This window comes from Phyllostomus hastatus, unplaced genomic scaffold (assembly GCF_019186645.2).
Source record: "Phyllostomus hastatus isolate PE091 unplaced genomic scaffold, TTU_PhHast_1.1 phas_contig_159, whole genome shotgun sequence".
Lineage (NCBI taxonomy): Eukaryota > Metazoa > Chordata > Mammalia > Chiroptera > Phyllostomidae > Phyllostomus > Phyllostomus hastatus.
The window spans coordinates 36,089,171-36,233,349 of NW_025333640.1; the positions used below are offsets into that span (position 1 = coordinate 36,089,171).

General features: G+C 38.0%; 4 protein-coding genes across 11 annotated transcripts in view; 1 reads left to right on the plus strand and 3 right to left on the minus strand.

Annotated features, from left to right (window-relative positions):
• Positions 1-9,040: 9,040 nt before the first annotated feature.
• ABHD18 (abhydrolase domain containing 18) lies at positions 9,041-39,905 on the minus strand. 5 transcript variants are annotated; one of them, XM_045831574.1, is made up of 14 exons: positions 39,650-39,905; positions 35,080-35,175; positions 34,179-34,287; positions 33,033-33,117; positions 30,572-30,672; positions 27,608-27,686; positions 27,422-27,506; positions 25,777-25,804; positions 21,512-21,650; positions 18,727-18,816; positions 17,707-17,808; positions 13,092-13,470; positions 12,061-12,223; positions 9,041-9,416 (listed from the first exon to the last, which is right to left on the minus strand). In XM_045831574.1, the coding sequence occupies exons 3-14, from the start codon at positions 34,268-34,270 to the stop codon at positions 9,365-9,367; spliced, it is 1,395 nt and encodes a 464-aa protein (XP_045687530.1). In that variant the 5' UTR covers positions 34,271-34,287; positions 35,080-35,175; positions 39,650-39,905; the 3' UTR covers positions 9,041-9,364. The 5 variants fall into 5 exon arrangements, with proteins under 5 accessions (XP_045687530.1, XP_045687529.1, XP_045687528.1 ...); XM_045831573.1 differs by having other exon boundaries at positions 39,646-39,905; XM_045831572.1 differs by lacking the exon at positions 35,080-35,175.
• A 115-nt stretch (positions 39,906-40,020) lies between these two features.
• MFSD8 (major facilitator superfamily domain containing 8) lies at positions 40,021-62,245 on the plus strand. 3 transcript variants are annotated; one of them, XR_006784832.1, is made up of 13 exons: positions 40,021-40,185; positions 42,295-42,386; positions 43,576-43,619; positions 46,707-46,947; positions 47,760-47,873; positions 50,013-50,157; positions 50,901-50,956; positions 52,248-52,356; positions 54,521-54,655; positions 57,446-57,549; positions 57,638-57,882; positions 58,763-59,151; positions 59,843-62,245. XR_006784832.1 is itself a non-coding variant. In XM_045831568.1 (12 exons), exons 1-12 carry the CDS (start codon positions 40,121-40,123, stop codon positions 58,967-58,969), a joined length of 1,557 nt encoding a protein of 518 aa, XP_045687524.1. In that variant the 5' UTR covers positions 40,021-40,120; the 3' UTR covers positions 58,970-62,245. The 3 variants fall into 3 exon arrangements, 2 of the variants coding, with proteins under 2 accessions (XP_045687524.1, XP_045687525.1); XM_045831568.1 differs by having other exon boundaries at positions 58,763-62,245; XM_045831569.1 differs by lacking the exon at positions 43,576-43,619 and having other exon boundaries at positions 40,162-40,185; positions 58,763-62,245.
• A 2,689-nt stretch (positions 62,246-64,934) lies between these two features.
• PLK4 (polo like kinase 4) lies at positions 64,935-82,586 on the minus strand. 2 transcript variants are annotated; one of them, XM_045831223.1, is made up of 16 exons: positions 82,346-82,586; positions 81,627-81,722; positions 80,802-80,897; positions 80,608-80,722; positions 76,723-77,749; positions 75,883-75,983; positions 73,538-73,905; positions 72,600-72,704; positions 72,133-72,235; positions 70,948-71,097; positions 70,252-70,385; positions 70,069-70,160; positions 69,833-69,923; positions 68,651-68,791; positions 67,324-67,430; positions 64,935-65,554 (listed from the first exon to the last, which is right to left on the minus strand). In XM_045831223.1, the coding sequence occupies exons 1-16, from the start codon at positions 82,373-82,375 to the stop codon at positions 65,452-65,454; spliced, it is 2,859 nt and encodes a 952-aa protein (XP_045687179.1). In that variant the 5' UTR covers positions 82,376-82,586; the 3' UTR covers positions 64,935-65,451. The 2 variants fall into 2 exon arrangements, with proteins under 2 accessions (XP_045687179.1, XP_045687178.1); XM_045831222.1 differs by having other exon boundaries at positions 69,785-69,923.
• Positions 82,587-93,997: 11,411 nt separating this feature from the next.
• The window catches only part of HSPA4L (heat shock protein family A (Hsp70) member 4 like), a 50,426-nt gene continuing 244 nt past the window's right edge, over positions 93,998-144,179 (minus strand). The window contains exons 2-20 of the mRNA XM_045830849.1: positions 143,240-143,437; positions 132,672-132,729; positions 130,528-130,668; positions 127,308-127,430; positions 122,037-122,136; positions 121,434-121,567; positions 119,335-119,579; positions 119,134-119,210; positions 117,905-118,056; positions 117,339-117,445; positions 115,025-115,158; positions 112,957-113,156; positions 109,554-109,649; positions 106,843-106,980; positions 104,678-104,803; positions 104,280-104,387; positions 102,131-102,250; positions 98,619-98,780; positions 93,998-96,170 (exon numbers count right to left, since the gene is read on the minus strand). Of these exons, the coding sequence (XP_045686805.1) occupies positions 95,979-96,170; positions 98,619-98,780; positions 102,131-102,250; positions 104,280-104,387; positions 104,678-104,803; positions 106,843-106,980; positions 109,554-109,649; positions 112,957-113,156; positions 115,025-115,158; positions 117,339-117,445; positions 117,905-118,056; positions 119,134-119,210; positions 119,335-119,579; positions 121,434-121,567; positions 122,037-122,136; positions 127,308-127,430; positions 130,528-130,668; positions 132,672-132,729; positions 143,240-143,346 (2,520 nt within the window). The 5' untranslated portion in view covers positions 143,347-143,437 and the 3' untranslated portion in view covers positions 93,998-95,978. The remainder of the gene's footprint in view (positions 96,171-98,618; positions 98,781-102,130; positions 102,251-104,279; positions 104,388-104,677; positions 104,804-106,842; positions 106,981-109,553; positions 109,650-112,956; positions 113,157-115,024; positions 115,159-117,338; positions 117,446-117,904; positions 118,057-119,133; positions 119,211-119,334; positions 119,580-121,433; positions 121,568-122,036; positions 122,137-127,307; positions 127,431-130,527; positions 130,669-132,671; positions 132,730-143,239; positions 143,438-144,179) is intronic.

A 144,179-nucleotide genomic window follows, 5' to 3' on the forward strand; every position in this document is an offset into this window, starting at 1 on the left:
ACTTGACAATTTTGTGTTGGGCTGCATGTAGCCTGGGTGGACACCCGTGGAGACAATGAGGCCTTTCTTTTTACCTGACCCAAGCACCCTCCTGAATCCATGTCCAGGTAAGCAGAGGTTTTTACTTCTACCCCAGGGGCGCCATCTTTACTAGCCCCTTCCTTGGGGAAGCTTTGTGTGTTTTTAACGACCAACCAGCTGCTCTTTGTTGTAACCAGCCTTTGGGGAGTCCCGCCCGGTTAATGCCTGGCCCTGTGACAAAAGCCTGCCAACAAATCCACGCTGTACAGACTCAGACGACACATTCTAGTTCCCCCACAGCTGCTTAACGACGGGGATGTGTTCCGAGAAGCAATTTCATCACTGTGGGAACATCGTGCAGTACACTTACACACCTAGGCTGTGTGCATGGGATAGCCTATTGCTGAGAGTACACGCTAGTGGTAAAAAGTACAGTGTAGTAAATGCGCAAACCAGTAGCACAGTCATGGATGACCAGTGCCGTGTATTGTAAATAATTGTAGGTGTCATACTTTATGGGGCCGGCAGTGTGCAGCAGCTCTGTTTGCACCAGCATCACCACAAACGCGTGAGTCTTGTGTTCCGCGATGTCACGATGATGGCTGCGAGGTCACTGGGCCATAGGAATTTTTCTGCTCCATTGTAATTTTATGGCACCACCTTTGTGCATGTGGTCAGTCACTGACAAAAACATTGTTATGCAGCGCATGACTGTACATGTGGATTAAAAGCTAATTCGGTCGAGAAAAAGGTGATGTGGAACAGTTTTGCAAAGTTACATTTACATGGGGCTACTTCACCATGGTTGCTGGTGTTTAAAAATGAAATGAAACCAAGTAAAGACGAAGACCTGATTAGCTTTATTAAGCACTTCATGAATCAGGCAGCATCCCATCTGGCAACTAGAAGGGCACTCTGATGACCTTGTGTGAAATGAGAGGCTTTTATAGGAAGAAGGGTGTGGCAAGGAATTGATTATCAAGAGAAATAAGCCAGGACGTCTTTTTGGGAGGCTTTTTATCAGGCAGATTACTTCTTCCTTCTATGTAATTGACCAGAAAATTCCAGAGAGGTTCATGAGATTATGTTTCTGGGAAGTTTGAAACAGCAAGTAGATAAGATATTTAATCTAGATTTTGGTATCACAGGATTTTGTCACAACTGACACCATCTTGGGCCTGTGGCTTTCTCTTTAATAGTGGTTTTGTACATTGCTTTTTCTTTTTATTGGAGTGAAAAATCATAAAGGCACTTTACTGAAGACAAACAGGAGGACTTTCTTGGAAATAGGGTATGCCTGAGGAGAGAGGACTGGAGGGTGAATGCGTTCTCAAAGGGTCTCTCAAGAACTCAGCAGTGGGTGTGTGAGGTCTTCACCGTAGGGCAGTGCCTGTAAAGTCAGTGAGGGAATTTGGCTACTTGCCTGTGTATTAAACACATTAATATATCTGCTTCCACATAACTGCCTCTTGGAAACAGCTCCACCTGTCTCCTACTTGCCCCTCCATATCTTCTCTCCACCCTCTTCCTACTTTTGTGCCAGGGAAGGCTGACGTGTCGGTCTGTACCCGTGGACTCCCTGGTCCCCCTTTGTGTCTCCGCGGGTTGGGGCGGTGGGACCTGCAGGTGATCGGAGGCCACAAGACAGGTCATAGCCCCTACTCCCCCCAAGTCATTATCCATCCTGCGGGTTATTTGTCCTTGGGTCGGGTCCTCATTATCCGGGATGAACAAGTTACTTGGTTCGGAATACTGGCGTCCAGGCAATGGGGATGGGAGAGCCGGGTATCAAGAGGAATGTGAGAGAGCTGCATCTTGTGACCAGGTTTTCTCCTCTTTTTCCCAGTTGTTAAGGAAAAAACTAGGCGGCCTCACTTGCCCCCGTCCTCCACCCCATAACAAGCCAAAACTTAATTGCAGTTTTCAGCCTGCCCAGGAATGTCACCTTAAACCTGTCCGGTTTACCAGTGAGGTAATCTGCCCTCTAAAGACCTGGGCTTCCCTTTCCCAAACAAAGGTGACTCTGCCAGAAACAATTCTCTTTTCTTCTGCTAATAACTTCCTTGTCCTGCCCAGTTTCTACCTGTAAGAACCTTCCGGTTTGTACTTCTTGGAGCACCTCTCTGTTTACTAGATGGGATGCTGCCCAATTCATAAATAAACCTTTCGACCCAATTAGATCATTAAATTTACTGGGTTGTATTTTTGTTCTTTAACAGATCTGGTGACAGCAATGGTGGGATTTAAAGGGAAGTTTTGACGGCCTTTGGGGACAAGAAACACAGGTGTGACGCCCAAGAACTTTTTTGAACTCTCTGCCTTTCTTGCTGTGTCAGAGGGCTCCTGGTATTCTGAACTCTGCTGGCCTTTCACGGAGCTCCGGATCTAATGAGCTATCCAATCCAGGGATTAGCAGGTCAACTCAAGCTGGCCGATTATTTCACCCAGATCACAAACCCCCACAGCTTCTGGTTCAGGCCACAATTCCCCAGGTGTTTGGAGTTCCTTTCCCCAACTTCAGCCCAGCCGCCGTTCCCTGGGGTTTGCCGGGTTAGTCCTCTCCCCAGTTCGTGTCTGCAGTCCCCGTTCACTGGGGTCTGCTGGTTCGCTCCGCAGTGGGGACCGCTGGTAACTGTGCGCAGCCTTCTGTGGGCCAGTCCATAGTAACATCTCTTTAGTTACTGCTGTTGCGTTAATGTGTACATTTCTTTTGTTTCGTGTAAAGCCTAGTACAGTGTTTTCCACGTCGAGAATTGTTGGTGGTTACCAGCTAGAGTTGGACCGGCTCCAACGTGTATGCCAGACTGGTTTTGCGATCAGATGTGACCCGTGGGAGACCTCAGGTGAATACAATTTTCTTTCAAGTAAAGGCTAGTTGCTGATGGCGATCTCGGAAATAAAAACTGGTGCAAACACTGGTGGGCACCGGTTGAGCATGGAGAGGTTGTTAGAGCTCTCTTCACTTTGAGAAGACTCCCATGATAGGCCCTCTTACGTTTTAGTTGGGCTCTGGAAAGCCCAAACGCCTAAAGAAAGGAGATTCTTTATATGCAAAGAGTTTGAGCACACCACATTCTAGCTCCCTGGCATATTTTATGTTTAGTAACTATTGTTTAGCCCTGGCTGGTGTGGCTCAGTGGGTTGAGTGCCAGCCTGCAAACCAAAAGGTCCCTGGTTTGATTCCCAGTCAGGGCACATGCCTGGGTTTGCAGACCAGATCCCCAGTTGGGGGTGTGTGAGAGGCAACTGATCGATGTTTCTCTCCCTCTTTCTCCTTCCCTTACTCTCTCTCTAAAAATAAATAAATAAAATCTCAAAAATAAAAATAAAAAAATTCTGACCTCTGGCTTAAATGGGCAAATGTCACAATCTCTGTAAATGACTGCAGTGACAGTGCCACCTTTGTAGAAGTGGTTTCTGCCTGGATAGGATTTATCTGTGTCTGGGGTGATTACTCTTCTCCTTGGGCCTGTGAATACCTAGATGGTTGGCATATAACTGGACAATGCCTCTTAGGACACCCAGTTGTGCCCCTAACTTTTCACAAAGGAACTAGGCCACTTCACTAGTCAGTTCTTCTGGATTTACATCCTTGAGTTAGAGAGACCTATTAGAAGCCATTCATGATTCAGAATTTGCGTTCTTTGGCAAGGCCCTACCTCCCTAGTTAGGAGTAAATGTAAATGAGATTATGATCAGGAACCTCTCCTTGACTATTGAAGATACTGATCCTTAGACTCTGTGGCCAAAGTTATTCTTGATAATAGGACAGACCTTGATTATCATTTAGCTGAGCAAGGCAGTGTTTGAGCTACGGCCAGTGCATTCTGCTGCACTTGAATGGACACTTGCGGAGAGGTGAAACTCCAGGTTACTGAGCAAGCCACTTGGCCTAAAATGGTGACCCCTTCCCTGGGGTCTTTGATTTGGTTTTTATTGGTTTGGGTCTTGCTTGAGGATAGTGGCTCTGAAGTACACTGTAAACATTGGGAATCATGCTGCTTATAGTTATCATAATAATATCCCTGATGCATTGTATCCTTTCAAAAGTTTGAAATGCATGTTCATAGCCACTGACCACCAGGCAAATGCTCTCCTTAAGACAGGAACATCAAAAAAGAACAAAGAGAATGGCCTACTAAGGACTGTGGACCTCAAGTTGTGACCTCAAAATTTTTTTAATTGTTGTTCAAGTACAGTTTTCTTTTACTCCCATCTCAGCCCACCCTCCCAGTGCTCCCCACCTCCACCCCCCTAGGTTTTTTTTCCCCTTTTCCTTTTTCTTTGTAATGGAAAACTTGAATATAGAGCACAGGTACAGGGGTGTCTTTTCAAAGAAGGGAGATGGTTCTCTAGGCCCTCACAAGTTACGAAACATCAGTTATCCGTATACAAACTCAATATTCAAATAATTGTTCAAGTGAGCTTTTAAAAGATACATCTTGTTTTTCCTGTTCAGAATGTGCTAATGTCTCATCGGATGGTTGAACCCACTCCTTCTCTCCCTCCCCCTGGTGTTTCAGGAAAGTAATGTCCCACAAGTACATCAAGACCTTTGTTTTTATTACCAGTGCAATTTAGGTTCAGGCTGGCAAAAACCCAATGTGCAAATAGTTGCACTTTATGCTGGAGAGATTTCAAAGAATGCATCATATATAATCTGTTTCAAAGTCCTACAGTCCAAGTAAAAAACTGAACCAGAGTTTTTCTTAGCTTCCTATAAAATACGACTTTAAGAGAGACCTGTTTTTCAACAAGATACACCAAAACATCATTACCTCCAAGTTCCAAGAGCCTTGGGCCCTGTTTATCATAATAAACATGAGCTAAATGCTTCGATAAATACTAAATACTTTTTTTTAAGATTTTTTTTTTAAATTTTTAGACAGAGGGGAAAGAAAGGAAAAAGAGAGGGAGAGAAACATCAATGTGTGGTTGCCTCTTCTGCATGCCCAACTGAGGAGGACCTGGCCCGCAACCCAGGCATGTGCCGACTGGGAGTTGACTGGTGACCCTTTGGTTTGCAGGCTGGCACACAATCCACTGAGCCACACCAGCCAGGGCACACTAAATACTTTAAATTATCTCTAACCTTCAAGGCAGGTCCATGCTAATGTGTGTTTGAAAGGCTTTACATGTACCTTCCCTTCAATAAACAGACTGACATACTCAATCTTAGATAAAGTGAGAGTAAAAGCACCTTCAGGAAATTTTGCTTTGTTCAGTTATCTGTATTATACAGATGGGGGGGGGGGGGCAGAAAACACTGTGTTTGCAGGGTAAACAGCTTCACAACAAATCTAGGTTGCCTTTCTGCCAGACTGCTTTTCCTAGGTAAAGTTCTCTCTACTTGTAGGTAGGTTTTAATGGGTCAGTTTAACAGAAGTAGGAACTCTCTCAAATGTTTGTCTTGCTTAAGAACTATCCACCAATAATAGGTAGGATTTTCCTGCCACACTATTTAGATTTTTTTCTTTTATCCTGTGGATGAAAAAAAAAAGGGTGGGTTTGTGGAAAGTAACCTCACAAGGTGATCAGATCGTAAATTCCTAACTGGGCAGGTCACAGTGGGCAGTCCCGCCTCCAGCCTCTGACTTCTTTAGTGACAGGTTTTAAACCAGCTCTGTCTGTTGTTCTGGAACGTCTGGGTTAACACACCTTCGAAACACAGTATCCCTGGAAGGAGTATTAACCCTCCAGGGAGCACATACTCTTTCTTTTTTTTAAATCATTGTTCAAGTACAGTTTTCTCCCTTTTATTCCCAATCCAGCCCACCCACACATAATCTTGTTAACTATCCTGTAATCCAATTCCTGCCTTGCTTTTTCACCCCGGGCAATTTTCCTTACTTCCCTCAACTTCAAATGCAAAAAAGAAGCTGCAAACTGTCATTCCAGGAGCATTTGAGACTTTACTCCCGTGCCTGTTAGGCTTTTTCACTCAAACACATACATATTCCCCACAAGTCTGGATGTTTCTTTCATTGATGAATTCTACACCCTATTGCTTGAAATTCTCTGTTCTTTGATACTGGAAGAGAAAAAGTTATGCTTCTTTGAACTTAGTTTTTTTTTAAGAGCATTTAAAAATGATTAAATATTATGATTGTTAAGTTATTGCTGTTGATACTACCAATCTACTGACCACACTCAGTAGATGGCCGGCAAAGTGCTAGGATACAACTTTTTGTGTGTGGAATTACCCAGGTTCTGTACGCAGGAAAATTGTTTTTACCTCAGTGAGTCAGAGATTCGATTTTTTACTGTTTCCTTTTTTCAATGAACCCGGCCTGGTGAATCTGCACAGCTCTTTCGGTCCTAAGAAAAGTCTTTTGGTTCCTTTGGTACGTTTTCTAATTAAAAATGTTTCCAAATTCTTCACATACAGTCTTCTGTTTCCTAGGATTCTGCTTATAATGACTATTCCTAGAATTAGGTTATCTGCTCCTGCAAAATGGCCAGGCGTACCTCTTTTCCCTAGTCTCATCGGCTGTAAGTTCCCCTTTCATGTCCAGGCTAGTTTCTGTGGCGGCCTCTACCCAGGACCCCCGTTCCCAGTCCAGCTGTATCCTAGACTTAAGTTCTCATTTCTGGATTTCAGTTGTGTGCGGTACATTTAGTAATGTAAATAATCATGTCCAGTAGTGAGTTATGCGACATTCAGGTGACGATGGTCTGTCAGAGTGTTGGTTCCCTGGCATCACAACGACTTTGAGGGAAACTTGGGCTCCTGTTGTAGAGTATGATTCTGGTGGAGCCTCCCTCCCTTATTTATGCCTTAACTTTGTTTGGGTCATAAGGAGGAACACATTACTTCAAGTTTGGATATATTAACCAAATGTGACACTTTTTTTGTGTTTAAAGTAATACCTCTTGAACATAGTTTTTTAAAATAACCTTTATTGTGAAGTATAAAATATTTCTAAATGATTTTAAAAATTTCAGTTACAGTGTTAACAATTCAATATTCTTTACAAGAGAAAGCACCACATTAAAAATTACATTCATAAGAAAAAATCTAAAATGTGTATTTTAAATTATGTAATAGTAATTACAACATTAGGTAATCATGAATTACCTAACATAACTTTTCCTAACCAGGAATCTGAATCAGGGAGCTCAGCTTCAGATGTCTTTAAGGCTGAGTGGGAAACACAAAGTAGCAACATGGTCTAACGTGAAGGAGTCCAGCAGACTGTGGCAAACTGGGGTGCTCTGAACATATTGCAAATTCTGAAATATGCACACTGGTTAACACGACTGTGGGCTAAGCTGGCCTGTATTGGATGTCAGTTTGCACCTCTGGCCTAATGGTATTTCTAGCAGTTTATGAACCCAATTGTCAAAATGCCAAGACAGCACGACTTTGTACGTGCATGTGTGTGTACACACCTGTGTACACACACATGAGCACACACCTGGATGTGTACACACACACCTACACATGTGTACATATCTGTACATAGATGTGTGTGTACATATATGGAGCTTAAGTCATTCTTTTGGGGAAACAGATAAAAACTTTAAGAAAAGGTATTTTGGACTTTGAATTAATCAGCTCAGGGAGGTGCACAGAGATATATATAATATATATACATTTTTTAGAATTTTTATAAGAGTTTATTTGAGCCAAATTGATGACATGCTGGGAAGCAAGATCTCAGGTGCTCCCTCAGGGATATATTCCTAAAACATCCGGTTAGGAGATAAAATTTTAAAAATACCTTCTTTCACATTTCTTTGGGAAAATTAGTTATGCTCAAGAGTTAATTAAAATGAAATAAAATTTCATTATTTTAGCAATACAAAGTCACAGAACATAATACATTATTGCTTAGTAAGAAATATTTACATGAGAATAAAGTGTTGTTTTTATTAAAGCCATTAGTCAACATTCGATCATCACATTACCTCACAATATACAAAAGAAACTAACTGTGATTTAGTTGGCAATAACCTTTACTGTAAAGGGCATGTTATTGAAGAATTTTAGATTTTTACACTTTCCATTAGAAGTAAAGGTTCTACTCTGAACCTGTAAAATTGCTGTAGCTCAAATGGCTGTAACCATTTTGGTTTGTTATGCTAAAGCAGTTTCACAGTATTTACAACTCTGCATGCCATCAATGACTTTACATTAATAATTTTTAAATAGTTTTAAAACATTGAAACGATGGAGGTATTAGAGTGACAAATAAAATCTCTTTTAGAAAGCTTACAAAGGCACATTATAATTCAAATATCCTTACTAGAGTAGGAATACATATTTAACTTAAATATAATCTACAGATAACACAGGTTTCAAATAAATAAAACTCGAATACATTTATTCTATGCCTTGACACAATACCCAAAAATATTTTCTACCTTTTAAGACCATTTTAGCTCTCTGCTTAAGAAGCTTATCATTAAAAGAAAGCACTAAATCTAGCCCTGTAATCTTCCAGTTTTAAAGAAGTTAGGTATTTTCTGTAAAATGAAGTTTATTTGGGACAGATTGACAATTTCATTTTGACCATTAATTTTTGAAATGAAAAAGTCAGTGTTGTTATGTACTTGGCCCAAAGTGAAGTTAGAAGTTTTGCAAACCCAGAACACAAGGGGAAGAAAGGTTAAGACATAGCATCATTCATTAATGCAACAGGTATTCCCACTTTTCATGAAATGAAAGTTGTTCAGTGGGGGAAATACATTTGGCATGTTTCTTCTAACCTAGTATTTGGCAGTTTTAAAGTCTTATGCGTCACGTCTGCATCCCCACCTGCATTTTAATTATTGGAAGTACCTACAAAACATTCAGTATTTTTTTAGAATTAAAAGTTAACAGCAATTTCACATATAAGTATTTCCACAGCAGAAAATTAAAGGTGAAAATAGGATTATAAATTCACTATGGATACATAAAAGAAATAAACATATTTCTCAAAGCAAAATCAGCAGTAAAAATATGTAGGAGTATACAATAAAACCTGATGTATTATAAACTTTTTATCTAGCAATTCTATAAAAACCAATACAGTTTCTATGAATACATTTATTTTAAATTAATAAATTATTCATAATTAAAAGTTTTCATAAGTAGTAGCAATAGACTATATATATACTGAGCATACAGGATTCCCACAAACAATAACAAAATACTTCATCATTTTATCCAAATATTGGTTTAAAGCCATTCAAATGCATCTAAAGATTATAGTCGACTGACCTGAACACTGAATGCCAGACCAAAGTGAGAGCAATTAGATACATAGTGCTGCCTGCTGGTTCTTCACCTCATCAAAGGAGGAAGCGCCTTTTGTAAGAAACATGATGGCCACACTGGTGACAAACAGCCATCCAGTTAGTTAGCATATTTACGGAGAAAGCGTTCAAATGCATCGTAGATGGCCTGTCTAAAAATTAAAATGAAAAACTGCAATTAGCAAAAAAGGGGAACATAAGTTATCTCCAAAATTACCTTTGGCTTGCAACCTGGCCTCTTTTCCAAATAGCTGTGGCCGAGGCAGGCACCTGAGGGTGGGCGTTCGGATCCATGCACCTTCCCCACTACCGGAGAACCCCAAATGCATTTGCTCTGATGATGTGTGCCTTCAGACTGATATAATACATGTGTCTATATATGTGAATAATACGTAAAATGATAAAAGAAAAAGAGACTGGTTCCTTTTTATTTTGTCACCTGTTGAGTATTAATTGGCTACATAACTTTTCCGAATATAGTAGTATATCTACTTCATCATATTATTATATAGATACTCTTCATTTATTTACAAAAATGTTCCTAGCAACTGAACTTAAAATCAAAAGCCTTAGTTTCCTATATTAATTGTACTAGGTATTTTAATATTTAATTGGAAAGGAATAGTCAAATGAGTTGGGCCAGGTTAAAATACTGTTTTTAAAACGTATTTTTTTTCATGTTGTGAGAGTCTACGTTCTCATTGTAGAATGTTCAGAAAATCCAAAACTACAGAAAGGGAAAAAGTCATAATCTCATCACTCTAAGGTATCTACTGTAGTGTTATCATATATTGCCTACAGGCTTGTTTTTTTGTTTTAAATGCATACGTCTGTACTGTCACCCAGTGTAAATAGTAACAGGTCATATTAATTCTGTACCTACTTGTTTGACAAAGCACTTCCCCACATCCGATACTAAGATTATTTTAAAAACTGGAAGCCTGCTAATACACTGACTTCCAATATGTTGGGAAGACAGTTTTCCATCACACTTGTGTGTGTCTCAGAAATTTGCCCCGTGTAAAATGTCACACACGATGAGGGGGGGAACAAAGGAAGCCGAACACCGGATGCTGGTGTAAACACATGAAGAGGTTTTGCTTTAGGGCAGGTATCAGGGCACTGACTGATGGCAGGTGAGACAGAGTGAGGGCCCTGAGATGTCTGAACACGGGACGGTTTTCCCCCCGAGTTAGTCCTGGACACCTGCTCTGCTAGAATGAATTCCTTTCACTTCCCGATTTCTAAGGTGGCACCCTGGCCTTGTGTACATGGTATAAGGAGGGTGAAGAAAGGTATACATATGCCTTTTTAATCATTTGAATAGTCTCTTACTCACTTGTGTTATCAATTAGTTCTAAATAACATAAAATATAAGAACTCATATAGGAGTGTCTTGTGTTACACCTGGTGATCGAAAAGAATGAATTTTAAAAAATTCTATTCCAGTGTCATCTACACTTTGTTAGATTCTGAAGTGACTGGTAGGGTTCAGGGAGGCCAAACAGCTAATGACTCCACCTAAGCAAGTTATTTCTTCTCTTTTGCCCCTATATTTCTGTGTAAAGGGGTTAATAACATGAAACAATTGCTCTAGTACTTGGAACACAGTAATAGCTAACATTTATCTCTTTCTCAAATGAAGCCTTTAAATGAGCCCTTTTGAGTTTTTACAGTTATGGTTCTATCTATTCTTCCTAATTCCTCTGAGACACACGCCCACTTAAATGCATAAAAGAGAAAGAGAAACTTAATACTGATTTACTAAAGCAAGCATGTGGGTTCTCTGATCCACAAATATAACAGGACTTTAGACCAGAGCAACCCTAGCAACCCTTAGTATTCACAATTTTTGTTTGTTTTAGTTTTGCTGTGCCAGAAAGTCACACTGGGTAGGTAGATAGTTTGCTCACTTACCAACTAACAGGGATTCAATTCTGAATAAATATTCTTTAAAAGATCATACAATAAAATGAAAGGTTTATTATATGCTTCAGGACATTAAACACTTAAAGAATTAGCCTGTACCTCAAAAAAAGGTGACATCAATAAGTTGAACTAATTAAGTAACAACATACAAAGAATTATTTCTTAGACTACAAAGAGTTAAAAATGTCAAACATAATGCACACTCAACTTTTCTATTGTATAGCCATCCAGCTGGAAATTTTGGAATGCTTATTATACATAGGGCACTGACCTAAGCACTTTATGTGAAATAATTTATTGAACCATTAATGACAACTATATTTCAGTGATACCTTTCACCATCAAATTTGAATAAAAGTAGAAATAACACAGGATACCAAAAAACAAGTTATAGCATGAAAGTTTTTATAAGTTCTATCAAATACTGGAGTCACAAAAGTTATTAACATTCAAAGCAATATTTCTTTTCTCATTTTAAAGTTCAATATTTACTTGCTACTGAAAACCATTGCTAGATTAGTCCACAGATGCTCAGGCCATTCTGACAAAAAAACATCAGTGTGGAGCGAAAAACTCCAGATGGACCAAAGCAAGCTTTACAAACACTGGCACTCCTCCCCATTCCCTAAGATGCCTGGTCACTGACATCTGAGGAGGGCAAAACCACGTAACAAAGCATGACAATCTTATGCAACCCCTAGTTCTCTGGAAGAGGACAAGAAAGTACCACGTGAGAGCTGGGGGAAGCAGGGAGGAAGTAAGAGGACTAAAACATGTAATAACATCCAATTTTTTATATTTGTTTAGTCTAAAAAAAAATTTAAAAACGAACAATAAATAGACACCTGTTTAGACCAATCAGCTTACCTGAAGAGTCCTTGTTTAAAAAGATAAGCACTAATATGACCCCCTTCCAGATACCGGATTTCACAACCAGGCCAAATTTCTTGTAGACTTCGAACTCCTGTTCTTGGAATATAGGCATCTTCTTTGGCTTGAACCACTATAATGAGGCTTGGGTCAACTGGAACTAGGTGCAAGATTTTAAAAAATGTAACATATATACTTCTAAAAAATCTCAAGTACTATTAATTGTATTAGAAAATTAAGTGCATCATACAATGCCTCTGAAATATTTGTCAAACCGGGACTTTTTTGAATAAGTTAAAAATCAACGATAGTATACCATAATATATAATAATCGTCTCCAACACAGTGAGATAAATATTCTAAGGAAGGTACAGAATCCAATGTTTTTAATGAATTTATAAGATGGTCCGGTGTGGCTCAGTGGGTTGGATGTTGTCCCATGAACCAAAAGGTAGCCAGTTTGATTCTCATCGGGGCACATGCCCAGGTTGCAGGCCAGGCCCCGGGCTGGGGTCTGTGAGAGGCAGCCGATCAATGTTCTCTGACATGCCAGTGTTTCTTTTGCTTTCTTGTTCACCACTTCCCCCTCTCTCTTAAGAATAAATAAATATTTTTTAAAATGGTCTTAGCCCTGGCTGGTGTGGCTCAGTGGATTGAGTGCCAGCCTGTAAACCAAAGGTCAATGGTTTGATTCCCAGTCTAGGGTACATGCTTGGGTTGCAGGCCAGGTCCCCAGTGGGAGGTGTGTGAGAGGCAACCATATACTAAGGTTTCTTTTCCTCTTTCTCCCTTTCCCTCTCAAAAAATAACTAAAATCTTTAAAAAAATAATAAAAATTAAAAACTGGTCTTAGATTTTCATTGATAAATATGATACATTTAAATAACCAGTTTATCTGGGAAAACACATTCTGGAGCCAACAATAAATATACTCTGGAAAATATGAAATTAAGTTATAAAACATCCTTAAAATATTTCACAAGTTTATAGATCATCCAATATTCTCGATTTCATGTAAAAATTCATACCTGAGAAATTTGCTACATGAGTGCATTCATCCATGACTCCTTTCATAAAGAGTAAAGATTCTTTCTGAAGATTCTTCCTTCTTTGTTCTTTACTGAGTAGGTGGTATGACTGAGGACTACAACTTGTAAAACAGCTTTTGTTGGTTGAAAGGGTTTGATTGAAGCACTCCATCTTAGAGGTGTCTTGCAGCAAGAGTCCCTCTGATGTGGCACTGAAAGACGTTTGACTAGACTTGTGGCACCCAGCAGGTTTTGAGGACACAACTCTGTCTGTCACGTCTAAACTTAAAGTTCTAGGAACCAGGTTGAGATTAGTGAGCTTGTCTGCAGTGCTGGGGAAACGTTTCATGAACTCTTGTCCCATTTTGAAAGAATCGGTCTGAATATATGAAAACAAACAAACAAACAAACCATTATTTAATGTAAAATACAATTTTATTTAACAACCTTGTTAAAGAGAAATCAAAATATTCATCAAGGAATAAATGGAAACACAAAATGTATATATACAATGGATTATTAATGAAATTCTGACACATGCTAAAACATGTTTCATGCTAAAACATGGATGAACTTTGAAGACATTAAAGTAAATGGATAAACCAGGCACAAAAGGACAAATACTGTATGATTCCACTTTTATGAGGAACGCAGGGTAGTCAAATTCACAGAGACAGGAAGTAAGTGGTGGCTGCCAGGGCGGGGAGGTGGAGGGGATGAATGGAGAGTTATCGTTTAACAGGTTCCGAATTTCAGTTTAGGGCAATGAAAAGTTCTGCAACTGGAGAGTGGTGCTGGAGAGGTGATGGTTGCACAGCAGTGTGAATACATGTAACTAATAACACTGAACTGCACACTTAAAAAAATAGTTAAAATGGCACCTTTTATGTTGTATATACTTTATCACAATTTAGGGAAAAGAGATGTCAAAATTTAACTTAGGACTAAGACAGATCTGTATTTTATTGCTAAATATTTCCTACTGAACAGTAATGTAATAGGTATAATTTAGTCTGTCTCATGTTTTTATTGTCAAAATTTGGAAATCCCTGACCTGCTGGAACTCCCAATCGTCTTATAAGTAAAGCATATCCTGGCAGTGATTACAACAGCCACTCCAGATTGCCTTCTCAGGTTGAGCTAGGGAGAATTAAAAATGATCAGGGAATAAATTTTGCCTATTAGACTCTCAAAAGTATGAACTAAATTTAAGGACTTATAATACAACATAATTTACATAAAAATAAATTTTGTTAAATACTAAAAGCAAAGTCAAAAGACAAAATTGGTAGTGTGGGGAAAATATATTTACAACCTATTTGACAAAGAACTAATTGTTTTGATTAATGCTAGAGTGAAGAGAAAGCCCAAAATCACAATAGAAAAAAATGAGCAAAGGATATACATATACGGTTACAGAAAATAAAATAGAAATGGCTCTTAAACTTATATTCAATTTCACTAAAAATTAAGTAATATAACAAACACTATACCAATATTCACTATCGGTAAGAAATACCTCTGTAAGTGTAATAATTTTCACTTACAGAGTTTAGTGGATGTGTGAGTTTATGGGGAAAAGACACGTGTCGGCAGCATAAACTGATACAACTAGGCTTAGATAGAATCTAACCACACTGCAGATGCATATGCCCTTCAACTCAGTAACAACATTTCTAGGAATTTACATTTGCGAAATAATGTATGTACAAAGTAACTCACTGCAGTGTCTGGTTTTTTAAATACTTCTTTTATTTTTAGACAGAGGGGAAGGGAGGGAGAAAGAAAGGGAGAGAAACATTGATGCAAGAGATGTTGATCAGTTGCCTTTCACACGCCAGCTGGGGACCTGGCCTGCCACCCAGGCATGTGCCCTGACTGGGGCTCAAACCAGCGACCCCTTGGTTTGCAGGCCGGGGCTCAATCTACTGAGCTACACCAGCCAAGGCCAGTATTGGTTTTAATAGTGAAAGATGAGGAACAACATAAAATGCCCACTAACAAGTACCATGGTTAATAAATCATGGTACATCCATTCCTGTAACAGACCATTATGCAGCAGCAAGGATGAAAAAGGAAACATTTGTGCATGGTCCATAAATAATGGGAAGAGGAAAAAATTCATATTTCTATTGGTTTGAAAAAATTCCTTCAAGTATTAAATAATAATATGGTGGATTATTTGTTGAAGGAGATAGGACCTAGGCAAACTGGGAACAAGGATAATATTTATTTTGTTATATATCTTTTTATACTTTTTGATACTTGAACTACATGGACATACAATCTGTTTTAAAAATTAAAGAATGAAAAATTGGTTGAAGGAAAGAAAAAAAACAAACTCAACAATCTGGTTGACAGAACAAGTCACTAAAGCCATCTAGACCACAGAAATATAAAAGAGGAGATGAAGAAGCTTAGTAATATTGGGAAATGATAAGATCAAAGCACCCTAGAATTACTCAGAGTGGTATACCAACAAAGTGGTATGCCACTCCTTTTGATAAGGAAAATGCAATTTTTAAAACGAAAAAAGAAGGAAGCCATCTTGACATTTCCTGAATATTCACTACTCTGAACTAGTTCAACAAACAAAAACTCTTGTGTACAACCACCAAGTCAGAGGCACAGAGAAAGAAGTGCTGGTTAAGAATACACTGCCACCCTGGCTGGAGTGGCCCTGTGTAATGAGCATCAGCATGCCAAACAAACGGCTGCTAGTTCGATTCCTGGCCAGGGCACATGCCTGGGTTGTGGGCCTAGTCCCCCATTTGGGGAGATGTGAGAGCCAACCGATCCATGTTTCTTGTGCACATCAATGTCTCTCTTGCTCTCTTTCTCCCTCCCTCCCTCCCCTCTCTCTGAGAAAGAAGAAAGAAAGAAGAAAGAGAAAGAAAGAGAGAAAGAAGGAAAGAAAGAAAGAAAGAAAGACTCAGGAAAATTTTTAAAAGGATACATTGCAATTTCACATGACCAAAATTCATGAACCTCCCTTACAAAGATGCATGTTAAAAGTTTTCTCATAAGCTCTCAAATATAGGTACCTTTCTGATTATATGTGTGGATCACAAGGAACTAAGTAGCAGGTACAGATGTTTTGTAACAGAGTTCTGTAGGCAAGTAATTAATTACCCTTTGAGGTTATGCAAGGTAGATCTATTCATAATAGTGATTTAATTATAAATAAAATTCCTTATTGGTAGTAGAAAAATTCTTTTTCTGAGATTTTCTGAGATTCTCAGTAACTTTCAAAGTAATAATGCAACATTTTAAAATTCGTGAAAAGAATTGGTCACCTTAGGAGAGAAACAGGCAACCAATTCCTGAAAATGGGCCAATTAAGGGACAGAATCAAGCATTTACCCTGCCTTTCCTATATGAACTGAACTAATAGGTAACCACATAATAGATGAGAGAAGTACCTTTTTATAAAAGTACCCAAACAAACCAATGATAATTAGGATACCAGTGTTTTGCAACTCTCAAGAAATTAACTGACATAGGCATTAAAGCATCAATGGAGGCTTGCTCCACAAGACAACCAGATAAGATACACTACCTGCTTCCCAGACTCTTTCCAAGGAAGCAAACACTGAGTTTAATCAAGTCTCTAGACCTGGTTGCCAGTTCGCAGGCAATATAGAACATGGGGGGAGATGCTAAACTGTACCGTGAGAATAATAAGAATTATTCCGTGAGAAATTCTACAGATAAAGAGCCCAAGTTCTTCAATAGAAAAATTTTCAGGGGAAGACAGGGATGGAAGGGAACTTACCAAGTGAAAGACAAATACCATAGGATCTCACTTATAAAATGAATCTAATGAACAAAATAAACTAACAAGCCAAACAGAGCCACAGACATGGAAACAGAAGAGACTGGCAGCTGCCGGAGGGGAGGTGGGGGAAGGGTGGAAAGAAGGGGGAGAGTTCAAAGAACATGTATCACTGGCCCATGGACATGGACAATGGGGTAGAGACTGACTGTGGGAGCAGGGGGTGGGCTGGGCTGGGCGGAGGAGGGCAAAGGGGGAAAAGCTGGGACAACCGTATTAGAGTAGCCAGAATAATAATAATAATAATAGTAATAATGGACACTTAAAAGGAACATCAAATAAAAGAAATGTAATGATTATCCCTTTCCCCCTTGTCTGCACCTAATTCTCTTATCTCCATCAATCACACTGTCACCACAAAAATAATAACATGAAATAACTATAGTGTCTAGAGATGTACATTTGGACAATCAATCACTTTAAAGAAAGAAGGAAGTAAATACTATGAAGATCAGGATAATGATAACTAATAGTAGGGGGAGGAAGGCCTTTTGGTCAGGACACGGAAGTGGTTCCTGGTGGTCAAGGTCTACTCTTGACCTATCACAGATGTGTTTGCTATTTAATAAAGGTAGTAAGCCATACAATTGCTTTGCATGATTTCCTGTATCTGTATTTTTTAATTTAATTTTTATATCTGTATTTTATTTTAAAATAACAAATTTTTAAAAGTAAAAAATAGTACTGCTTTTTAAAAAAATTTGCAATTCTTTTTAAACATCGGAATCATTAAACAATCAACCCTTCCCCTGACATTATGCAGAAATTAAAAATACTTACTCCACAATATTCAAGCATGTGAATGATTTCTTCCTCATACACTGTCTGTGTATAATACTGCTTTTCCAGCTCCCTCCAATTAATCGATTTGCTCAGCACACCCTGAAATAACAAACGAAATTGAGATCAAATCCTACCACCCACCATTTTGTCCAACAAAATGCATTATTACTGTACAGAAAGAGTTAACACAGCGGGCTTGAGGCTTACTGTCCTGAGAAAGGCCTACTTATAAAGGTTGGCCCTTGACAAGAGTCTGGGAACATGCTAAACAGTTCTTTCTCCTCACGTGAGACTCCCTACATGATAAAGTGGGTCTCTGAGCTTAAACTGCTTGTGCAAACAATGTTGTGTCTGCTGGGCACCTGCTTTCCTTCTGGAAGTTCGGAACATGTTGGGCAGAGGGTGCCTACACGACTGGCCCCTGATAAAAACCCTGGACTTCTGGGCTCACGCGAGCTGCACTAGTGGACACCACTTTGCCTATACTGTCAACAACTCACAGCTGTAGGAATCAAAGCCGTCGTGCAGGACTGCACTGAACGCTCACCCCTGGTGTCCTCTGGACTTCACCCTGGGTGCCTTTCCTTTGCTGACTTTGTCTAGTACCCGTTGCTGTAATGAGTCTTAGTCACGGTTACAGTCACGTGCTGAGTCCTGTGATTCCTTTCAATGAATCACCAAACCTGGGAGTGGTTTGGGGAGCCCCCAAAACAACTCCATGTAAGCATGTATAGCTATCTAAATATTAACTGCACCCTGGCCAGGTGGCTCAGTTGGTTAGAGCGTTTCCTCAACATGCCAAGGTTTCGGGTTTGATCCCCAGTCAGGGCACATGCAAGAATGAGCAAATCAATAGATGAATAAAGGGGACAACAAATCAACATTTCTCTCCCTCTCTGTCTCTCTCTCTCTATATATATACATATACATACACACATATATATCACACACATTATATATACACATGCACATAATCAGTAAATAATTTTTTAAAAAATATTAGTTGTAATTAAATACCGTAGTGAAGACACCAGATGCTGTGGACCAAGACAGACACGGAATCAATGGCATGGGCTTAGGCCAGCTGGATACCGCTAAGGAAGCCATCTGTAATATGTTAACACAGTCAGTTAGAGAGCTTCTGTTTAAACTTCCTATATGTTAAAGTAAAAAATATTTAACATTAACAAGCACTTTGCGTAGTAAGTACTTGGTGAGATAAGACATGAACATAAAGTCTTTAAACACTATGACAATGTCTAGAAACCTTTTCAGCCTTCCCAAGTCATAAATCCAACAACATACAACTTCCCCCTTTGAAAGCAATAAAACACATGGGAAAGTTTTAAGCGATCTCAAGGCCTTCCACAGAGAGCTACGTTCTACTGGGGAAGTGCAGAGTGAACACGCGGAGAAGCAGATGCTGCGCGCGCTCGTTCCCAGAGTGACTCTCGGGCACGGCACCCCCCCAGCTGTAAAGTTGACTGGTGGATGCCAAGACGTTGGTGGGCGACAAAGCAGAATATATAACTGATACAAAAGACTGTAATATGTATGTTTAGAGAGGGGAGGAGTTATTTTTGGCTAAAGGAATCACAGGCGGCTTCAGGAAGTGGCCGTCTTCTGGGGAAAGGGAAGGATGGGGTCTTGTTTCCCACATGAAAGAAGCAGCGCGATCAAAGGCCAGATGGTGAGAAAGCACAGAGCACGGCTGGTAGGGAACAGGGCCGGGCAAAAGTAGGTGTACAGTCGTTCGTGTGGAAAAGAATACAATAATAGATAATAATACAAGAAAAAACGGTGTTTAACGTACTCATGGGTAAACCTTCTTTTGCACAGTGCTGCACTTAAGCTTGACTGGTCGATGATGCCCATGTGGCCAGTGGGGTCAGAGAGATGGGCCATGCTAGAAAGGTCAATCAGGACCAGATTAGAAGTCCCTCTGTTCCATAGATAATGGGGGATTGATAAAGACACCCGAGGAGAGGAGTGGCACTGTCAAAGAAGTGACGCAAGGAAGCTAAAGTGATAGTAGTTCAAAGGACTGACGAAAGAGGATGAGATTTGGGTGGGAAAACCAGTTAAGAGGCAGCAGTAGTCCAGGTGAAATGAGAAGGTCCCAACCTAGTTATAACAATGGAAACACTACTAGGTAGGAAAATAAATCCTTTACCACCCTGCACGTTCACTGTCTGGTAGTTGTTGTTCTGAAGTTGAGTAAGTTCTTGAAGCTAATTTTACCAGATTCACTCTCTGGCAACTGCTTTGAATTTGAGTAAGTTTTTGAACTTAATTTTATAATTCAACTGACTTACAGCAAACAATACATAGAAGGTCTATCCAGAGAGAGCCCAACCATTGTTAATATAATGAGAACAGTTTGTGCAACATCAATGTAACCTGGCAACCAAGGAGAGTGGACTGGACTGCACATGCGTGAACAATGATGACTTCACTGTGCTAGTCAGTGGAGGCGGTAGACAGCATTGAGTGAGCATGTGCACCGTGTGGCTGCCGCATTCAAAATGACTGAGTGAGTAGAGCAACAAATGTACATCAAATGTTGCATCAAGCTTGGACATTGCTCCCCAGAAACTCTCCCAAGGATTCAGAAGGCCACAGCTATGGGATCGGCAGCTTCATCATGACGATGCACCCACTTATGTATCACATCTCATGCAGTTTTTTTTGGCAAAACATAAAATCACTCAAGTGACTACACCCCAGGTTTGGCACCCTGAGACTTCTGTCTTTTTCCAAAACTAAAATTACCTTTGAAAGGGAAGAGATTTCAGACAGTCGACATTCAGGAAAATATGACAGGGCAGCTGATAGCAATTGGGAGAACTGTGTGAGGTCCCAAGGTGCCTACTTTGAAGGGGACTGAGGTGTCACTGTCCTATGTACAATGTTTCTTGTGTGTCATATATTCTTTGATAAATGTCTCTATTTTTCATACTATGTGGCTGGGTACCTTCTGGACAGACCACATATTTTTAATGCATTGAGTGACTAACACGTCCAGATAAAGAACCAGAGCATATTCCTGGTCCTCACTGAATTGATTGCTTTGTGGAGCAAAAAGACTGCTGAATAAATACAGTGAAATAAGTACTAATGGGAGGCGAAATATAGCGTGGAGTAAGGCTGGGAGTCAGGGACAGCTTCTCACAGGAAGTAAGCTCCAAATTGGAACCAGAGAGCAAAGTGTTACTCAAGTAGGTGAAAGGGCATGGAGAGGCACTAGAAGGATGTCAGCACCTGGCACAGTTCAGCCAGTGCAACGGCAAGCCTTTGGCAGGTTGTAAGCAGGCCAGAGCTGAGATCAGACTAAGATGACTAGGGTGTGGAGGAAAACTGTTAAGAAAAAGATGGAGAGAAAAGAACACAGAGAGGGAAACCAATTAGAAGGCCATTTGAGTACACTCTAGCAGATAAAGGTAAAATAGGTTTGTGGTACTGGGGGTACAGATAAGAAGTGAATGGAAAGTATTTTCCAAATTAGCTATGTTTACCAACGTAAGACATTTATACTTTAAACTTGAGCTAAGTTTTATAATCTACTTTTAATAAAGTATTAAATTCAATACCTGAGATGTAACTGTGGGGTAAGCACAATCAGTATCTACATAAATCATAAAAAAAAATCATTACTTTCTAATTGGAATGGAAATTTAAACTGTTTCTGCTTTCACCAAAACTAAAACTAATTCTATACACACAGGAATTTTGAGAATAATTAGATTCCCTAGAGCTCATAAACACAATCACAAGTAAGTACCAGTCGAAAGGAAAGGCTTACATGTCCTCCCATGGATATTCCGGTCATTCCCAGAGGGCCATAGCCCTCTCTCTCTAGCCAGTGCAGGAGAGCTGCCGATTCTAACACAAGAGCTCCTCCCATCACAAATAGGTCAGACACGTTTTTTAAGCTGGACCTTCTAGCCTCACAAAACAAAAAAGAAAATTATTTATTTTATGCATTTACATTTCAATATCTGTAAATTTAAAACAGGCAGCCAGAATTCACGATTTTCTTTTAAAGGACCAAATAGCTAAGTAAAATAATGAACTGAGTTGATGTAATTAAAGTGCTGCTGCCCGGGCTGGTGTGGCTTGGTGGACTGAGTGCTGGCCTGCAAACCCAAGGGTTGCTGGTTCAACTCCCAGTCAGGGCACATGCCTGGGTTGCCAGGCCAGGCACTCAGTTGGGGGTGTGGCAGAGACAATCACACATCAGTGATTTCTCCCTCTCTTTCTTCATCCTTTCCCCTCTAAAAAAAATAAATAAATAAAATCTTTAAAAAAAAGGTACAGCTAATATATTTCTACATTATGTAGAAATAATATTATGTAGAAATAATAATCACTAAAACTTACTTTTTTAAAATTTAGTTATTGATTGAGAGAAAGAGAGGAGAGAGTGAAACATCAAACCTGCAACCTCAGCATATTGGGACGAAGCACTAACCAACTGAGCGACCCAGTCAGAGCTCACCTAAAACATATTTTTAAATATGGTATATATGCTCTATAGCATGTAATCTTTATTGAATTTCATCTATTTAATTATTATGAAGTTCAGAAAAAAGAATAGTTTATTTATTCAATGGCACTTAAAAACTTAAAATGTTGAATGGGAAAATAAAATTTTTCTTTTTTTTCTTAAAGATTTTATTTATTTATTTTTAGACAGAGGGGAAGGGAGGGAGAAAGAGAAGAAGAGAAACATTAGCATGTGGTTGCCTCTTGTGTGCCCCCTACTGGGGACCTGGCCCACAACTCAGGCATGTGCCCTGACTGGGAATTGAAACGGCAACCCTCTGATTCACAGGCCAGCACTCAACAACTGAGCCACAACAGCCAGGGCAGAAAATAATATTTCTATGCTGCCAATTTTTATTTAAATTTCCATGACTGACATAAATATAAGGAAAAACAAATTTATAGTTGTCCCCCCTTAGAAAAAACTTATTACAATGGAACTTAAAGTATAACATTAAAAAAAAGCAATGTAAAAGAATTTAACCTAATACTAGTTTCACGTATTACCAAAATTTTACATTGCTTGTTTCTGCAAAATACACAATTTATAATAAAATACTGGAAAAATAAATTTTTATAAAAATACATGTTTTAATTTTTAAAAAGACCAATTTAACTGAATTTTTTTTGTTCTTAGGAACTGATTTTATATGAAAATACATTTCCTTAAAGGAAGTACTTAAATACATTTTTTTAGACTCCAGAACCACTCGTACATAGAGAAAAAAACCATTATTATTGTATTACTAAAATGACCAGGTTAGAATCTATTTTTCAAAACAATTCATACAGCCCTGGCTGAGTAGTGCAGTCAGAGCATCATCCCGATACGCCAAGGATGCAGGTTCTATCCCCGGTCAGGGCACAGACAAGAAGCAACCAATGAATAGATAAAGAAGTGGAACAACAAATTGATGTTTTTCTCTCTGAGTCTCAATCCCTAACCCCCCCACCCCCGTCCGTCACTTTCTTTCTCTCCAAGATTATTAGTAAAAAAAAAAAAACTTAATTCATATAAAGACACATAATTGGCCAGTGGGTGAAAGTGCACAAAGTGTCATTTTATGTCAAAGTGTGCACTCATTTTATCAATAGTTATTCATTATATCCCTAGGTAGAATAGTCATATGCAAAGAACTGGGTGACACAGGAATGCCAAGTTGTTAAAAACAGAATTCTGGCCCCCAGAAGCTTATGCCCACTGTCCTGTCCATAAAGCAGGACTTCTCGCTATGGAAACTGTGGTATCCTATGTGGAAAAAGACCGACTCATGCTTCATCAGAAAAGAACCCATTCATCCTTTTACTTGTTTCCTATCCTCATCCCAATTTTCTACTTCTCAGTTCACTCTTTCATACAGAAGATACTGGTGTGAGGTTCTGGGACAATGGTTGTCAATAACTATAAACCCAGTCTCAAAGTATATAACTACTTTTGATGAAAATAGGGTTAAGACATTTAAAAAGAGAACTGTTTATTATTATTTAAATTGTAAGCCATTTCTCACAAATTATTTGAGAAAAATCAAGTACACTGGGGCATTGTATTTCCTGGGTATATAATATACGACAGGGTACTTTATAAACATAATTCTCACAGTTCTGCACTGGAGAAATTATATGGTTTTCCCACTTTATAAATGAAGTGATTGATGCTTAGGCCAAGGTGATACAACTAGTAAGCGGCAAGTTACAATTCCAATCTATGTATATATGAAGCCAAAATCATGAATGTTTCTTTTTTTAAAAAAGTTTTAAAGATTTTATTTATTCATTTTTAGAGAGAGGAGAAGGGGTGGAGAAAGAGAGGGAGAAAAACAATCGGTTGCCTCTCCCACGCCCCTGAACCGGGGACCTGGCCCGCAACCCATGCATGGGCCCTGACTGGGGATCAAACCAGCAACCTTTCCGTATGCAGGCTGGCTGGCGTTCAACTCAAACCACTGAGCTTCACCAGCCAGGGTGAATGTTTCTGTTAAACAATTTTCTGACTTTCAGTACAACACAATAAACTCTTTTTGGTTTTTAAACACCTACAGACTGGGTGAAAGTGACACACCTAGTCTGGTTTAAGAGTAAGAATTCTTGAACTGTTCAGCCTGGATGTAATTTTCCCCAAGTTTTCACAAAGTTCATTCTAAATCTAACCACAGGATATAGGGTTGCCCCCACCACACCCCACTTTCATGACCATTTCTACGACCACATGGACATGTGACTTCTAAACCTACCTTTCCACCACTTTCCAAGTCCCTACTTGACTTCTCCACTTGCAGGCCCAACAGACATCACGGAGATGTCCAAGTCAGAACTTCTGATTTGCTACCTACAATATCCACTTTATCAGCAAGTCTTATCACTTCAGCTTCTAAATTATATATCTCAAATCCATCGGAATTTTTTTTGCATCTCCACTTCTACCACCTTAAAGTCGCTTTTTTCCTAACATGTTGTAATAATAAATTCCTATTTGATTTCTCTGCTGCTACTCTTGTCCCAGTAAGCAAAAATAAGCCTTTAAAAACATAAATAAGATCATTCCAGTGCTTAAAATACTCCAAAGGTTCCCCACTGCACTTACAGTAGAACTCTAACAGGGCTCCTCCCAGCCCGGTCCCAGCCGACCTTCCTGGCCTCATCTGGCTCTGCTCTCCGCACCCGCCCCGTGCTCACCCAGGGCCTTTCACCTCCTCTTCCTCGCTGAGGCTGACCTCCCTCCAGGGCTCTGCCCTGACTGGCTCCTTCTCATTACTTCACATCCTCATACCTACTACAGCTCAGCCCGGCACCCAGGCTCTATTATTCTTTATCTTCTTCATGGTACTGATAAGTATCTAAAATTATCCCATGTATTTTGACCTCCCATACTACAATATAAGTTCATTAAACTAAGGACTTTGTCTTTTTTTGCTGTCTTCCCAGTGTCTAGGGTCAAATATTTCTGGAATGAACCAAAATTAAACATAATATAGATTATAAAAATACAAAAACAAAACAAAACAAAACTGCCTTCAACGTTCGTCATTTAAAAGACCAGGAAGAGAAAGTTTATCTTCAGATTACCTATGATATGCACTGTAAGAATAAAAAGAATAGTGTTTAATTTCACAAAGTAAATGTACTTTATTTTTACATTAATTTACTTTTTCCTTTTTAGTGAATTCATCGGGGTGACACTGGTGAACAAAACTGTATCAGTTTAGGTGCACCATCCTACAACACATCACCTGTGCACTGTACTGTGTGTTCACCACCCCAAGTCAGGACTCCTTCCGTCACTGTTTATACCCTTTGTACCCTCCTGAACTTCTCCAAACCCGCCACACCTGGCAATCATTTAAAATACAAAAAGCTTAAAGTAAAAATTTAACTATCATTTCTACTACAGTTTTATAACAGAACTTCCCCCTAGTAACATTTGGAGATTAAACTGAGAAATGGTTAACCAAAGACTACTAAAAATTTTAACACTGCTGAAAATTCAGTATGAAGACTGTGAGAATGAAGGTGACATATACTCACATTTGGTCCTTGGGTTTCCTGCAGCCATTTGAGAATGTGGGTCAAAGACAAAGTTTTAAAGTAATTAAATACACTCTGTGTATCAGAAAACGTTAACTTAAAATAATTAAAGTTGAAGAGAAGTTAATACTGAAATAACTATTTTCTAGTTACCCCAAATATGCTGTTTAGAAGTTCTCAGGTTTCTCAAATCAATAATCATCCTCTTTTTTTAGAGTTTTACTGAGACAGTACCACATACCACACATTTTACCCATTTGAAATGTACAATTCAATGTTTTTAGTATATTCACAACTAGTATTTAGTTTTAAGTTTTCAACTTAAGTTTGTAAATTTTTCTTATTTATATATTTATGATAGAAAACCTAGAAGACAGCATTGAAGATCTTGCTCCCAAGTCTATGTCATCAGTTGGGCTCAAATAAAATCATAAAAAAATTTAAAAAAAGAAAACCTAGAAAATACTGAAAGGCTTATTAGAAAAAAAAACTACTTTATTTACAGACAATTATATTAACACCTCAGTATATTTCCTTCTAGTATTTTTTCTTTGGCTCAGTTTTTTTAGAAAAATAGGTTTTCTATTTTTAGTTTTTTTGCATATATATGCATAAATAACATTGATGTAAACTTTTTAATAACTGTTAAAATTTACTCAACACAGTATTTACCAGGCAATGTTCCAGACAGTATTAACCATTTAATGCTCAGAAAAATCTAAGAGATTATTCCCATTACCAACAACAAAAAAATGATGTACTAAACAGTTAAGTAACAAATTCAAGATTATACAGGTAGTAAGCAGTAGAGCAATAAACATGATACATCAAATTGTACAGTATTTCAATATTATGTTTTCTCAACATAATTCCCAACAGTTTTCTCAACCACGTTGCTACTATTGGACATTCAAGCTATTTCTAATATTTTACTATTATAAATAAAGCTATATAGATATCTTTTCTTTTTTCTATCATTTTTCTCTTTTCTTAGTATTTTATCCTTAGAATAAACTTCCCAGAATGAAAATCACTGTCAGGGATATGAAATTTTTTAAGGCTCCTGATGCGATATGGTAAAAATGCTTTCCCACAGGCCTGGGCTGATATTCACAGGCATCAGTAACGCGAGTGCCCATTTCACAAAAACCTTGTAACTACTGCTTTGTTCTTAACTCTTTGTTAATTGTTGCTTTAACTTGACATTTCCCTTATTACCAGCAATGTTGAGCATTTCCTTATTGTCTGTGCATCAGTTTCGTTTCTTCTTCTGGGCACAGACTGACATCATCTTGAAAATTAAGTTAAGAACTGTTCTAAACCTCCACTGATACTTAACCGTAAAGCATTGACAACATGAGGGTTTTCTTAATAGCGTTTGACTTACTCATAATTAAAATGCAGCATAAGTCTCACAGAAAACAGAAGTACAATTTACCTTTATTATATGATATAATAGAAGCATCATCCTTACTTGGGTTTTTAAAAGGCATGAAATAAGTTTTCATTTCATTCTTAAGTATTTTCTGAACTGATGACTAAATTCAATTGACCGAGAAAAGGTGGCTACTATCTATCATTCCTTTTGATGACTAAATCTATAAATAAATAAGATGAGAGACTTCTACGTATCGCAAAAGGATATAATAAGGGTTTTCTAACAACAAAGAGGCCATTCGGGCCTCTTTAATCATAGGGCGAGCCATCAGGGTCCGTCGCCTCCAGTAATACTGAGGAAAGAAAAGACGGCACACTTAGCGGCTCCGGCACCACGCCTGCTGGGGAGAGGATGCTGACGAGGTGGACGGACGTTATTATGGCCAAGGCTTACATGATCCCCTGTTCCAGCTAGATGAATGCACACGGGTCTGTATTTGCTGTTCCATTCTTTAGGCACAATAAATTGGAACCTATTTAAAATAAAACACATCAGTAAATTATCTTTAAAAGGCTTGTAATACAAACTTTCAATTCTCAAACATTTCATAATTAAATTATTTGGGAGAAAAGATCTTCAGATTTTTTATATTAAAACTGTAATTGAGTAATTAAACTAATGTTTGCCTAAAAGCAACAAAGATATTGTAAATTTGCTTTATGTATTCAATGACAACATAAACACAGAACTTATTATGATGATTTTTTACCTATTCAATACCACTTTATTAATGCACAGTGAAATTTTTTTACGGGAGACACGTCAGTGTATATGACTTATTCTTAGAAAACATAATTCTTAGGTGGCTGCATCTCAGGCTACAAGAACTGCACTTCTGAGCTTACTTTGCTTGGGCAAAGGACAATGTCACTAGTAATCTACTGTCAATACGCTGTTGACTAGAACATAGACAATTACATTTAGGATGGTTTCAATAATTATTTCTATTTTGTGCTCATGGGAACAGACTCTTAATTTTCAATCTCATACTGAAAACTAACAATATCAACTACTCTCCTTCATTCTGCACTCTTAGCACTATGCCACTTCTTGATATTTTGAAGATTTGGGGGAAATGAAAATATTAAGAAATGTTTTCCACATAAAGTGGGATACCTCTGCAGTTATTTGTCCTTTCCTTTTGTCCTGTGGCAATGGATTTACAGACTTCTTCATTGGAGAATAGCCTTAAGTTAATAGGAATTTTTTATTATAGTAATAACTGACCACACATCTAGTACAGGCTCATTGATAAGTTTGCTCAAATTATATGCATGTCTTCTCACACGGCCTGTGCTCGTTCACATGACGGAAGGGTACGGGCCACATGAGCCCCTCAACCACAAATGGTTGGGTCAAGTATAGGCCAAATCAGGACAATACAATTTGTTCTTTTGGTAATTTGGGGTTAAGAGAGACACTAATTAGAGCTCTGTGGGGTTGTGGTAGCTATCTTCTTGTTAGTTGCATGAGAAACAGAGAAAGATAGCCTAACCACAGAAAAGTGACATGGACATGGGGTCATAGAGCAGAGATGAGGTACAATGAGGCACCCAGGAAGTATCTGCTACAAAGGGGGACCTTCCCAAAACCCCAGACTTGTCTTCTGGAGGGCAGGCCCCTTGTAGTCCAGGCTTCCCCTGCTAGGTGAGGGTTCTAGGTACCCATCTGTATCCGTGGACCAGCTGGCATTGTGGTAAGAGGCTGCATTTGGCTTCAGTAAATTTTTTTGAAGACTTCCAACACTATTGCCCATTTTCTGACGGGTAATTTATGAGTGCGCCTGCCCACACCACACTGAGTGTTCAGTAGTTTTTGACCAAAATGGCATGACACCCATGCCCCACCCTCCCTATTCATGCAATCTCACCGAGTGACTTTTTTTGTTTCCCCAGATAAAAAAAGTCCTCAAAGGAAATGTTTGCCAGTGTTGAAGAGGTGAAATAAAAAATGGCAGAAGCACTAAAAGGTAACAAAATTGACAAGTTCAAAAACTGTTTTGGGCAGTGGAGAAAAATATCTTGATAGGTGTACTACATCAAATGGGAGCATACTTTGAAGGTGACTGAAGTTCAAACATATAAGAATAAATACATATTTTTTTTGTAAATAAATTCAGGGTTTTTGTGGGGTCCCCCGTGCATGTAGATCTTAATGGCTTCCCATTTCCAGCTTTCAAAATCTTTGCTGTTTTTTTAAAGACATAATTGACATTTAAGATATTATTAGTTTCAGGAGTATAACATAATGATTCAATATATGTGTATATTGTAATATGATCACAAGTCTAGTTAGCATTTATCAACACACACAGTTCTAAAATTTTTTCTTGTTCTCTTTTTTCTTGATGAGAACTTTAAAGAATTGCTTTCTTCTTTTTCTTAAGATTTTATTTATTTATTTTTAGAGAGAAGGGAAGGGAGGGAGGAGAGGGTGAGAAACATCAATGTGTGGTTGCTTCTCACATGGCCCCCACTGGGGACCTGGCCTGCAACCCAGGCATGTGCCCTGACTGGAATTGAACTGGTGACCCTTCGGCCCTTTGGTTCACAGCCCGTGCTCAATCCACTGAGCTACACCAGCCAGGGTTAAAAATTACTTTCTTAGCAACGTTCAAACATACAATACAGAATTATTAACTACAGCCACCATGCTGTATATTATACCCCTAAGACTTATTTTATACCTGAAAGTTTGTACATTTGCACCACCTTCACCCACTCTGCCAACCTCCCCATACCCTATCTCCGTCAACTGCCAGTCTGTCCTATCTATGAGTTTGTGGACTTTTTTTTTCTTAAAGACTCCACATATAAATGAGATCATATGGTATTTATCTTTTTCTCTTGGCAAGTCTAGCTGAAAGTTTGTCTCCTTTGTTTATCTTTAAAAAAGAAAAACAACAGCTTAGTTTCACTGATCTTTTATATTACATTTATAGTCTTTATTTCATTTATTTCTGCTGTGATCTATACTATTTCCTCTCTTCTACTAACTTTGGACTTAGTTTGTTCTTCTTTTTCTATTTTCTTGGGGTGTACACTTAGGTTGTTTGAGATTTTTTTTTTTCTTAATTTGGGAATTTATCCCTATGACCTTTGGTCTTAGAACTGCTTTTGCTGCATGCCATAAGCTTTGGTATGTTGTACTTTCATTTTCATTTGCCTCAAGTTATTTTTAAAAATCTTCTTATCAAAGCTCTATAATTTCAATCTCCCTTCTCCCCATGTTTAATGGGAATAATGCTAAATAATTGTAATTAATAGTAAGTGATTTCAAATAACATGGCATTGATATTTTTATAATTTAAATGGATGTACACAAATTAGTACTTTAACTCGGAATACAAATGCTTACCTTGCAATCACAGATTCACTTGGCATGATATTAGGCACATAGTGGGCCATAGGGGAGACAAAGTGCCCATCCAGGATCTTACAGTCTGACTGCTCTTCAATCTGAAAGGACAGCAAAACCAAGATGTATATACATGGAAGCTCAGATAGCTTTATCTATAGTAGGTAGATGTTTTTCTTTCTTTCTTTTTTTAAGATTTTGTTTATTTATTTTTAAAAAGAGAGGGAGGGAGGGAGAAAGAGAAGGAAAGAAACACTGATGTGTGAGAGATACATTGACTGGTTACCTCTCACATGCTGGCAACCAGGAAGGGACCTGGCCCACAGCCCAGGCATGTGCCCTAACTGGGAACTCAACTGGGGACCTTTTGGTTCACAGGCTGGCACTCAGTCCACTGAGCCACAGCAGCCAGGGCAGATAGATGTTTTTCTATAAAAAATTTCCCTTCAATTAAAGACTTTTCCAAGGCCTAGTATGTATCCTATGTGACAACCTCATTTATTAAATAATCCACATTTTTTGCAAGTGACATAAAATGCTAATTTACTCTGAAGTAAATTTCATAAATGTTGACATACTATTTTCAATCTTTTTTGTAAGCTCTTACTAGCCTTTTACTTCTGAACCAGTTTTTACTCATCACTCTTCCTTCCCAGGTATTCCTGATCTGATTGTACTCTAATGACTCATCCAAAATAATGTTAGCAGTGTTTATGGACCTAAGGTTAAATTCAATGTTTTAATTGGGATTGTACTGCATTTTTTGAAAATGGTAAGAAGATCTAATATGTGTGTAATATGAAAATTTAATCCAAGAAATCTTTACCTTTTAGTCATCATTGTGCCTGCAAATATAGTTTTAAAGTTTTTTTTTATGTATTTTGGAAAAACAAATTATTTATTAAAGGACGCAGCACAAACTAATGTAAAGAGAAACTTTTAAGGTCTTCCTGAAATTGGGATTTTACCAAATTCCCAATTATCCCAAACTGTGTTGAGATAATTGGGAACTTGGTAAGAAAACAGTAATTTTAGAGCTACATAATATAGATTTAAAAAGTAAGCAAGCTACAACTCAATGGTAAAAAGATGAATAACCCAATTAAAAACAGGCCAGGTATTTCATAAATATTTCCCCCAAAAAAGATACACACTGGTCAATAAGCACATAAAATGCTCAGCATTGGTCAGCAGGGAAAAACATAACAAAATCACACGCACAAAAATACACTTTACACACATTAGGACAGCCAGGAGAAGCACAAAATTAATGAGAATGTGGAGAAATTGGAACCAGTAAACACTGCTAGCAGGAATGTAAAGTGGTGCACTTTGGAAAAATAGCTGCTGTTCATTAAACGGTTAAACAGGGTTACCATATCTGCCAACAATTTCACACCTCAATATATAGCCAAAGAATTAAAAGCATATATCCACAAAAACATCTGTACAAGAATGTTCATACATTATTATGCATAATAGTCAAAAAAGCAGAGACAACTCAAATGTCCATCAACTGATAAATGGGTACATAAAATGCCATGTAGCCATATGATTCAGCCATAAAAAAGAAGTATGTACTGGTAGACACTTCAATGAATCATGAAACTGTGCTAAGTGAAACAAGCCAGACACAAAAACTGAAATCTTCTTAAACATATTCCGGACATCAAAGAGATGAAAGTAGAGCTGCTGTGGTTGAGGGCAGCAAGGGATGTGACGCCCGCCCATTTGTGACACTTCCCCAAAAGTATCCAAGTGCATAAACCTAGAAAGATTTTACAGAAAAGCATGTGGTTGCTTAAAAGCAAAACTATTTCAAATACAGTAGGCCCTCACTTAATGTCATGGACGGGTTCTGTGACTTTAAGCAAAACAATATATAAGGAAACCAATTTTACCACAGGCACATTGATATAAACAAGAGTTAAGTTCCTACAATCTCATAACATTATAACAAAATGACATTATTCAAAGGCCTGCCGTATATTTTCTCATCTTCTCTAATTTTACAGCATTGTTTCTACCATTCTCTCAGCAATTAACTATGCCCCATGCCATTTCTTGATGTTAGTTAACAGTTGTTTTTGCTAGTAACATCTCACGTAGTGATTCTCCAACCAGAGTATGTCCCTGAGTTACTCCCACTTCTTCTGAAGTGTTGAATAATTTACTTTAACCCTTATAAACTTAAAGATAAAAAATGAGGCTCAAAAGATCCAGCCCTAAATGTTTTCTTTCTTATATTTAGGCAAGTATATGTTCTCAAATATAAATGAATATAGCCATTATAAGCATCTTGTTAGAACGTACACAGCATTTTAAAATATTAAATGAAAAATCTATATTGTACTCATGTTTTAATGTTTACTGTTACTATACTCTTAACATTCAATCTATTCTTGCCACATATGTATGTTAAACAAGAATTTCTATAATTCCATTTATTTTATTTGCATACCTTATCGATGTACACTGGATAATCACTTGAAACCAGATTCTGACATTTTTCTCGATTTCCAATTATCTTTCTGAATTCAAAGAGTCTGTTATGGTAAGAGGAAAAAGGAAAAAATTCAGTACATCCATATATTGAGACTAATGAATACTGAGTAAAAATTAGCAAGTCCAGTTTATGAAACATGTTAAAATTTAGTTTTAATCATCAAAGAAAAAATAAGGCTCTTATTTTTTGAAAGCTGGACATTTCACCTCATAAAAAATATGAGAAATATCATTGTTCAGAAAGTAATTAACATGTATAAGACTCATAATTACAGGCACAGAATTTAAAAATTTATTTTCTTAAGTCCAGATATTCCCATGAGCTACAGTATATCCTAACTTTGTAGTCACTACAAATTCAATTTACCCAAGAACGCTCAGTCCCTAGAAACTCTAATCAACTTAAAAATTATTAAAGTTAAGGCCCTGGCTGGCATGACTCAGTAGATTGGGTGCCAGCCTGTGAACCAAAGGGTTGCAGGTTTGATTCCCACTCAGGGCACACGCCTGGGCAGTAGGCCAGGTCCCCAGTAGGGGGCACCCAAGAGGTAACCTCACACTGATGTTTCTTTCTCCCTCCCTTCCCATCTCTCTCAAAATAAATAAATAAAATCATTAAAAAAATATTAAAGTTAAAAATCTAGTTTGTGTTTCTAAGAGCTCTTTATTTTTTTTTTACAACCAAATTACTTTGAAAATAGTTCAATTTATATGGGTTAAAATAAGAGAAATAAAGAGAAAAGGAAATAATTTCATTTTTATATTGTTTAATGTTTAATTTTCATATATATCAAAGGACTTTAAAAGTGAAATAAAATTTTATTTATTTTTGTTCTTTTTAAAATTGATTTGAGAGACAGAGAGAAGAAGAAGGGAGAGGAAGAGAGAGAGAGGGAGAAAGAAAAAGAGAGAAAAACACTGATTTGTTGTTCTACTTGTTTGTTCGTTCATTGATTGATTCTTGTATGTGCTCTCGGGATCAAACCTCCAACCTTGACCTATTGGGGCAATACTCTAACTGAGATACCTGGCCATGGCCGAAATAAAAGTTTAAAAGTTTACTAAATCAAAGTCAGAATAAGCATTCAGAAAAAACCCTTACCTTTTAAGATCCTCTGGCCTTCCCCATCCTCTGATAAAAAGTTTTGTGAGGAGAAGTCTCCGGTATAGAACATCTAACTTGCTCACACCCATCAGTAGTAAACAAACATCTATGAAATAGAATTGAAATTACTTTAAAATATTTTATTTTATGCAGCAGGTCAGTTTTCTAACCGTCTCTTTAAATATCAGGTAAAAATTAAAGATTGACCCACTCTCTTAACAACTTTAAAATATATAATACAGTACTGCTAACTATAGTGATTGTGCTATAAATTATATCCCCAGCACTTATTTATCTTATAGATCCTAATAGTACTCACCACAAGGAAACAGTTTCAAGTTCAGTTTAATTAACTAAACTTACTGTAGTAATCATTTCACCATACATGCATACATCCAATCATCATTTTACATACACCTTAAACTAATACAACAGCATGTATCAATCATATCTCAATGGAGCTGGGAAGAATAATTAAATACTGAGATGGAACCAGGAACCCTGCATTTATTCTTTTGGAAATAAGACACGAGATACAGAATAGAAGAACTGGGATGAAAATAGAAAAGATGAAATAGAGCCCTCAGCTTCACTAAACTCAGTTCCTTGAGTGCAGGGACTTCCCATCCTCAGCACAGAGACTGACAGGAATACTCAATATTTGTTGGATAATAATAGTAGTGGCCAGAAGAAAAAATGAGAAAGAACAAACAAAAATGCAGTGGCTAACAGTTATACATTACTGTATTATTTGCCAGGAACCATTCAGAAAACTACACACACACACACACACACACACACACACACATTCCCATTTAAACCCTCCAGCAACTTTATAAAGAAGGATCGATTACCCTAAGACGAGGAGACTGAGGCACAGAGAGGACAGGTGATTTACCTGAGGTCACACAGCAACTGGGAGGCAGAACTGGGACCGGATCCCAGGCACGCAGCTCCAGATGTAACTACTCTAAACACTGCCTGCTACACTCCCCTGCAGGCAAAGTGATGACTAGTCAGTGCTACTGCCTGTGTGCCCCTCGTCCCCCTTCCCAAGTAGCTCCAAAACGTTTGTTCATTTTATTTTTTAATATTTACCTCTGTCTTTTCAAATCGAATGGTGTAGTTTTGATTTTTAGGAAAAACCTGATTCAGGTTCCAGGGTTATTCTAATTAAAAAATGAGAAATGGAAACTTGCCTTTCCATCAGTGAGCTTTAAGAATACTTATCTATTGCCCTGGCCGGGTGGCTCAGTTGGTTGGAGCGCTGTCCTCTGCACCAAAGGGTTGTGGGTTTGATTCCTGGTCAGGGTATGTATTTAGCTTACAGGTTCTCCAGAGGCCCCTACATTGTTTCAGCACGTCACTTTTTTTTTTCACACCTCCCTTTTTGTGTCCGCATAGCTTCCACCTGTCTGATTAATCTCTGAAGACCGTAAAAATTTTGATTTTTTAAAAATGTGGCCTTTCCTGCTCCTTGCCAGCACCTTTAACTGTAATCCTTGTCATATAAAACACAGCTTGTTCATTTTGTGAAAATGAACCAAGTTTTACTTATGACTTACACACTTTTAAGTTATACTTCACTTTTTAAAATTTTTTTACTTAAATAGCAACAACTATAGCCAAGTATAGTGAACTCCTAAATTGTATCCTTTGTAATAAAGCTGTAATCATTTGAGTGTCCCAGCAAATTATCAATCCACAGGAGACACAGGAACCCCCAAATCTGCAGCCAAGTCAAAGTGTGGCTGGCATCGGAAATAATGGCCCCTGGCGGACTGGGCCCTTGGGCTTGTGGGATCTGCACTACCTCCCGAGGTATTGATCTGGGAGTGATCAGTGCCAGAGTTCTGAAGTATGCCGGGTGAAAATGAACAGTTTACAATTTACCCAATTGCCAAAATTATGTATGAGCGCTCTGCATTGCAATTATGGGGCCAACCCCCCCTTTTTTAAAAACAAATTTAGGTATGTAACTCTATTCACGGGGGTTCTATAGCATAAAATATAGCATAAGGAAAGACAATTCTGAGACATGAATGGGTCTTTTAATTATTTCACGCCTTGTACCATTCTGGAATTGTTAAAAAATATCACTGATACATTTTTGTGCACATTTACTAAATTGCAGTAGAACAGTGGCATGTCATTAGAATATAGGACTTCATTGTCATTTTGAAGTATTATAGGCCACTTATAGGCCTATAAGTGAGGGGTTAATATCTGTCTATTTTCTCTACAGTGGCAGGAAAAGGAAGGGGGTCAATGTCTTCCTTTGCAACATCCACAGCATCAATGGCAATAAGCAGATTCCATATCAGTGTTAAAAAAATAAAACAAACCCAAATTGCAGCACTTATATTTTACAGTGAGAAGTACTGAACTGGTCATGAGCCATCCCATTTTTCTAGGCAATATTCTTCTAGGTTGGTAATAGATAAAAAGAAATAAGACAAAGATAAAAGTAGGAGGTTATAAGAGAAATAGGAAAGAACCTGAGAACAATGAGCTCTTCAAATGTTCTGTAAACTACTAGAAAATTGTTTATCATTTCTAACTTTCACCCCTGTACTGGGAAAGCCTTCCCAACCACTTTAATTCCATGTAACAGAGGTCATCAGACTCAGCACTCCCTATCAAGAGCCAGCACACCCCTTGCTGTATTTACACGCCAGCAAACAACTGACCAGGAAGAACAGAAAGCAAATCAGATACACACTTAACTTACACAGATCCTCTTAAATCTCATTTCGGTCCCAAGAACAATGTATAAAGACCAGGTTTTCTGGGACACTGTAAATATACAGATCTTTCTGGGCAGGGCTAGCCAGTATCCAGTGCCACCAGGAAGATTTTATAACCCAAGACCAGGGTAAGGAAAACTCCAATGTACCTTAGGAGGCACCATCTGGAGCCACACCAGACCCTTAAAGCCCCTGCATCAGGCCAGTCTGACACTGGTGAGCTTCCGCAGAAACAGGACCCGTTCTTGAAGTATGTATCAGAACAGACTGACATACCTGTTGCCTGTGCACTTATACAGCCAACGAGACAGGGAAAAAGCAAGTGAAACAAAAATAGAAATTCTCGCTCTATGCCAAAGCATGAAAAGCCTTTCCTAAAAATGAGCTCTATTGCTAGTGGCACTCAGCAGTCCCTATGTCATCTAGTACTTTTATCTCCTACGCTTTGGTACGTAAGCATTTAAACAATGCAACCGTAATTTTTTCTGGACTTTTATCTTCATATAGTTGATACATATCTCAAAATCACAAATGAGTTTTTAGAAAAAGACCACCATGTACAATTTTACACCACAAAAATAGAGACCTAATTTTTATCTTATGCCTTTACTTTTAAATTACTTATTTTCAATATAAGTTTAAGTTAGCAGAAAAAGAGTTTAGATATCCCAGATATCCACTATTAAAATCTACTAGCCTACCTCATCAAATTTAATTGCTTTAGTCTTATACAGGAGAAGAGTAGGAAAATTGGCAGTTTATGTGTTCATTTGTTTACAGGGGTGAGTATCTATTTTAAGCAGTCATCTAAGGAAACCCATTGGGTGGGTTGTCTCATCCTATGTGAAACATTCAGCAAATAATCTAATCTCTTTTCAAACTTGGCTCCTCTTTTCCACGGGCTTTTAAAAATACATTTTTTAAAAAGGTTTCCAAAAGTGGTTACTTTGTTTGGGTGCTATGTGTGTTCCTAAGAAATAATTTTTTCTTGCATTAAAAAAAAACAAAACTGGTACAATACCCAGAGCTTACTTAGATTTCACCAGGTTTACGTGCGTTCCACTCCACGAGGTTTTGTGATCCAAAGTCATCACTTGGAGGCAGCAATGGAAAATAGTACAGTCAGAAGGCCTGGGTTCTTCCACTAGCGGTGTGACCTTGAGTAAGCCACCTTAACTTATAAAAGGGGAATAATACCTGACTGGATACATAATAGCAAATTATTTTGCTTATATAAAATTGATTTTATACCTGTTCTGATATATTTTAGGAGATAATGGAAAAGATTCTTCATTCTTTTCACAGGAAGGCTGGTGGTGAAAAATACAGGCTTTACAGTCAGAAGTCCTCTATTTCTTGGATTGTAGCTCTGTTGCTTATTAGCTGCTTATTAGCTGTGTGACCCTAGGTATATTACTTAATCTCCATGCTTTCAAATTCCTTGGATGCTTGAGACAACCCCACTCCAATGATTATTATAGGGATGAAATGAAGTAACTATAAGCATTCATTCAACGAGCAACAACCATTTCGCTTGGTGCAATAGAGGTTAAAAATCCCTTTGTATAAACACGCACACGTGCCATACACTATACTAGACTCCAGGGATTAAAAAAGAAGTTGATAATACAGTAAAACAACAATATAGCAAAAAAAATTTTTTTTAACCTATGTACTTTCTTGGAACCAGTCATAGGAATCTGACATGTTTCTTGCAAACAAATTTGCAAGACTGAATCCAAGTACAAAATGTCAGTTCTGGATTCAGGAGATAATTCTGAACTAATACAAAACACATATCAAGTTTCACTGTTCACCAGCAGAATGTGTCTGACAGAATACACTGAAGGTCACAGACAAGACAAACATCAGAACTGAAGGCACACGCCACGCAACGTATTACTGGCACGGGGCCCGGCACAGGGTAGTGCTCAGAAACATGGATAGAAAAGAACTGAATTTGAGTCCAACGCTGCCACCACCACACCGAGTGACTCTGGGTAAGTTACTAACTTCTCTGTACCTTTCTTCTGCCTAAAATAGAAAAGTGGCATAGGACAGTTGTGATTAAATGAAATCACATGAGAATGTACTATAACAGTGCTAACACAGTAATTATAACACACCTGACCACAGCTACCAATTAGCTCACAAGCCTACTTGCAAGGGTAAGATGTTAATATGTAAACAGCAGGAAAGACACAGCATCAAGATCAGCTGGGGCAAGGGGTGGAGGGGGCCCAGAACATATTTTCTAAAAATGTCTTTTTTCTTGTGATGAAAAGAGCTGGTCATTGCTAAGCTGCTGCTGTGCCTTTTCTAACCCTAGGTTACAGCGGCAGGCTTTGAGGAAGACCCCAGCCGGCGCAGGCGGCGGTGGGGTGCGGCTTTAGGGGTCAGGAGATTAACCCGGGCTGGACCCCATCTTCGGGGCCCCATCCAGGACCTAACTAGGTACTGCCGGTACGCTGCCTTTTCTCGCAGGTAGCCTAGCGAGAAAAAGAGCGCGCAGCCACTTCCACCTTCCAGGGTGGGTAAAGGACGGCGCGCCAACCCACCTCACCTGGGTCGGCCAGTGCGCGCCCCGGACACCGGCCTCGCCCCGCGCGCACGCCCCCCGGGTGTCCAGCCCGGCCGGGCGACTCCAGTCCCTGACAAATGGCACGTACGCCGCGCGTCGCGAGGCTCGGGGAACGGGGCCCGGACCTGCGACTTACTCACTGGCCGGTCGGCGGGTGCCCGCTGTTCAGCCGGCCGAGTTTCCCAACACCGCCACTGCCGTGCTCCCCGGGACCCTCCTCCTGTCCGAGCTCCCACCGTGGGCACTACAGCCTTTCCAGGAACGCAGAAGCTCAGGCTTGAGACAGGAGCCCAAGGAAATCCAAGAACCTGGGCGGGGTGGCCGTTTGGGCACGCCCCTAAGCCCTCCCCCGCTCTCCTCCACGCTTTCCCCGGAACAGGACCACACGGACCCAAGGAAGGGGACTGGGACACAGAGCCCCGCCCCAGAGCCCTCACGCCCCGCCCCCGTCCCGCGTGATCCCGTCTCCGACCTCGGGCGCTCCGCCCACTTTTGGCCGCGGAGCGCGCAAGCGCACTTGGCTGGATTGTTTTGACAGGTCGGGCCGAGTAGGTTGTAGAGCAGTAGATGTCGCGAGAGTTAGCCTCACAGCTCCTGTGGGCGCTGTAAGTATGGCGGGCCTGGGGACCCCGTCTGAACAGGAGCCACTCTTAGGCGACCGCACACCCGGAAGCAGGTGAGCGGATGTGGGGGGGAAAGCACCCTAGCCTTCATGCGCTCTTGGGACTGGCTTCGTACCGGGCAGCACCAGGCTGTGCCCGAGAGGCGGGAGCCGGAGGTCGGGGGCGCCAGACCGGAAGTTGATCTCCCACCTCCGAGAAAGGGCGGAAATCGTACGAGAGCCGGCGGATTCTGGTGAAGGTGTCGGAGGCGCTCGCTCTGACTCTCGGACGTTGATTCTTCAAGTGCAGCCGCCAAGCCTTTCTGCATTCGGCCCTTTACAGAGCTGAGCACTTCGCACATTCACAAAAATTCCGAAATGATGGTTTTAGTTGTTACTTCAATACACAGTCCTTAGTATTGACCTAATTGCCTGATTCTTTGTGCCAAGTAAACCTGTCTGAAATGGATTCATCTTTGTCCTATGCTAAATATATAAATAGAAGAGTTATTTATTTTTAGCATTTAAGAGATGAAGTGTATTTTGATCCTTGTAATTTTGATTGTTTTGCCCCTTCATGGACAATAATTCAGAATTGTCTCTCACTGTTCAAGTATGTATTTTTGCTTTTAGGAAAACGTAGTTAAGCATCATTTTATTTTTATCAACATTTATCAACAACTAGTACACAGTTAAATTTAAGCTGTCTACGTTAATTTTTGCTCATTTGTCCCTCTTAAGCACCAAACCTCATTTTAACCACTTTGAAATGCATTGGAAAATGTATTTCTCAGGTCCTCGATTTACTAAGTAATATAAGTAATGAAATTTTATCTTGAGATTACGGTTAATATCAATGCTAAAGTAATGTAATAGAGTGATGTTCTTGGCCTATTGAGGCATTTTGGACTATTTGCTTTGATGCTCATTTATTCTACACTGCTGTACTTTTAAAGTTTTATGTCTGCTTTTTTAGTTTTTTGCCTACTCTGTTCCTGGCAGACTGTCCCGCATCCTGTTTTTGTTACCTGTCGGCAACCCCTGTTTTTGTTACTATCGGCAACTTCTCCCGACTTTTTTTTGGGGGGGGACTTTTACTTTGGAACTGGTTTGAAAATCATATTAAAGCATATTAAGCTCAATAGAATTGTGTGAAGTTAGAACATAGAAGTTTGAATAAGGCCTAAAGATCTCTTCTTTTTTATGTAATGGTATATATAGTTTTAAGAACTTCATATACATATATTGTATCAGCAAATGACTTAATATACCTGGCACATAGTAGATCTAATAAATGTTATCTCCTTTTTCCTTCTGTCTCTACCACTCCCAGTCATATCACAACTGGAAGAAAAAGTTCTTTTTTGAAGACTAATTTGAGTTTAAGTCTATTTTAGAAAATAGTCTTGGAGCATAAGAACGTATTTTGTCTATTTTGCTTGTCTTAATTATTTGAAAGCATAATTCTTGTAGTGAGGTAAATTTGTTAACTCTTTCTGCACGTGTGAAAAGGTAATGAGCGCACACACTCATGTGTGTCACCTGACAGGCAGGATGTCTGGTTCGCATGCATGCCAGTGAGTCCAGGTCACAGGTCTGTGGGAGTGAGTGATCAGCCCAGTCTGCAGGGGCCCTGGTCTCCCTGACTGAATCTGTGTTAGAGCAAAGGCAAGTGTCCCAGCAGGTCTCAGGCTTGGAATGTCTTAGGTCACATCACACCTTCCAGGTATCATTCTACATTAGTTTCACTGTGCGTACCCAGTCAGAACAGCTTCCTGCAGCAAAGTTAATTTGCTGTCATCAGCTACAGCGTGTCATAATGATGGCAGGGATTATCTTTAAATACTCAGGAGTTTTATATCCCACCCGTGGGAGATCTAATTGTTGGAGCTAGTTTATTTGGTTTATTTTTATAAACTTTTATTCATTTTGTCAGTTTAACAAATTTCAAATTCTTTTGAATAATAAATTTGTGCAATGATGCATAAATACAACCCATGGACATTCAAAGAAATAAAGCTTATTCATAGAAGGATTAGTAATAGCAAAAACCAATTATTTGTAAATTATACCTCTATTGTACCACTTTTCCTGACTTCAGGAGAGAGAAAATAGAAATGTGTCACAGAAAGGTCTGCATATAATGAGATAGCTTTGTACTCCTTCTTTCTTCTTTGCACCTAGGGAATGGGGTATTATAGAAACTGAAGAGCATTATGAGAGCCGATGGAGATCTATTAGGATTCTGTATCTTACTATGTTTCTCAGCAGTGTAGGTAAGTATTACAAAATAAATAATTTTTTAAAAGATTTTATTTATTTGTTTTTAGAGAGGGAAGGGAGGGAGAAAAAGAGAGAGAAACATCAATGTACAGTTGCTGGGGGCCATGGCCTGCAACCCAGGCATGTGCCCTGACTGGGAATCGAACCTGCGATGCTTTGGTTCGCAGCCCGAGCTCAATCCACTGAGCTATGCCAGCCAGGGCCAAAATAAATCATTTAAAAAATACATTAGATATTAAATACATTATAATATCATTTAAATTAAAAAAAACTTATTGTGGCAAAAACCACGTAAGATTTACCATCCTTAACTATTTCTAAGATCAGAAGTATTAAGTGTATCTGTATGTTTGTGTAACCTATATCCAGAGTATTTTCGTCTTGCAGAACTGAAACTCTTTGCCCATTAAACAACAACTCATTCTGCCCTCCTCCTAGCCTGTGGGAACTGCCATTCTCCTTTCAGTCTCTGTGAATTCAGCTGTTCCAGAGGGTGGCAGAGTCATCGCTAAAGGGCTCAGGGTTTCTTTCTGAGGTCATAAAGTATTCTAAAATCGACTTGGGTGATGTTTGCACATATTTGTGATTATACTAAAAATCACTCAATTGTATACTTTAAATGGGGAAATTGTATAGTATGTGTAAATTGTACCTTAATAAAGCTTCTTTGTAAAAAGAAACTTTTAAAAATTTTGACTGGATGCACCTAATGTTTAAAATTGATAAATAGCATTGGAGTTTATCATTTTAGTTCTCAATCAATAAAGCCTAACAGAAATAATGATTTTTTTTAAGGATCTTTGAAGTATCCTGGTTCATTATAACCACTGCCCCCTTTAGATGATCGTTTATTTCTCCCTAGTCTTTCCTACAGTTAATCATTTCTCCCAAACAACACAGATTCTGCTATAAAAACCTAAAGCTTTCAGTAATTTCCATTTATAGTAAAGGCTTGTGAGTAAGAAAAAATAGGTACTCGGCTTTTATTATATTAATTGTGACTAGGAACTATGCTTATATTTTCAAGCATGAAACAACATTGTTTGATAAAGTAGACATTGTGGGGCATACATTTTTAATTTCAGAATTATATTTTGAAATCCATGCTATAGTTAAAAAAATTAATCTATAAATAGTAATGAAAACATTGAAAGAATAAATAACACAGTTTGCCTCTTACAGGGTTTTCTATTGTGATAATGTCAATATGGCCATATCTCCAAAAGGTTTGTACACTTCAATCTATTCTTCAGTAGCTTTATTAACCTTACGTAGTTAAGAGTGTTCTAGAATCTCTGATATTCTATGATTTAATCTTTACTAGAATAAATCAAGATAATAATTCCTCAAAAGAGGCTTATAAGTTAGGAGATCGTATGCTTCATTCTGCGAACCAGAACACTCTGGAAATGAAAGGAGCACTGTGCCAGGAAACCAGGGTGGTGCCTGGAGAGTCCCAGGCAGATGCTCGTGAGCAGACACCTACTCATTGGATACTTTTACAGCCCATCAATACTGCTTCCCCAATTAAAAAAAAAAAAAGCTAAACTAGATTTAGTGTCACATTTGCATTGCTATTTTGAAATTTAATTAAAAAATTATTACCCATGACACTAAAAATTCTTTCCATACTGACAGAGTTATTGGAGTTGAAACAATAACAATGCTAGAGCAACATCTACTTTGCAGAAAATATATTTCTACGTATCGCAATTCTTGATTTGTATGGTCCCTGTATCTAGTCTAATTAACCTCAGATTTCTCAAAGGTATTTGTAATAGATCAACTCAGTCCAATATGTTAAATTTTGAAAAGGTTCATTCCTTTCTCCAGATATTTGAAAGCTCTTCAAAGGTAAATGTAGTGAGTACATGAACTTAAAAACTAGTTCTTTAGTAATACAAAAAACATTTTCACCAAAAAAACTTAATTTTCTCATCCTGGTTGGGTAGCTCAGTTGGTTAGAGCGTTGTCCTAATTCACCAGGGTTGCAGGTTCCATCCCGGATCAGGGCACATATAAGAATCAACCAATGAACCAATGAATGCACAAATCAGTGGAACAACAAATCAACGCCTCTCTCTCTCTCTCTCAAATCAATCAATCAATAAAAATAAAAAAAAAACAATTTTCTCAAGTTATTTCATAATAATATTGAGAGTTCACTGGGTGCCAGCTGCAATACTAAACCTCTTAGCTAAATTATCTTTTGATTTTCGTAATAACCCTGGAACGTAGTTATCACTCCTGTTTGACAGGTGAAGAAATTAGAGGAGTTAGGCAGCTTGCCAAGGTCACACAGCTGCAAAATGGCAGAGCCAAGCCCATCTGAAACCAAAATTTGACTTTTAGCCACAGTGCTATGTTACCTACTACCTTAAAATGTTTAATTCTTAATTTAAGGCTAGTATCTTTTTGAGGATAGTGTGTTACCATATTACTTAGCTTAGCTATCCATCTGTTGAGAAGGATAAAAAGCTAGGCCCCAAACCCACAGAAAACAAACAATACTGAGTAAATTATCTGTCAAAGGAATTTGGCACCACTACAAATCTCACCTGTACTCCTGGCCCTAGCTGATAGACAGCCATCAGCAGTGATTCTTTAGTCCGTGTTTCCCAGAGGTGGGACTGAAACCCAGATTTTGAATAGGAATGGTAGGTTATAGGCCTGGGGGGACAGTGGGAATGTTCACGCATGAGTCACAATAAAACAATAAAAGTGGCATATTAGTAGAAACTATGCTAAGAAATATGGGGTTTTATTTGGTCTAGGTAGCATTCATTTAGAATATATTACATGCTGCCATAGCCCCTAAGCGCTGTACACGTATAGCCTCAAATAATTCTAAATCCCCCAAGATAGCCTCATTTGACAGATAAACAATTAACAGCATACTATTTTTTTTTTTTAATCCCAGCTACTCAAATACAGGGCTTTTCAGAGCCAGATAAGTAGAGCATGGTCTGGGGACTCCTTGACGCTGGCAACTGTTCACTGTTGTCACAGTGAAGGCCTCAGTGACCGCCAATTGAATGAATAAGCAGTAATCTCTAAGTAAATAGTTGAGGGGGCTTGGAACACCTCTGTTCATCTCCGCTCCCATAGAAAAGCATTAAGATTTCTAGAGCTTTGACTTTGTTGATTAATCTGTTTAGAGAAGAATGTTTTGAAATACAATGATACCACGCACTTTAAAAAAACAAGTTTTTTTTAATCCTTACCCGAGGACATTTTTTTCATTGCTTTTAGAAAGAGAGGAAGGGAGAGAGAAAGATCGATGAGAGAGAGAGAGAAGCATTCATTGGTTGCCTCCTGAGCACGCCCAGACTGGGGACTGAACCCAAAAGCTAGGTATGTGCCCTGACCACAATTCAGTCTGCAGCCTTTCGGTTACGGGACGATGCTCCAACCAAGCCCCGCTGACCAGGGCGTGCTTTTTTGTTTGTTTGTTTTTTAGAAGAGATATAGACCCAGCTTTCACTAACATGTGCTAAACCAAACACATTTACAGATAATAACCATACCACGTAAGTGGGTAAAGGTCTAAAAGTATGTGTGTCGTGGTGAGGGGGAGAGAGAGAGGAGACAGACATAGGGAGACACACACACACACACACACACACAAAGAGAGAGAGAGAGAGAGAGAGAGAGAGAGAGAGGGAGAGAGGGAGAGAGGGAGAGAGAGACAGACAGAGACATGGGAGAGAGGGGGATATTGCTAGTCCAAACTAAAGAGAACCTGGAAGACTTCCCAAAATCAGTACACCTGAGGTAAGTTTAAGGAATTGGTTACCTGAAGGCAAGGTGGGGGCCAGGAAGTAGAAGGTGTTGCTGGCGGGAAGGGCAGTAGAGGAACCTGTGCAGAGGCCCAGAGTCAGAGTTCTCCGTGGCCAGAAGTTGGAACTGGGAGAGGGGTAAGTGTGCAGAGGGAAGAAGTTAGAGAGGGAGAGGGTGGCTGAAAACTCTATGATAAGAAAACTATTGTAAGAATTTATAAGAATTAAGAGTGGCATATTATTTTTATAATGTTAATGTAATTTTTTTAACAATATTTTTATGAACCAAGTATTTCTGTAATCATTCCAAAAAATGAAAGCTTTGTAAGCATTCTTCCTTGTGTATAGTGAATTGTTGGCATATTTAATTGTAATGTCAGAAATCTAAATCACTTAAATAATAGTGTTAAAACTTATAGAATTGTTTTTATTTTTTTAAATAGGAAATATTTCACAATCAGAAAAATGTATTAACGTTTTAAACTTGACTTTTCTTGGATGATAATTCTTAAAGCATTGTACTTTTTTCTGCAGATCGATGAGACAGCTGATGCAAGTTTTCTGGGCTGGGTTATTGCTTCCTTTAGCCTTGGCCAGATGGTAGCTTCGCCTGTATTTGGTCTGTGGTCTAATTATAGACCAAGAAAAGAACCTCTCGTCGTCTCCATCTTCATCTCGGTGGTGGCCAACTGCCTCTATGCGTATGTGCACGTCCCAGCTTCTCACAACAAATACTACATGTTGGCTGCTCGTGGATTGGTGGGGTTCGGCGCAGGTAATATGTATGTATGTATGTATGTATGTGTATGTTCAGTTGTGTCAGATTCATATTCATCCTGGCATATATGGCCCAGTCTCACCCGATGTCACCCCTTCGCAGCCTCCTATCCCATGGCTCAACATGTAGGTCTGTGGTTGTCAACGTGAAGATGTCTTCCTATCATTTTGCCTCTGCTCAGGATGTTCCCTTTGCCTGTAATTTCTCTCTCGTGTTCCCATCATTCTTCCTCCATCGAGATTTAGCTCGTTTCACGTCTTCCAAGAACTTTCTTAGGCCACCCTGCCCCTTGCTTATAGGCTGTTTTGTGCTGTTGCTGTTTTTTTTTTTTAATCTTCTCTCACCAATCAGAAAGTAAACATCTGTAATTAGAGACAGTTTGACTTGTTCATAGTATTCTGTGGCCCCTACCAGAGTCTCTTGCACATAGTAAGTGCTCAATACATTTTTGAGTTATTAGTGGATTTCTTATTCTTTCTTGTAGTACAGGTCCAAGCATGCCGCTTGTGACATCTTTTAAAAATGGTTGTCGCAGTCAGTAGTATGCCGTTCACTCAGCGCTTCCTCAGTATTTAATGGTGAAAAATAGTTTAATGTTCTTAAAATGCCATTTTTAATCACTTAGATGTTTAACTGTGTTTTCATATTACAAGTAGTATTTTCTATTAAGCGATGTACTTCCTTAATAAGCTCTTTATGAACACAAAGAGGAAGCATGATCATACTGTAAATATTTCCTCTGTATAAAGACAAATTAAGTTGACTTTTATCAGCTGAAGGATATTTTCTTTTATTGTGTCTTTTCTTAGGAAATGTAGCAGTTGTTAGATCATATGTTGCTGGTGCTACTTCTCTTCAGGAAAGGACAAGTTCCATGGCAAACATAAGTGCATGCCAAGCATTAGGTTTTATTCTAGGGCCAGGTAGGTGTTTTTCAAGTTCATTACTTAAATTTGAGTTGGGAACATTTTTGTGGTTGAAATGTTAGATGAAATCCAAGTATAAAACCTCACAGCTGACGAGAAAGGGAGGGAAACTGATGTCTTTGGATCCATCAGTGAAGCCAGGGTCTTTACAGGGTGGGGGAAAGCTGGTTTACAGTTGTATGTGAAGCAGAAAGAGTTTATTCTTGTATTATTACTTATTAATTATTTTCCACATGAACAACTGTAAACCTGTGTTTGCCCCACCCTGTGTATATGTTAACTCCTGTCTTCTAAGTTAAGTGATATTAGTCCCTTTTTACAATTAGGGCACCGAGGCATAGACAATCGAAGCAAATTTCCAATGCCAGCCAGATAGTAGAGAGGAAATCTAAGGTTCAAATCTAACATTATCTGACTCCAAAATATATGTTCTGTGAAATAATCATTTAGTTTGACCTATCTGCTAGAGCTTGCTCTCTTTTACCATTTATTTAGAAACAATTTTTTTTGACTGAAGGATTTAAGGAAAGTTATAGGAGGCTCTTTATCCTTTGGTCTTTGTCTGTACATTTAAAGACTTTTCTAAGGTTGAAGAAAATTAGAGAATTTTTAAAAGACTTAGTATTTTCTTCCTCTTCCAAAACTTTCATTCTTTAGCTGAATATAAAAAAATAGGAATGATATTTAATACTTCCCCAGGGCCAATTTTATTTTTTGCTGAATTGAGAAATTAGTAAGTTTTACACCTACAATAACATTGAAACCGTATAATTGCCTCATGCATTGAAAATTGAAGCTATGCACTGGCTGGTGTGGCTCAGTGGATTGAGTGCTGGTCTGCGAACCAAAGGGTCGCAGGTTCAATCCCAGCCAGGGCACATGCCTGGGTTGTGGGCCAGGTCCTCAGCAGGGGGTGCACGAGAGAACCACACATTGATGTTTCTCTCCCTTTCTTTTTCCTTTCCCCTCTGTCTAAAAATAAATGAATAAAAATTCTTAAAAAAGAAAATTGAAGCTATGAATATCATCGCTTCATTACTTTACAGTGTGGCACCATCACCCCATTTTCTATTATTTCTTTCTATTTAACCAAGAAAAAGCTGAACAGATTTGAATCTAATTCATTCATCACTATCTAATGTTCCATTTTAATTTTCTGAAGTAAAATATAAATACAAATGTGGCATTGGATGTACTGCCATAATACGAAATACGTAGCCAGAGTCTGGGCCTTCGTAATTTACTACTCTACCCTCAGTGTCTAGCACAGTGCCTTCCACACACTTAGTTCCCAGTAAATATTTTGGCCACTTAAAAAGTATTTTCAAGATTATTTCAGTTAAACGTTTTTATATTATAGATGAGTAAATGTAAGCCTGAAAAGATTAGATGACTTTCCCCAAAATAACCACATCAGCAAGCATTAACACTTACTGGGTATGTCCTGGATGCTGTTCTAGGTGCTTTAGGCGCAGGATCTTACTTAACTCTCACCTTAAAATTATGTTTAAATTTTTTGAAGAGCCAGATTACAGAATCTAAATCAAGAGAGCAAACCAGTATTCTTCCAACCTGATTTTTGCTGCAAAACCAGATTTAAAATACTAAATGTATATAATTTTAGTATCATATACACAGTAATATATCACAATATTTACTTAAAATATGATACTTATAATAAAATTGATTAAACTTTCATAATTGATTTATGGAAGAAATTGTATAATTTATATTCCTTATGGATACTTGGAAAAAAACCAAAGTTACTGACAAGTAACTTCAGATATAATCCTTTGAGAATTCATATACATCATTGTTTCTCCATCTTTTTTTCATTATCGACCCCCTAAGGAGCCTTTCTGGACATTTTTTCCCCTAATCACTCCATGCCATAAAATTTTAATATCACGGATGTACTGTATATTGTTTATGTGCTGTATGCATATCTGTGCTTTAATAAAAAGTAAATTTTTTGCCCCCTCTTCCAGAACCAATTTTCTTCTCTCTTTTGAGATGCATGATATAGATGAGTGATTTCATGATGTGACTTCCAGTTTTGTGGTGAACATCTTTCACATTTGTTTAGTCTGTGTCTTCCATATAGTAATTCACCTGTGTACCTTTTATTTTAATAAGTTTTCCAGACCTGTTTCGCACTCATTGGAGAAAAGGGTGTGACATGGGAGACGATACAGCTTCAGATCAACATGTATACAGCACCAGTTTTACTCGCTGCCTTCCTGGGAGTTTTAAATATTATTCTCATCCTTATTATATTAAGGTAGGTAGATAGAAGTGATAAAACTACTTCTGTAGCTTGTGAAATTAAATAAGCACTATCATTACTTATGCACTACTGTATGCATATCTGTGTAGATAATTATTCCTGGGATAATTATTCCTATGGTATTTGATGTCTGTAGTTGTGTTCTTATTTTCTGATTAGCTAATACACATATTCATAACTAAAATAATAGATGATCTGAAAAATGAGAACAGATTATGAGGTCTTTGAAGAGTTAAGGTTTGTTCCTTGATTTACTGACTCTGGGATTCTAAGTAGGGAAATGGCATGAAAGCAACATTTTAAGTACAGTAATGATTAGTAATAACCTTAAACATAGAAGTTCATCTGAATGTATCTCTGTCTTTTATCTATCACAAGAAACTTCATAAAACTATAAAAATGTTATTACTTTATATTTATTTGGGGTGCTTTTTCCAAGAGTCCAAAAACATTTATAGCTAAAGTTGAAAATCACTATAAAGCTTCACATACTGATTAAGGTAGATCACACATGCTTTTGGATGAATTTTTTAGACATTTTATGACGATATAACTAGATTCATGACTTGCATCTTTTAAATTTTATTCACTATATCTCATTGATAATAACTTCATTACTTAGAAGCCAGTAAAAGAAACTGTGTCAGAATATGAAAAAAATAGATGCCTGTAATAAATTTAAACCATTTTTCTATCACACGACCATGGATACAATATTTTTGTTTTTTCTTTTTAAGAGAACATCGTGTGGATGACTCAGGACGACAGTGTAAAAATACTAATTTTGAAGAAGGTACTATTAACTTGTTCGACTAAGTATTGTAACGTTACCAGAGTGTTTCTAAGATCCTATTTGGTATTTAGTTGGATTTCACTTCTGAGGACAATACAGTGATTGAGGGCAGATCTTCAAAGTTCACAGTTACCTAAATTGATTTTTTAAAAAAAGGCACACTCATATCAGCTATTAGGTGTTCACGATTGGCAGGGTTAAAACCATTGTTAAAAACCACTCTGTCTTGTTTGTAAAGAGCCAATCTCCTACAGTTTTCTTTGTGTGAGTAGGAGGGGAGGTCATGACCCTATTTCAGTGTCCACGCTGCTTGCTTACCTGCCCCCAAGGATAGCAGACTATTTCCAATTCTTATTTATTATTGGAGAAGGAACTCCCCAATAGTTTGGCTTCATGCTTCTCCAGTTACATCAGGAATAGTTTGTACTGAGTGTGTAGCTTAACTACATTGTTCAAGGTAAGTCAATACCCTCATTTTTGTCTTCCTAATTTAGAATAACCATCCTAACTTAGTGGTTCTCTGCAAAATATATTTCTTTACAAAAATACAAATACATAAGGACTTCAAAAATTGTATTAATCACATAAAGATATTTACTAGTACTAATTTCACATACCATTGAAATTCAAAATAAGATATATATTCATTGAATCATAGAATTGAGAACTAATTTAATAAACTATTTCAGCTCTCATGAAATCCTCATAAATTTAAGATTTAGGTAAGATAAAAAAAGAAAAAAACATGCAATATAAATTTAAAGCAAATGTATTTAGTACGAGGTTATTTTATAGAATTCTGTTAAATACATTCCTCTTTGGGATTGAGAGACATCAGATAGACAGAGTATCTCCTATAGATAAAAGAAGTAAAGTGTATTTCCTGGGAAAAGTTACTTTACTTTTAAAGGCTGGTATGGCTCAGTGGATTAAGCGCCAGGCTGCGAAGTGAAAGGTCGCCGGTTTGATTCCCAGAGAGGACACGTGTCTGAGTTGTGGGCAGGTCCCCAGTAGGGGGTGTGTGAGAGGGAACCCATTGATGTATCTCTCACATTACTGATGTTTCTCTCCCCCATTTTCTCCCTCTATTCCTCTCTCTTTAAAAAGAAAATAAATAAAAATGTTTAAAAGTTATTTCTGTCATAAAAATTCCATTACTTTTTAGACTGTTTTGAAGCCTAAAAATGATTTGAAATGTTTAGTCATAGAATTTGCTACATATCATTTCTACTTTGTGTGATAATAAAAATAACACATGGAGGTAATACAGTTTCTTTCCTGTTCCCTCTAGCAAGTACAGATGAAGTTCAGGTTCCCCAAGGAAATATTGACCAAGTTGCTGTTGTGACCACCAATGTTCTGTTTTTCGTGGTCCTGTTTATCTTTGCCCTTTTTGAAACGTAAGTTTTGTTCTCTTCATCGAAATCAGATTATGTAAACACTTGTATTTCTTGATGCAGTATTACCCAGGCACATAGATGTTCTCTAAAACTTTATGGAAGATATATTTTTCTCGTCATGATGTAAAAAGTACTTTTATGTTTTTTAATTTAAATGTAGTTAATTCTGTCTATAACCTTACTTCCTTTTAAAGGAATGTTTCATTAGTCCTTCTCCCTTTCTTCTGAGTTTTATGATAAATACAATGATAAAACTTCAATTTGTCATGACTAAACTTTAAGCTGAGTAACTCCCTACATATGGATGTGGGCTGTACTCTGGCAATTTTAACTCTATTTAAGCCCCGATCCTGAGAAAAATGAGTGCATCTCAAAATCTCTGCCTGTGTAGGCTTTATTGACTTTAGTTATCATACAGCTTTTAAAAAAAATGCCTTTCCATTATAAAATATAGTACATTCTTGTAACTATCCTAAATACTATAACTATATTTCAACCCTTACTCCTTTCCCTGGAGGTAATCACCACTAATATTTCAGTGTTTTTTTTCTGAGCACTTTTTCTGTAAGCATTGGGGGGTGTTAATGTGTATTAAACCAATGTAGAATATGTGATACTATCATTTGACAATTCGGTTATTCCCTTATCAATACACTGTCACATTTTTAGGCTTGTCCATGTGGATTCACTTGATTTTTTTTAAATTTTTAAAATTATTGACATAAATGAAAGTTTCAGCTTATCTGACTTTTTGGACATTAAAAATTATAGAATATACATAACAAAATTTACATCTTAACTACTTTTAATTGTACATACTTATGTACAATGGCATTAAGTATATCCACTGTGTTGTGCAACCATCACCACTATCGATTTCCAGAACCTTCTCAGGATTATAGACAGAAGCTCTGCACCCATGAAACAATAAGTCTCCACTCCCCCTCACCCAGCCCCTGGGAACCTGTTTTCTACCTTTTCTCTCTGAATTTGCCTGTGTGAGATGCCTCATGTAAGTGGAAGGCACAACACTTGTCCTTGAGTGTCTTCCTTATTTCACTCATTATGATGTTTACAAGGTTCACCCATGTTGTTGCATGTGTCAGAATTTTTATGGCTGAATAATGTTCCATGGTATGTATATGCCAGCTTTGTTAATCCACTCATCTGCCAATGGACATTTGGGTTATGTCTATCTTTTGGTTACTGCGAATAGTGCTGCAGTGTACACTGGTGTGCAAGTGTCTGTTCGAGTCTCTTCTTTCAGTTCTCTAGGTGCGTATCCAGAAGTGGAACTGCTGGATCATATGGTAACTTGGTGTTTAACTCATTGGGAAACAGCCAAACTATGTTTCATATCGCTCATCTTACTTTAAAATTAAAAAATGGTAATATCCTTAAAAAAAGAATGATATTTTAAATACATTTCAATTCCATTTTGTAGCTAGTTAACAAAAGAGTCAAAGTAGGAAGAGAAGATTGGCAAGGAAGGAGACAGTCAAGGAAGAGAGACATTCAGAGGTAGGGTGAAAAATACACACAAAGATAGGGATGAAAGAGACTGAGGAAAAGAAAACGAATCCCTGACGATTCTAATAACCTAATAATAGTAACATAATTTCATTGAAGAGAGACCAATTTAAACCAAAATGTAACCAGGATTATTTAGTTATAGTAGAGTGGTAGTTTTGGTTGGTCTTATTTTTTTTGTTTACCAGACTTTTGTAATGTAGATATATTACTTTATAATTAAATGTTAAAGAATAAAAACACTAACACTGAAATTAGGAGTTTGTGCATATAACACCAAAATGTGCCCAAAACCCTGTCTGGGCAGCTCAGTTGGTTAGGGTGTCCTCTGAACACCAAAGGGTTGTGGGTTCAATCCTTGGTCAGGGACCCTTGGTCCTGGAAGTTAACTGATGGATGTTTCTCTCGCTCACTCTCCATTCCTCTCTCTCTCAAATCAATAAATATCAACTTGGGTGAGAATTTTTTAAAAATGTGCTAAAAAATGTGTAAAAATTTTTGTTTAATCTAGGTTTATTGTTAAAAGGGATACAAATTCTTAAACGTGTTGATGGCATTATTAAAGCTTCTGGATCAACTTTAAGTAACAATGACTGTGATTTAAATAAAATAATTTCTTTTTTGTTTTTCTCAGCATCCTTACTCCATTAACAATGGATATGTATGCCTGGACTCGGGAACAAGCTGTGTTATATGATGGGATAATTCTTGCTGCTCTTGGAGTTGAGGCCATTGTTGTTTTCATGGGGATTAAATTACTTTCCAAAAAGTAAGTTATATGTCTTACGTTTTGTTCCAAGTTTGTATTTTAAAAGTGAAACATGAAACATTTGACAATGTAAATGAATGTGTTAGTAAAATAATTTAAAGCTTTTCTATTTTTAGTTCTTGAAATTTGAAAAAAGATTTGAGGTTCATTAAGAGAGCGTATTTCTATACCATATGGCATATTTAGTAAAGCAAGATATTTACAAAGTGAATAATTGTCTTCTAATGTAGCATTTGTAATTTTACTTAAAGTGTTCTAAAACTATTTCATAAAATATTGTTCTGCTGTATGGTAATATATTAAACAACAAAGATTCAGGGGTTAAATTGGAAAATTCTGGTTAAAATTACTAAACGTCTTTACTCTAAAACTTATAAATCTTCAGTATATACATATTCTATCACCAGCGTGACAAATACAGCATGTAGCATTTCTAAAAGTTACTTTTAACTTTGACCACAGAGCACTTTTTCTAAAGAAGCATTTTGTCAAAGTACAACGGTAAAGAACACGTTTTGGGGGGAAATACAAGTATAAAATTTAGTTCATTCATATAATCTGGGGTGGGACATTAGTAGATGAATTTAGACAGTTCTAACAGCTTAATTATTCCTAAAATACTTGAATACTTTAGAACTCTAATAAAGTTTTAACATCAGTGAACGAATGTTGAGTTAGTGTGTAGAGTTAGGTGTGTGGGGGATGCCATGAAGATTCTTGTAGAGCCAGGTGGAGGGCCAAGATGCAGCTGTAGACAGAGACTCATATTCAGAGTTACACAGTAGCGGATGCATTACATCTTGCTGCAGAAGTAGAGTGGTCCTGCTAACTGGCATTCTTACCGATTGTCCAATTCCATTCCTTCAAAGAGCTTGGATTCTACTGGGGGGAAAGCCAGTACACAGGGGAAGTCAGGCAGTGCTAAGTGCTCTGCAGAGGAGCAGAACAGAAGAGACGGGGGAGCGGGGGCAGGGGTAGGAGAGAGGGAAAGTGGCCTTTGACAGAGCGCTCGAGGAGGGCATGCGTGAGGAGGTTACATCCTAGCGGAGACCTCAGTGCAGTCAGAGAGCAGCCTTGCAGTGGCCTAGGACTCTCCTCCCCTAGACTAAGACCGGGCTTTGCATGTCTAAGGGACAAGCAGGAGGGCCAGTGTTGCCAGAGCAGAGTCAGAGAAATACAGTAGATCAGGCGGGAACGATGTGGAGCCCAGAGGTGTTCTGAGCATGATGGGAAGTGTTTGGATTTCTTTTTTTCTTAATCCTCACCCGAGTATAGGTTCATTGATTTGTGTGGGGTTTAGGGGCGGGGGGACAAAGAAAGACACATTGATAGGTTGCCTCCTGTATCCGCCCCGACAAGGGATTGAACCCACAACCTTTTTGGTGTACAGATGATGCTCTGACTGAGTCACCTGGCCAGGGCTGGGTTTGTTTTAAGAAGCTTTTGGTCTAGTTTGTATATTTCACTTTTATTATGAAGAATTTCTAACGAATCCAGAGGTGTGGAGAGCATCATGTGCTGAATCTCTAATACCCATTACCCAGCTTCGGCAGTGATAAACCCTTGGATAACCTCGATTCATCTGTACCTCCACCCACTGCACACTCCCTGTCCCCTACACCTGGATTCCTTCGAAGTCCATCCCAGCATCACTCCATGTCTTCCATAAACATTTCAGTGTGTTTCTCTAGAAGTTGATGATGACAGTATCACATCCAAAAAATTACGTGACTTTAAATATAATCAAATATCCACGAGCATGCAAATTTTCTCTACTGTTTCAACTTTTTTTTTTTGTTTTTTGTTGGTTTCACAGCTTACTCACTTGACTGAAGCTCTTGAGTATCTTAAGTTTCTTTTCATCTGTTTCTTTTCCACTGAGCTCTTTTTCCTTTGCAAATTGAAGAATCCAGGATGTTGGTAGTTTTCCACATTGCGGATCTCACTGGTTGAATTCCTGTGATATTTAAAAAAAAAACAAAACCACTTTCCTGTATCTAATATATTTCCCCCAAATTGGTACTTCGATCTAAAAGCTTGATGAGATTTGAGTTCAGTTTTTCTTGGCAGGAATGTTCTGTAGGTGGTGTTATATGCTTACATCAGGAGAAATGCCATGTTTTCTTTATCTTTTAATCATGTTAGTGGCCCATGACATTTGTTAGGTCCTATTAATTCATTAATAGGTCACTGCAAAATGCGGAAATTTCAATTCTATTTATTTATTTATCTCCCATAACATTTTCCATAAAGAGAACATTCCTGTCACCAACTATTTGGTTACCCTGACGTATAGTATGTATAGGAAAGACAGGGTGATTTCTTTCCTTTTATCTTAGTAACTGACTTTGAAAATAGAGTTGGTTCCCCAGCATCCTCTAGAAGAGACCAAACGTAGTAGTTTACGTCCGTATAGTGTGAATTCATAGACGGTAACATTTTTGTGTGTTTCCGTCCGTTGTCATTACTGCTGTTTCTGGTGTTCACGGTGTCGTGGTTTGGGCCGGCTTCTCCCGGCTGGCTCCGAGTCCTTTCATCGTGGCCCAGTGGTCGGTCACTGGCGCCCCGGGCTCATCTTACAGACTGTGTCCCAGACCTGGAACGAGCTGGTTTTTAGAAGACTGGTTCCTTTTAGTGGGAAGAAGTTATAGTTAGCATTCATATTAATTGGTATATCACTAAAAGTATAAAACTATTTTATTTACAGTTTTTAAAATGATAAAAGGAACGAACTGTGTGATGCTAGGCGCTGTTTCATTTTGAAATCACGGAGTTCCTGTTCTTGAACAGGGTCGGCGAGCGTGCTCTTCTCCTGGGAGGACTCGTCGTCGTGTGCGCTGGCTTCTTTGTCCTGTTACCGTGGGGGAGTCAGCTTCCCAAAGTGCAGTGGGAAGGTACAGCCGCACGTAATTCTACAGTGCTAGCCTCTGTTATTCGCCTAAAATTAATAGGTAACACACTGCACTCAATTTGTTTTTACAGATTTGCATAATAGTTCAATCCCTAATACCACATTTGGGGAAATGGTGATTGCTCTTTGGAAGTCTCCAAGCGACCCCAGTGGAGAGCCAACCGGCTGCCCAGTTGAACAAGCCTGGTGCCTCTACACGCCCGTGATCCACCTGGCCCAGCTCTTCACGTCGGCGGTGCTCATTGGGATGGGCTACCCATCCTGCAATGTCATGTCCTACACCCTGTATTCGAAACTTCTGGGACCGCAGCCTCAGGTGAGCCCGCTGCCCTGGCACTGCAGTGAAGGGAAATATGCTTGGAAGCACCCACATTCTGTGCCACCATTCTCCGTGTGCACACAGACTGATGGGGGGGATTTTTAAAAATTATGTTTAGCATTTTGAATTTTTAAAAAGCCCACAGCGTTTTAAAAGTACTTACAGGACTGGTATGCTGGCACTGAACAAAAAGTACTCTAAGAACTTAGAGATCTCTTGAACTCAGAGATTATGAGCTCAAAATCATTTTCACAGAAAAAAATACCTGAAGCATCAAGCTCTGAAACTCATTCTTAAACTAGGCGGCAGTTGGGAAACCACGGTTGAGAGTAATGCCGCACCGCACACTCCCGGGCAGCCCGTACGGGTTGCAGTCTCGGGTTTGGTAACTGGAGGAGCGGCACGTGGGGTAGTGGAAGGTGGTCCAGTGGGGTCAGGCAAACATGGCTTCAAGCCTCTTGTCAGAGTCCCTTGGATTTTCTGAGCTTCGGCTCCCTCATTCATTAAGTGGGGTGATGCCATGGGCATTTGTGAACACTGGAAACAACACATGTAAAGCAGCTAACACAGTGCGTGGAAGATAGCAAGTACAAAATAAATGCCTTAAAAGGTAAATTAATAAATTCTGTTGTTCCCAGGGCTTCAGCAGGTATTTTGTTCCTTTCCACTAGTTTTATTTTTCCTAACCTGACTCTATCAGATAAGCTTATTGTTCATTATTTGCTCTATTTACAGCAAGTCATTTTATGTTTAATTCACAAATAAAAGATGGAGAAAGTGTTTCCTGTGAGTTTCCCACAGCATCACCCTTTTTAAAATGTAACTAAACCTGAACATCAACCTGCTTCTCTCCCCACCCCCACCCCCCATCTCGCAGGGTGTCTACATGGGCTGGTTAACGGCTTCAGGAAGTGCCGCGCGGATCCTCGGGCCTGTGTACATCAGCCAAGTGTACACGTCCTGGGGCCCACGATGGGCCTTCAGCCTTGTCTGTGGAATCGTGGTGCTCACCATCACACTCCTGGGAGTGGTTTACAGGAGACTCGTTGCTTTTTCCGTAAGGCACGGAAACATTCAAGAGTAGCCCGGCTGACAGACACTGCCATGGGAGAGCTTGCTGCGTGGGGCTTCCTTACTGAGGCTCTGCTAGACAGTGAGTGCTCTGGGTCGGTCTCAGAAGCCTGGCTTCGGGTGCCGTGCATTCTGAATGGCAGGAACATATGTTGAATAACACAGGGAGCTCTACGAGTAATTGTGAATAGTAAGGTACAAAAACATTCTGGATCATAATTTCTTTTTCTCAAAAAAGAAATATTCTTCATTCAGCACCCTTTTGGGGGTTCCATGAACTCATGAGTGAATGAACAATGGCCTACAAATGTGAAATTGTATTTTTAGTTCAAACTGCAGAGGCGTCATTTAAAGTAACGAAAACATATATGCAGTGAAACCATAGTAGAGTTTTGAAAGAACTACCTATAACATGATGAAATTATAGAAATTGTTTACCTAAATAGCTTTTATTCAAAGATAGCTACTTTTGATTTAAAAATGTATCCTCTATTCTATCAAGTTTCTTTATGAAACAAATATCATGCCTCTTTAATTTTTCCACTTACCATGACTGACATATCCCACCTTACCATCTTTAAGTTATTTTTAATACACCTTCTGTCTTACCTCACTAAGTAACCCCTAATTTTAGTAGATGAGTAACAATGATTCCATTATTTTAGCAATAGAGAGGATGAAGAGATCAAGATGGATTTCACTGCCTTTAGTAGGGATACTTTTTTCTTTCAAGTGCTAATAAGTAGTTCACTTTAGAAACACAAGCCAGGTATGTTTTTGTATATACCTACTGAACAGCAAACTGTTTATTATTACTGGCATTTTCACCTCCTTAAGTTCTGGAGGAAAATGATCACTTTATTTATTTTTCTTTCCCGTCACTTAGCCGTGGCAGGGCAGACACAGCAGTTTTCATCCGTCTGCACAGCTGTTCAGACCCGCAGAACTTCACACTTGGACGGCCCCCAGCGGCCCCAGTGCAGTCAGGCAAGATGGTTTTCATCTCACGGTTTGCTGAGTGTGCTTAAGAACAAGGTCTGTGTGTGCACGTCTCTACCACTACGTAAGCTGGGTGCTGGTAAAAAGAACTAGTGTAGAAGGATGTGCATGCACGATCAGGGCTACCAAAAAAAAAGTAACACTGGTTCTAAGTATTTTGTAAATGTTTTCTACTGTAAGTTATAAATATTTTCAAATCTGAGAGTAAACACTATGATCTGCACTTTATACTGAGTTTCTGGTACTGAATTTGTTTTGTTTTGTTTTTGGCTTGAACGACAGAAATCTATTTCTCACAGTTCGGGAGGTAGGATGTCCAAGACCGAGTATTGGCAGGGCTGGTTTCTTCTGAGGCCTCTCTCCTCGGCTTGTAGATGGGTCTGTTCTCCCTGTATCTTCTGTCTGTCTGTCTCCAGCTTTATGGAGATACAGTTGACATGCAGCATTGTGTGAGGCTAAGCTGTACATGTTGATTGGATACGCTTACAGACTGTAAAATGATTATCATAGCATTAGCGAATACCTCTATCACATCACATCACATCCATTTCCTTTTTGTGGTGAGAACATGTAATATCTACTCTGTTAGCAGCGTTGAAGTTGTGTAATGCAGTATTACTAGCTGTAATCTCCAGGCTGTTCTGAGGTCCCCAGAACTCGGGCACTCCATCACGGCTAGCCTGCCCTCTCTGACCAGCGCCTCCACCTTCCCTCCAGCCCCAGACCTGGCAGCCGTCATACGGCTCTCTGCCTCAGCCATGCGGCTCCTTGAGACCCCACGGACCAGTGATACCACCCCTAGCATAGTGCCCCCGGGTCCATCCCTGTCATCGCAAATGGATCTGCTTCCTTAACGGAGTGATGTTCCATGGTGTATTAGTATGTATGTATGTATACAGACCACACTCCCACCAAGAAACAGGTGTGAGGTGGTATTTCATACGGTTTTGATTGGCATTTCCACGCGGATTAGTGATGTGGAGCACCTTTTGAACGTACCTGTTGGCCATTCGTGTGTCTTCCTTTGGCAAATGCCTTTTGAGATCCTCTGCCCATTTTCTTATTGGATTGTTTCAGCTTTTTTGCCACTGAGGTTTGCTGTCTCTTCAATCCAACGTCTTCAGCTGTAATAGAAGGCTGAGCCTGGCAGAAATCCTGTGATAGCATTTCAGAGATTGTTTTCACTCCTCTCCACCTCCCGTAGCAAGACCCTGCTTCAGCTAGATTTATCAGAGCGCTAGCCAGTTTTCTGGCTGTTGGGTCACGTCCTGGGATCTCTTCCCTGATGTTTCACAGCTCCTCCTGTCTTACGTTTTCGGGGTGCTGTAATCCACCCTTGGTGTGGGTGCTGTGCATGGTAGAAATAATGATAATGATAAAAAATGGTAACAATGAACATTTATAGAGTTCATATCCCAGGTAATGTGTAAGGTACAGTTTAATTCTCAGTTTTATAGATTAAAGGTATTATGATTTCCATTTTACAGGTGAAGGAACAGAGGCACAGAAAAGCTAAAGTACTTGTCTAAGTAACAGTCTGTCTTCAGAGCCACACTCTTAACCACTATGTTTTTCATAGTGAGGAAAACAGCCCAGTTTGCAGTAACAGGTAATGAATTGCTAATTGTAAATTAAGTTACCTGTACCAGTGACTCTGATTAGCATAAGTATTTGACAAATATAATTTGATGCCCATTGACAGGCTTTTATCTTAGTTCAATGATTAGCCTGTTTCTATGCAAGAATATGACATAGAAAGGCTTCTCAATTTCTAAAAATGTATAATAATGCAAACAAATTATACTCACAAAAATGACCGCCATGTTTTTAGCGAGAATACGGTCTTCTCTGGGGGATTACCCACCAGTGCACACCGGGGCACAAAAGATGAGGAAGTAACATGGGGTTGACGAGAGCAGCAAGGTGAAGTTTGAGGAAAAAATCACTAGTTGGGGTGTTAGGTGGGGCAAGTTGAATATAAACAGAAAAAGATGATAGCAAGCCCAAAGGTATGAAAAACTCCTAAAAGTAGTATATATTTAAGAAACGATGTTTTTAAAACCTAAACTTGTTAAGAGTGACTGTCATATTTTGTGGGGATTTATGATTTCACAAAACATGCTACCTTCCTAAGTTTGGCTATATTTAAAATAAACTTCAGTTAAAAATCTATAAATAAACTCCAGTTTGTATAAAACTTTTCTCTTGCCTAAGTAAAATAAATCTGTATGTAATTTGTTGTTTTGACAAGGATAAACTATCTGCTCAAGAATAAATTATTTTAAGAGGATGTTTTGGGTATTTCTGACTATTGCAGATTTATCTGTAATTTAATGTGTTTTACCTTGTGAATGTACACGTTCTAACAGAGAGATGATTATATCCCTACCATATGCCCTAGAATGTTTCTCACTCACACCTCCAGTGCATATTGAGTCACCACGACACTGCTGGGAACAGCAGCAAACAGAACGCCAGCCCCTGGGCCGGACAGTTGGACGTCCGCCAGACGGTCACCCAGAGGACTCTGCTCGAGGGAAGGGCGACGGAGAGCGGTATAGGGGCTCTAAGGGTGGAGAACAGGGGATCTGTCCTGAACAGGAAAGTCAGAGGAACCTGTCTGGATAGCTCACAATCTGAGAAAAATGGCTAGGGCAGAAGGATCAGAAAAGGCTCCAGGTAGCCACGTTTAGCTCCCATCCCCGTCCCGGAACGGACTGGGCCTGGGCAGAGGATGGACCCCCACTGAGCCGGGCCTGGGTCATGCGTTCAGTCTGCGTGGGGGAGGAGGAGGACGGAGGACGGGAGGAACCCTGTGAGGCCCGTCTCAATCGCATGGACGAAACAGACTTACAATTAGAAGCGAAGGGGGGTGCTTCACCAAGGAAAGGTTTGCTGAGCTGACAAATACACTGTTTATCCACTACTCCGGCATCTCTCAGCTGTTTTCCTGCCACTGCAACCGGGAAGGGTTACAGGCCTCATCGGGGGAAACAGACGAAGCAGCTCGTACCCAGCTTCCCCAGGCCACGCAGGCCCTGCTAGTAACTCACGCACTGAAGGGATCAGTTTCCCACGGACAAAGATAATGCGCTTGTGAAGTCGCATCAGGGAGCAGGGTACTACACCATGGTAAATATTCTGTGCTTTAGGAGAAATGGGAAAGCATTTAAGGTGACATGGTCTCTACGCAGAATCCTGGGCTCACGGTAGAAACGAGACTTCATGTGCCAGAAAGCAAGGGCGCTGTCGAAGCCTAGAGTCTTGCCAAAGGACAGTCAAATAAAGGGACTCTTATGGGCCAAAAATAGAGCAGTGAAAGCACTGGCAACACGTGCTATTTATTTAAACACATCAAGTGTGTAAAAATCTGAGTTCATAATGATACTAAAAATAAACTCCTTGGTCACCTTTGGAGGTTGCTAGAGCTTTAATTCTTTGTTCTGAAAACTAGAAAATAAAGACTCAAGCATCGATTCTCTTTCCTGTACCTAAACTTCAGGGTAGTCAAATATTGATGAGTTAGTTTTTAGAGCGTAATCCAAGCTAATAAATACAAATAGAATAATAGAATTAGGCAACCTCTAGTGGAATAGCAGCTTCAGGCAAACAAGCATCAACGAATGCTAAAACTAGGCAAAAAATGAGTGAGGGACTTTCTGAGGGAGGGATGAGACTGACAGCACCTGGACCCACTGAGCACTCTTAGCATTAAAAGTGGGTGAGCATCACGTGGCTCCAGGCTGATGCAGCACGAAGCACACGGGTATGTTCAGTTGTGAATATCGTCACAGTCGTACTCCTGTAAACACTACCTGCTGATGAACTACCACCATACCCCTCTCCTGAAGAAAACTGGTAAAAAGAATCAAAGGGATTAAAGGCAGGAAAGGAAAAAAAGAAAACTGAGGTAGAAAGCACAAAAGTTGGTAAACATCAATGTAACAGAAATGCAATGTCAAACAGTAAAATACAAATGACAGTGCGAACAAACGAGGTTATCAGATTGAATTAAAAAACAAAATTTAGCTATGTGTTATGTATTAGAGAAATACCTGAAACATAAAGACACATTAAGACCAAAAGATACTGTAAAATATATACCTAAATTCTGTCAAAGCAAAATATGTGAGTTCTTAGCCTTCAAAATTTAGCTAGGAATTCTTTTAATTATTTTCATTTTTAAAGGGAAACTCTTCTTTCTGCTGGGTTTTTTTTTCCCCCTAAGAGAAAGGCCTATATAATTTTCTTTGCCAAAGTTGGGTTACCAATGTATTAACATATGTTAATTCTAATAGATACTGCCAAATATCTATTAGATTATCATTTATACTTTAATCAACAATACATGAGAATGCCCTGCTCATTTATTATTTTTAATCTATCTCTGATAAAAGGAAATGATTTTGTTTTAGTTTTGCATTTCTTTAACTATAAATGTTGAGCATATATCCTTCAGAGTCACCATATGGATTTCCTTTGTGAAGCATCTGTTCACATCATTTGTCCAGATTTCTGCTGGGTTATTTGTCTTTTTCTTATTAATGTTAACTTTGCGATTTATGTTGCAAACTATTTTTCTCATTGCCTTAGGCAAAAAGCTTCAAAACAGTGTTGAATAAATGGGTCACTGGGTATTCATATCAACTTAATGGAACGGCCTCCACAATCTCCCTGATTATAAAAACCAGCAGGAAGCACCAAACAGTCTGTATCATATTTAAGCACGAATGTCCCACTATTAAGCATTCCTTGTAACTTAACTGCATTAAGTTCTTCAGTGTTAAAATACACACATATTTTCAGGTAAGGGTAGAAAAACTGTATTTACCATCTGCAAAATTAATTTTTAAAATTTAATTGGCTCCTTCTAAACAAACAGGTAACAAAACTTAAAAATAAGTTTACTAGTAACTTATTTTACAATAAGTAATTAAATAAATCAAAAGATGAAGTAACTTATAGTAGTATTTATTATTATCACTTTTATATAAAATGCATCGGCAGAAATGCTTCACCAGAAACCGGTACTACAAAAATAAATATAAAACAAATATATACATGTTTACATATGTTACGTATAACATAAATATACATTATTTACATGTTTAAAAATTTAAAAACTCCATGTTTTGTTCATGATTCAACATGTCTGAGAAGTAGGGAAAACAACAACAAAAGCACAGATACACCACACACTATATTTTTGCTTTTAAAAGACTGTTCAATACAAATATATGAACACAGCAAGTTTCAGGGTATATGTGTTAAAAGTTAGGTGTCCTATTTGAATCCATGACTACTGCATTTTGTAAGTGACTTAAGTTTCATTCTGCTTTGTTCTCTCATTGGAATGCATCCACTATGGTACAGATTAAAATTCTCTTTATATAGAGAGGCTTTCTGAAAGAAGTTATTTTAAATAAGAAAAAGTCACTTTCCTTGAAAGCCAACAAAAGCATTATTTATTAAATATATATCTAAAAGGAGCTTTAATCAGTGAAAACTAGAAGTTGGATTAGAAAACATCACAAGGATGGAAGAAAGACACTGTAATTTCTGTTTGATGTATTCTGGTAATATCTCATTTTCTCCGTATCTAAGTGAAGCAAAAGAAAAAAAGACAAAAACATTACTTAATTACTTGGTTCATATGAGAGTACCAAAAGTCACATTACACTTTTCAGAAATTCAACTGGCAGAGGTATCTCAGAAAAATTATACAAAATTATTTATTAGTGTAGATACCTAAATCAAATTATGCATAACCAATTTGTTTCCTTTCAAAATAGACTAAAATGTATTTAAATAATAAAAAGAAATTGACTGAAAAACTTAAACTGGCTTTATAATTTCTAAAGCAACTTGAAGATCTGGATTCCTCATTGAATTGCAGGTCTTAATCAAAGAAAAATAATAGGCTAAACAGGTATAAATACATTCCTATCCAAATTTTAAACAACTTCCAAATGACTGTATCAAATAAAACTGCATTTTTATCTTTGGAACATGGGACCCAAAAAACCCAGAATTTACTTATAAAAAATTGTGTATTTATTCTTTCTTATTCTTTATTCTTTCTATTCTTATTCTTTCTATTCTTTAAACTTCAGTCATCTTCAAAGTTCTCTCCACTTGATGCAATCCACCTGTCAAGACATTTCTTCCACTGCTCAAAACAGTTTTAGAACTTGCCGATTTTGATGCCTTTTAGTGCTTCTGCCGTTTTTTGTTTCATCTCTTCCACATTGGCAAAATGTTTTTCTTTGAAGACTTTTTTCATCAGGGGAAACAAAAACGTTGATGGGGCACGAAAGGGTGAAATGGGTGGGTGGGGCAAGAGGTCCTGCTGAACCCTCAGGAGGGCGTGGACAGATGTGCTGGTAAATCACCCATTGTGAAACAGGCAAAAGTGTCGAGGAGTCTTTAAAAAAAATTCACTGAAGCTAAACGCAGCCTCTCACAACACCACCGGCTGGTACACTGATACAGATGGGTTCCTAGAACATTCCCCTAGCTGGGTAAGCCTCTACTACAAGGGGCCCTCCCTGTACTCCCTGTAGAAGATAATTCTATTTTTGGGGAGTCCCCCCTCATATATCTGCATCCTTCCACTTTCTGGAGCATCTGAAAGAGCTTACTAAAGAAAGCCCCTAACTTCATGAGTAGTTCTTTAAATGACATCACTGTGTGTGTACACAGTTAACAAAAAAATCAATTGGTAGATAACTGCAAGTTATATTTGTCTCCAGTAACTCCTTCACAATAAACACTTCTCATACAGGATCACGTTGTAGTAGCACCATCATCACCCTACCTTTTCTGGGAAGTTCCTGTTTGTGGAAACCAAACCATGGCCTAATTTTGCTATTGCTTGACTCCTCATTTTTTTGCATGGTGTCTGGCACAGATTTTCATACAGAATGAACACACACATTCAAAAACATGTTTCAAACAGTTACATTGGATAAGAAAGAATACAGTTTTTCATTTGAGGGAAAAAAACTGGTTATCTCTTTTAAAAAATTCTAGCTTCTATGGTTTTTGACATAAATCGTTAGGTATACTACTTTGAACTTAGAAGTCTGTTGATTTCTGAAAAGGGCCAACCAACCTGGTAAGGCAGTGGAATAAGGCTACAGGGAATCTTAACCGCTTGGAATGGATTTTCCATACCAATTACCCTGCATTCATGTAGGTTATAGACTGCATTAAATGGATTATAAAAAGAACTCCTAAGAATAATTAACACTTTAAATAACATCAGCATTGTCAAAGTGAAAACAGTAAGTTTACTAAATCATTATTTCAATGTATAGAGAGACTTACAGCAAAGACCTGCATCTCCACCAGTGCTTTAAGACTTACCTAGTGGTCTGACCACTCGGTGATGTGTAGCTGATGGAAGACACTCCTGCCTGCATGACCAGCTGGGACCCGTCATTAAACTGAACCCACACAGCTCCACTAGTTAACTAGAAAAACAGTAAGCGTCAGAAATCACGAGAGAGGATTTTAGGTTCTTAAAACGTACTTGTGTTTAACAGGTTTTACATATAGTTTAAAAAAAGAAAACAGCGCCCCTCTCAGGAGCTGTGATGGCAGCAGCATTGAGAAAATGCACAACTTCTTCAGACTATTCTTTTAATAGCTAGGGTTTTAGAATATTAAAGTTACTCTAAATGAATCTTGTTTCCCATTTGTTTCCATTAGGCCATAGAAGTAGTTTTTTTTTATCGTGGTTGTTCTCCAATAGTATTGCTAACCAAGAAAAGATTTAGGAAATAACAAAAGCAACACTTCTTAAATTAGGATTTCCCTCTATTCTTTGTTGTTATGTGACAAGAATTTCTCTTCTGCCGGAGGATCTCCTATCTTAGGTGTGAAACCTGTCCCTTTAGTCGCTGATATTTATGACGCGCCCTGCAAACAGAGAATGAGAAGGTGGCACGGACTGCGGAGTCGGAGACCCGGGCTTCAACCCACACCCTGCCCAGTAAGGAGGGCAGCACAAGCCAACCAGCCACTGTGGGCCATACTTGAACTGTGTATCAAAGGAGGTAACATCAACATGGGGTTTAATTTGGAAGAATAAGGAGACAATGCATTGCAAGTAGTCAACAAATGTTGAGTTCCCCTCCCTTCACCTCCTCTCCCATGAAGGACTAGGCTGCATGTGCTTCCTGGTAAGTAAAAACAGCATGTGCTGTGCTCAAAAGCCCCCAAGCTTCAAGCTGTTAGACAGTGTACACATACACTTTCGCACCTGAGCCAAATTCTGTAAGTCTGAAACTGAAGGTGGATTTAACTTTCAAATGCAGAAATCCTTTTTTGGCCAAATAAATGTTATTCAATAATAAAGATTACCAAGTTTCTAAAATTTAAAATATCCTAAACATCATTCTAAAGTCCTAACAATTAGCCATTATCATGACCTGTACTTTAAAAAGCAAAGGCAAAAACAGGACACCCAGGCTCTGGCAGGCAATTTGTTATCAATATCTAGAGTTTTCCAACTGTCTACAAATTAAAAATGTTTAGATTTTTAATGATACAACCAATGCAGAAAAAAAGGTGTAAAAACTTTCCTTCAAAGAGAAATCTTTAAAGTAATTTATATTTTTGGGTAATTGTCTAATCACTGTGGAAACCAAACAGATTCATGAGAAAATTCACTTTCCTATTAACTTCTCACCTGTGTAGCCCAACCAACATTCTTCACAAAAACGGATTTCAAAAGCTGTGCTGCTTTAGGAAGACAATCTTGTAGACTACTAGCAGGGGTGTTTGTTCCAGAAGCTGCGGCAGTAAGGCCAAGTCCTTCATTTGTAGCCATCTACAAACAGTGAAAGCCAGGAAGATATTATACCAAAGCATTTTTAGAAGCCAACTTTAGCAAACGTAGAAAATGATTACTTTTTAAAATATATATATTTTATTTATTTATTTCTAGAGAGAGGGGAATGGACAGAGAAAGAGATGGAGAGAAGTATCAGTGGGTGGTCACCTCTCAGGTGCCAACCCCCCCGCCACTGGGGACCTGGCCTGCAACCCAGGCACGTGTCCTGATTGGGAATTCAACTGGCGACCCTTTGGTTCACAAGCTGGCACTCAATCCACTGAGCCACACCAGCCAGGGCATATGACTGGATTTTTTATTAGCTTAAATAAGGTTTTTAAACAACATCTTAAAATTAAAGCATGGCCATGTTATGGAAAATCAGAAAAGCACAGATGAGAAAAATAAATACAGAGAAAAAAAATCACACAATTGCTGTTTTCATTTTGGTAGGTATCTTTTCCTTTTTCCCCAAGGTACAATTTTTCACAGCTGCAACTATAGTATGTATATATGCATGTGTGTGTGAGTACATACACAATACACATATTTATTTAACCATGAGCCTATTATGGATATAAAGGTAGTTAATGATACAAGTAAAAATAAAACAACGATATCTAATTTAATATATTTAGCTTTTCCCCAAGGGGAAAGCAGGTTAGGCTGTTTGAGGTAACAGTCAAAGTAAGACCTGAACGATGAGAAAGAATTAGCCACTGAGGGGTGACAGGAGAGTTCCCGGCCACGTGAACAGCATGTGAAAAGGCTCTGAGAGTTCGACCTGTATCATCCAATCCAAAGAAGGCGTCTGAGGCTCAGACACAGAAAGCGTGGTAAAGTAGATCAGTCTGAGGCTGGAAAAGTAGGTAGGTGATAATACAGTATGTACGGTATATGCGGAAGGTGATCAAGGAGTTTCACTTTGCCATCAAGGGCAACCACTGAAGGGCCGTAGGGACAGAAGGGACATGCATTCACAACACTCACAGAAGGATTAAGTGCTGGTGCCTGCTTCGGAGAAGCAGCATTACTGACCGTCGTTCTACTCATCGGGTAGTTTGGCTCCTTGGTGGTAGGAGGAGGAGGAGGTGACAAGGCCTGAGGCGAGCTGGCGCTGCTCGGTTTTCTGCAGGGGGAAGAAATGTCCAAGCACATTCCCTTAAAGCTTACTTTGCAGTAAGGTAAAGAAGGTTCATATTGTAAACGCCAAACTTTTAAAAAAACATTTCCTATATATTTTAGCCATATTTACAAAATTTTCAAACATTTACCTTCCTATGATTATTGGGAAAAAGGAAGCACTTCCACTTCTCTTTTCCTCCTCTGAGATCGTGGATTCCAGCGCCAAACAAATACGATGGCCCTGTTTGGAAAGAAGAGTGCCTTCTGTCACTACTTCCCTGCCACTTGTCACCACTGTTACTCGGTAGGAAACCCTGTAAGCAGGTACATACCTCATTAGCATGGTCCATATACATTTTTATTTCCTCTTTCAAGCTATTAACTTCACTTTCACACTTTAAGGTGTAAGATTTCCCAGTCTTTTCAATCACATGAATCAAAGCTTCTGTTTTGTGTATCTTTGCTCCTTAAAGAAGAAAACAATTCTTTTTTCTTTTCTTTTTTTTTTAATATTCCTAGGTTTCCATTCATTACTATACTAGTCCATAAAGGCTTCTAGATCACAGTATCATTTATATTCATTTACTGACCACTAATAAAACGAGGCTCTCAAAGTATTCAGTAAATTCCTTTCTGCATATAGCTGGCTTAAGTCTGAAACACTTACAATATTTTAAAAAAAATCATTCCTCTCATCCAAAAACACAAGTGAAGGACAGCTGTAATTATAAGTGTACTGTGTAAGTTTATGTGCAAGTGTCCCTTAAAGAAGGGAGTTTTACATATTAAACAGTATATCATTTTTATAGAATAGATTTAAAAAATAAGATTCTCTGGTTCAATCCCATCCTTTTAAACATTTATAATTCTCATAACTTTGTATGTGTCCATTTGAGTTTCTCAACTCATATATAATATGTATGCGTGTATATTGCTCTTAAAATCTTGCTGCCTTGAATTTTAAAAATCCACAACTATTAAATTATAAACTAAAGAGAAAAAAACTACCATTTTAAAATGGTTCTTACCATCATAAAACCAAACTTCAAAATCAGCACCAGGGGAATTCTCCATCAAGACACATTTAGCATATCTTGTAAAATAAGTGATTTTAGGAGATTTAGATCTTACAAGCTGTACAAATCTGGAAGCATATTGATATTTTCGCCAGTACTTTTCTAGGAAAAAAGAAATTACGTATCATAAGAGAATAAAATACTGACTTGACATATAAATTACATAAAAATTTAATATTTCTATTGTGCCTCAAAAATTCAAGTTGATAGGTTTGTAATCCTAGTACCAAAATAAAATTTAGAACATAATTCTATTATTTCAATAAAAACTAAAGATAGTATAATAAAACTTCCAAGAAATATATATAACAAAATCTGATGAGTAGTATTACGATTATTTAAAAAATCTCTTCGACTCACCTCCTTATAATAAGTAAGGTAATAATTCCAGGAAAGTTTTATAAGTGAAATGAAAGACTTCTACCTGAGATATCAGAACCAAATGACTTTCAAAAAAAAGAAATACAGCCCTTTTTATGTTAATAAGACATAGTTTTATGGTCCTACCTTATGCAAGTAAATTTTTGCAGTTCCTTATAACTATTGTTGTTTATCTACCTGTTTTGATTTTTTTTAAAGGTTTTATCTATTTATTTTCAGAGAGGGGAAGGGAGGGAGAATGAGAGGGAGAGAAATGTCAATGCGTGGTTGCCTTTCACGCCCATGGGGGACCTGGCCTGCCACCCAGGGAATCAAACCGTCAACCCTTTGGTTCACAGGGTGGCGCTCAATCCACTGAGCCACACCAGCCAGGGCTAATAGAGATCTATGACACAGGTTTTCTTGTTTGTTTCTAATTGTCACCTCAGTGAAGTCTTACTATTCAGTAATTAATTCCCCAGTCCATGTCTAGGAGCTGAACTGGAAGTCAAATTTGCAAATATAAGTGATCATTTATGTAGCACAGCCATCATTCAAAAAGTCAAAAACTAGATAGTACATGTTGAATTTTTAACATGATTCAAGACAAATATTCCAGAGTTAGATTTTACCATTACAACACAGAACAGGAATAACTACTGGAATAGTAAGGTACACCCCATTTCACCAGATATTTACAACCTATGAAAACTGCATATATAGAGTTTATAACAGGAAGTCCGTTATCTAAATTTGTTCCTTGGTAAATTTACATACCTGGTAAGTTGTCAAAGCTGAACCTACTGATGTTATCAGTAGGTGATGGCGGTCTATCAGCAAGAGGAAAACCTCTTCCGTCATATGGATAATAAATAGTGATCTGTCAAAAATTTTTTTTAAGAATTCTAATTATATGCCATTAAATTAGAACACTATATTTTGTTACTAAAATTATGAAGAGTTCACATGTAATATTAATTATTTTACAGAAAATGCTAAATATGCTCTAAAATTTTTTTTTAACCTTAAGCCTAAAGTTTAGATTTGTTACTAGTTATAATTACTTTTAAATCCTCACAAATTTATCTAAATATGTGTAGTATTCTATTTCAGTTTCTGAATTCCAGAAACACTACCGCTATCAGGAAAACCGATTTAAAAGTATTCAGGCCATCATATGGAATGAACTGAAAGGCTAAATGCCTGAGTGATAAAGGGGCGAGGTAACGGCAGGTCCACATTACCATGCTTCCATCGCTAGAGATGTGAAGGACTTCTTTCACGTATTCTTGAGACGAATGCTCCTTTAGAAGCTCCACACAGACCTCCTCTGAATCAAGTATGCTCACCTACAGACAAACCCAAAATCAGTAAGAATCCCCGTGTTTACCAGAATACCTCTGACATTTGTAATACTTAAGACAAAAGTACTTAACCATGGCAGAAATACAAATCAATGTCGAAATAAAAGAGCTGCTTCACTGCAACTGCCCGGACCACAGGTGTATTCGAGCTCGACTGCGAAACAGGAGGACGAAGGTGAGGAGGGGTAATGGAGTGTGAAATGACACCGGTGAGCAGAGAGGAAACAGGAGGCAGGGTGGAGGACAAGGGCTTTGGAAAGACAATAGTATGCCAGACAAAGGCAGACTGGGGGAGACGGAAAACAGGAGCGGGATAAAATTAATGAATAAAAAGCACTGTTCTCAAATCACACATGACATTTATTTAAACTCTAAACTTAATTCTTGTGCATACTCCTTTTCTTTTAAATAGTTTCAGATGTTTTAAAAAGGTATATTTTTCTGGTTTACCTTTTTGCATCTGGATTATATGTTAAAACAATAAAAACAAAAGCAAAAGGTAATATTAAATACACTTTTAGTGACTGGAATTGTGAATAAATATTTAACGCAGTAATTGACCAGTAGTTTTTGCAAATATTTGTATCAATAATTTAAAATTCAAAACGTATCAGTATCAAGTCACCATTTTTAAAGTAGAAGGAACAAGAGCCATTATCCCACAAATACTCAGCCTATTTTCTTTTAAATGAGCTTATTACTCACTTATCAAAAGTACAGGAACATTATAGGGAACCAAAAAAAAATCATATTTGACACCGAAAACCAATTGCCAGAAGGAAACAGCACATAGTAACTCTGAAAGATAGCAGACATACCACAGCCTTTTTGGTTTTCTGCCGGATTGGTTTTAACCTGTGAGCTGTTAAAGGAGACATAATGCTTCGTAAGGTGCGTTTCTGATAACCCAATGGTGGCTCCAAAACCCTTGTCTTGCTTTGTTCAGAAACAGGTTCTAAGCCAAAAACAGGTTCTTGTTGAATCATCTCAGGTTTATTTTGAAATGCAGTCACGTATGTCCCAGTATTCAGCGGTTGTACAGAATGCGCATTATCAGAAGCATCAGGGCTCCTTCTGGCTCTCGAACTGGCCCAGGCGTTTCTTGCCGTGTCCTGCAGACCCGGGTGGCCCTGGAAATGTCTGCTTGGGGTGCTGCTGCTGTGCTCAGGAGTTTCCCTGAAATGAGCTGTAATATATACAGAATAAATGAGTGGAATAGTGAAAAAGTCAAGCCTACACAAAACAATGTCCTGTTGCTTATAATAGATATTTTTTTGAGGAAAAAAATTAGCAAAAAAAAAAGCAAGCATATAATTTCTCTAAAAACTAAGCAGTTTAACATATGACATAATAAAACAGCAACTCTAAAGGGTAGTTTAAGCCATATTGCAAAGTAGTATTCTTAACACTAAGAAGGAAATATATTATTATGAAATTAACTTTTCAGTCAAAGTAAAAACTAGTCATTCTAGAGTCACCTGCTAATTCTGAAACAAGCCACTGCCAATGCTGCAATAAATACAGAAATGGGAGGATTTCCCAGGTAATCATTCTATATAATATGCAAATGTATTCTCTTTAAGCTAAGATCTCTATTCCATCTTCATTAAAAGCAAAAAACACAATATATAAAATAGCTTTAAAATTAATATTTAATATCACAAATGTATTTGTATCCACATTTTTAAAAGTTATTATTGAACTTTACCCATTTATATTCCAGTTTTAACATTCACATGAAAACATTATTTTTTTAAAGCTCTAAAAATGATTACATGATATAAAATGCAGTAGGACAATTTTTCAAATGCTAAGCTCTAAAAATTTGTATGACAATTTTTCCCTTAAGTTACTTTTTAGTGCTCTTTTGCCCTCTACTCCTATTATGACAGAAATATTTTATAACAAACATTGGACTTTAAAATTGCAGTAGCACTACTAGATTATAAATATAATAACAATCTCAGGTAGGTCATCTCAGAAATGTCCATGCTACCAAATAAAAATATCTATAAGTGCAATAAGTTAACTGCAAGATTAAGTATCTGCACTTTTATATAGTTTAAAAAACACAAACTTGAATTATTATCTCCAACAAATACACATAAAAAAGTTAATTCTCTTGGGCTCTTGAAAATACCATATTAAAAAGAAAGAAAAAAAAAAATAGCCCTGGCTGGCGTAGCTCAGTGGATTGAGCACGGGCTGGGAACCAAAGTGTCCCAGGTTCGATTCCCAGCCAGGGTACATTCCTGGGTTGCAGGCCATAACCCCCAGCAACCGCACATTGATGTTTCTCTCTCTCTCTCTCTTTCTCTCTCTCTCCCTTCCCTCCCTAAAAATAAAATAAATAAATAAAATCTTTAAAAAAAAAAAAAAAGAAAGAAAAAAATAGACTCTTCAGGTGACACAACTCTCTGCTTAAATTACAGCCATATTGTGCACTCTTTGTGTGAGGTAATATAATACTTAGTAAAAAATAATTCCCTCCTTTCCGTATGTTTCACTTCTGTCCTCTTATTTGCATCATTACTTTCCAACCTATCATCTGTGCCATCTGTCAAGTTCATGAAGGAGAAACGTGTAACTGTCAGGCTCACTCTCTAAGTAAAATAATGACTTGGATGACAGCTGTTTAAAAGTGTTTAGGTTTTGAGTAGGCGTGTAAATGGGCGTATGTGAGGTCCCACGGGTAGCCATGATGTCCACAACACCTTCTTCAAAACACGGCCAACCGTCTGCTGACTACTCTACAAGCACTGATAGCAGGTGCTTACTGCAGAGAGGCTGCAGCGGCAGAGGGGTTGAGAGTCAAGTCTCCCAGCCGGAACGCATGTGTGGGAACCCTCCTCCTACTTCCTCTATGCGCAGTATAGTTCAGCAAATTATTCCCCGTGCACGATTTCCTCATCCTTCCTAAGACGGGGCTAATAATCATACCACCCTTATATGTTTTGTGAGAAGTTAGTAATATATGGTAAGCATTAAGAATAGTGGCTGACACAGTAAATACTCAAAATGTGTTAAGTTATTATTAACTATTATTGCAACATAGTTTATTGAAAACATATTATATTTTAAAGAAAACACAAATTGAAATGGGCAATGCTTACTAAGTGTCCATGTCATTAATTTTTTATCTAATAGTTTATTTAAAACTCACCATTTTTTTGCAGATTTCCAAACCACTGTTGCACTATTTCAGGCTGAGATGTCTGGTCTGGAAATGGAAAAGGAGTGTTTCCTGGACAAGGATGACCGGAGCTAAACAAATACAAAATATTCATATAAACTAACAAAAAATTATCAGGTAATAACTTAAAAATTTTAAAAAGGGAGATCTCTTATTTGAATATCTGAAAATTCAAAGTAACTGTAGAAACCAATATTTGTCTAACTAAACTGTCTCTAGGAAGCTCACCTCCTGTGCCAAAATCCACACAATACTATGACAATGTTTCTATATGGCTATTGCCCTCTTAGAATTTAAGCATAAAAACAAAAAAATCAGAAAAAGAAAAAAAAAACACTACAAAACTAGTGTTTACTACAGTGGTTGTTACTACAAAACTAGTCTTATGTGAGCAGTCAATAAAGCAAATACTTATCACTTAGGATCCGCTTCCCTCTTTCTCTACATGTTTGTGTATTTGTAATTACTATTACAGTACTTTAGAGACCAAACATGTTTAATACATGATATTTGCACTGGAAGCCTGCTTTATATAAAAAGTGAACTAGAAATTCCCAAGTATGAGACACACTCTACAAACATCCATGGGCACATATAGTCATATTAAAAGAGATTCTTAACCGCAACTCAAAATCATCATTCTGATTCTCTTCCTCCGAAGAAATATAAATCATAGTAAAGAAGTGCCCCAGGAATATCTATCTGATAACATTAGAAAAAGGTAAACCCCCTTAGTTGGAGGTAGCTTCATTATTGATACTAGTAATGTTTATTGAAAAAGTAAAATGCTTTCGATAGAATTATTCTTACAGTGCTTGATCGTTATCAGGTCTATCCAAAGACTCAGAACTATGGGATGTCTTTTCTTTAAAGAAGTGAAAAATATTGACATTGCTATTTATAGGTGAGTATCTTTCTTCATTTTCATCTGCTCCAGATCTTTTGGATTTTGAAAGCATTTCTGCTGAGTGACAGCGTTCCATTGTGTATGTGTTTGCTCGAGACTGACTGTTAGACGTGCCAGATCTATCAGAGGAATGGGCTCTGCGAAGGTATCGAGAATGTGGCCTTTCTTCTGCATCCTGGATTACTCTTCCCCTTCCACTGTTGCTGGTTTCTTGTTCTTGATTTCCCCACTGGGGATAAAAACTGCTTCCATCTCCTGAAGAAGAAAAATCACTTGAATTCTTATTCTTTGGAAATACAGTCATTTTATTTGGGAGTGGCTGACCCATCAAAAGTCTTCTTCTGTCAAACAAACTACCACTTATACTGGTACTGGAAGAAGCTGTCATTGCAGTAGAAATTGTGGCGTGTCCACTATCAATCGAATCTTCGACAGTTCCTACATCCTTACTTTTCGTTGAAGAATTTCGGGACATAAAAGGATGGTCTAATACTGAAGACAGACTTAAGCGATCTGCTGGATTCCTGCGAAGTAACTGATGAATCAGGTCCTTGGCTTCTCTTGACAAAAAAGTTGGCGTTTCATAATCTGCCAGCACTACTTTATTTAATGTGTTCTTGACCGTGTCGGTGTCAAAAGGTGGTCTCCCGATAAGTAACGTATAAAACATACACCCCAAGGACCAAATGTCAGATTCGAGTCCATGTGCGCTTCGAGTTGCAATTTCTGGTGAAATGTAATTAGGAGTCCCACACAACGTATAGTGCTTTTCATGCGGCATTTTCAGTTGAGTGGCCAGCCCAAAGTCGGCAATCTTGATGTTCATATTACGCGTGAGTAAGAGGTTAGAGAGCGTGAGGTCCCGGTGAAGTATGCCATGAGAGTGGAGATACAACATCCCCGTGATGATCTGGTGCATGAAGTGCCGAGCTGTTAGCAGGCAAAACAGAAAACCATGTTTCAGAAAATCTGGAAAATTCAGTGTTTAGAATATATTATGAAACCCAGTACACATGCCAGAGTATTAAAATTAGAACACTGGCTTGCAGCTTAGTTTTTTGACCAACCAAAATAACACTGATAAGTTCATAATAATTATTTAATTCCCTTTAAGACAACTAGGCACTCCTTTGAATTAATCCTTGTCCTTTCTAACGGATGAGTTTTCTATATACACTTAAGCAAAGCTTAATTTCATCAGCATTTGGAAGTAAATAGAGTAGGTTAACCAGAGGTCTCTAGCAATTAAGAGAAAATATTTATAACTGAACAAACAATTCATAAATACATTCTAATTGTTTTTAAAAAAGCAAGCTAAAGCTCTTCTGATGTCCCCCCAAACAAACCCTCTGAAAAGCAACCACTATTAACAGCTTGTATATATTTTTATACTTTTTCTCGTGTGCTTACATACGTTTAAATCTATAAAAACTGTAATTGCTTTTCAAATATAAAAATGGTATAAAAATATATATACCAGTGGTTTCATTACTTTCTCCCCCACTTCATATTATTTCTTGGAGGTATTTCTATCAGCACACATAGTTCATTTTATTTAATTGCTATTGATGAAAATCTGGGTCATTTCCAATACTCTAAGATTACAAAAAAACAGACCAATAAAATTCTTGTACACGCTTGTTTTCTCATGCATATTATAGGGTACTTTTCTATAGTAAATTCAAGAAGCAGAATCACTGGGTTGAAGGATTAAAGTTTAGTATTTTTATACCTTGCCAAACTGCTCTCTAAAAAAGGCTGTATTTTTATGTACATCCTTGTTAATACTAGGAAGTCTCAATCCAATGAGTAAAAAAAATGGTACTCTTTATTTAAGTTGGCATTCTTATGATTGTTACTGAGTTAGAGCATCTTTCACATTTATTGGCCATTTGTATTTTCTACCTCCTGTCCATTTTCCTATTCAATTATCTCTTTTTTAGGCATGACTTATATATTTTTAAAGATTTTATTTATTCAGAGAGAACAGAAGGTAGGGAGAAAGAGAGGGAGAGAAACATCAATGTAAGAAACATTGATTGGCTGTCCCTTCCACACGTCCCATCAGGGAACCAGGCTGCAACCCAGGCATGTGCCCTGATCAGGAATCGAACCGGCTTGCTTCTGCTTTGCAGGACAATGCCCCATCAACTGAGTCATGCTGGCCAGGGCAGGTATGACTTATATTTTTAATATTCAGTTGTCAGCCATATATTTTACAAATATTTTCTTCCTTTGTCTTTTAAACTTGTTAGCAGTCTTTTTTGTCATACCCATTCTTAATTTTAAATTAGTAATTCTTTTTCTTTATTGCCTTTGAAGCTTTGTCTTACTTATAAAGGTATCACTATTATATATATTATTAAAGAAACACTGTAACACCGTTAATACTCATATGGATTTATTTACAACTTGTATTATGTCCTTAAGTCAAAGGATATGAACTTTTCTTTTTCTACTTTTATCCTCAATCAAGGACATGCTTATTGATTTTTAGAGAGAAGGGAAAGGAGGGGGAGGAGCAGAGTGGGAAAGAAACATGGATAGGCTGCCTCTCATACACGCCCCTACTGGGCACTGAACCCATGACTTAGACATGTGCCCTGACCGGGAATTGAACCTGTGACCTCTCAGTTTCCAGTGTCATGCTCCAGCCAACTGAGCCACACCAGTCAGGGCGATATGAACATTTCCATAACTCGTAATAAAGATGATTAAATTGTTTTCCAAATGGGTTATATAGATTTGAAAGTACAAAAAGTCTATCAGCAACCACCTTTCGTAGCTTGCCTGTAACCTCAGCAGGACAAGATAACCTGAAAACAATCTTTCGTGAAATGTTCTATGGACCTTACACTTGAGCCTGAACTGAACTGAAGAAAGTTAGAAATTGGGGAAGTTGGAACTATGTATTTGATAACAAAGAATTATTAGGGGTGGTAATAACTTTGTGGTTAATTTTTTAAAAGTTTGTATCTTTTAAAGATATATGCCAAAATATGTATATGTAAAAAGGAGTCTATGATTTAACTTCAAAATACTCTGCTGGGGGAATAAGGATACAAATGAAACAATTTGATCATGAGTTGATAGTTTTGAAAGCTGAATGGTTTGTTTAACTTCACAGAGGCTCATTATATCACTTTATTTATTTATGGTTGACATTTTCTATTATAAGTCATTACAAGAGTTATTTGTGCCTGACTTAGAAACCGTTTTATTTTTTAAAAGATTTTATCTATCTATCTATCTATCTATCTATCTATCTATCTATCTATCTATCTATTTTTAGATAGAGGGGAAGGGAGAAAGAGAGGAAGAGAAATATGAATCTGTGGTTGCCTCTCATGCGCCCCCCACTGGGGACCTGGCCCACAACCCGAGCCTGTGCCCTGACTGGGAATCAAACCAGCAATCCTTTGGTTTGCAGGCTAGCATTCAATCCACTGAGCCACACCAGCCAGGGCAGAAACTATTTTACAGTCATCAACAGCATTCTTAAGAGCTCTTTCTAGATTTGAAAGGATACCTCCTAAATTGTTACCGATTTAATTTAAAATGTAATTTCAGGAAAAGATAACAACAAATTTCTCCTTTTGCTTTACTCCTGTAATGCCTGCATATTTTATAGGAATTCATGGCTTCTATAATGGGGGGCATCTCCTTTTGTAGCCCAAAGTAATAATTAAAAGTTTTATTAAATATTACAAAATAGCACATTCTTCAAAACTACAAAAAGTAAAATTTATATTTACAAGAAAAAAAAGAAAAAAAGAGAAACAGCCTACCTTCATTTTCTGAGAATGGTTTCCTTCTGTTCTTTAGATACCTGTTCATTTCTCCATTATGGCACATTTCTAATACTAGGTAAACATAATTGCTATCTTCAAAATAGTTATACAGCTGAAATGTAAAAGAACAGAATAAATTAGGATGTACAAATTCACCATCCCTGGCAACTTCTATAAAACTTGTATTTTACCTCCAAGATAGAAGGATGTTTCAATTGGCAATGTATTTTCACCTCATTTTGGACTCGCTGTACCATTCCAGCTTTGTACATGGCCTTCTTGTCTATCTAAAAAATAACATGAGTTTTAAATGTCGATGATAAACTTTCAACTGTGAAGTTGTCAAAAGTTAACTTTGAAAAGAGAACGCGCACTTTATTCTGAAGTCCTTGTATCTTCGTCTTTATAAGATCAGTTTACCGTTCTCTTTTTGCCCCTCACAACTAGCAGACTGCGTGGCAGAGTGGCCATTCAGAAAAGTTTGTCAATGCATTCTAATACACTCTTCCAACTTACAGAATTTAATAGCACAACTATTACATCTACAATAACAAAAAGGTTGCCAAACTTTAAAGCAAAATTTCCCCTCCCTTCCCCTAGAGGTTTAGATAAGTGATTCCTAATCGCTCATGTTACTCCTATTAGACTGACTTCTAACAACAATAGTACTTTTAGACTGTTACAGTGTACTACAGAACTATGCACAAGTGTATTCTTATTCTCAAAACAAATCATTATTTGTTATTTGATTTCTACCAATGACTCCAAGTATGTAAAACTAGAACAGATGCTAGTTCTACCAAACATTAATGAAGATAAAACACTGATTTAATCATGATCAAGGATCTCCTGAGATATCCATAAGTGCAATTGCTGGCTTTGAAGCTATTTTCTTCTGCCTAAGCAATGGGTTCTTTACACCGGAATCAAAGAAAAGGCTGGTAGGTAGGGAGTTCTGACATCGCAAGTAGTGCACTTCTCTAGGAGAGGTGAGAGGTCCATGAACAGGTTCTTACCATTTTGATTGCAACTTCCAAACCAGTGTGAATGGACTCAGCTCTGTAGACACCAGCAAATGATCCTTTACCAAGCAGATTCCCAACTTTAAAATCCTTTAAAATTAAAGAATATGTGTGATGACTCATGATAGTAGAAAGGAAAAAAGATAGGGAGGGGCTGGAAAAGAAGATGAAATCGAGAGGGGAATTTGCATTCTCAGTTGAAGCAGGTATTACACCTCGATACAGCAGATGTCTGGGGTGGAAAACATGCTGACGCCTCGCGGGGATCCCTGAGCTTCCCGGCTGGACTCCGGATCGAGTGCCCTAGCGATCTGGTTCCTCAACCTCAGGACCCTCCTCCCACCGCCTGCCACGCCCTGCGGGCCAGCGGCTTGGCGGGGATCCCGCCGCAGCTCCCGCCGGAGGTAACCGCCATCCCCTTGGAGATGCCCCGGTCCAGCGCGGCAGCTCCGGCGGGATCACTGACGGGAAGCCTTGGAGTCTACAGACAGGAGGGCGGGGCCGAGAGCCACTCACCTGTGCAGCTAACCCCAGGCTCAGAGGGGCGGGCCGCTCCGCCCCCAAACAGCAGAGCCCGCGGCCGTTGGGACCCTCCCAAAGCACCGCAGCGACGCCCACCCCGCAGCCGTTAGCTTCGCAGGGGCCCCTACCAGTCTCGAGTCGCGCCACTCGGACTCCCACCCGCCCGGCTGAGAACCGCGGAGTCTTTTCACCTCGATCTTCTCCCCGATGCAGGTCGCCATGTTTCCAGGCCCCGGCCTGGGCTCCCGGGATCAGCTCCCTTCACGCAGTCCCTTCGAGGCAAGGCTCCAAGCAGCCAGCAGTTCTTGGCGCCCATCAGGTTCGGCTCTCTAGGCCGCCGCTCCTGGCGACGACAGCACAGCCACCGAGAGGTCTCCCGGGCACCTTCCGAGGCCAGGGCGGCGCCTCCGCGCTCCCATTTTGAAAAACTCCCGCCCGTTGCCGTCCTAGGTGGGTTGACGGTGACGTCACGACGCGGGTGGCTTCTGAGAGGCTGCGCCCTGGCGCGCATGCGCGCTGGGGTCTCCTTGCCAGCCCTCCGGGTTTCCGAGCCTGGGGGCCGGAAGCGCTTGGCGGCCTGAAGCTGGCTGGACCCGCGAGTGTGGACACTCTTGCTCCGGGGAGACCGTGTGCGACTCGGGGAAGCGCTAACCGGACGTTTCCACCCGTTACTCACCCGGGGGTCTGAACAACTACATCCACTTCTGTAAGGGGCTTAAAACGATTTGAAGTTCTTAAATGTTTAAACTTGACAACCCGTGTTGGCGGGGGGGGCGGGAACATTCCCTGGCTTAAACGCCCTTTACACCTCTGTGTTACCCCACAGTTTTCGTAACTGTGATGTGTTCTTTCATTTTGGCATATTCTTCTTAGGTATAATAATGCCATTTGTACAACTCGAGCTGTCACACGTGTAAGATCCGTGTTGATGGAGAGAGACCTCCGTGAGGGCGGGCTGAGCCGCTGGGTGCCGTGAGAAAAGGGTGGTGCTCAGCCTACGGAACAAACGGAGAACTACAACACACACCTAGATCTTCCTTCTAAACATTGTGCACTTATCATTGTCTCCCTACAGGCTGTAAAACAAAACAAAAAAACTCTGTCCAGAGAAGAAGTAAACTTTCCCCTTTCATTTCTGAAATCATTCCGAAGAGCTTATAATAACGATTGAGCAGTGGGTTCCAAAGCCAGTCTTCCAATTAGACTTGCATTTGCTGCTGAATCTTCAGAAATACCTGAACTCACCGCCACTGTGGGGTTTGGAGTGGGGGATTGTTTATCCCTTATTCCATTAGTACCAGCTGCGTCGATGGTTCTACAGCCCACTAGTTCTGCGTCTGCGGAACCTTACCCTATGTGAAGAGGGATGGACTGAGGGGGAGAACTTGCTAGATGCTATTGCAGCCTGCAGTGTAGACCACCGTGGCTGAACCTAACGTCCCCTTCCCAAGGTGAAAGTTTGGAGAGAAGTGGAACAGCTGGGGGCAAGGGGATGAGTAAATGTAGGTTACATAATGAGGGAAATCCAGTAGTAACACCTGGGAAGAGGCTCAGAGGAAGAGGTGATACTGTCTCTTAGTTCAGTTACACCAGATGCCTGAAAGCATGAAGCCATATATTGCTGAGAGCACTCCTGCTTTGGGAACCCAAGATCAAACGGCAGCCTTCAAACCTGAGTGGCGTCACCCAGGGAGACATTTCCATGAGATGGCCTGGATAGTTACTAAAGATGGAATGAGATTCTACCAGTATGCCAGTTCTTTTGACTTAGGAGACTGCTATGCTGTAGGGAAATCTGTGCTTGAAGACCAGGAGATGTGATTTATGAGAAATATATATTGGGTCATTCAGATGACCAAAGTATACTCAAATTTCTCATATATAGTTGGTCTTTGTCCACAATTCCTGGCTCACAGCTCCCAAAACCCTTGGAATTTTCTCAGTGATAGCTTAAAGGTATCTGTTTATAAGAGGACTTTTGGACCACACCTAAGGATGGGGTTGACTGCCGGAACCAACCCTGTGATTAGAGGGGTGGAACTTTTAGTCCTACCCCCAGAGCTCCTGGGAGGGGAGAGGAGACGAACGTTGAGTCAACTGACAATGGCTAATGATTTTATCAGTCATACCTATATAAAGGAGTCTCCAGAAAAACCCAGAAGGACAGGGTTCAGAGAGCTCCTGGGTAGGTGAACACAAGGATGTTTGGGGAGAGGGGTGTGCCTGGACAGGGCATGACAGCTGCACACCCTTTCCTCGTGTCTTGCCTTATGCATTTCTTCCATCTGACTGTTCTGTGAGCTGCTCTAGCAAATGAATTAGGCCAAAAGAGGGAGTTGTGGGAACCTCTGATTTATAGCCAGTTGGTGAGAAGTGTAGGTAAGACCTGAACTTTCTACAAAAGTCCGAGGAGGGGGTTGGTTAGAACCTCCACTTTATAACCAGTCTGTGGGAAGCACAGGTTATGAGCTTGCTTTGCAAATGGCATCTGAAGTGGGACTGAGCCCTCAGCCCTGGGAATATGCTGCTGTCTCCAGGACGACAGTGTTAGAACGGAGTTAAGTTATAGGAATCTCAGCTGGTGGTGTCAGACTATGGCTTGGATGTGTAAAGAAGCACTCCTACCCTCTCTCTCCCTGGAAACTGGGCCCAGGAACACAATATACTTGCATATCTGCAATCAGCCTCAAGTTGGCTGTGGTGCATAATGCTTTTTATACATTGTTTGGCTAATTGGTTGAGGATTTTTTGGGTCTATGTTCATAAGCAACATTAGTCTGTTGTTTTCTCATGTCTTTGTATGGTTTTGGTATTAGGGTCTTTTTTTACATGATTTGATATTTCTGGAAGTAGATTTTGTCAATATACATGACAAAAGTCTTTGTTATTGAGATTTACTTTGTGGTCTACAATATGTCAGTTTTTGTAAATATTCCATGTGTACTTAATTTTTTTTTACCTAACCATTGAATGACAGCTTATGTAAGGCTATTAGGTCTAACTTCTAAAACTGTATTCAATTTTTTTTATCTATTCATTGCCTATTATCAGTTACCACTGTTACTGTGCACCTTAACTTCTTTGTAAATGTTAATAGCCTTACATAGTCAGAGGCTGTTGTTTCAGCTATCTGCCTTGTGAATTGCTCTATTATCATTATTACAGTTCACTTTTTATCCAGTGCTCCTTTTGCACTTTAAAGTCAATTTTATCTGATTAAGTTTCACAATTCTCTTTCCATTGGCATTTTCTTTGTATAGTTTCCCCATCAATTTTCTTTAAACTATCACATCATTATATTCAAGAAGTGTCTTTGTGGAAACCACATGCAGTTTTTAAACTGGCAAGTTTAAGGTACTCAGATTTACTTAAAACTACTGAGTTTTTGGATCTCTTTTGTGTGATTTCTTTATTCTTTGCCTTCAACAGGGTTTTCTTTATACAAAGTGCTTCCTATTTTAATTTAACCCGACCCTTGCTATCTCTAAAACCAATACACCAGTTCTTTCAGGTTTATGCCTTACCACCAAAGTGAGGTTAAACAGGGGACTAAGCGTAATCACACAAAGAGGCAGGCAGGGTTGCTGGACACAAACAGTTCAACTTGTCTTCTGGCCTCTGAACCACTGGCTAGGTGAACCATTTACCACCTTTAAAAAGGGGAGATTTTTGAGAAAGTACTGGGAGTAACACTGAACAAACATTCCTTCTTCACCTCTGGAATGTTATCTCTTCCCTATTTAATTATTAGGGACTCAGATTTTTAAAGGAAAACATGTAAAATCCTCTCCAGTTTGCCAAACACAGGGTAAGATGATTAGGAATGAACTGCCAAATTAGCCTCCTGGACTCCAGGAATACGGTGATACCTCGGTACTCATTAATTCGTTCTGGAACTCCAGACGAGTGCCAAAACCAACAAGTACCGAGGGATGAAGCATCTTCTCCTGTGGGGAGGTGTTGTGACTCAGAAATTCTAGCAAGTGTGAAGAGTCCCTAGCAAATATCGAGTGCTAAAACATCATTTTCTCGTCAAAATTAGACAAGCACAGGGTTTGATGAGTTAGGAAGTTGAAGAGCATTTAATTGCACATCATTGGAAAGAGTCAAGTGCATGGGGCATAAACTTATTTCTGGATTGAAGGTCCATTATCTGTCAAGTTCTCATGAATTGCTCCACCCCTAGAAGATTAGGCACCAAATGCTCTAATGTAGACCAGGAGTCCGCAATCATTTCCTTATCCCCACATATTCTAGGCTGTCTGACGCATTTTTGTCAGGAACAGCAATTCTCAAACAGAGGAGCTGTTATGAGCCACTGGGGGTGGAGCGCCTCTTTGCCTACTAAAACTTCTAGTCTTCAAATTCATTTATTCCTACATTTCTGCCAATATAAAGCTAAGATATTCTCTGGTAACAGTTCCAAAATTAGCTAACTACTACAGTTGACCCTTGAAAAATACGGATTTTATTTTTCTTTCAGTAAATATATAGTGGGCCCTCTGTCCTTGGGTTTTGCACCCTCAGTCAACCACCTGGGGACTAAAAACAGAATTTCCCATTTGTGGCTGGGAATCTTCAGACGCAGAGAGCCGACTGTGTGCGCTGTTCTGTGCCGTTTTATGTGAGGGACCGGAGCATCCATGGATGTGCTGTGTGCACGGGGTCCCGGAAGCAATACCCATGGACACTGAGGGACGACTGTCGTTAGGTTTTGGGGGAGCCAAAAGTCACATGTGGGTTCTCAGATATGTCAGACGGTTGGTGCCCTTAATTCTTGTGTTGTGTAAGAGTCAACTGTGTTTTAGTTTTAAGAATTAATAACATCTGAGGGTTTGAAAAATTTGCCAGTTTACTTAAAGAAACCACCACTGCCAAGCAAATTTCTGTAAGTGACTCTGATGACCTGTCCACAGACCACTATCAGGTTAATGAAATTCAGTATGTAAAAATTAAAGCTCAGGTGTGCAACTCACGGTTAAAGGAGTAAGTCGATATATATTTATTGTCATTACATAGCTTCTTGACAATGTGCACTACCATCCAAAATGAACTTCATTCATTATCAATTGCCATTTGCTTGCTCACTAGTATGAAGATGCCGATTTACATACACAGAAAATGTTTCATATACTTTGATACTGCCATATGAAAGCATTTTTATGGATATGTTTGTGAACCAAAATTGTATGCCAAATATACATTCCTAGGATGTTACCAACGTAGCATCACGAACCATTCTCACGTCCACTCATCAAAGCCAGGGCCTTCTACGCGCAAAACGCAGTCATTTTCATAGACGCAGCACACTTGGTTCTGGTTTTCTGCACGGCACTGGTCACTCTTCGTGTTGAAAACAGATCAGGACATTGAAAAATCAAATGCAGTTTTCTTAAAAGCTATTATCCAGTAACTATTAAACTGCCTGAATTTATTTTACACTAATAACTACAGTCAAAGTCACCATGTACTTAAATTATTTTAATAATGGTTGGAGAAAAGAAAAAATGACATAGATGCCATATTGTTAGTACTAAACAATTTGGCAGCGTCATTAAATATTGCTTCTATAAACTGTGGGTGGTATTAGATAACAGCAGCTTCGTCCTACCAGATATAAAAGGTAACTGCTTTTAATGTGAGTCTCCTTCCAAGACACTAAGCTAAAAAAGTTTATTTCAGGGGAAAAAGCAAAACACTTTAAAACTTCCATTACCTAGATTTCCACCTCTAATTACATTTTAAACATCTGAATTCTGGGTGGATCGATATGATTTCACTATCATTTTATTTTAACTCAGGTTCTTGGGAGCCAAAAATTTAGGAAATTCTAAAGCAAGGAAGATGCACAACACATGTGTGTAATCAGAAAGCAGCAAGAACTGACTGATCTTTAACAACCATTTTGAATTTCTGACCCTTTTTATTTTGTCACATTGATATTTGGATTAAAAATGAGGGATGTTGGTTGCTTAATACTCACAAAATTGACTTCTTTTGGTTCAGAACTACTTAAAACTATTCTAAGGTCAATGTGAAAAATCTATTTAACCAAGCCACTATTAAAACTTCAAAGATATTATACATGGAAATTTATAACATGATTTTAAAATAATTTAAGATAAAAATTCTTAATAGTAAGATTTGGTATTACAATAAAAAGGAGACAAAGGTAATCAAATTAGCTATCAAAGTGATATGATAGCAATGAGACGACTTTTAAGATCCAACAGAGACTTCCAGTCAAGATGGCAATGCAGGTAAACGTGGTGCTCGCCTCCTCACACAACCACATCAAAATTACAGCCACACTACAGAACCACCACCATTCAGAAACTGCCTGAAATCTGGTTGAATAGAGGTCCTACTACTAGAGATTTAAAGAAGCAGCCACATCGAGACTGGCAGGAAGGGTGGAGACACAGAACAGGCTGGCCCCACACCGTGTGGAAGGTAAAATTCAGGAGAGATATCTTGGCTGTGGAGATGCTCCCTAAAGAGTGAGGGGTCCCAGCCCCAAACCAGGCCCCGTGGCCCAGGGTTCCAGTGCTAGGAAGAGAAGTCCCTGTAACTTCTGTCTGTAAAAATGTGTGGGGATTAGGGCCGAGGGAGACGGAGTGCTTCTGGAGTCCCAGGCAGTACCTTTTAAAGGGGCCTGCACACAGACTTACTCTAACGCACTTTGTCTGAGCTCCAGCATGTGGATGGCAGCAGGGTCATTCTGGGGCAAACTGAATTGTCTGGCATCAGGTAGGGCAGCAGCTTTCTCCCAGACAGAAGTGCTGGCAGAGGCCATTCTTTGATGAGCGTCCCCAGCCCCAGGACTGCAGGTGGGGCACCATATCTGAGTGTCCATCAACCTGGCCCCCACGGTTCACCCCACCCTGCGGATTCCCGATTCCCTGAGACCATGCCCTACCAAACTCATGGGCCCACCAAAGCTGTTCCACTGGCTTATCCATACAAATGGCCTGTTGTGGCTCACACTTCAGACTTTCCTAAAATCCCTCAAACAAGCAGCATCTTGCCTCAGTGTGCCCCCTACCTCTCACTAAGTGGTCCCAGGCCCAGCACTAGGAGCAGCCAGCCGTGGTTTGCAGCTTGGCCTCCTCCTGGGCACCTCCAGGCCCAGCACAAGCTGCAGCCATCTGCAGACTACTCTGTAGCTCAAGTCGGGAGGGCGGCCCCAGGCAGAACACAGGGAGCAGCAGCTGAGCTTGGCCTGCAGCCCCCAGGAGGCCCAGAGTCAGCACACCCAGTGGGTAATTTCAGACCACAGGAAAGCACAACCCAGCCACCTCCAGAGAGACACACTCAAGGGGCAGACTCTGAGGGCACCAGAGCCCTGCTGAAGTAAGCCCTGCCCTGTGGGGAGGGCCCTGCACAGCTGATCCTCCACAGTGCTCTGTGGTTGCGGCCAGTGCTTGCAGCCGACGGGCCTGAGGGTAAATCCTTCCCACTGAGGTGCCAATAGCAACCAAGCATCAAATACAACAGGAGGGTACATGCAGCCCACACAGGGGTGGGGGAGTGTGCCTGGAGTGCCCGAATGGGATGACCGGGGAGGCTGTACCACCACTGTACCCTACAAAATACCTACTATATTAGGTCACTCTACCCAGCCAGGGAGACAGCAGCTCTATGCAATGCATAGAAACAAACACAGGGAGGCTGCCAAAATGAGGACACAAAGAAACATGTCCCAAATGAAAGGAAAGAATAAAACTCCAGACAAAAGAGCTAAACAAAATAGAGACAAGCAATCTCCTAGATGCAAAGTTCAAAACACTGGTTATAAGGATGTTCAATGAACTTAGGGGAAGAATAGCTGAATCTAGAGAAAACTTCAACAGCATAAAAAAGGACATGAAAACTATAAAAAAAGAACCAGTCAGAAATGAAGGATACACTAGCTGAAATGGAGAATAATTTACAGGATATCAACAGTAGAGTGGATAAAACTGAGAATCAAATCAGTGATTTGGAATATACAGAAGCAAAAAACACCCAATTAGAAGAGCAAAAAGAGAAAAGAATCCAGAAAAAAAAAAGAAGATAGTGTAAGGAGCTCTAGGACAATTTCAAGCAGACCAACACTCGCATCATGGGGGCACCACCACAGGAGCAATGACAGCAAGGCACTGGAAACTTACTTGAAAAAATGACAGAAAACTTCCATAACTTGGTGAAGGAAGTACATATACAGACATTTCAGTCCAGGAAGTGCAGAACCCCCACAAGATGAACCCAAAGAGGCCCACACCAAGATATATCTTAATTAAAATGCAAATGGTTAAAGACAAAGAAAATCTTAAAAGCAGCGAAAGAAAAGCAGTTAGTTACCTACAAGAAAGCTCCCATAAGATTTCCAGTTGCTTTCTCAATGGAAACTTGGCAGGCCAGAAGGGTCTGGCCAGAAATATTCCAAGTGATGAAAAGCAAGACCACGACCAAGATTATCCAGCAAAGCTATGATTTAGAATCAAGGGGCATGTAAAGAACTTCCCAGACAAGGAACAGCTAAAGGAGTTCATCACCACCAAACCAGTATTACGTGAAATGTTAAAGGGTCTCCTTCAAGTAGAAGAAAAATATATAAAAAATGTGAACAATAAAATGGCAATAAATAGTATCTATCAACAAAGGAATCTAACAAAAAATAAACAAACAAGGAAAACAGAAACAGAAAACAAAAAATAAACAAGGAAAACAGACTCATAGATACAGAGGACATTTCAATGGTTGCCAGACGGGAGGGGAGTTAGGGGCATGGTGAAAAAGGCGAAGAGACTGGGAAGTGCAAACTGGTTGCAGGACAGCCATGGGGACGTGCAGTGCAGCACAGGGAGGCAGCGCAGTTGATAACGTTCTAAAACTTACGCCTGGTGTCAGATGGGCACGAGATTTGTCAGGATGATCACTTAGTAAGTTACACAATACCTGATTGCTGGGGGATGTACCAGAAACTAATATAATATTGTATGTTCACTATGACTGAAAAATAAAAAAATGATTTAAATTTTTTAAATCCATGAAATAAAAGATCTAAAGAATAATCAAAAATAAAAAACCAAGTAGACTTGAGAAAATATCATGATCACTTAAGACTCTAGAAATGATGCGAGGATAAATAAAACAAGACAAAAGACTGAAGACCATTTTCATTTATAGTTTACACACTATAATATAATTAAACTATCTAAAACATGTTGAATTGCACCCATCTCTTTATAGGATAGGTCATTTTCAGGTATCAGTACATTTCCCCATTATCCTGTGAGTTAGAGCATGACAATAAGTTAGAATTTCCAAAGCAAAAACCATACTATTAATTTCTGTTGTTGTTATGGATGTTGACCTATCTGACAGACTGAATAAAATGTTCATGATTCAATTTTTATTTTTTTTACTTGAAAGCTCCAGGTCATTTAATAATGTATTTTAACTCACATGCTTTTTCTCTCAATCCTTACTCTAACAATATGCTAGAGGTATTCTTCGGGATCTGAAAGATGAAAGAGCCATTACCACCTATAGGTACTGACCACTGCTGTAGATTCAGGTTTTCTTCTTTTCTTCTAAACAGTTTCAGTTTGTTTTTCTAAAGATTCCAGGTGCCCATTAATTGCATAAAACAATTACCCTTGAATTTAGTAAGAAAACAAACACACTTAGAGCTCTGGTCTTGTTGTAAACCCAAAGCTGTTTTCTTGGGCAACATATGAGTACATGGAAGAATATTAATTCTGATGTACTTTAAAGTATAAATGTGAAAGTAAAATAGCTCAAGTTTCTTTTTTGATCATTTTGATTAAAAGTCTTAGTCTCTGATCTACATTAAATTTGTTACCTTTATCAAAAGAAAAGATTATGGGCTTCCTGGGAATTATTTTAAAAAGATGCTTTAGACCTTCCTTGACAAAAAACCAAGAAGTAATTTTAAACCTGTTTTTCTTTTTTTCATAAAAAGTCTGCATCTTCTGAAATTGAATGACTGTTTTAAGAATCACTGATGGTTAGAAAACATGTTAAGAGGAAAATAAAATATTAGAATCCAACTTTTATAAGTATCCCTACCTATGTCATTTAAAAAGTCATCAGTGGCTATTTAATCAATGCTACCAGATTTTAAAAGTTGATAGAGCAATACAATTAGATATGCCTCTGACCAAATATCACAAAACCAAAATCCACTTACAACTCAAAACTTCCATAGTTTAACTACAAAATCACATTTACTTTAGAACTGAAGTTTCTTTTGTTACGAAATTCTAAAAGGCGAGAAAGATGAAGCTCTATTTTCCTGTTCAGAGAAGAATCACTTATAAATCTGGTATGTAAAATTAATGCTAAGGCTGTGGCTGTTGTGGACCACCAAATACCAACTATTAAAAAAGAAAGTCATTTCAGGTTCTCTCTCAACGAATCTCAGACTGTTTGTTTGCTTATTACTTAAAATTACTCTTGCCCTGGCTGGGTAGCTCATTTCGTTAGAGCATCATCCCGATATGCCAGGGTTGTAGGTTCAATCCTCAGTCAGGGCACACATACAAAAAGCAAATTTTAAAAAATTAATGTGGAAAACAAAACTAAATCTTAATGGGAATGTTTACAGACATTATTAGAACTCAAATTTATGAAAATGGATTGGTTAGATCTGATGTATAGATCTATTTTGGGTCAAACTGAAGTCAGCTAATTTGATTACTATATTCAAGCGTCTATTGCCTTTAAATATGAATATTTTTTAAACAGTTAAAAATTTACTAATTTGGATAAAATGCTTTAACACTAGCATTTTATTACATTGATCACTGGGTCCCCTTAATTCTTTAAATTAAGAATTGCATCAAGGAAATAATCACAAACATACTAAAAACTGACCCCCCCCACAAAAGACTAAGAAATTTTTATTTCTTCTTAATAAAAGTCTGTTACCCTTTTAAAACTGAGATTATCTGTTATTCCAATAGACTCATTCTTTGGTGTGCTGTTTCTAGTTGTTTTAAAACTGAACAATTCTGTATACTGCTAAGGAATTAAAATCTGTTATATATTTTTAGCAGTTTTTGTTTTTACAGTTACAGTACAATGAACTGTTGGGAGTTGGCTTTTCAAACCAAACAATTTATACTTTTCTGTAGGGCTGAAGTATACTAATATTTATTAATCACCCCAGATATCTGTACATACTTAGTTTTTATTGGCTTACTATAGGAAAAGTCTATTTTGCTATGTATCTTTTAAAATAACTTCTAAAATAGTGGCTTTATCTTTTTTAATCCTCACCTGAGGATATGGTTGATCAACTTTAGAGAGAGAGAAAGGGGATGGGAGAGCGTGAGACTGAGAGAGAAACATCAACTTGAAAACACTGACTGATTGCCTCCCCCACACGCACTGACCAGGGACTGAACCCGCAACTGAGGTGCCCTGACTGGGGATTAAACTCAGAACCTTCTGGTGTACAGGACCAAGCTCCAACCAAATAAGCCAGCCAGCCAGTCAGGGCAAAAGTGGTTTTTGATTTTGAAAAAAAAAATCTTTAATTTGTTCAGTCATTTAGTTAAACTAAACTATACCACCTAACCAAAACTGTATTAAGGAGAACATTCGCTTTTATTATGTAGTCAATAATTACATTACAAGGTTAAAGAGCTTTTGAAAATATCATGTATGTTGAATAAATAGGTAAAAAGTATACATATTACCTTTGGATGTATTTAACTTATTAAGTGTTACATAACAGCAAACAAATGGAATGTTATATGTTTACCCAAAATACAGAACTACATAAATTGATTTAAGAGAAGAAATGAAAAATGTCAGGATATGCTAGACAATTCAGATGAAGAAAGGGTTGTTCCCACATTTATTCCCAAGAAGTTTTTGAGGTATATAACTCCTAACAAAAGGGGGGAGGTCCTCTTGTCAGCTCAAAAAAAATCTATAAACCCTTTACTTGTACTGTTACGAACTCCCTTTAACACCTCTGTTCTCCCTGAAATGAACCTGTATATTCAACACACAAGGGAAAAATAACTGATACATGCTTTTTAACATAATATACTTCATCACTTATTACTAATGGATATAATTACAAGCATTTCATCTTAAGAGTATTACAAGGACCATTTAAAGGCTACTAGACATTAAAATGTATTGGAGATATATGATTTTTTTTAATGCAAAAAAGGGACATCTCCCTGAAAAAGGATGAATAAAAATCCCTGGAAAACACATTCCTCCTCCATACTCCCCTTTCAGTGCAAACTACATTGTAGGAACGAAATCTCTCTTAGAGAACTAGTTGTGAGAAATAATGACTATCCCTAAAGATATTAAACTCTCAATTTTTACTACTTAAGAAAAGTCAGTATTAATTCTTCTCAATATAAAGATTTAGCTTTGGGAGAAAGTGAGCCTTTCACAATTTCAAAACTAGGTCAATCGAGCTGACTGGCATTTAACACAAGAGCCCACGCACTGTCTAGGCTTCTTTTGCTTATGCGTTCAAAAACCGTTTCAGTCTGCTCCCAGGTAGTTTCAAGCCTGAGGACAGAACCGAACGATGTGAACGAGTCTGGTGACGAAACACAGATTAAGTCCTGAAAACATCTTAATTTCACAGTCCCTTGTCCCGTATCATTTATATAAGAAGCACCAAAACTGGAGCCAAGGTCTGAACAGGTACTGTAACAGCAGGAACTGTAATTTAATCACACCATATGATATTACACTAGGTGACATTCTGTATTTTGCCTGTTGATATGTAACACAGTTAAGTTTATTACAAGCATTATTTCCTAAGACTTAGGGTGTAAGTGCTTCTTTTCAAGTATTACTGCTTATTTAATAGTGTTTATCTGTATCTTAACATTAAGTAATTCAGTGATAAATGCATATTTATACAATACGCTGTGCCATCTTCCCCTGCCCTATGTTAAGATATGAACAAAATCAATTAATAAAACTAAAAGAACTATTAAAACTGAAACAAGGCCTATCAATGTCACAGATACATGTCTGAGTAGGTCAACAGTGTTTCCTACTTAAGATTTTTCACCAAAAATGCTTTTCTTTCTTTAGGCTACTATTACACAGCAGGTCTTCTGGGAAACTGGATCAGAAGTTTCAAGTAGAAATGACACTGAACCACTCTAAGGAAACAACAATCCACAATAAAAGGGGAAAACTGCAGGCGTCACCTGAGCATAACGTTGTGCATTCTGCCTTTCAACATGTGATTTGTTGTTCATTTCTGTGGTTAACAGCAACGTTTTGGAGTTCTCATGGCACACCAATGAGATGGACTAATTTGTTGAGGAACCTCGTATTTGTTTTAATATTTAAGTTAGAACAATACAATCACTAGAAAAAGGTCAGTGCCTCAGTGACTTTATACCACATCAATTTCAGTTTTTGTTTTTCAAAATAATGATCTGTTAGTTATATCTATACTTCTGCAACAATAGTGCAATACAGTATCCTTTCCTGAATAAGGAGCTGAAGTTTATCCAAGCAGAAGCTTTAAATAAGGTAGATTGTTGCCAACTACATACGAATCAATCTTGCATGTGATATAAAATATATTAGGAAAGCTTAAACTGACTTGTAAATCTATATTCAGCTAAAGCTTCGCATAAGCAGCAACAGAAATGAACAGATGTGTACTCAATATAAAACACTTTTCAAAACTACTCCAAACAAATGACAAAAGTGGTTAGGAACAACTGAACATCTGTTGTGTGTACCAGATGTAAAAGAAGAATGGACCCCGTGGTTACTTGCACTGTTTAAATTGCATGAAGGTAACATTTAGACTTAGTCCACTTCCATCTGCCCGGAAGATTTCGTGTGCTGTGAGCTGTCTTTCGTCGGGTCTGGTTTCACTTCAGCTCCACTCTGTCCATCCGTTTGTCCGTCGTGTTCACTGTTAGCTTTGGCATTGTCTTCTGCAACCTCTACTTTTGGTTTGGGTTTGTAAATGATGGGGTTACAGAAATTATCCAGTTCCTAAAGACATGAAGAATTTTGATTACATTAAAAATATTACTGTTGAATTCCATGTTGACTTTCTAAATTTTCACATAATTCAGTATTCACATTCCTGAATTTATGTTAGCTCAATTAGATAACTGACGGTTTCTTTACCTTCCGGGCTAGTGCATGTCAGTGGTGACGAGAAATTATTCAATGCTTTTTGTATTCATTTTTCCTAAAAATCATTCCAATTTACTTCATCAGTAGTAATTTGTATGTACTTTTAAACATTTTTTAAAAATTTATTTTTATTATTGCTGACATACAATAGTGTGTTAATTTCAGGTATACAGCACTGATTCAACAGTTACATACCTTAAGATGTGACCATCACGATAAACCTATTAGCCATCTGTCATCACACATTGTGGAATCACGGATTATATTCTCTGTGCTGTCTGTACAGCACATCTCCGTGACTTCTTAATTTTGTAACTGAAGTCTGCGCCTCTCACTCCCCTTCTTCACTTTTTTACACCTAGCCCCCTCCCCCGGCAACCATCAGTTTTGTTCTCTGTATTTATGAGTCTGTTTCTATTTTGTCTTGTTTGTTTTTTTAGATTCTACACATAAGTGAAATCATATAGTATTTGTCTTTGTCTGACTTACTTCACTTAGCATAAAACCCTCAAGTCTGTCCATGTTGTTGCAAATGGCAATTTTTCAATCTTTTTTCATGGCTAATATTCCACTGTATATATAAACCACACATCTTCATTATCCATTCATCTATCAACAGACACCTATGTCGCTTCCCTAGCTTAGTTAGCTATTGTAAAAATGCTGCTATGAACATAGGGATGCATTTATCTTTTCAAATTACTGTTGGAAATAATTTTTAATTCCTTTAAATTTGCCTAATGCTCTGTTAGGAGAATTATGTCAAATAACATCTAATTCAAAAATTAATATTTCTCAACATTTACATGAAAACATACTAACGACTTTTTGAAAATAGGTGAGTAGGCTTTTCTGTTGAAGGAAGAATAAAGCCATAAAAGTAAATGCAACTCAGTAATTTAGAAGAGATACAACGCATTTCTATATCATCCATAGGAAAAAAAAAAGGCCATTGAAGTCTTCTCAAGACCTGTGTCACAGGGACGGGAAGGCAGGGGGCAACATCCTGAAGGAATGTTTTAGTGGCAAGTGGCTCTCATCACATTTTGCCCTTCATTTGATGAGGAGTACATTGTTACAGCTTCTTTGCAAAACTTTCTCAATAGGAAATTATTTTTAGTGCTCTATTTGAATTTAAAAAATACCTGCTTCTGTTTTTTAAAAAATCAGACACCTAAAAACATATTGAACTAGATTTAAAAGTCACTTGAAATTCCATTTCCTACAGATATTAACATTTTGGTAAGAATCCCTCTAGATGTATGTCCACGCATACAGATATGTACAAATACATAAATCTATGAACACACTAATTTATATAGTGAGATAACTTTAGATTCTGTAATCTTTCGTTTTTCACTCAATGTTATACACTTGTTTATGTCTAAATAGGTATATCTCTATATCTTAACTATCTAATGACTATAATGTGTTATATGGATGTATCAATTTATTCAAGTTGCCTTCTGATAGGTATTTTACATGTTTTCCAATTTTTTCTATCATAAACAAAGGTATTCAATCTGCATATACTGTGTAGTGATCAATTTAGGATGAATTCCTAGAAATGTGGCTTCTGAGTTAAAGGGCCTACTCACTTACAATTTCTGTACATATTATGAAACAATATCCCAGAAAAGTTGTAGCAAATTTAACCAAGTTGCTCAGGAAGAGCATCTACTTCTTCACACCCTTGACAACTACGGCCAAGATGATAAATGTAAACACATTAGATGGCTGAAAAGAGAATTGCATTTTGTAGATTCAGTGATGAAGATAAATACTACTTTTGTATTTTCTCTGTTTATCAAACATGTATTTCTTTTCTGTCAGCTGCTTATCTAATGTCTATTCATACTCCTGCTTTGATGTTGATCTTTATTAAAAAGTTTGTCCCCATATTTTTCATGTTTTCTATGACAAACTTCGACACTTTCATTGCCATATTTTTAGACTGGAAACTATTAGAAATAAGATTTTACCATAGAATTAAACACATTTTGAATTGTGTCAAAGACAGACCTAGACCTGTACTGCCAAGTTTTACAATGGAGACTTAGAAGTCTTGCCCAACACGGAAAAGTCTGACAAATTTGACAGTCAAAAGTTGTCAAGCTATTTCACTTCATTCCATATTACACTTACAATTTAAAAACCAGCTGTGCATATGTGACTAATGAAACCAAGGAACACAGATGTCCCACCTAGTATCTTCCCTTTTCCAAAATAAAAAATTATGTCTCCAATTAAAAAAATGTTCATGCTTGAACCCCTTAAAAGGAGAATTGTATGGTTTCTTACCTTTGACTTTGCAACTATTTCTGAAACTTTCACCACTGGATCTTGAGTAAGACTTAGTTTATTCTGTGCATTCATCTTACTGTTCAGCCAAATCATTGCTTCACTGATATACTTTTCAACTTTTTCCATTTCAGCAGGATCTAAATGATCATATCTTTCATCCTATTAAAAAAAACTTTACTTAATGGAAAATATTTTTTAGTAAGTAAATTATATTAGTAATTTTTACTTTAAAGATTCAGACTCTTACTGAATGTATACCTCGCATGTACCCACGTGAAGAAGCCACATACAGATGACATAAAACTGAACAGACTGGGAGAAAGAAGAAAATCAGTGTGTGTTCTTAAAAGGAAAGGCTTTCTGAAGGATTCAGATTTAGAAAAGAATGACTAGTGGTGAATATTCAAGAAAAGGTAATTAGCCAAGAAAGAAGCTTATGGAACTGAATTTGATAGAGATTAAAGAGAAATAAGGGAAGTAGGCATACAGAACTAAACAGAAAATTGTGAATATAAAACAAAATACTATAGTAAATTGTGAGTATAAAACAAAATAACATAGTAAATCATTTTATATTCATTGTTGTGAATATAAAACAAAATAATATAGTAAAACAAAATAAATATAGTAAAAAAGGATTATATAATAAAATTCTGAGTGAAAAAGAGAAATGCAGCTGCCACACACAGAAGACAATTTAAGAAGTCATAGTTTAGATTGTTAGCCACAGATTCAGGGAAAAAAAGCAACATATGAAGGAGGTTATTGACTGGATGTGAAGAATAAAGGGAAAAAGAATGAAAGAACACTCCAAAGCCAAAGAACTGAGAGGACGGTGATGCTGATGTTTAAAAACATAAAGCTTCATCAGATACTCGAGACTCATCTCTCCACTTGGGTGACTGCAAATCATGCATCCGTTATCTTTGAGTTACTTTCTGGGTGCCCCCATTTCCTGAATTCCTTCTAATTTCAGGGATCATTTCTTAAGTTGCTCTCTATCCATGCTCCAGCATACTTTAAAAAAAAATCCTTAGCCTTGAACCTCTGCCCTGAAATCTCAACTGTACATCCAATTTCCAACTTGAATTTTTATTTGCAAAGTTTGAAATGGCGACCTACGTTTCAAACATCTGATTACCTCCCTACCTACTCTTTCTAGTTTTCACCATCTCAGGAAATGGTAACTTTATCCTTCCAGATAAAAATCCTTTGAGTCATTTCGGACTCCCTTCTGTTATATTTATATAAAATCTATTAGATCTTATTAGCCCTGCCTTCAAAATACATGCAGCAAAAATACAACTTCCTCCCCTTCACTATCTGGGTTCAAGCCTCCCATCATTTCTGGCCTGTATGATTCTAACAATGCCTTCACTGGTCTCTGTTTCCAGATCCTTCAAAGACTAAGTTAAATCACATTCCTTTTATGCTCCAAACCTGCAATGGGTTTCTATTCTCAGAGGAAAAGCCCAACCTTTCTCACGGCCTACCCTAGTGGGCCCTTCATGACCTGGCAACGGCTTACCCCGCTCCCCACTGTTCTCGGCTGCACTGGCCTCCATGCTGTTCCTTCGACATGTTCTCCCCTTGAAGTTTTGCAACTGCTATTCCCTTTTTCTAGAACTTCCTTTTACCAGTTCCCATGTATCTTGAGCCCTCACCTCCGTCAGTTCTCCCCTCACGTGTATGTCCTCTTATTAGCAGCCTGCCCTCTGACAAATCTCCCCTCTGGCAGCCCCTTGCTTTCCCCACAGCCCTTCACCACCACCTGACTGCTCTCCAGCAACTTCCATCTGCCTTCCCCACCGAAGTATCAGGGTCAACGTTTGCTCTGATGCTGTAGTTCCAGCACCTTGACGGGAGGCTGGCAATAATAAAACCTCGAAATCCTCGAACATAAGTGGAGTCTCCCTTGCTTTGGATGATACCTTAACTGTGCACATCTAAGAAGACTGGAACACCGGGCTGCAGTACTTGAATGGGACTCCCCAATGCCACGTTTGAAATGGTCTTGGAGTTTTCTTTTGTCCTCTTATTCCTCCTTACCTTTCCGTCATCTTTCTATTCTACTTGTACTTGCAAGGACAATTCGGGCACGACACTGGCAGGCATGTTCACATTAGTACCTGGAGTCTTCTTCAGCAATCTTATTTTATGGGTTTTACAAATCCTCTTTTTGTATCATTAGTAACCTCTTTCCACATCGTGTAGTGAAAAGTGCTACAGTTAAGAGTTTGTATGTTATCTTCAGACCACTCCGGTTTTAATCCTGACCCCACCACTCACAACCTGTGTAACCCTTCACAAACTGTGTAAGCAATGCAGTTTTCTTATATATTTTTGTGAGAATGAAGTGGGATAATCCATATGAAAATGCTTCAAATTCACCAAGTGCTTGATCAGTATAACCTATTACTATGATACTCTGCCTGATTCTTTCTGGTGCTAGCCTCTCCTGCCCACTGATGTGGATTTAACTGTAACTTAAATTCAATGTAATGGCAATGATATTGAGAATTACAACTAGTATTTACAGTAGGAGCCAGCAAACTTGTACTGCAGGCCAAACTCAACTTGCCACCTCTGTGTTTTAATAAAGTTACTGTGGAACGCTGCCATCACCATTCACTTGCATAGTGTATATGGTTTCTTTCACACTACAGTACTGAGTTGAATAGCTGTATAGCAATAAGGCCTGCCAAGCCTAAAGTATTTGTTCATTTAAAGAAAAAGTTGGCTAACCTCTGGCTTAGAGGAATAAAATATAAGCTTAAATTTGTTAAATCTTAGTTACTTACATCCAAATGGAGATATCATTTATACAACTACATTTTCAAAGCTTAAAATCAGTGAAAGGTTTGCCCTGGGCTGGTTAGAGCATTGTCCTGATTCACCAAAATTGTAGGTTCAATCCCGGTCAGGGCACATACAAGAGTCAACCAGTGAATGCATACATAAGTGTAATAACAAATCAGTGTTTCTTTCTCTCCTTTCTTTCCCTAAAATCAATAAATAAAATTTTTAAAAAATCAGTGGGAAGGTCAAGGGTAGTAGTATAGATTTGGGTATGAGTATAAAAGAACAATGGGTACAGGGAATTACAAATAACTAATGGACTGGAAGACGAGATGAACCGAAAGAAAACGAGGCCACAGGACAAAACGAAAGCTAGCAGAGTCCAGTCTCAAAGAGGCCTGTAATACAAAAGGTCCAAGAAAACCTCTCTCACTGTATCAGTAGTGGACTTGGTCACTGGATGAATTTACAGTGTGGTTTTAGGGAATTAAAAAAAATTAGAGCCAAATACCTGCACTGTATTTTAAATGTCTTGGTATCGTAACTGATAATTATCCAACAGAAAAACAAGTTTCAAGTTTGATGCACAGTGTCTCTAAAACTGGGTGACAACTGCTGCTGCAGCTCTGTGGCTGAGCACCTCTGGGGCGCCTCACGATCACCACACGCCACACGTGCCGTCACCATCAGGTGGTTTATGAGTTCAGTACCTTGTTTCTGTACGCTTCTATCACTTTCATGATCAGCTGGATCTTTTTCCCCAAGTCGTTTAAAGCTTTTGGTCTCTCTTCATGTTCCATGTATCTCATCTGAATGGGCTGGCCATATTTCTGTTAATATAAGGATTGTTTTTTAAGAAAAAGTTACTAACATATAAAAACTTTTTAACAGAAGACACTGAATATGATGTATATTGTATTTATTTATTACATTAAAATGTGTACTGTATTATAAATGCAGAGCTTTAAAAAATAAACCTTTGGGCCCTGGAATGGGGAGTTTTCCTGAATGTTAAAACAACCTCTATAACTTTGAGGAGGGGGATGCATTAGAAGAACGAATAATTATTTTCTCTTGAATTCTTTACACAGTTAAAGAAAAGTCAGCTTATTTTAGATTTTCAGAAACTTACGAAGGAAATAATATGAGAGGCCAAGCACCTCTCGTTGCTTTTCCCTGGCGTTACCATGTTATACCAGCATGGCATGATGGTCAAAACTGAGAAACCAGCCCTGGTGCCTTACTATTAACTGAACTCCAGACTTTATTCCGACTTCATCTTTTCCGTTCCAAGACACCCTACGGCATTTAGTCTGTTTACATCATACTTTCATTATAAATGTTTTTGAATGTAAGGCAAGTACTGCATTTTTGATTTCTAAAAGCCATCTCAGCACAATAGTGGAGCCTATAAAAATTCTGTACATTCATTTTTTAATGGTTACTTATACATTTGAGACAAAATACCCATTTGGGTGCTTCTAGGCTTTTTCAGTTATTTCTATTGGCTTTAGTTGACTGGCTGTTCCTATAGCCCATAATACATACACTCTCTTAGGGAGAGTAAAACCACCAAGATAAAATATGATAGAGCCTAGTGTTGCTATCATATGCTTAATTTTTCTAGTTACTTTCTAATTTGGAAGTAATTTATTAGCATGAAAGTAATTGTTATAAGATATTAACTCTTTCGCTTTTAATAAACTTCTTTGCAGCCCTTCTCTTTTCCAGCTAGAGGGCTGCTTTTCCCCACACTCTAGACATCCTTATTGATGTCATTACTTAGCATGTATATATTCCCTTGCTACTCAAAGAATGGTTCAGGGACCAGCAGCATCAGAATTTCTTAGCAGCCTGTTAGAACAGTAGAATCATGGACCCACCTCCGTATACTGAATCATAATCTGCATTTCAGTAAGAGCCCCAGGTAATTCATGTGCACTTGAAAGCACCGCTATGACCCACACTATGAAGGAAAAACTGAAATTCCCTGCCATCCTGCCTGTCTAAACTTCTAATCAAACTGGTTTTTTTTTCAGGGTAGTGGGAGGGTTGGTTAGTAAGTGGGAGGAAAGGATTAATAAGTGGTCTTTTCTAAACATTATACCACTGATCTAGAAAAAGGGAACCTAGTGACCACTTCTCCTATTTCTTTGTAGTACATTAAAGAGCAGGAGTCCTCCTTTTGTACTTATTTTGCTGGCCAGGTGTCCCTATCAGTTACAATGTGAAAATACAAAGGGGTAGGCACTGTATTACTCTTCAAAATCAGAGCAGTGGAGGAGGAAAGGGGCTGAGGAAGCATTACTCTGATAAGGGGTCAGGCTGACAAATCACTTCTTAATGACATCTCAGAAATATATGGCTTGTGCCCTGGCTGTTGTGGCTCAGTGGATTGAGTGCTGGCCTGCAAACCAAAGGGTCGCTGGTTCAATTCCCAGTCAGGGCACATGCCTGGGTTGTGGGCCAGGTCCCCATCTGGGGGTGCATGAGAGGCAACCACACGTTGATGTTTCTCTCCCTTCCTCCCATTCCCCCCCCAAAATAAATAAATAAAATCTTAAAAAAGAGAAATATATAGCTCGTTAAAGTAATACCGACACTCTGGCCATCTTATAAATATGTATATCTAAATACCATGATAGACAGATATGATTATACATTATTTGGTTTCAATTTCATGTAGCACTACTCACCTCTCAAAATGCTTTTAAAATGAGAAAGAACATTTCCTCTTAACACATATCTGCCTTAGAAGTTTCTTACATATTTATGAAAAAAAAACAGTGTGCTCTTAAACCAATTTTTAGGAAAACTTAATGTTCTATTTAACATTAACATAGACTTTAAAAAATTTACCTTTAGTTCTTGAAGCTTATCTATATAAATTTGTTTAGGTTGGTCCTCTCCTTCTTCATAAAGCCAATTTTCTGTGTCTTCCAACATTGCAGACAGTTTTTTCAAGTCCTAGATATACATTTAAGAAACACTGATGAAAAATCCTCTCCTTAGAAATAAAAAACATCAGTGAAGGAGACAATGTTTTCAAGTATAAAAAATTAAATTTCATATTTTTCTGACTTTTTAATTCATAAACATGTTCATCATACTTCTGCAAACTGGAAAAATAACTAAGACGCATTCCTAAATGTGTTCAACAAGATTGCCAATAATGCATTTAATACATTTACATAATTTGTATTAGCAGTATAAAGGAAATGCTTAAGTAGTTCTAAAATTGTAAAATTTAGACTTACCTCTTGAGTGATAAACTTCTCATAGACAGTGCCCAGCTTGTCTCTAAAATCATATACATATTCTTCAACAGCATTCTTAGCATCATTTCTTTCTTTCTCCAACTTATCTTGCATTATCATTTTCCCCTATTCAAAGAGTTTCAGATTGGTTGCCATTAAGAATGTTAGGGAGTTAGGGAAATGCAAGCCAAAACCACAATGAAATATCACTGCATACCTACTAGGATGACTAAATCAAAAAATAAAATCTAAGTGTTGATGAGAAGGTGGAGAATTTGAAATGTTTGTACATTGCTGTGGAGAAAATAAAATGCTGCTGCTGTGACAGAAAAGTCTTGAGGTTCCTCAAAAAGCTAAACAAAGAATTACGATATGACCCAGCGATTTCACTACTGCTATATATCCAAAGGGACTGAAAGCAGGAATTCGAACAGGTGTTTGTATGCCAGTGTTCACCACAGCATTATGCATAATAGCCAAGAGGTGGAAACAACTGAATTGCATGTAACAGAATGAATGGATAAATAAAATGTATATATGCACATGGAATATTATTCTATTATAAAAATTCTGATAGATGTTACAACATGGATAAACCTTGAAAACATTTTGCTAAATGCATTAAGTCAGACACAAAAGGACAAATATTGCATGATTATATTTATACAATAAGTATTGTATAATTACATTCATCTACAATAGGCCAATTCACAGAAACAGAAAGTGGACTAGAGTTCATTAAAAAAACCCGCACAGACTATGTTATGTCATTGCACTGAGGTTCAAACCCTCAGCTCCCCATTTATTAGCTATGAAATCTCAGCCAAGTCACCTAGCCTCTCAGCCTCCGTTTTCTTATCCAAAAACAGAGAGCACGACTGTGACTAGCTCATGCGGAGGTCAGTAAAACTGACATGGCACAGGGAAAATATGTAGTCCAGCACCTGACACACCTGGTGCTGAAAAAGACGCTAGCCCGGGACTGCAGTCTAGCGGTGATTCTGAGCGTTGGAGAGAGACTACCTGGATGCAAATGAAAGGTTACTCTCTGACTTTGGGTGATTTAGTCCACCTATTCCTGTTTCCTCATCTGTAAAATGTAGGTCTCTAGCAGTGCAGACACATCATAGGGTTGTTCTGAGGATTAAAGAAGCCATCAAAGTGTTTAAGATGTCAGCAAAAATTACTGGTTATTATCAAAAGCAAAAAAAAAAATAATCAGAGGATTGTAATAAAGAACAAAATTTTCATTTTAACAAAAGCAGCATTTTAAACACAAAACTTCAGTGAACTGACATTTGTGAATTTAAAATAGTGAGATGCTTAAAAACTTTAGAAATAATTTTATACTCAAAATTTGCCATAATTGTGCTTTCCCATAATCATTCCTTTGGGAAAATTAATCTCAAAACACACAAATTCTGAATTTATCAGGGTCTGCAGGAATGCTTTAGTCACATAAAATGCAGCTTTCAATAATTAATGAATTGCTGTGATATGGGCCGGTACTAAAAAGAGCAAGCACTAATGTCAATTCCTAGAATAATGTGCAGCAGACAGCAGAATGGTAGGGCACTTCAAAGAAAACTGACCTTCTTTAATGCCAGCCACGCCTGTAGAAACTAGGAACCATTACTTAAATGTAAATTTTAAAAATAAAAATAAATGACCTCTTAACTACTGGTAAAGAAACAAAACTCTTTCCTTCAAGAGACTAAAATTAAACATTTAGAGATGTAAAGAAAATTTCAAGAATGTCAACAGATGTTGAATAGTACTAAATGAAAGTCAGAAAGCATTCGGATGGGTCCTTCATCTTTCAGGGCAACACATCAGCGGAGGGGAGCTGCTAATGCTTCCCGGTGTGAGCCGCCTGCCTGGCTGTCACTGCTACAGACAACAGGAAAGGGTGAGAATCATTACTGCTGGAAGGGTCTTCCCCTGCAGCAGAGATAACTGTGATTTTCACATAAGTAAGATAAAACTAAAGTGTACATGACATTATAATACAGCTCGATATTATGCTCAACGTAAAGTGGTTCAACGATCTACTGAGTTCCTTGGGCACACAGGCTAGTTCCCCCGTATGGGGGATAATCACTGGCTTCCACAGAAATCTCAGAACGTACTACCACCTGTTTTAACATCAACTCAGATTTATATACCTCATTTTCAATGTAGCTATTCAGGAGATCTTGGCCCAATTGTCTACACAGGCTGCTCTGGATAGGTAGATCAATGCTCTTGATTCTCCCCTTTTTAATGGTCTGGTTTAATCGGTCTTGTTTGTCTGAGGGAGCTGACTGCAAAAGAAATGCAAGAGAATAATAATGTATATTTCCAAAACGAGTAAGAATTTACATTTCTAGTTTTACAAAGAGAATAACAATGTAAATTTCTAAAACTAATAACAATGTAAAGTCTCTAAAACAACTACAAAGGAAACGTGGAGGAAACCAAGGGGGCGGGATCAGGGGAGGGAGGTGGGTTTGGCTGGGGTGAGAGGGAGTGCTGGGGGGGAAATGCAGACAACTGCACTTGAACAACAATAAAAAGAGTAAAAAAACAGATTCAAAACTATTTTCAGATAAAACAAAAAAGAAAAACGAACAAAACTTGTCATCTACTCCATTTTACTTGAAAATACTGTTCCAGCCCCGACCGATGGGGCTCAGCTGGTTGGGGCACCAGCCTGCACTGCGGTGCAGTCCCTGGTGGGGATGCGCATGAGAGGCAACCGATGCATGTCTCTCTCCCTCTCTTTCTCCCTCCCTTCCCCTCTCCCTAAAAACAAATACATAAAATCTTTAAAAATACTACTTAAATGCTGATAGTAGTTTATACTCTGTGTATACACTAAGTCTTTCTACATAAAAAGTATTGAGCTGGAAATACATACAAAACCATAATTAGATGCTACTTCACACCCACTAAGATGGCTATAATATAAAAAATGAAAAATGACAAGAGTTGGTGAGGATGTAGAGAAACTGGAACCCTCATTCATTGCTGGCAAGATTGTAAAATATTGAACCATTTTGGGAAAGAAGTTTCTCAAAATATTAAACACAGACACACCATATAACCCAGCAATTCCAGTCCTAGGTACATGCCCAAGAAAAATGAAAGTATACATCCACACCAAAACTTATATGTGATTGTTCATAATAGAATTATCCATAACAGTCAAAAAGTGGTAACAACATAAATGTCCATTAGCTCATAAACAGATAGATAAAATGTGGTATGCATCCATCCATACAATGCAAAATTATTCAGCTACAAATGGGAATGAAGTACTGATACATCCTACAAGCTGGATGAACCTTGAAAACATTAGTGAAAGAAGCCGTTCACAAAGAACCACGTACTGTAGCTGCACAAAGGGTCCAGCACAGGCAAACCTGGAGAGACAGAAAGATCAGTGGGTGCTGGGGCTGGCAGGGAGAGGCCTGGGGAAAAACAGCGACTGCTAATGGGCGCAGGGCTTCTTTCTGGAGTGATAAAAATGTAAAATTGATTGTGATGATGGTCACAAAAGTCTGAGTATATTATACACCACTGAACTGAATTAAATGGGTGAATTGCATGGTATGTAAACTATATCTTGCTTAATAAAGCTGTTAAAAGCAAAAAAAAGTGAGTAAAATTAAAAATTTAGAAAAATGAGTTTCAGGTTTTCAATTACTTAAGAGCCTAGGATTTATAACTGAACCTTTATAACCTCTGGGAAAAGAATCTATATGGTTAACCCACGCAGAAAAAGTTCTGTTCGGGTTAGGAAAATCTATTGAAGATGACAATTTAGAGCAGTAGCCATATTTATGTAGGTGACTGGGGTAGGGTCTCTCTCTTCTTTCACTGGCAATGATACCATTTTTTAAATTAAATTTATTGTGGTGACATTGGTTAATAAGATTTTATAAGCTTCAAGCACACATTTCTGTGATACATGATCTGTACATTGCACGGTGTACCCATCTTACATCACCACGTATTTCACTCCCTTTATTCACTCCCTTTTCTTCTTGCCCATACCCCTCCCTCTGTTGTCTGTGTCTGAGTTTTTGTCTTATTTATTCATTTGTTGCTTTCAGTTTTATATCCTACATATGAGCGAAATCATAAGGTTTTTGACTTTTTCTATCTGACTTATCTCACTTAGGATGAGAAAGGAAAGGATGTCTTAGTAAAACAAAGACTCTCAATAACAAAGTTGTTCATCCTTTAAATTTTTACTTTAAAAATACTTGTTTTTGCACAAAGAAAAATACCTTATAATATGCAGCCAAATGCTTACAGTAGTTAACTTTGAGATGCAGGGTTATTGCTAATTTTTCTTCATTTGGCTTATTCCATTTTCTGTTTTCTCTGAGACTGTATGATTTTTTTAAAGTTTCAGTTATTTATTTTTAGACAGAGGGGAAGGGAGGGAGAAAGAGAGGGAGAGAAACACCAGTGTGTGGTGCCTCTCATGTGCCCCCTACTGGGGACCTGGCCCGAGTAACCCGGGCATGTGCAACTGGGAATGGAGCTGGTGACCCTTTGGCTCCCAGGCCGGCACTCAGTCCACTGAGCCACACCAGCAGGGAACGACTGTACAATTTTTAATGAGGAAAGAAATTACCAAAAAGCACATTTTTTCTGACCAAAAAGTTAATTTTACTTATAGTATTATCAGAGTTCATTCTTTAAAATACCCTCTATAATAGAAATCTTTGAAATGTCTTTATTCTTGTCTATGTGCTTTCTATACAGTTATACAACGGTAAGAATAAAAATATCAAGTGTATTAAAAGCATGAATTATAAAGTAAATAGATGAACTTGAATTATCAATCTCAAAAAGACACAACCATAAAAACAGTAAAACAAACCTTTGTTTTGGTTCCTGTATGATCAATCTCCTCTTCTGGGGTGTGCTCAGCGTGACATTTTTGATGACCTTCTTCTTGGTCAACCTGCATTTTATCCTGAAAATAAAGTATGAAAAAGTATGTAACTGATAGTAATATTTGTATTATATTTACATTTAATAAACAGCATCTTAGAGTTCAAGCTTGTTTTGAACTGTGTGAACAGAGTAAAAGAGAAGCTCATTTTTCCAATGAGAATAACTACAAATAACAGGTAATTAAAATGAAAAGATCTATTTGGTGTGTGAAAAAAAAATCTTGTTTCATTTATCTGTGGCCAAAATACCCCTCTGCAAAATAAATGGAAAATTTTCAAATCAAATTCACAAAAGCAAACTTACAATTAAAAAAGCCCAATTAAATGTGACATGAAGACAGGAAATGAAGCTAAGAACGGACTCATAGGTAAAGAGCAGGCAGACAGATATTGTGGGGGGTGAAGGGTTGGAAGGATTAAGCAAAAAGGAAAAAGGACTCATGGACACGGACAATGTGGGGAGGGGCATAAGTGGTGATGGAAAAATACAATAAAAATGTTTAAAAAAGAAATAAAACTGTGAAAGCACAAAAAATTAAAAAAGAAAAATGTTAATAAATAACGTGGGAAAAAGATACACATTTTATGTTTCACATAAATTCAACTATATCTTACAAATGTAAAAAAATACTCAAGGAAATACATCAAAATTGTCCAAGTATTTGTCTCTGAATTATTACAACATAAACAATGTTTTTAGTGTCTAAAAGACAAACTTGCAACCACATAAGAATGCCAAAATGGACTCTCCACTTGGCAAACAACCCTAAGTATTACATTTTTCTGGTTTTTCTTAATCTTATCCTCAACCATCTTCCCAAAGAGAAGAAAGCTTGGAATTCAGGAATCAGCATAATTCAGCCCTTCTATAATATATCTAGAGTTAAGCACATACAGAATATTCAGAGGGCTATCTTGAATAAATGCTTATTTGTGCCAAAGAGAAAAACAAGTTGGAAGTATTCTTTGTAGTTAAAAGGTCAATTACTTCTGATATTCCAGCTTCCCCCACCACTTCTGACTCTCCAGTTTCTCCAGCCCTATGGCTGAGAAGAGGTGAAAAAAGTGACAATGGTGAGTTGAAGTAATGTAGGAAGATACAAATACATTATTAACGCTATTTCATGTAATACTAAGAAAAAATGCTGCCAATTAAATGGCCAAAATGTTTTATCACTTAGCATTTTTACTTTATATTTATTCAAAGAGCTCTTCTAGTGTGTGCATATTTATATACCCAAAGGAAAATTAACCAAATAAAGTGGCTAAGGTAGTTCTAAAACTTCACATTCAGAACCAATGTTTCTAAATCAGTTCAGTTGTTAATGTCTGTGTTTTTCTAATATAATAATGTCCTGTGTGCCATAAAGACCATTTGTTTTAAAAATTGCTCCAGTATGGATCCCTCATTTCATTTTCTTATGAACTACTGACAGCTACTCTACAAGTTTTATGATGGTGTTTTCTTCACCTTACCAGGAGTCAGTAGGTGCTTTCATACAACCACCAGAACTTGTATTCCTCCCTTGAATGGTCAGTCCTTACACAACTTGACTAAAATGTCAAGGGTTTGCAATTGCCTACTCCTGCCATTCAGAATAACAACTAAGTTCACACGGCACAGGTGATGAGAAGTGTCATTATTACTGCCATTAGCAACAGTAAATATATAGTCATCATTTGCAAGACCCATCCAAATTTCAGGTACATTAAAAAGAAACAGCAAATCAGAAATGCTACAGAAGCAGAAAATGGGTGCCACACTATTCTTGTTTTAGTGCCCAGGATTCACTAACTTTACCAAAAGAAAACTAAAGTCTCAGCATAAAAAGTGAAGGAAATAAATGGTTATAAAGTGAAGGAAATAAATGGTTATAAAGAACTCATTCTAGAAGATATACAGTGTGCTCTCAATTTTAGTAAAAATTAATCTTAATGGATAAATTTACATGTCTGCCAAAAATTGTGAACTATAAGAAAATTAACTTTTTACCTATTATTCTTATGTTAATTTGTAAAAAACTGACTGTATCTTCGTAACACATTAGGGTATTTCCTTCTCAATTCAAGGAAGGAAGGACATAACAGCCAAATAACCCATGGGGAGAATGAAAGAAAATGCCGTGACCCTTAAATGCAGTACTTCTCAAGAGTCGTGGTAGAAATCTGATCTAATCTGGAAGGTTTTACAGTAATTATTAATGAAACAGACAAAAGACAACCTTTATAAGGATGAAACTGTCTTGAAATTTATTTTTAAAATCCATTATTTTTTTATATGACTATTTTTTCACTCTCTCTTTTTTAAAGATTTTATGTATTTATTTATAGAGAGGGGAAGGGAGGAAGAAAGAGAGGGAGAGAAACATCAATAAGTGGTTGCCTCTCACATGGCCCCCACTGGGGACGTGGCCTGCAACCCAGGCATGTGCCCTGACTGGGAATCAAACCTGCGATGCTTTGGTTTGCAGCCCTTGCTCAATCCACTGAGCTACGCCAGCCAGGTAAAATCCATGATATTTTTTACAGTTGACATACAGTATTATATTTTCAAGTGTATAACATAGTGATTAGACGTTTATATAACTTACGAAGTGATTACCCTGATGAGTCTGGCACCCATTTAGCACCAGAAATCCATTCTTAATATGCACAAATACATGAAAAATTCAGGGATCACCAATTAAGACTGGAGAAAAAATCTCACAAAGAGTATACATTAAAAGATAAAAACTTTGTGTAATGGAATGTAATCATGCTCTCCTGAGATTCCTCCATCTAGAGTACACCAAAAGTAAATGCAGTGTTAGGGTCACAAACTCTCTCATAAAGAAATAAACTGTCAAAAACATGTATTTTACTGTTACTGAATGTACAAAACATTCTTCTGCTCAGCTGCCAGACATCCCTTGAGTTCTGAAAAATTCTTTACTAGCATATATTTTTGATTTAAAAATACGCATGTGTACATTTCAAGACTTACCACTCTGAATTGGTTTTATTGTAAACTGAAGAAGCTAGCCAGAGTACATGGTTTTAATGGAAATGCAGAAGGATTGAAGAAAGATGACTCCAAACACACAAATGCACGTGCTCCACACAACACTATGAAAGATGCAGAGCCTATGATGTCTGTTACAATGTGAGAGTACAGCATTTCAAATAGAAATAGTCTTCAGTGCTTTTATTTAAAAGTTTATACTGGTTCCCACAACAGAACTTCAGAGCAAAATCTGAGTGGTTAATGTTTTCAACTATTAAAGTACTAGTAGTGATTAGAATACTGCATATTTTATTAGAGGAACTTGAAAGAGAATTTCTACACACCACATCATCTTTGCTTTCATCCTTCAAAGAAGTTTCTGTCTCCATCGGAACATCACTGTGATCCCCTTCTACATTTTGCTTCTCAATGACTGATGCACTGGCCACACTGAAGATTCCGTGGATGTTCATGCGAACTTTAACCTTCACTTTGGCGCTGTCCCCATCAGACTGTGGAAGAACATTCTGGACAGTGAAGCTCCCTTGAAGAAAAAAGAGCTTTGGTTAGTACATGGGCCTCAGGTGAACGCATTCTAACTAACTCGTTAAATTCAGTAATTTGACTATCATCTTTCCAATGCTGGCAAATAACTGTGATTATTACCACTTCCGATTAATTATTGTGGGACAGGCATTTTCCCCAGATCACCATTTTCATACCTTAATAAACTTGGTATTAATACTCAGGTTAAGCAACCTGCTCCAAATCAATCATCAATGCTAGGAAAAAGGAGAGTTGGGATTTTAACCAAGCACAATTTGACTCAGAGCAACATAACTTTTAAGTATGTTTTATAATATTGTTTTATAACAAAATTCAATTTCTGGGCTTGAAAACCAAACATAAAATTACTCCTTTTTGCTACAAGCTTTGAAAAATCATAATCATCTTGGTGATTTCATAAAGTAATTTTAAACTTTTCTGAATTTTTCCTGTAGCAAAATTGCTGTTATCAACTCACTAATACCTACAGAGGTCATATGAATTTTTCACTTCAAAAAATCTACTAATGTTTTATTTTTAAAAAATCTCAAATATATAATGATATCCATAGCGGAGAGAGAATACTGGGCAGAAAAACTGAGTAGTAAACAATCTAGCTGATCTGTGTTGTGGGTTGAGTTGTGTCCCTCCCCCACCCCCACCCCGTTTATACAACGAAGTCCTACTGTCCAGTACCTCAAAAGGTGATTTAAAGACAAGGTCTTTACAAAGGTCAATCCAGTAAAAATGAGGTTATCAGTCTAGGCTCTAATCCAGTGACTGGCATGTTCATTTAGAGACAGATGCACATACAGTGAGAATGGCATGCGAACATGAGATGGGCATCGATTACATGCCAAGGAGAGAGGTCTAGAATGGACCCTTCCCTCACAGCCCTCAGAAGGAAGCAATCCTGCCAGCTCCCTGATTTCAGACTTCTCCCCTCCAAAATGTACGACAAATTTCATTGTTTAAGCCACTCAGTTTGTGTTACTGTGTTACAGAAACCCTAGAAAGCTAATACCTCCTTCAATAATTTGTATCTACTGATTTAAATAATGTACTTGAGCCTTGGCTGGTGTGGCCCAGTGGACTGAGTGCTGGCCTGCAAACCAAAAGGGTCACGGGTTCAGTTCTCGGTCAGAGCACACGCCCGGGCTGTCCGCCAGGTCCTCAGTCAGGGATGTGTGAGAGGCAAACGATGGATGCTCCTCCCCCTTTCTCCCTCCCCGCTCTCTCTAAAAGTAAATTGATAAAATCTTTTAAAGAAGAAAAAAGGTGTATTAAATTTAAAATAAATAAACAATGAACTTGAAATATTTATCGTCCCCTTTCTAGCCTGCCAATAAAAGAGGCACCTAGAGAATCTCACAACTTAAAAATTATTCTTTCTCTTTTAAATGATAGAAAATCATGCTTGTTTTGTATCTACTAAAAAGATTACTCAACTACAGTCTCCCATTCTCACTTTCATATTAATTCAATGATACTCACTTTATTTGTTGACAATGAGGTTGAGTTTAAAATCAGAATATGTAATCAGTGTGGCAGCACAATTTCAACTTACTGATTTAGAGTTTTTCCATAAAAAATAATCCTTACCCAAAACTTTCAAGCCAATTACAGAGCACTTTATTTAAATACAGATGTCAAAATGAATTAAAAATACACAACCTGCTGCTATATACCAGAAATGAACTCTGGGCACTAAAAAGTACATGTTTAGAAAAAGGTATGAATATCTTTCTTTTAAAATCCAGTGCTCACTTAGCTTAAATATCAACTTATTTTTTCCTTGATTCAAATATTACCATGTTATTTATGAAAATATAAAATTTATGAAATTGTTTTCTTGCGTTCTCTTACCAATTCTTGGATCAGGATAAGGCACTTCATGTATATTAGTGTAGAATGCTTCTAGTTCAAATGGTTCCTTCTTGTGGAAAGTAATGACTTTTGAGAATGGGGCAGGATGGTTCTTACAGAATACTTCACATTCCCTAAAGTGGAGTGGGAAAACTCAGTTCAAAACAAAGAGAAAGTTGCTTATGAAAATAATTACAGACTCCATCTCATTATTAATTCATAAGCAGCAATTATAAAGACTTCTCTCTATGTACAAATGTACAGAAAAAGAAACCAACTGCACTACAAACCTGACAGATTTATGCCTCAGTGTTTTTAGAATGTCTGTTATAGTAATAATTCTACAAAAAAGAAAAGAATTATTAATACCTGAGAATAGGTATATCCTTAAGGCCTATACATATAGGGGTTATTTTTTTGCTCACATCTGAGGACCAAATCCTACCCACTGGTTTCCAAAATACACATCATATCTAACCCTTTTTATTCTAACTTATTTAAAAAGGAACTTTTATTTGGAAATAATTTCAAACTCACAGAAGGGTGCAAAAAGAAAGAGCGGACAAATAACACCTGTATGTATCTTTGACCAGATCTGCTACGGTTAACAGTGCATCCCATTTGTTTCATAATCTGAGTGCAATATACTGTCTGTGTGTATATTGTTTCCCTGAAAGAACTGAAGGTGCTAGATACATTTACGGTCTTTTACCCCTAAATACTTCAATGTGTATTTCCTAACAGAGATATTCTCCAATATAACCACAGTGCAACTGTCACCTCTATAACTTTACACTGATACTTTAATCTATAATCCAAATTTCAATTTTTTCAGTTGATATAATAATGTCATTTGTACTATTTTCTTCTTTCTAGTACAAATCTTAAAACCTACAAAGTGATTCCTAATCCTTAAATAATGTAACAGGTTTATAACTCTTGTTTATAGTGTCCCAGAAACTCACTCTTTAATACATAGCATCATCCTATTAATTATGCAAGATTTGAAAATTTCATATTCATGGACCTTTTCTTCTCTGCCCAGGTATTGAAGAATCTACCACCATTACTTTCTATTTTCTTATTGTAGTCACTACAATATATTTAATTTTCAATTTAACTCTCCTATGTTTTTTGTAATTTTTTTTCTGGATCACTTATACCTTTAACTGAAATTAGCTTAAAGAAGGTATTTCTTGCCTCAATATTGACATAAAAGGCATGCCATTTAAATGTTCTGTAAAACATTCAGATCAGATTGATAATCCATATTTTTGAAATTTGTGCAAACATTTCTATTTCTTGGGGGTGTGGATATATGAGTATATAGTATATTATACAGATCAAACTTTTAAATGCAACTTCAAAACCTAAATGAAGGTTTAATTTACTGTATAAGCTATCTTTCTGAAAAATAGTAAAATAAAATATGGTATTTAAAAGAAGTTATTTTTATAGAGAAGCAAGCTATTTAAATCCTGGGCAGTTCATGGAAAAGAAAATATAAATTCAATAAAAGTATGAAAGGGTTACAGTCTACAATAGTTAGAAATACAAATAGAATGACACAGTAGTATAGTTTTACTGTTAGAACGTGAAATTTAAAAGTATAGGAGAAAATTGAGCTAAAACGGTTAATCTAAGGCACTGTTAATAGGAATATAAACCGACATATCAGTTTAGTGAATAATCTGGCAGTATTAATTAAGATAAGGTCACACTCTGGCTCAATTTCACTCCTACATAGTTATCTCATAGATATACCAAATATAACTAAACAAGCATGTTTCTAAAAGCACTGCTCAAAACAGGAAGAATATGACTTTCAAATGTATTGGTTAAATTAATTGTGGCACATATGTTGTTGAAAAAAGTTCTTGTCTGTTGGTGAGGAAAGGTAATATAGAACATATTTTAAAAAGCAAGTTGCACTGGAGATACATAGATGATCAATGTATGCATTAAAAAGTGCATGCTTTTGTTCTTTAGTATTAAAAAAATACTGGATAGATATACTTAGCTGATAATAATGGTTAACTCTGTAAATGGGCTAAGGAGAAGATGGGGTATGGCAAACGCAGTTTTTTAAATTTTTATATTTCTATGCTGTGATTTTTATTAGAAAATGAGAATGTTCTACTTTTATAAAATATACCGTTATGATTTATAGATCATATATGATTTTAATTTTTTTCTTAGATTTCATGTAATGTGTTTGAGAACTTTAAGAAGTGTAAATTCCTTTAATTTACAAAAGTAGATTCAGATGGTTATTTATGACAAGCTCTAACCAAAGCTTTCAAAAGTAACTCACCCAGTTCCATCTTCAGAAGAGGTCTTCCACCTTAGTGTGACCGAATAGGGCACAACGTCCGTGATGGAAAACTCGCGCACTTTAAATGCCGGCGAGAGAATCGCACACTGCAAATGAGACGCGCACCGTGATCAAACCCACACACACAAAATACGCCCTAGCTCACCCTTGATTAAACTGCTTCATGAAGTCCCTATAATAAAGCTGTTACACTTTAAAAATTACCGTTTAAAGATAACTAGTTAAAATTTAAAAGTGTCAGAGTACTCTTTCTATGACCTTACAAAAATTAATATATTTTAAAATATCAAAAAAAGAGTTTTAAAGGGGAATAATTTCACAGACTCATAAAATAAAAATGTTCTTTCAGTAGAGTTACAGAGACATATTGTCTTATGATAGTTTAAAAATATACATAGGAAAGACATAAGACTTACTTTTCAAGAATAATTGCAATTTACTTTTAGCCTTTTTATAAATGGTTAGAACAGATAATATTCAAACTCCTTAGGCCTATCACCATGTTTCCAGTAAAATACACATGAAAAAGAGACTAATAACCATACCTGTAATGCACATCCTCTCGCAACAGCTTCATCAGCATTTAACGTGGTGCTTATGTCTTTAAGGAAGAATTTAGTAATCTGTTCCTTCACTGCAGGAATTCGCGTTGCTCCCCCTACAATTTCTATACTACTTATGTCTTCACGTTGTAAGTCTGGAAAACAAAATGTTTTTAACTGAGAAAAATAAGATAATATTTTACGACAACGTGAGAAGTTGAACTTGCAAAGTACTTCTTTACAAAGTGGATCTTTTCAATTGCTCAAAATAAGAACAAAAGGTGAGATTTAATAAACACCAATTATCTATGTGCTGGGCACTGCACTTGGTCCTGGCGGCAGAGTGGCAATAAGGACAAGCACCTCACAGGCTTTAAGTGACTCTCCAGAGCCCTTCAATGTTCTAATTTCCACCTCAAAAATCCCCACAGAAAGTAATGTTTTTAAAGGACAAAATATGCTTCTTTCCTTGGAAATAGTTTTCAATTTAAAAATTTTTTTCTACAGAAGCTACTTTTCATCAGTTAACAAAAACTGGAACAAAAAGCAATCATGTCCCCATTTCTACTTTATTTTCATTCTTAGAATCTTCTAAACACCTCAGATTTTACTAGCCTTAGTTTTATGATGTAAACAATAAAATAAGCCAGTAGTTCTTAAAAACCTAGATTTCCAGTGCCCTACTTTTAAGGATAGTTATAATCCCCTCTTCTGAAATGAGAGACAAATCTTAAAACAACACATTAAGTTTTATAATTTTTACCATTTCCTGCACCAGCAATTTTCAACATTTTTCATCTTGTGGCACATACAAATTAATTACTAAACTATACAGAAAGCTATGTTATGTTGGCCATTGTCATTTTTTTCTTTGACAATCACAGGGAAAAGAGGTGCCTCTGACAAAATAGTCAGTATTGCAAGTGTTGAAAACTCTCGAGCACAATGACTGAACATCGCTGCCCCAGGTCAACAGCCTGGCGCCTGTGGTGGGGGAAGGTGGGGAGGAACAAGTGGGCATGAGTGGAGACCTGACCTTGGGTGGTGAACACCCCACACAGTGTACAGGTGATGTGTTGTGGAATCGTGCCCCTGACACCTGTATAGTTTTGTTAACCACTGTCACCCCAATAAATTCAATAAAATAGTGAAAGAAAATCACTGTCCTATATCATTCATGTGAATAATGCCATGCCACAGTTTTGATGGTTGGTCTAATAATCTCCACTTACTAGCTTGTTCCATCACTGCTTTTAATGGTGGTTCAACTCTGGCAAAGAGCGGAGCACATAATTGCTCAAATTGAGCCCTGTGAGAAAATGAAATAAAATTCATCATTTTGAGATCTAAAAATTGAGCACATCTTCTCAAATAACAGAATCTAACATTATAAAACGAGCAAACACTTTTCCAACTGAAAACATACACGGTACCTGTTCATTTTACTAGAAACATCAAGGTCATTCATGAAACACTCAATGTTCAGTGGAAGATCTGATGCATTCGCACTCATTAGCTTCTTTAGTTTTTCACATTCCTGATATAAACGCAACAAGGCCCGAGAGTTCTCTTTCACATATATCTTATATTTGGTCTTGAACTCGTCACAGAAGTAGTCTACTAAAGCCTCATCAAAGTTCCTGCCACCCAAATATGGATCAAAGGTAGTAGCCAAGACCTGTTTAATTGAAAACCAGAAATGAATTTTCAGAAAAATAGATGCTTTCAAACAAACAAAGAAACCTCTTAAAAACAAAATTAAAGCCAACTTGTCAAAAATCACACAAGTGCCAATTTTGAAATCACTTATATTTATTATAATTGATATTAGCCAACATATTTACCCACTCTGAATTAATCTGCTTCAGGTTACAGATCAACATATAATTTAAGAATAATTCCAGTTCTGAAATAATTGAGTTATAACTTAAAACTTTACCTCTACACATCCTCTGATTCTACAATAGCACTGAAGGCCAAAAAACAAGTTTAACAGAACCAAGAAATAGTCCTAAACATGTAACCAAAAACAAGGCAGCCAAAAACCTGATCCAAGGATTAAATCTAAAATACTATAGTATAAATGGTCAATTTATAGACCAGGGATGAGGCCTTCAATTATTAAAAAAAAAAAAAACTAACCTATTTTTATAAAAATACAGAACAAACAAAATAATACATGAGAGGCCAAAAAGAAAAGAGCCAAGTGTGAGGAAAAGAGACAAGGATTCAGTATGGTAAGCTTGTTGAGCAATAAACCCTAGCTAGCAACTGGGTGGAACAGGAATAGATAAGTCACAAACTTCAACACTCGAGCTCCAGAAACCATAGGACCAAGACATCTAATCTCTCTCTCCAGGGAAGAGGCCAGAAATGACTACTTACAAAAGTGACTACTAAAAAAATCCCACTGTTTGTGTGTTTTGTCTGCTTTTTTTCACAAGGATGGGTGGTGGAATGGGGTAAACATGATGGTTGTACTTGAGTATAATCTGGTTGGAAAGTCTTCCCACAGACTTCTCACTACTCACTTCTTCTTATTGTCCAAAATGAAATGCAAAACCGTGCTTATATGCAGTTAGTGTAAATGTGCATCCTTTTGGAGAGAGGACCATAGCTTCTATCAAACGTTCCAATGTTTCTATGCTCTACAAATTATGGATCACTCTAAAGCAAAGGTCCCCAACTCCTGGGCAGTGGACAGGTACCACTTAGGAACCAGCAGCAAAGCTCACCTGAGCTCTGCCTCCTGTCTCCTCCCTTCCCCCCATCCACAGCAGGGAAGTGACGCTCACCTGAAGCTCACTTTTCATTTTCCTTAAGTTAAAATGCAAGACTAACTACCAAGGATTAAACCAATTTACCGAAAACTACCCCACATTCATGTGAGTCATCTCCACTTACTTTTCTGATTACAAGAATATTATTGTAATATAAACTGTAAGACAAAAGGCTCTAAAAGGTGTTGGATCACCCAAAACAATTCATCATCTATGTAAATTCTACACATGTACACAATGGAGAGAGAGAATGTGTACCTCTTGATAAGACAATCAATGTAAAAATGAATATAAAATCAAATACAAACTACAAGAAGCACATAGAAGTAAATGATGTCACACTGTAGAACATTTTCATCAGAACTCCCAGATGCAAAGGTTTCTAAAAACAACAGAATCATTTTATAAAATGTTTCCTAAGTATATTTAAAGATGAATATATAAATTTACACTCCATGATAGCTGATGTAACACCAACAATATAAATAGCAAACACATATTACAGTATCTACTATGTGGCATTCTAAGCATTTTATATATGTTAACTCATTTTGTCCTCAAAAATTCTGAGATCGTTTCTTATATTAGCCTCAGATGAGAAACTTAAGGTTTAGGGAGGTTAAGTAGTTGTTCAAGGTCACAGTTTTTATGTAGCAAAGCCAGGATTTAAACCCAGGCATTAAAGTCTTCTATATAGTCTTATATGCTCTGAACCATAAAAGTAAAATACTGCAAATCATTTATTTACTTACTTTAAGTTTTCCTTTGTTAAAAGCACAAACTGAGACTTGGTAGGCAGAATGTCCCATATCAATAAATGCTACATTTCTTGGTTTCTCATCTAACGGGGGAAGATCCTGTTTATAAATTCCATATGCTAGTGCAACTATGTAAGAACAAAAAAATTAGGTTAATTCCAGCATAGCCATCATGTGGAAAACAGATAAATCGCATTAATGCGGAACACGTTAATACTCAGTAGAGTACATGTACAGCTCACATATCATAAAAATGTACACTTAAAACTTACATTATCTTATTTACCAATATCATTCCAATACATTTAATTAAAAAGAAAAGATAATACAGAGAACACAATTAATTTCAAAGTAACCTAACTTTTCATAACTTGCTTCATGTTTTTAATTTAACTTTTTCATTACCTATTTGTAACTCTACATTAGTGATCCTTACAGCTAATGTAAGAAATGCTTAACTTCTGCAAAATGTTGTACTCCAAAATGACAAGCTTACAAGAATTAGTACATGATAGTTAAAAATGAATGTTTTGCATTAGTTATAAAAATACTGTAAGAGTATTTTTCTAACATGATTTCAAACTGCAAAGTGCTCACCTGCAGTAGTTTCATTCATTAATCTCAAGCAGTTTAAACCTGCAACCTGGGCTGCGGCCATGACGGATCGTCTCTCAGCATCCGTGAAAAAGCTGGGAATCTGGTATTTAAGAATGATTACTGTATTAATTTGATATATTTTGCTCACATGTTTCATCAGCCAAAAAATGAAAAATTACACTAAAACTTGTGTACAGCTTAAGGCAAAGAATGGTGTTTTAATTAAATAAATGAGAAAACACACTCTTTTTTTTAAGTTTATCATTTCTATACCATGAAATGTTGACCTATAAAATGTTGACATAAAGTAAAAACACAAACTTAAAGCAAATAAGATGGAGTAAGGACGTCTGGCCTACATGGAGGTGTGGGTACATACACTTTGCTTCTTAGCCCAACCCAAACGAGGACAACCACCAATTTAAAAACAAAAAACAACCAGAACAGCCAGAAAATCAAACTGTATGGAATTCTGACAACCAAGGAGTTAAAGAAGAAACATTCATTTAGATTGGTGGGAGGGCAGAGACGGGCAGCCAAGTGGAGAGGACATGGCAAGGCAAGGGACCTGGTGGGTGAGGAGGCAGCTGGTGGGCCCGGCTGTCACATATTTGGGTGTGGATAAACCAGAAGGAACACACCACACAACCCAAGGCTCCAGCATGGGGAAATAAAGCCTCAAAACCTCTGGCTGTAAAAACCTGTGGGGGCTGTGGCAGTGAGAGAAACTCCCAGCCTCACGGGAGAGTCCTTCGGAGGGATCCACAGTGTCCTAGAAGGTACACAAGCCCACCCACTAGGGGATCAGCACCAGAGGGCCTAATTTGCATTTGGGTATCAGGGGAAGTACTGAAAGCTGGCTGAGAGCTGAGCAAGTGGCATTGTTTCCTCTTGGACCCCTCCCCCACATACAGTGCCACAGCTAGGTGGTCCTACCCTGGAAAATATCTAAGGCTCTGCCACTTACTAAGTAACAAGCACACCGAGACAAAAAAAATAGGGCCTAAATGGAAGAACAGATCAAAGCTCCAGAAAAAATACAACTAAGCAATGAAAAGATAGCCAATCTATCAGATGCAGAGTTCAAAACACTGGTAATCAGGATGCTTACAGAAATGACTGAATATGGTCATAAAATAGAGGCAAAAGTGAAGGCTATGCAAAGTGAAATAAAGGAAAATGTACAGGGAACCAACAGTGAAGGGAAAGAAACTGGGACTCAAATCAATGATGTGGAACAAAAGGAAGAAATAAACATCCAACCAGAATAGAATGAAGAAACAAGAATTCAAAAAAAATGAGGAGAAGCTTAGGAACCTCCAGGACAACTTTAAAAGTTCCAACATCTGAATCATAGGGATGCCAGAAAGACAAAAGAAGAACAAGAAATTGAAAACTTATTTGAAAATATAATGAAGAACAACTCCATTCTGGCAAAGGAACTAGACATGCAAGTGCAGGACACTCAGAGAGTCCCAAAGAAGTTGGATCCAAGAAGAAACACACAAAGACACATCATAATTAAATCATCCAAGATTAAAAATAGAGAATCTTAAAAGCAGCAAGAAAAAAGGAGATAGTTACCTACAAAGGAGTTCCTACCTGACTATCAGCTGATTTCTCAAAAGAACCTTACAGACAAGAAGGGTCTGGAAAGAAGTATTCGAAGTCACCAAAGGCAAGGACCTACATCCAAGATTACTCTATCCAACAAAGCTATCATTTAGAATGGAAGGGCAGATAAAGTGCTTCCCAGATAAGGTCAAGTTAAAGGAGTTGATCATTACCAACCTCTTATTATGTGAAATGTTAAAGGGACATTAACATCTATTTCTATCTAGAGGATCAGAAACTATGAACAGTAAAATGACAACAAACTCACAACTATCAACAACTGAACCTGAAAGACAGAAACAAAAACTCAAAAAACAACTAGAACAGGAACAGAATCACAGAAATGGAGATCACCTGGAGAGTTAACAGCAGGGAGGGTGTAGGGCAGAATGAGGGAAATGTTACAGGGAACAAGAAGCATAATTGGTAAACACAAAATAGACAGAGGGAGGTTAAGAATAGTATGGGAAATGGAGAAGCCAAAGAACTTGTATGCACGACCCACGGACATGAACTAAGGTGGGGGAATGCTGGAGGGAAGGGGGATACAGGGCAGAGGAGGATAAAGGAGAGGGAAAAAAAAGGGACAACTGTAATAGCATAATCAATAATATACTTTAAAAAGATAAAATAATAATCCAGGATTTCCAAAATCCAGGATTTTTATGCTGGTCTGACCTATGAAAAAATATATTTATGTTCATCTTTAATAATGAAAAAGTAAAAACCAAAGGGTATGTTAAAATAAGATTAAATATATTATGGTATACCTATTTAATGGAATCCTATGTAGCTTTTAGAAAGAATCAAGTAGAAATGAATTGTCATGGAATAGTATCTCTAATTCTTTTGTAAAAAAGGCATGTATAACACAAATTTTTTGGTGTGTATATATATGCTACCAGAAGACTATAATGCCAAATGTTGTACTTCAAAAGGAGAGGGGAATTAGATTTCAGGGGACTTATGATGAGCATGGTTCTTTTAAGATCACCAAAACACGTTAAATATATTTCTATTAAAAATAAAATTCAGGCTTAAACTTACAATTAAAATTTACATACACTTGGTTCTATTAAACTAAGCAGCACTATGATCTGGTCTACGAACAGCTTTCTACAAAGCTAATTAAGTATACTTATGTACAAAATGACTTAAGTCTCTTCCAATTTTAAGTTCTGAATAAGTACACTCCAAATTTTATTGCTTTTTGAAACTAGAAATTTAACAGATGTTAAAAACCAGAAAGAACTTGAATTTTGATAAGCTTGTTTATCCTGATTTTGGTTCTATCCTCCTGACAAATACTAAATTATATGTATGGTTTGTTTAATACTCATGGAGCACTTACATATCAGGTACTTTCTTATAGCCACTAGGAATACAGTAATGCATAAAACAGAGAAAATACTTCCCCTTGCATAGCTCACAATGTGTCTACTGCACTAACTACAAAGTTAATAATGGCCAAGAAATTTATAATGCTCTTTGCTAGCACTAATTTCTGACATGAAAGTAAACCAAGTAAAACTAAATAAATTGGAATAGATTTGAATTTAAAAAGGATTTTAAAATTTACCATTCTGACATATAGTTTCAAGTGGCAGTGCGATGGGAGATTTATGAGCTCATCTGGGAAAGAACTATCAGGGTTTGACTTCTGCTTTGACCACTGTGTAAATTTTGGACGAGTTATTGAACTTCTCTGTGCCTCAGGCTTTTAATCTATGAAACTGGGGTTAATAATATCCTACACCTCTTAGTGAAGTTCTGAGAATCAAACGAGTCAATATATACTAATGCCTACAATAATGCCTGGCCAATGGTAAACCATTATGTACTATTACTAAATGGCTAGAAAACAAACTATTAAGCTTTAATATTTCTAATTTAAAAAGTTCCAAATATCTATGAAAGAAATCTAACTACTAAGTTCACTGAAGAGTTCATAATCTGATTCTGTTTTTCTAGGGACATAAGGCTCTTGCACTCACATAGCCAAGTCTAATAATATTAGAAATATATTCACATTTAGGTGACAACACATAACTTAAAAACTAATTATCAATATATAATGGGATCTCAGGAGATAAGATAAAATAATTGTTTTGTTAAGATTCCTTAAAGAAATATCTTTTCTTTCTGAAAATACTGCATGATTTATCGTTTATATGTAGAATCTACAAAAGTTGAATTCATAGAAGCAGAGAGTAGAATGGTGGTTCCCAGGAGCAGGGAGGTGAGGAAATGGAAAGATATTAGCCAGTGGTACCAAGTTTCAGTTATATGAATGAATAAGTTCTAGAAATCTAAGGTACAGCATGGAGTTTATAGTTAATAATATTGTATCCTGAAAATTTTGTAAGAAAATAGGTATCAGGTGTTCTCATCACAAATAAATAAGTAAATAAATAAATAAAGGGTAAGTATATGAGGCGATGGATATATTAATTAGCTTGACTACACTAATCATTTCACTATGTATATGTAGATCAAAGCATCACATTGTATACTGTATGTACAATTTTTATTTTAAAAAAGCATAAGGGAATTTTGGGTGGTGATGAATGTTTATTACATTGATAGTAATGATGGTTTCACGGGTGTATGCATGTCAAAACTTCTGAAAATACTGTATATGTTAAATATATGTTAAAAGAAAGATCTTTTCCAACTGATATGCAATAAACACAATGTCAAAGTCCCAGATGGGACTTTTTGACTTTGCCATAAAATGCTAATAGTCCTTAGAGCTGGGCAGTTCCGTGCTCCCTGGAAAGATTCTTAGGGGTAAGCAGCAGTTACAGCAGTCACTAACTGCATACATTTTTTGAAGATTCTCTGATGATCACAATCAGCTTTTGGTGGTTATCCTGAATTTTATCAAATAAAGTAATTTCTTTTCAATGAAAAGTAAAAATTGATTTAGGTTATTTTTTTTCTATTTTTCTCACATTGTTTTTATTTTGTTCAAGTACAGTTGTCTCCATTTTCCCTCCACCCTTCCCCTAATTTAGGTCATCTTTATTGGATAAGGGTAGAATGAATAAAGAGGAAGGAAGAAAGATATTTTAATGTAACATTAATACAATAGGCCTCCCTGATCCACGGTTTTGCTTTCCACAGTTTCAGTTACCTATAGTTAACTGAGGTCTGAAAAATAGTAAATAAAAAATCCCAGAAATAAACAATTCATAAGTTTTAAATTGTACACTGTTCTGAGTAGGTGATGCAATCCAGCATCATCCCGCTGTCCTGCCTTGGGGGGAACTGTCACTTGCCTTGAGCACCTGCATCCTACGTACGACCCACCTGTGGACCACTGAGGAAGCCACCTCGGTTATCAGATCTACTGTTGTGGTTGGTATCACAGTGCCTGTGCTCAAGTCACCCTTATTTTACTTAATAATGGCCCCAAAGTGCAAGCGCAGTGATGCTGGCAACTTGAACACGTGAAAGAGAAGCTGTGAAGTGCATCCTTTAAGACTTAACGGTATGAATATGTAGGGAAAAACACAGTGTAGACAGAGGGTTTGGTACCATCATGGTTTCAGGCATCCGCTGGGGGACTTGGAACTCAACACGCGTAGATAAGAAAGGACTACTGTGCACTGAAAACTATGATCTGAGAGTATTCGTTACTGAAGTAAAACTCACTGAAATCACACAGTCAGCTACTGGTTTCTTCAAAGCATTTTCTGAAGTCTCTTTAAGCTTGGCCAACAGCATTCCAGTAACTTGCTCAATAGCAAAAGGTCTCTCTTCTTCCAGGTACCGCACCTAAAACCAAACATTGAGATTTTTAAAAAAGATTTTATCTATTTATTTTTAGAGAAGGGGGAAGGGAGGGCAAAAGAGAGGGAGAGAAACACCGATGTGTGAGATCAGCAAGTGCCCTGTCTGGGAATCAAACCAGTGGCCTTTCCGTTTGCAGGCCAGTGCTCAGCCCACCCAGCCACGCCAGCCAGGGCCAAAAGTTAAGACTTTTCTTGAGTCATTTATTCATCCAACAAATATTCTGTGAAAATCTACTCTATACATGATGGATAAACAACAGTGAAAAAGGCAAAGTCCTTGCTCAAGGACATTACAGCCCCAAAAGACTATTTTAGTACTGCAACCTCTTAGTTCTGGAGTCTCAGTGTCTAACATAGTGTCACAAGCAAATTATTTTCAAAAGTGTCTTTACCTGCTCTAGACCTCCACCTCCCCGAAAAGCTATTTTTTATCATTCAGTTCCCTAGATAACAACAAAGAAAAAAGATCAAATAAACTTTCTTTTGAAAATTATAACTCTTCCAGGGTTTAAAATGAAAGTTTTAGTCATATGGTTTTGAGAAAGGAAGTAAGAACATTAAGGGGAAAAAGAAGAAAATTTCCATTTAAAAAATATGCATTACTCCAAAGTTTCTGGAGATAATTATGTATTAAACATTACAGATGTAGAGATTAAATTTGCAAGTTATTTTTAACCAAATTAACTATTTCATCTTATACACAGGTTTACGACTAGGTTGCATTTAAGCACGTAAAATAAAAGTTTACAGTGCTTCTTGGCCAAGGAATAGTGGAACCTGTGCTTACTCAACTAATCAAACCCTTTTATAATGACAACCACAAAATTTATAAGCAATACAAAGTAACCTTAGAACCCGTATAATGACTACATTTAATTTGCTGATGAAAAGGCAATGTCTTTTTACCTCCGTAACTCCAGTGGAGTGAATAAATTTTTTTCTACAACACTAAAATCTGGAAGTGCTTTAAAGAACTTCTGTCACAAGCAGCACAATATATGTTTATAAATGTGTATAAATATGTGTATAAAATGATGTAAAATTTACTTTGAAACAGACCTAAAATTGATATCCATTTAATCAATTTAAAAGCAAGTTCAACACTAAGTATTACATAAAATCAATAAATGTGGGAGGATATCAAAATCAGGGAAGAGAATCAACTACTATGGCATTGGTCTGATTATAGGAGGCAGGATAATACTGTATTTTTTATAAGACTATAAACTTGGATGAAATAAACATCAAAGTATACCCAAACAAGTATAAAAAATGGATAAAATGATTAAGATATCAAATTCTAAAGATCTGCAATCTTCAAAAGATGAGGCAACTGTTCAACACAGGACTGATTGATATTTTCAAAGCCTCTTACACGCAATCACTATGACTGCATAAAAATTTTATCACTCAAAAATTAGGTTTGGCCTTAAAAAAATCTTACTCTGTTTTTCTCAAACTACTTTACAAAGCATAAGTTTTAATTTTCCTTTTAAAGAAAAAAAGCAAAAGAATTTAAATTGTTTTAAATAAAACTGCTTCATATGGTCAATAACCAGAAATATTTGGATATTATTCTTTATCTCAATTGTTGCTATTATAACCCACCTAACTTCCTAGTCAGCAACCCTTGACTCACAAATGTCACCTAAAATATTGGCTTCACATTTTGTCTTTGTCTTTCACTTCTTGTGGTGTCTTCTTTAAATTATTTTATTTATTTTCAACTTTTATTAAACATTTTATTGTTATTCTATTATAGTTGACCCAATTTTTCCCCTGTCCCCTCCTCCGCCCGGCCCACCCCACCCCACCCCACCCCCTGCTCCCAAGGTCAGTCCCCACGCTGTTGTTCATGTCCATGGCCCATTCATACACGTTCCTTGCCCAGTCCCTTCCCCTTCCTTCCATCTTATCCCTCTCCCCTGCTTAATAGCCTCAGGTCTTACTATATAATTCATCATTCATTTTGTACTTAGAACCTTCTTATAAAAATGAAAATATGTGCACAGTCTTGAAACATGTATGTTAAATTTAAAATCAGTTATTAAAGTAGCTTTGGGATGTAATTTATACAGCATAAAGTTCATACTTACAGTGTATACAGTACAGTGGTTTTTAGAATATTCACAAAGGTGTACACTGATCACCACTAACTGTAGTGCATTTTCATCACCCTATAAAAAGTTCTGTACCTATTTCCAGTTACCACCCATTCCTCTTTCCTCTTCACCCAACCACTTTCCGTGTCTATTGATTTGCCTGATTATGGATACCCATATAAATGAAATCATACAATATGTGGTCTTTTGTATGTGACTTCTTTCCCTTAGCATGTTAAGGTTCATCCATGCTGTAGTACATATCAGTACTTCACTCTTTTCTATGACCAAATAATAGTCCACTGCATAGGTTTAGCACAGTATACAATTTCCTCATCAGCTGATGGACACTTGAGTTGTTTCTACTTTTTGGGTATTATTAGCATAGCACTACCATGCACTTCTGGGTGCACACATGGCTCAAATCTCTTGTGCATGTATTTGAGAGTGGAGTTGCTGGGTCGTGTGGTAACTATGTGCTTTGAGGTGTTCTGTCAGATTTTGAAAAATCAACAGAAACCTGTTTTTGTTAACAAATATAAAACTTACTATCTCAGGATGTAGAATTAAAATCCAGAATTCACCCAGAATCCATCTCTTACATGTAGAATCTACATATAAGATTCAAAATTCAAAATTTCAGAAAATTTCCAGAATCCAGAATTGAAAAAATCCAGAATTCATCTCTTACTTGGAAGAGTTTGCTTTAATACTTCTAATACATTATAAGATGCTTCTAAATGAGCAAAAACTCATTATGGCAATTAACATACTTTTGGGGCCAATTTTCTAAATCATATATGCCACTTCTGCCTTCATCAATTAAAAATAGTTCACTCCAAATGTTCACGCAATAATAATAATTTTTCATATCTGAACTACTTCCACAAGAAAAAAAGTTAAATTACCAGTAGGCAATACTATCCTATTTGGTTTGTAATTTAAATACACGTTTGCACCTTGGGAACATAAGCTTACCTTAACTCCCGCACTTCCATTAGGCATCTTCTGCAGCTCATAGGGAAGCCTGATTCTTTCAGTTTGCACAATAGGGTCATCAAATGATCGTCCATGAAGCTTTTTGAAGCCGTGAATTGTATTTCTTACATTTGTGACTATCTGTTGGCAGTAAATACTTTATCAATTACTTAGTGAATGCAAAATAGACACTACACCAATACTTGAGAACCAAATTCTACATCCAAGCTCAGACTTACACACAAGCATTCATTTTCTGGTTTCCAACAAATAGTAAAATTATACAATGAGATTATACAATAGTAAATGTATACATCTTAACTATACCCCCCACAAATTCTCCTTTTTAGGAATATTAGATTCAAATTTAATGCTTTAAATAAAATAAGGAAAGGAAGAAAATAAATAATAAAACTTAAACATTTTCAAATAAAAACCTATCTACAACTTGTGCCTTTGGTTTTCCTTAACACTTTTGCTCTATTACAGCAATTTTCAATCAGTGTGGGGCAAGAATTTTTAAAATATGCAATACCTGAATGCTTAGGGGCACTGACCTCTTTTCCCTCAGATTGTCAAATTAAAAAAATGACAACAGCCAATCTACCAACAACTGCCTGGTGTAAATGCTCTGTTTTGAACTGTAAATATACAGGTCATATAATAAGAATTGCATCTTATTGGTCATGTCATATATATTAAGGTTGTGTCTGACTGGTTAATTCTTGGTACCAGAAATTCTTATATACAAGTACAGGCTCCTGATTTTCTAAAAAGTCACTTTGGAGGAAAAAGGGTAGGTTATTACTATTATTATTTTTTTGTAAGTCAATCAAAATTACACCTATTTTTGTCAGTTTGGCAAAACATATATTTTTGTGGTATGCTGCAGAATTTTAGTAGTTTATGAGTACCATGAGAAGAAAAAGATGAAAATTGCTGCTCTAGTAAATTAGTATCTTTGATTTCTCTTCTTTCTACTTTCATTTCTGTGTTTTTATTTCAATTACCTTTATTATTCTGTTTTTCTTTTTTTCTGACTACCTGATTCTTCGTGAAATTTCTCATATACTACTGTGTTGCTTCCATTGCTAAGAATTTTTCCTAGGCTAGTACATTAAAACTCCCTCCATGTAGCTTGTATTTTGGCAAAGTAATTTTTTCTGTAACTAGAACATGTAGTTATAACTACAGAATATTACTGAGATCCATTTGTTGCCCTTAGTGACCTTTGAAAGCCAAACAGACCTTATCTTCAATTGTGAGATGAAACCTGCAAGAATACTGAATTACCATGTCGGTCTTCAGCTCTTCAGCAGAAATAACTTTATAGTTTGCTTTTCTTCAGAGACTCTAATATCTTACGATATGCTTAGAAGATTGGCCAGAATATGAGATGTATACTTTAGTGAAGGGCTCACTGGGCACCAACTCAACATTTGTTTATGTACAAATGAAAGTAGAAAAAGATATAAGTATATTCATATATAGACAAATTATAAGACAACCTTGATAAAAAACTGTAAGCAAAATTCTTAGATAAATGAGTCAATTACTCCTACAAAGTCATGAAGAAAAAAAAGCCCCATTAAACAAAGTTATCTTGTAATGAAGAAAAGAAAACCCAGATATATATTAAAATGTAATTGTTAAGGGCTTTTGGTTCAGGCAATAAACAAAGTCCAAGGAAAATGAACATACAGCCCGGAACATTAAGAGTAAATGCGCTACCATAAACATTTCAGAAGCCTAGAAATGTGAATAGTTAAACAGATTCCATGTAAAGTACTGATAGCCACTAATTACTCTGGAAATTAGTTCCTCCTTTTCTCCCCACCTCCTTTTACCACGACATTGCTCACTTGTCATTGAAGTGCATGTTTTAGATAGAAAGAGAGCATACCGGGAAAAACTGATGCCATAGAATAGCATATCCTAAGTTCACAACTGAAGATTTTTAATAAATAACATTTGAAAAATATTTCACAAACCAAAGCAAAATATATCTAAAATACAAAGATTTTAGGATTGGTCATATTTTCTGCACTCTCTTTTTTCACTCTTAGTTACATAAAATTGGAGCTTAGTTACCAAGAGTCAGTTAATTTTTCCTGTAAATCAAAACATCTACATTAACAATTTACCTGGCTCTTAGCTGCATTTCCAATGGCTCGAGTTCTTGATCCCAAAGATATACAGGCCCTAAAGAGGGGGAAAACAGAGTTTATTCCCATGGTGTTTTTTATCAATGTATTATTATTCTGCTTCACCTTATACAAAGATAAATTTAAAGGATTAATGTAATCATGTACTATATTTAAAAAAGGTTACCTAAAATCAGAATTTTACATATTTTTAAACTTTCATAAGCAATGGAATAGTGGTTAGAATAAATGTTATAATTTTTAAAAACTTGCTAATAGGGAGCAGCACTATGTTGGTCCCCAAAATGTTTTTTAATTCTATTGGTCTATGACCTACTAATAAAATTAATTGTATTCAGTAAGGACAGGCTGCTAGGATTTAAATCATGGCTGTGCCACGTAACAGCTAAATAACCCTGTGGAAATAACTTAGCCATTATTTCCTCAGTTTCCCATCTGGCAGGGAGTAATGACAGCACCTACCCATAGGGTTGTGTGAGGATTAAATGAGTGAATATAGGTAAACGCTTTAAACAGTATGATTGCCATTTTTATTTCTGCATTTATATGTAATTCTGCTTATAAAAGCAAGTATAGAGTAACATTATCATCAAAATACCATTTCATGTAATGATTCAAGAAAGTATTCCCATGATTTCCATTGTAACTGCAGGTAACCATTCATTCAATCAACAAATAATTACAGGCGCTGTATATATACTAGGTACAATCACTCTCTCTGGAGAATTTATGGGCTACTGAAAAAAATCAGAATAGGGTTATAAATGATAGTGGCAAAAAAAAAGACTAATCACTTCTAGATATTATGGTTTAGAAAAAACAAGTAGTAAACGTGATTTCAGAACTGAGACTTGAAAGAAGAGAAAGCATTTTTATATTTAATTGTTTTGTTGAGAAGAACATTGCTGATATGTAGGTATACGTCTATTCTCAATGTAATATTCAGCCGCAGTAATGCTCTTCAAGACTAAGGTTATGACACTTTTCTGCTCCAATGATATCCGGTCTCACAAAGTAAAAACAAGTCCTCCAGCAGCTCTTCTTCTACCCTGTAACTTCAACCTGGGAACACTGGTCTCCTTGCTCTTTCCAGAACAGGGAAAGCATGCTTCTGCCTCAGGGCCTTTGTACCTACTGTTCTCTTTCTGGAGCACTTTTAAACCTGTCCATGTGGCCTTCTGCTCTCACTGCTTTCACGTTCCTGTTCAAATGTCAACTCATCAGGGACACCTTCTCTGTCTTATACAACAGCATTCCTACTCCTCTCCAACACATGTATTATCTCCTACTGTTTAACCAGTGTTATTTTTCTCCATAATGTGTCACTATCTTATGTAATTTACTTATTTACCGACTGTATCACCATACTAGGTATGGATTCCATGAGGGTAAGAATGTATGCCCGCTGCCTTGATCTGTACTGTGGTCCGATATGGTAGCCACTAGCCATATGCGGCTAGTAACATTTTAGTCAAAATTAAAAAATCAGTTCTTCAACATTAGTAGTATTTCAAGCGCTCAACAGCCACATGTGGCCAGAGAGAACAGATTATACACAGAACAGAGCAAAAATACATCAGAATACAAAGTTCTACTGGATAGAACTGGCCTAGAACACTATCTGTTACATAATAAAGTTGCTGAATGAACAGAAAGATGGCTCCTAAGGCTGATACTTATTTGGAGACTAGGAAGAATAACTTAGTTAATTTCACAGAACATTTTGATAGATATAGGTAGTATCAGGCCAAATTATACAAGTCTCAAATGACAGATTATAAATTTGAAATTTATTTCAATAGGTAATGGGGGTTCACTAAAGGATCTTGAATGATGGAGAGAACAGTCCATGTTTACATATAATACAAACTGATGAGGAAAGATGCCAGAACAGTGCTTTTCAAGGGCTGAACAAAACACTGTTATATTGGGGACCAATGGATTTTCAGAGCAGTCAAGCAGTTAATTTGTTTAGTCAATTCAACAGATGTTTACTGACCACCTACTCTGTTAGTTACTAGAGGTGTAACAGAGATAGAAAATAAACAACATGGTTTTCGTTGTCTTGGAATTTATTGTACAGTGCCACACACATGGAATAAATTAGGTGCTGCTACAACAGAGGGTGCAAATAGTGCTGTAAGAATAGATAACAGCAGGCATCGATCCAGAGGAGGAGGATTAGGAAAGGCTTGCCCGAGGAAGTGATGACATTTGAAGGAAGAGTAAATGAGGATGAGAAGGAAGCAGGGGAGCGTTTGGATCATTCTGACTACAGTGTGAGCAGATGGGAGGAGGGCTAGCGGTTATCAGCAATCTATATCAGGATGGTGTCAGCTGAGACAGAAGGAGAAGGGATTAAGATATTGAGAAGGTAAAACTCAAAGGACTTGGTGGTAGATTAGATCTTCAATGTCAGTAGCCACCAGACTCGTGTGGCTATTAAGCACATGAAATGTGGCTAGCCTGAATAGAGATGTACTTTTTATAAGTGGGAAACATACTCTGGACTTTGAAAATTTAGTATTTATTTTTTAAAATATTTTATTTATTTATTTTTAGAGAGAGGGGAAGGAAGAGAGAAAGAGTGAAACATTGATCACTTGCCTCTCACAGACGCCCCAACCAGGGATCAGACCTGCAACCCAGGCATGTGCCCTGACCAGAAATCGAACCAGAGACCTTTTGCTTTTCGGAACGGTGCTCAACTAACTGAGCTGCTCCAGTCAGGGCTGAAGATTTAGTATTTAAAAAGGGCTATAAAATATCACATTAATTGAAAAACACTGATTACATGTTGAAATAAGATTTTAGATATACTGAGTTAAATCAAACATATTAAAATTAATTTCACCTGTTTCTTACATTTTTAAAGTAGCCTGTAGAACATTTAAATTATATATGTTGCTCACATTATATTTTTATTGAACAGTGCTGGAACAGATATTAGAGGAGGAGTTTCAAGACTACTGCCCAGGCTTCCAGTTTGCCTAAGAGGGTAAACAGAGGTGTCATTCAATGAGACAGAAAACATCATGAGAGGCAGGTTTGGGGAGGGACTGTTCCAAGTGCTATTTTGGACATGTTGAGACTGAGGAACCTTTGAGACATCCAAGATATATAGTTAGAACTAAAATGTTGAAAGAAATGGACAGACGTAGAAGGGAATGAAAGTCACTGTTCTCTAATTGTGAGCTGGTGAAAACAGGAAAATAAGGGCGTAGCAGAAATCAGTGCTTCTGGTGACATCTTCATATCTCTTGCAAATAAATTCATGATTTGACATATCCTCTGCCAGATTAGTGCTTGCTGTACACCCAATATGGCAATCCACTTGGCTGACTTGACATTCCATCCAAAAACTCATCAGAGAAGATACGAATTTGCCATTTCTTAGTCTACTTTGTAACCTGTCTTTCTGTCTACTCCATTATTTGGACACACTCCTGAATACTTTTTATATACTTGTCTACCATCACTTGGGTGCACAGAATATCTCATTCTTAGGTTGCTTCTCAAGAGTTTAACTTCTGTTGGAACACTAGATCCAAATAAGATTGATTCAACTATCATTTATTAAGTACTAGGTTCTTTGAAATATGCTTGACACACATATCACTTCACAGAGAAAGCTAAGCAGTTACCATTATCAGGTTTTCTCTTGAGTTAGGAGTAGACATACAAAGTTTAAATAATTTAATGTTACAGGTTGGAAATATCCAGTTTCAATATGTAGAAAGCCATCCTCCTCATACAGCTACAGACCTTCAAACTCCTTTCTTCAATTTTCAGTTTAAAATTAAGTAAATATCTGCCAAGGATTTTCAGAAAAATCAAAGTGTTAAATACCTATCCTTTCCCAAAACTTTTACTTAACTTTAGTAATATCTAGGGAAATAGACACTTTATACCACATATTAGGCAGATATAAAAGTTTTTATCGGAAAGGATATTCAACTGTTTATCCAAACATATAATTTATATTACACTTTTATGGATTATTTCAACTACTACTCAGAAATTCCATTTTGTACCTAAAAAAAGGAGTGTTCACAAAGCAGCTTAAATCTAAAATATTCAATCTAATGTTGCCATTGTAGTGGCAGTCGCAGATTCTCAGAGAATGCCACAGAACTCTAAACAAACAAATGGAACGTCTAAATGGTCTGTGTCACTTTTAGTAGAGGAGGGGCATAAAATCAAATGACAGTACATTACTTTAAGAAAGTTGTATTTATGTTTTCCCTTAACATTTAAGATTAATTTTCTGTCTCTCTTGTAGAGCTTATTTTTATAAGGCCGAGCATGATTAGGTCAGGGAAAACACACTGCCAGGAGACTAACAGACCTCTCACTTAAGAGGTCAGCCCTCTAAGTTTGTTTGCTTCTTTGTCAGTCTCCGCTAGGGATTCAAAAACCCTTGAATCTACCATTTACACGTTAAAAATAGCCCTATTTAAAAAATTCTGGCTTTCCCTTGCCAGTTTTCGTAAGATCACAATTATTATTTATAGTGCCTTCTGTTATCATTGAGTAGACTCTAAGAAACACAATAGCTCCATTAACAATGATGTAAGTGAAGAGGGCAATCAATCAATTGGTTTAAATTAAGGGGTCAGCTCCTTACACTGCCAGTTTCAGCTGTGGTTGCCAAGATGTCCATAAAGTGGGATTTCTCAGCTATGGCACTGGTGCCATCCTGAGCCGGACAATTCTTTGTTGGCACGGCGGGGCGATCCTGTGCAGCGCAGGATTTTAGAAACATCCCTGGCTGCTGCCTGCTGGATGCCAGGAGCATTTTCCCCCTCTTCACCTCCAGTGTGACAACCAAAAATATCTTCAGATAGCGTCAGATGTGCCCTGGGGGTAGGGGCAGGGGCAAATCTCTTCCAGTTGAGAACCACTGACCTATAGCATCATTTTCCAAATACTGTTCTGTGAAATATAATTCCTCAGACATTCAAATAAGTTGGGAAAAACATTCCTGGAGTATTTCAATGGCTGTAAGTAAATTAAGGGATCTGAGAGAAGTTCTGAAGTAAAAACAAAAACAAAAAACAAACAAAACAAACATCTGGCTAGCATTTTCCAAACTTAACTCTCTGGAAAAAAGTTGTTCTAGGAGGAGGTGGGGAAAGAATGTTTTCAAAAGCCTTATTGTTATGCTTTTAGTAAGCATAATTCATAAATAAATTAGTTTGTAACTTGAAACCATTAACAGAAACCACAAATATTTACATAGGTAGACACAATGATTTAAAAACTGATTAGGTAATTAAATTAGATATATTAACTATTAATTATTAGATTAGAAATATTTGAAAAGCTGATTATCTTACTTAAAATCCACCAGTTCAAAGAAAAACAGCAGTGCCCAATAAATTGAAAATTCCAGATCAGGGTTTTGCATATCATTGGCCACCTATTTTAAAAAATAAAGTTTTATCAGAACACAGCTATCTTATGAATTTGTACTGAAGTGACCAAATACCAAAAAACTACCAATGGCATTTTCGAGACCTTAAATGCTGATATTATATAATTTGTATTTATCATTCCCTGCTTTTTAGAAATCTTTTAGAATTGCTTTCCCACAAATTCAAGGCAATGACTGGAGATTCATTTTGTTTTGTTGTACATTTTGTTTTGTTGTACATAATATTCAGATTTTATAGTCCTAGCTTTTGCATGCTCAAGTGAGAGACATCTGCCCTTCCACCCATCTCAGCATAATTTTGAATAAAAAGTGAAAAGTGTTCATTGAATTTTTGTTTCTCAACAGCAAAATAATATTTTAAAGTTTCCACTAACAGCAGTGAATACTGTACAGCCTTTAAAAAGAATGAGGTAAATTAGAGCCATACGTACAAGTTTTGAGATGTTAGCAATACATTTTGAAAAAGCAATTGCAAAATATGTATAATGTAATTCTACTTTGTTAAAGAAAACAGAAAAACATCCCACTTATGTACATATACTTACATACTTGCATAAAACTAGGAACACACATGTAAGTTTAGGAGGCTGTTATAAAGGGACAAATTGGGACATTTACTTGTGTAATTTTTCAGCATTTCAAACCAAAGTTCATAAGCTCATAGTAAAACACAGAAGCAAAATTAACTCATATAGCATGAGAAATATTTAATTAAAAAAGTAAAAGCCTCCTCTTCTGCCCCCAAATGCTATCACATTAAAAAGTTCTCTTATCCAATTATAGCCACTGTTAGCCTATTGAGTTTGGAATTTTTGATGTATAAAATATTTTTAATACCCCAATGTAAGCTGATTTCCACTTTTGTGCACAGGAGAGGACATCTCAAATATCTGATATGTAGTGTAAAATAATATTTTCCCATGCTGTCAAGATTATTCATGCACTGGTAAAGAAATAGGGAAAAATAATGAAGACAAAAAATCAGGGAACTGAATATTAAGTCTGATCACACAGAATTTTGATGATAAAACAATACACCTATCAAAAATTTCTTGAAATAATAGTTTCACTCAAAAAATCAATTTTCCTGATTGTAAAATATGTTCATAAGAACTCAAAACATTACAGAATATAGATTAAAAGCATACCCTCCATAACTGTATCTCTAAGAAACATCCATTGTTAATAGTCTATAATCTTCTACACTGCATTGCTCAATGTTTATACTAACATATTTTGTTAGTATATGTTTCTAATTAATTTTTAAACAAAACAAAATTTTATGTTATTAAAATAACTTAAAAGCATATTAAAACAAGATGATATTTCTTAGAAACTATCAAAAATAAATGAGTCTACTGATTTTAAAGCAAAGATGCTTCTCCACACAGCAACTGCCCAGCCAGGTAATTCATCCCTTTGATCGTTACATCCCGATCAACCTAGTCTGCACACATCACCTTTATGTCAATGGGTAATGGAAGAAGAGTGGGGTTCTGGGGTCAAAGTCGCCTAAAACTGAGTCCATTTCATTGCTTACTAGTTCTTGCTCAAGATACTTAACTTTGCTCTAGGTTTCTTATGGGGAAAAGTTAACTAGTAATACCAAACTCACAGAATTAATGAAGCATGTATGAGAGTACAAGCACTAGTATCGGCCTAGGCAATGTATTTTAGTTGACTGCATGGTTTAATCTGATATTAGATGAGAATCCCTGGCTGCAGATCTGTTCCCATGTGTGAAACTATTCACTTTCATATCATTAAGCCTGGAATAGAAGTCCAATCCCCACACCTATACTTAATTGAACAACACAAACATATCTAAGGCCTTTCAAATGTGCACACAGTAATTCTACTTCTAGAAATTTATTTGAAGAAATTAAAGGTCAAAAATTTGGTTATACAGATAGTTATTGCCACATGGTTTATAAAAAGAAAATATAAACTACACATAGAGAAAAACCACACAAGTTTTATATTTGGGTAGAAGAATTATAGTTTTTAATTTAATCTTTCCTACAATGAGCATGTACTATTTGTCTAATAATTTTTAAGAAAATGTTCAGAAAAATTATGCTATTTTTTTTTCTTTTCATTTTGTGTATGTTAATTTCTTCCTCCATCTAAATTACCAGGGCATGGTAATTTATGCTATGAGATGAGAAGAGAAGCTAGTACAAGCACTCCAAATTTACTTCAGAGGTGAAATCTGAAGTAAAGTACTTCAGAGGTGAAATCTGAAGAATTCATAGGTTAAATTACCTAGTGTTGGTCCCTTGGTTGCAGGCCAAAATTAAGCAATTACTTGTTTCAGTAAACCATCCCTAGTTTATACATAGATCCGCCCATGTATACATAATCAAGTATGTTAATGAAACAAATGTGAAAATGTATGGATGCTGAAACCAACTAAGCAAAATCCTCTTTCCAAAGAATCCTTTTATAATGTATTTGCATCTTAAAAATACCTGTGTCATAATACCTTGACGTCAGCTACTGGAATATATAAAACATTTTTTTTGAAAAGCTAGTTTCAAAAAACTAGCAGTGTGGTATATTAGAAAAGTTACATGTCCCAATAGTTATAATGCTTTTTGCAAGATAGTTATTCAATAAATAAGTATCCAGAGATCAGGAAGGGATATATTTTCACTCAATAACTTAAGCTCCACAAAAATAAATATACAGTGTAAGAACACTGGACTACAATGAAGTATTCATTCAGTAACAATAAAGACACATTCCTGAGGTAAATCATACTACATAGCCAGGGAAAGAAGGGCAGAGTCACTGATGCAAGCTAATTAAGAATATGATCTAACCTGGCTGGTGTGGCTCAGTGGACTGAGTGCCAGCCTGAGACCCAAAGGGTTGCAAGTTCGATTCCCACTCAGGGCACATGCCGGGGGGTTGTGGGCCAGGTCTCCAGTTGGGGGCATGTGAGAGGCAACTACACATTGATGTTTCTCTCTACCTCTCTCTCTCCCTTCCCTTCTCTCTAAAAATAAATAAATAAAATCTTTAAAAAAACATTTAATCATTTATAATGATTTATTAAAAAAAAAGAATACAATCCTTCGAACTTGGAAATTTCTAGTTTGTTATGCTCACTAAATCTAAATATTAGTAGTGGCTCTCTTACACACAAACCAGAAATATATTAAATCCCAGCCACATAGAATTAGCCAACGTGTCTAAGAACAGTAACAAAGAGATCTCTAGAAGACTCACATGAGCAGCCTAATTTTTAAAGAACTCTCTTTGTAAATCTAGCCAGGATCCTGAAAGAGTTAGGGACTCACTGCTAAGATTTCTGAGCCCGGAAAGGCAGAATGTCTTACCGTTCTCGTTTCTGACCTTTTGGGATAAAGTTTTAAGGATTAGGGGAATCTTACCTCTCATTTTTTTTCTCCATATTTTAAGTCCCTGAAGCCAAAGGCTGTCCCCAGTTGCCCTCTACTCTGCTGCAAAAGGGAGAGTAGTATTTCCTGGCTCTTCTCGGCATGTGTGAGCAGCGTCCACAGGCACTGTCAGAGTGCGACATGGCAACACTGTTCCCAGGGTCAATGACAACTCAAGCTCCGCTTTTATATTTGTGCTCTTCAATTTGAGAAAGGTGAGAAGTACTGTTTTAAATAAATGAGACTCACACCATAAAAAAGTCTTGTAGAGATGAGGTCATAAATAGTCTGCAATTACTGCTTCAGCCTCTCATCATGCATAAAAACCAGGAAAAGATGTAAAAAGGAGAGTTTTAACAGTACCACGCAGATGAGCAGACCTACATTTATATTTCAGCATATAAAGATCCAAAACTTCAACAGAAACACAGTGCATATCTTAGAATGCATCTCTCTGGAAAAGGTGACATAAAGCCTTCCAGAATATTCTTCAAAGAAACCAAAGCAGACTGCTTCAAGTAAGCTACTCTTCCACATCTTGACACATTTAAAAAGTATTCATAGAACTACAGTCATTTAATCACTTAAAAGGCTTAGCTTTAATGCTGATGTCGGTTCAGGTTAGTCTTGTACTTAAAGGGCTGCTCCATAGGCTCCAATTAATATTGAGCTCCCTTTCCACAGACACGAAGAAGTGGAAACTTGGTTTCCTCAAGCCAATTTTTCATCTCCCTGCCTTAACTGTATTCCTTGCCAACCACCTCCCGGACCGGGGAAACAATGGAACAAGTGGGAACAGGTTCCCGTGACACAACGCCTCTCGCTGTGGGTCCTTCCCCAACGTCCCCGACAGAGTCACTCCCCCACCGTGTGGCCACTGGACCGCCGCTCCAACTCGCCGACGACTCCCCGCGCGCACAGACGCCCCGGCCCCGCTCGGGCCCCGCCACCCCCGCGCGGAGGACGCGGGCTCCCCGCACGGCAGGCCGAGGGCTCGCGTCCCGCACCCTCTCTCCCTAACCGCGCGCCGCCGACGCGCGCCCCTGGAAGCCGGTCCCACTGCCTCGAATTCTCAAGGGCACCGGGGTAAAACCCTGCCCGTCTCAACCCCTCCGGGGGGGAAAAAAAAGAAAAAAAAAGAGAGAGAGAAAAAAAAAGAAAGCAAGACAGCCTTCTGGGCCAGGGAAGCCTGTATAACTCATTTTCCGATGTGCGCAGCCTCATCCTTCATCTCCGACCTCTGCCCAGAAACGCTGTCGCGCAGGCAGCGCCGGGGAGAGGAGGACGGGCAGGCTGGATGCGGGGTTCTTCACTCCGCCGGCGTGGGGGGGCGGGGGGCCCGCCCGCGGCCGAGAATTTCCCGCAAGCCCCGCCAGAAGCACCCCGAGATCGTCCTCCGACGTCCGGGAAGGCGAGGGGGTCCCGCCCCAGCGCCTTGATGGAGGCTGTGGCAGGGCCGACGGGGGACGGAGGGCCGGGCAAACTGCTCGAGTCAGGTCCCCGACCCCGGACGGGAAGGCAGCCCCGCGGGGCCGGCAGCCCGACGCCCGCCCGCCCGCCCGCCCGGGCGCGCCGACCGGCGGGCCCCCGGCGCGGCGGCGGGTGGGCTGCACCTGTCCTCCCAGGGACCGGCGCGCCTCCTCCCGCGCCGCCGCCCGGCGGGACCCAGCCTCAGGGCCAGGGCCAGGAACGGACGCGGCACTTACGGGGTACACCTGTCGCTGTACTCATTGGCGATGGTCTCGATGCCGCCACTCCTCGCTACGGCGATGTAGCAGTTGAGGAAGCCGAGGTCGATGCCAACCACAGACATCCCGCCGCCGGGGGGTCGGGGCGCCGGTGCTGAAGCCTCCTGCGCGGGGACCGCGTCCTCTTCGGGGCTGTTCCTCCTGGGAAGGCGACTCCTGCGAGAAGCAAGGAAGAGAAGACCCCAAGTCGCTACGCTGTGAATCTAGGGCAGAGCCTCGAGCCGCCGCGGAGAGGCAGGAGCCACCGCGCCGCAGCCTCCGTCGCCGGGGTCTCTCTCCTCTGCGGTTCGGCCGCCTCCAACCGGCAGTTACTGCGCTCTGCGCCTGCGCACGCGGCCGCCAGGGAGGCGCGCGAGCCGCTCCTCCGCGCCCGAGGCTGCGCCGGGGCTCGGCTTCGGCCGCTTCCGTCAGCGCTCGGGCAACGGCTGCCCCAGGAGCTGCGGGTTCGAGAAAGATCTGGAAAACGGAGGCGGCTGAGCCAGCCGCGGGCTGGGAGAGCGGGGAAGGCGGAGCGGGGAGGATCCGGGAGGAGGGAAAAACGGGGCCGGCTCGCTCGCCCTCGCGCGGCGGCCCGGAGTATTGCAGCTGGGCTCGGTGAGAGGCGCCCCCCCCGCCGCCCCCCGCCCGCCGCCCGGCCGGCGGCTTCGGGGGCGCCCCGGGCGGTCGTCCGCAGCCCGGGCCACGCCTGGCGCTGCGGGAGGGTGCAGCTCAGGCCCGCCCCGAGTCGGGCGCGCAGGCCGGCGCCGCTTCCCCAGGGCCACTCGCAGCCCCAGCACCCACCGGCCGGCCGCGCCGCCCCGAGGGGCCCATGTGCCGCCCGCAGGTGCGCTCGCGGGGTCCGCGGTCCTGCGCCCGCCGCCGCCGCCGCCGCCGCCTCCGCCGCGCCGGGCTCTCCGTG

Bases quoted from the DNA above. Each gene is read 5' to 3' on its own strand.
- ABHD18 (XM_045831572.1), bottom strand. From the start codon at position 34,270: ATGGGTGTGAGCAAGTTAGATGTTCTATACCGGAGACTTCTCCTCACA. The intron at 21,651-25,776 runs GTGAGTATATGT...TTGTGAGGCTAG, and splicing joins AGGAAACCCAAGGACCAAAT to AAGGTCCAGCTTAAAAAACG. The intron at 18,817-21,511 runs GTAAGCCTTTCC...AACATATTACAG, and splicing joins GAATATCCATGGGAGGACAT to ATGGCTTCCTTAGCGGTATC.
- MFSD8 (XM_045831568.1), top strand. From the start codon at position 40,121: ATGGCGGGCCTGGGGACCCCGTCTGAACAGGAGCCACTCTTAGGCGAC. The intron at 43,620-46,706 runs GTTTGTACACTT...TTTTTTCTGCAG, and splicing joins TATGGCCATATCTCCAAAAG to ATCGATGAGACAGCTGATGC. The intron at 54,656-57,445 runs GTAAGTTATATG...GTTCTTGAACAG, and splicing joins ATTAAATTACTTTCCAAAAA to GGTCGGCGAGCGTGCTCTTC.
- PLK4 (XM_045831222.1), bottom strand. From the start codon at position 82,375: ATGGCGACCTGCATCGGGGAGAAGATCGAG. The intron at 71,098-72,132 runs GTATGTAAATTT...CTTTTTTCCTAG, and splicing joins CAGCTTTGACAACTTACCAG to AAAAGTACTGGCGAAAATAT. The intron at 68,792-69,784 runs GTGAGTGTTGTG...CACTGTTTGTAG, and splicing joins CACCAGCACTTAATCCTTCT to ATGGCTACAAATGAAGGACT.